The 143,022-nt window shown below is 46.0% G+C and overlaps 1 protein-coding gene and 2 long non-coding RNA genes across 4 annotated transcripts; all 3 read right to left on the reverse strand.

Moving 5' to 3' along the window:
• Nucleotides 1–42,884: 42,884 nt before the first annotated feature.
• Nucleotides 42,885–84,449, reverse strand: LOC129327751 (uncharacterized). 2 transcript variants are annotated; one of them, XM_054976512.1, is made up of 10 exons: nt 84,358–84,449; nt 80,528–80,567; nt 79,576–79,728; nt 77,831–77,881; nt 76,831–76,977; nt 56,092–56,159; nt 53,593–53,635; nt 47,909–47,969; nt 47,493–47,566; nt 42,885–43,238 (listed from the first exon to the last, which is right to left on the reverse strand). In XM_054976512.1, exons 1-10 carry the CDS (start codon nt 84,432–84,434, stop codon nt 43,209–43,211), a joined length of 744 nt encoding a protein of 247 aa, XP_054832487.1. In that variant the 5' UTR covers nt 84,435–84,449; the 3' UTR covers nt 42,885–43,208. The 2 variants fall into 2 exon arrangements, with proteins under 2 accessions (XP_054832487.1, XP_054832494.1); XM_054976519.1 differs by lacking the exons at nt 53,593–53,635; nt 56,092–56,159.
• A 21,078-nt stretch (nt 84,450–105,527) lies between these two features.
• On the reverse strand, nt 105,528–106,877 carry LOC129327776 (uncharacterized). Its single transcript, XR_008596846.1, has 3 exons — nt 106,780–106,877; nt 106,367–106,462; nt 105,528–105,617 (listed from the first exon to the last, which is right to left on the reverse strand). It is a non-coding gene; the product is annotated as an uncharacterized LOC129327776 (long non-coding RNA).
• A 315-nt stretch (nt 106,878–107,192) lies between these two features.
• Nucleotides 107,193–108,536, reverse strand: LOC129327768 (uncharacterized). The gene is made up of 3 exons (XR_008596845.1): nt 108,445–108,536; nt 108,032–108,127; nt 107,193–107,282 (listed from the first exon to the last, which is right to left on the reverse strand). It is a non-coding gene; the product is annotated as an uncharacterized LOC129327768 (long non-coding RNA).
• Nucleotides 108,537–143,022: the final 34,486 nt, after the last annotated feature.

A 143,022-nucleotide genomic window follows, 5' to 3' on the forward strand; every position in this document is an offset into this window, starting at 1 on the left:
GTCTGTGTCTGTCTGTCTGTCTGTGTCTGTCTGTATCTGTATGTGTTCATCTCTGTCTCTCTGTCTGTGTCTCTCTGTGTCTGAATGTGTCTGTCTTTGTCTGTCTGTGACCTTCTGTGTCTGTCTGTGTCTGTCTGTCTGTCTGTCTCTGTCTCTGTCGGTGTCTATCTGTGTCTGTCTGAGTCTCTCTTTCTGTTTCCGTCTTTGTCTGTGTGTTTCTCTGTGTCTTTCTATCTGTTTCTGTCTGTGTCTGTGTCTGTGTCTGTCTGTCTGTGTCTGTGTCTCTGTCGGTATCTGTCTCTCTGTGTCCGTATGTGTCTGTCAGTGTCTGTCTGCCTGTGTCTGTCTGTCTGACTGTGTCTGTCTGTGTCTGTCTGTCTGTCTGTTTCTGTCTGTCTGTGTCTGTCTGTCTGTGTCTGTCTGTCTGTCTGTGTCTGTCTGTATCTGTATGTGTTCATCTCTCTCTCTCTGTCTGTGTCTCTCTGTGTCTGAATGTGTCTGTCTTTGTCTGTCTGTGACCTTCTGTGTCTGTCTGTGTCTGTCTGTCTGTCTGTCTCTGTCTCTGTCGGTATCTATCTGTGTCTGTCTGAGTCTCTCTTTCTGTTTCCGTCTTTGTCTGTCTGTTTCTCTGTGTCTTTCTATCTGTTTCTGTCTGTGTCTGTGTCTGTGTCTGTCTGTCTGTGTCTGTGTCTCTGTCGGTATCTGTCTCTCTGTGTCCGTATGTGTCTGTCTGTTTGTGTCTGTCTCTGTCTGTCCTTGTCTGTCTCTGTCTGTCTGTGTCTCTCTGTCTGTGTCTGTCTGTATCTGTCTGAGTCTATCTGTCTGTGTCTGTCTCTGTCTGTCTGTTTCCGTCTGTGTCTCTCTGTGTCTGTCTGTCTGTGTCTGTCCTGTGCCTGTCTGTTTCTGTCTGTCTGTGTGTGTCTGTTTGTCTGTCTGTGAATATCTGTCTGTGTCTGTCACTTTGTCAGGCTGTGTCTGTCTGTGTCTGTCTGTTTCTGTGACTTTCTGTCTGTCTGTCTGTGTCCGTCTGTGTCTGTCTGTGTGTCTGTCTTTTTGTCTGTGTCTGTCTGTGTCTGTCTGTATTTGTCTGTCTGTCTCTCTCTGTGTTTGTCTGTGTCTGTCTGTCTGTCTGTCTGTGTCTGTCTGAGTCTGTCTTTCTCTTTCTGCATGTTTCTGTCTGTTTGTCTGTCTGTGTCTGTCTGTCTGTGTCTGTCTTTCTGTCTGTGTATATCTGTCTGTGTCTGTCTGTGTCTGTCTGTGTCTGTCTGTCTGTGTCTGTCTTTCTGTGTTTGTCGGTGTCCGTCTGTCCATTTGTGTCCATCTGTGTCTCTCTGTCTGTGTCTGTCTGTGTCTGTGTCTGTCTGTCTGTGACTGTCTGTATCTGTCTGAGTCTGTCTGTCTGTGTCTGTCTGTCTGTGTCTGTCACTCTGTTTCTGCATATTTCGGTCTCTCTGTCTGTCTTTCTGTGCCTGTCTGTCTGTGTCTGTCTTTCTGTCTCTGTCTTTCTCTCTGTATATGTCTGTGTCTGTCTTTCTGTTTCTGCATGTTTCTGTCTGTTTGTCTGTCTGTGTCTGTCTGTCTGTGTCTGTCTGTGTCTGTCTGTGTCTGTCTGTGTCTGTCTATCTGTGTCTGTCTGTCTGTGTTTGTCGGTGTCCGTCTGTCCGTTTGTGTCCATCTGTGTCTCTCTGTCTGTGTCTGTCTGTGTCTGAGTCTGTCTGTCTGTGACTGTCTGTATCTGTCTGAGTCTGTCTGTCTGTGTCTGTCTGTCTGTGTCTGTCACTCTGTCAGGCTCTGTCTGTCTGTGTCTGTCTGTGTCTGTCTGTTTCTGTCTGTGACTGTCTGTGTCAGTCTGCCTGTCTGTCTATGTCTGTTTGTTTCTATCCGTGTCTGACTGTGTCTGTCCGTTTCTGTCTGTCTGTGTCTGTCTGTCTGTCTGTCTGTGTCTGTCTGTATCTGTATGTGTTCATCTCTGTCTCTCTGTCTGTGTCTCTCTGTGTCTGAATGTGTCTGTCTTTGTCTGTCTGTGACCTTCTGTGTCTGTCTGTGTCTGTCTGTCTGTCTGTCTCTGTCTCTGTCGGTGTCCATCTTTGTCTGTCTGTTTCTCTGTGTCTTTCTATCTGTTTCTGTCTGTGTCTGTGTCTGTGTCTGTCTGTCTGTGTCTGTGTCTCTGTCGGTATCGGTCTGTCTGTGTCCGTATGTGTCTGTCAGTGTATGTCTGCCTGTGTCTGTCTGTCTGACTGTGTCTGTCTGTGTCTGTCTGTCTGTCTGTTTCTGTCTGTCTGTGTCTGTCTGTCTGTGTCTGCCTGGGTCTATCTGGGTCTGTCTGTTTCCGTCTGAGTCTGTCAGTGTCTGTCTGTCTGTGTCTGTCTGTGTCTGTCTGTCTGTCTTTCTGTGTCTATCTGTCTGTGTCAGTCTGTCTTTCTCCGTCTGTGTCTGTCTGTATTTGTCTGTCTGTCTCCCTGTGTCAGTTTGTGTCTTTCTTAGTCTGTGTCCGTCTGTCTGTTTGTCTTACTTGGTCTGTCTGACTGTCTGTCTTTCTGTCTGTGTCTCTCTGTCTGTGTCCGTCCTTGTTTGTCTGTCTGTTTCTATCTGTCTGTGTCTGTCTCTGTCTGTCTGTCTGTCTGTGTTCGTCTGTGTCCGTCTGTGTCCGTCTGTTTCTGTCTGTTTCTGTCTGTCTGTGTCTGTCTGTCTGTCTGTCTGTCTGTATCTTTCTGTGTCTATCTGTTTCTGTCTGTCTCTGTCTGTCTGTCTGTCTGTGTCCGACTGTGTCTATCTGTGACTATCTATCTGTGTCTGTCTGTCTGTGTCCGTCTGTGTCTGTCTCTGTGTCTCTATGTCTTTCTGTCTGTGTCTGTCTCTGTATGTCTGTGTCTGTCTCTGTATGTCTGTGTCTGTTTGTGTCTTTGTCGGTGTCTGTCTGTGTCCGTCTGCGTCCGTCAGTGTCCGTCTTTGTCTGTCTGTCTGACTGTGTGTCTCTCTTTCCGTCTGTGTTTGTCTGTGTCTGTTTCTGTCTGTCTGTATTTGTCTGTCTGTCTCTCTGTGTCTGTTTGTGTCTGTCTGTGTCTGTCTGAGTCTGTCTATCTTACTGTGTGTGTCTGTGTGTGTCTGTCTGTGTCTGTCTCTTTGTTTCTGCATATTTCGGTCTCTCTGTCTGTCTTTCTGTGTCTGTCTGTCTGTTTCTATCTGTCTGTCTCTGTCTGTCTGTGTCCGTCTGTGTCTGTCCGTGTTTGTCTGTCCTGTGTGTCTGTGTCTGTCTGTGTCCGTCTGTGTCTGTCTCTGTCTCTCTGTCTCTTTCTTTCTGTGTCTGTCTGTATGTGTCTGTATTTCTGTTGTATCTGTCTGTCTCTGTGTCAATCTCTGTTTCTGTCAGTCTGTGTTTTCTGTTTCTGTCTGTGTTTGTCTGTGTCTATCTGTCTGTATCTGTCTGTGTCTGTTTGTCTGTGTCTGTCTGTCTCTGTCTGTCACTCTGTCAGGCTGTGTCTCTCTTTGTATGTCTGTGTCTGTGACTTTTTGTCTGCCTGTCTGTGTCTGTCTGTGTCTCTCTGTGTGTGTGTGTGTGTCTGTGACCATCTGTGTGTGTCCGTCTGTGTCTATTTTTCTGTGTCTGTCCATCTGTGTCTGTCTGTGTCTGTCTGCCTGTGTCTCTGTCTGTCTGACTGTGTCTGTCTGTGTCTGTCTGTCTGTGTCTGTCTGTCTGTCTGTTTCTATCTGTCTTTGTCTGTCTGTCTGTGTCTGTCTGTGTCTGTCTGTCTGTGTCTGTCTGTGTCTGTCTGTTTCCGTCTGTGTCTGTCAGTGTCTGTCTGTCTGTGTCTGTCTGTGAATGTCTGTGTGTGTCTGTCAATCTGTCAGGCTGTGTCTGTCTTTGTCTGTCTGTGTCTGTGTCTTTCTGTCTGTCTGTCTGTGTCTGTCTGTGTCTGTCTGTCTGTGGCAGTCTGTCTGTGTACGTCGGTGTCCGTCTGTGTGTCTGTCTTTCTGTCTGTGTCTGTCTGTGTCTGTCTGTGTCAGTCTGTATTTGTCTGTCTGTCTCTCTCTATGTGTTTGTGTCTGTCTGTGTCTGTCTGTCTGTCTTACTGTGTCTGTCTGTTTCTGTCTGTCTGTGTCTGTCTTTCCGTCTGTCTGTGTCTGTCTGTGTCTGTCTGTGTCTGTGTCCTTCTGTCTATCTGTCTGTGTCTGTCTGTGCCTGTCTGTGTCTGTCTGTCTGTGGCAGTCTGTCTGTGTCCGTTTGTATCTGTCTGTGTGTCTGTCTTTCTGTCTGTGGCTGCCTGGGTCTGTCTGTGTCTCTCTGTATTTGTCTGTCTGTCTCTCTGTGTCTGTCTTTGTCTGTCTGTGTCTGTCACTCTGTGTTTCTCAGCCTGTATCTGTCTGTGTCTCTCTCTATGTGTCTGTCTGTGAGTGTTTCTGTTTGTGTCTGTCTCTCTGTGTCTGTCTATCTGTGTCTGTCTGTGTCTGTCTGTCTGTGTCTGTCTGCCTGTCTGTCTATGTCTCTCTATGTCTGTCCGTGTCTGACTGTGTCTGTCCGTTTCTGTCTGTGTCTGTCTGTCTGTGTCTGTATGTATCTGTCTGTGTTCATCTCTGTCTCTCTGTCTGTGCCTCTCTGTGTCTGAACGTGCCTGTCTTTGTCTGTCTGTGTCCGTCTGTGTCTGTCCGTGTCTGTCTGTTTCTGTCTGTCTGTGTCTTTCTATCTGCGTCTGTCTGAGTCTGTCTGTGTGTTTCTGTCTGTGTATGTCTGTCTGTGTCTCTCTGTGTCTGTCTGTTTCTGTCTGTGACTGTCTGTGTCTCTGCCTGTCTATGTCTGTTTGTGTCTGTCCGTGTCTGACTGTGTCTGTCTGTGTCTGTCTATCTGTCTGTCTGTGTCTGACTGAATCTGTAATTGTTCATCTCTGTCTCTCTGTCTGTGTCTGTCTGTGTCTGAATGTGTCTCTCTTTATCTGTCTGTTTTTGTCTGTGTCTGTCTGTCTGTGTCTGTCTGTCTCTGTCTCTGTCGGTGTCTATCTGTGTCTATCTGTGTCTGTCTTTCTGTGTCCATCTGTGTCTGTCTGTCTGTGTCTGTCTGTATCTGTATGTGTTCATCTCTATCTCTCTGTCTGTGTCTCTCTGTGTCTGAATGTGTCTGTCTTTGTCTGGCTGTGTCCTTCTGTGTCTGTCTGTGTCTGTCTCTCTGTCTCTGTCTCTGTCGGTGTCTATCTGTGTCTGTCTGTGTCTGTCTTTCTGTGTCCGTCTGTGTCTGTCTGTGTGTTTCTGTGTCTTTCTATCTTTGTCTGTCTGTGTCTGTGTCTGTGTCTGTGTCTGTCTGTCTGTGTCTGTTTGTGTCTGTCTTTTTGTTTCTGCATGTTTCTGTCTGTCTGTCTGTCTTTGTCTGTCTGTCTGTGTCTGTCTGTTTCTGTCTGTTTGTCTGTGTCCTTCTGTGTCTGTCTGTATCTGTCTGTCTGTGTCTGTCTCTGTCTGTCTGTCTGTGTCTTTCTGTGTCTGTCTCTGTCTATCTGTCAGTGTTTGTTTATGTCCGTCTCTGTCTTTCTGCCTGTCTGTATTTATCTGTCTGTCTCTCTGTGTCTGTTTGTGTCTGTCTGTGTCTGTCTGAGTCTGTCTCTCTGTTTCGGCATATTTCAGTCTCTCTATCTGTCTTTCTGTGTCAGTCTGTCTGTGTCTGTCTTTCTGTCTGTGTCTCTCTGTCTATGTCTGTCTGTGTCTGTCTGTCTGATTCAGTCTGTCTGTATCTGTCTGTCTCTGTCTGTCTGTGTCTGTATGTGTCTGTCTGTGTCTGTCTGTCTCTGTCTGTCTGTGTCTGTCTGTGTCCATCTGTGACTGTCTCTGTCTGTCTGTCTGTGTCTTTCTGTGTCTGTCCGTTTCTGTCTGTCTCTGTCTGTCTGTCTGTCTGTCTGTCTGTGAATGTCTGTCTGTGTCTTTCACTCTGTCATGCTGTGTTTGTCTGTGTCTCTCTGTGTCTGTCTGTCTTACTGTGTCTGTCTGTATGTTTTTGTTTGTGTCTGTTTTTCTGTTTCTGCATGTTTCTGTCTGTCTTTCTGTCTGTTTCTGTCTGTCTGTGTCTGTCTGTTTCAGTCTCTGTTTGTCTGTGTCCTTCTGTCTCTCTGTCTCTGCCTGTCTGTGTCTGTCTTTGTCTGTCTGTCTGTGTCTGTCTGTGTCTGTCTGTGTCTATCTGTCTGTATCTGTCTGTGTCTGTTTGTCTGTGTCTGTCTGTCTGTCTGTGTCTGTCTGTGTCTCTGACTTTCTGTCTGCCTGTCTGTGTTTGTCTGTGTCTCTGTTTCTGTGTCTTTCTGTGACCGTCTGTGTGTGTCCGTCTGCGTCTGTCTTTTTGTGTCTGTCTGTCTGTATCTGTCTGTGTCTGTCTGTCTGACTGTGTCTGTCTGTGTCTGTCTGTGTCTGTGTCTGTCTGTGTCTGTCTGTGTCTTTCTGTGCCTGTCTGTTTCTGTTTGACTGTGTCTGTCTGTGTCTGTCTTTGTCTTTCTGTCTGTCTGTGTCAGTCTGTGTCTCTCTGTTTCTGTTTGTTCCTGTCTGTGTCTGTCTGTGTCTGACTGTGTCTGTCCGTTTCTGTGTGTCTGTGTCTGTCTGTCTCTCTGTCTGTGTCTGTCTGTGTTCATCTCTGTCTCTCTGTCTGTGTCTCTCTGTGTCTGAATGTGTCTGCCTTTGTCTGTCTATGTCCGTCTGTTTCTGTCTGTGTCTGTCTGTCTGTGTCTGCCTGTGTCGGTGTCTATCTGTGTCTGTCTGTGTCTGTCTTTCTGTGTCTTTCTGTGTCTGTCTGTGTTTCTCTGTGTCTTTCTGTCTGTGTCTGTGTCTGTCTGTCTGTGTCTGTTTGTGTCTGTATCGGTGTCTGCCTGTCTGTGTCCGTCTGTGTCTGTCTCTGTCTGTCTGTCTCTGTCTGTCTGTCTGAATGTGTCTGTCTGTCTGTCTGTCTGTCTGTCTGTGTCTGCATGTGTGTGTCTGTCTGTGTCTGTCTGTCTGTCTGTCTCTGTTTGTCTGTGTCTTTCTGTCTGTCCATCTGTGTCTGTCTGTGTCTGTCCGTCTGTGTCTGTCTGTCTGTCTGTGTCTGTCTGTGAATGTCTGTCTTTGTCTTTCACTCTGTCAGACTGTGTCTGTCTGTTTCTGTCTGTGTCTGTCTGTCTGTATCAGTCTGTATTTGTCTGTCTCTCTGTGTCAGTTTGCGTCTTTCTGTGTCTGTCTGTGTCCGTCCATCTGTCTGTCTTACTGTGTCTGTCTGTCTGTGTCTGTCTTTCTGTCTGTGTCTGTCTGTCTCTTTACGTCTGTGTTTGTCTATCTGTTTCGGTCTGTCTGTGTCTGTATCTGTCTGTCTGTCTGTGTTTGTCTGTGTCCGTCTGTGTCTGTCTGTGTCTGTCTTTCTCTGTCTGTCTCTGTATGTCTGTGTCCCTCTGTGTCTGTCTGTGTCTGTCTGTTTCTGTCTGTGTCTGTCTAATTCTGTCTGTCTGTGCCTGTCTGTCTGTCTGTCTGTCTGTCTGTGTGTGTCTAATTCTGTCTGTCTGTGCCTGTCTGTCTGTCTGTCTGTCTGTGTCTGTCTGTCTGTGAATGTCTGTCTGTGTCTGTCACTCTGTCAGGCTGTGTCTGTCTGTCTCTGTCTGTGTCTGTGTCTTTCTGTCTGTCTGCTTCTGTTTGTGTCTTTCTGTGTCCATCTGTGTCTTTCTGTGTGTTTCTGTGTCTTTCTATCTTTGTCTGTCTGTGTCTGTGTCTGTGTCTGTCTGTCTGTGTCTGTTTGTGTCTGTCATTTGTTTCTGCATGTTTCTGTCTGTCTGTCTGTCTTTGTCTGTCTGTCTGTGTCTGTCTGTTTCTGTCTGTGTTTCTCTGTGTCCTTCTGTGTCTGTGTGTCTCTGTCTGTCTGTCTGTGTCTTTCTGTCTGTCCATCTGTGTCTGTCTGTGTCTGTCCGTCTGTGTCTGTCTGTCTGTCTGTGTCTGTCTGTGAATGTCTGTCTTTGTCTTTCACTCTGTCAGACTGTGTCTGTCTGTTTCTGTCTGTGTCTGTCTGTCTGTATCAGTCTGTATTTGTCTGTCTCTCTGTGTCAGTTTGCGTCTTTCTGTGTCTGTCTGTGTCCGTCCATCTGTCTGTCTTACTGTGTCTGTCTGTCTGTGTCTGTCTTTCTGTCTGTGTCTGTCTGTCTCTTTACGTCTGTGTTTGTCTATCTGTTTCGGTCTGTCTGTGTCTGTATCTGTCTGTCTGTCTGTGTTTGTCTGTGTCCGTCTGTGTCTGTCTGTGTCTGTCTTTCTCTGTCTGTCTCTGTATGTCTGTGTCCCTCTGTGTCTGTCTGTGTCTGTCTGTTTCTGTCTGTGTCTGTCTAATTCTGTCTGTCTGTGCCTGTCTGTCTGTCTGTCTGTCTGTCTGTCTGTGTGTGTCTAATTCTGTCTGTCTGTGCCTGTCTGTCTGTCTGTCTGTCTGTGTCTGTCTGTCTGTGAATGTCTGTCTGTGTCTGTCACTCTGTCAGGCTGTGTCTGTCTGTCTCTGTCTGTGTCTGTGTCTTTCTGTCTGTCTGCTTCTGTTTGTGTCTTTCTGTGTCCATCTGTGTCTTTCTGTGTGTTTCTGTGTCTTTCTATCTTTGTCTGTCTGTGTCTGTGTCTGTGTCTGTCTGTCTGTGTCTGTTTGTGTCTGTCATTTGTTTCTGCATGTTTCTGTCTGTCTGTCTGTCTTTGTCTGTCTGTCTGTGTCTGTCTGTTTCTGTCTGTGTTTCTCTGTGTCCTTCTGTGTCTGTGTGTCTCTGTCTGTCTGTCTGTGTCTGTCTGTGTCCGTCTGTGTCTGTCTGTGTGTCTGTCTTTCTGCCTGTGTCTGTCTGTGTCTTTGTCTGTCTGTCTGTATTTGTCTGTCTGTCTCTCTGTGTCTGTTTGTGTCTGTCTGTGTCTGTCTGAGTCTGTCTCTCTGTTTCTGCATATTTCGGTCTCTCTGTCTGTTTTTCTGTGTCTGTCTCTCTGTGTCTGTCTTTCTGTCTGTCTCTGTCTATTTTTGTCTGTATGTGTCTGTCTGTGTCTGTCTGTGTCCGTCTGTGACTGTCTCTGTCTGTCTGTCTGTGTCTTTCTGTGTCTGTCTGTTTCTGTCTGTCTCTGTCTGTCTGACTGTCTGTCTGTGTCTGTCTGTGAATGTCTGTCTGTGTCTCACTCTGTCATGCTGTGTTTGTCTGTGTCTCTCTGTGTCTGTCTGTCTTACTGTGTCTGTCTGTATGTTTCTGTTTGTTTCTGTCTTTCTGTTTCTGCATGTTTCTGTGTCTGTGTCTGTCTGTTTCAGTCTCTGGAGGCCATGAGATAGAGCTCAGCTGGCTGCTTGGAGGCCATGGGATCTGGCCTGCCTAGTTTTTATTAAGGGAGGATGTAAACAAAATGGTGTTCAAGTTATAAGAAGGTAGAGGTATTCCACATCTTATTGTGGCTCCTTCCCCCCCCCATTAAAACATGTAGTAGCCAAGCATGTGGAGCCTGTATGGTGTAATGTACAGTCTTCAAGGAGTGGCTGGATGAATACTTGTGCGGATGCTCTAGGCTGTTCCTGGATTGGGCTGGGAGAGGGGTTGGACTAGATGGCCTGTAAGGCCCCTTCCAAGTCTAGAATTCTATGATCTGAGTTCAAATCCCCCCTTGCTGGGTGACCTTGGCCCACTCTCACTCTTTCAGCCTTTCCTACCTGACAGGGCTGTTGTAAAGATTGAATGGGGAAGGGAAAACTATGTATGCTGCCCTAAGCTCCTTGAAGGAAGGGAAGGTTAAAAATGTACTAGAAGGTATTAAGTACCCATGCTTCTGTGGACACCCATGCTTCAGCATCTGTGTTGCACACTTGGCCTTTGCTTTCCTGACACACCTGAGAGGCTTACATGGAGCCTCTCCATGTACCACATCTGGGCCTCCCTGCCAGGTAGGCACCTCCTCTGATCCCCCTTTGATAGACTTGCCCCCCCTTCAGGGCTGAGGCTGAAACAAGAAAAGGCTTTTTCACAAAAAGAAGAATGTCGACGATAAAAGACTTTTGGCCTCTCTGTGCCTGTTGGGAAGGGGTCCTGGGGTTAGGTCTCCCCTCTGTCTGGAGATCAGGGGGCAGAGAGCTTCCTGGGCCCCTGACTTGTCTGCTGCCAGTGCTGTTCAGGTGAGGCCTGACCAGTGCAGAGTAGAATGGAGCTGTTCCTCCCATGGTCGTAACAGAAATGCCGAGTCCAGATCACAAGAGGTCAGAATTCCTCTCTCTTCTGCATTGGCCTGACTTCTGGAGTGCTGGCCACCACATTTTTAAGGAGGACATCAGCAAATAGACCACATCTAGAGGAGGCTGACTAGGATGCTCAGGCCTGGAAATTAGGCCTAATGAGGAAAGGTTGAAGGAGCTGGGCATGTTTAGGCTGGAGAAGAGAAGGCTAAGGGGAGACATGATCTCTCCCTGCAAATGTCAGAAAGGCTGTTATGTGGAAGGTGGAGCAGACTCCAAGGGATTAGAACTAATTTTATTTCATTTATATCATTTATAGTCCACCTTTGTCAGTAAGACTCAAGATGGATTATATAGTGAGATTAGTACGATCAGTATCAAGAACATTCCACAAACAATACCATAGCATAAATAAACACAAATTTACAAAGACATAGCATGAGCAAGAATCCAGTACAGAGTTGAAGAGATGCTGAAATGGAACATAAGCAGTTCTAGGGCTGACATTAGACCACATGAAGCACAGGTAGCTCATGGGAGCACATATTTAAGACAACAGGTGGTATGTAAGGCAGCATAGTAGTGAAGTTTATGGTGGTGGTTGTGGGTTTTCCAGGCTGTATTGCCGTGGTCTTGGCATTGTAGTTCCTGACGTTTCACCAGCAGCTGTGGCTGGCATCTTCAGAGGTGTAGCACCAAAAGACAGAGATCTCTCAGTGTCACAGTCACTGGTCTGTGGTGCTTAAGTTAAGTCTGTGGTGCTTAACTCATTAGCGAAGCATCTGAGAGCCCCTCCCTACAATACAAAAGCCTTTTTTAAAATTAAATTTTATTAAAGGTTATCAAGCACATAGTCCAATTCAAGTCTTACTTTTACATTCACATAACAATAACTTATTTACAAGTTTACTATTAACATTTAAAGGGGTTTTTTTCTTTAAATGGTTTTCCTCATATAGATCCATGAAAGTTTTGTTGTTCTTCAATTGCTTATATTTCTATTAATGACTGGTAGATTGTGTCCGTAGACTGTATGTTGCTTGTTGTAATGTAGTCAAGAAATGGCTTCCACTTACTGTAAAATTCTGTTGTCTTTTCTTTTTCTGAGGATTGTTGAATTCTTTCTGTAATTTTTTCCATAATCATTTGGTCCCACACCTTACTAAGCCATTGGTCTATATTTGGTGCTGCCTTAGCATTCCATTTTATTGTGATTATTGTTTTTGCTGCTACAAATAGACTACTTATGAGTTCTTTTCTAATTGGTGGAACTTCATTGTCTTCCCATAAGTCTAGAAATATTATTGTTGGTTGCAGTTGTATTGAATAGGTAGTTATTTTATGTATGATCTCTATTACTTCTTCCCAAAAGGCCATTATTTTCAGACATGTCCACCAACAATGGCTATAGGTCCCTGTACCCCCACACGTGTCTTTTTCCCCCACAGGCACGTCCAGGGCATGGCTGCTCCCCCGCGCCCCACCCTCCCCAAACATCTCTGACGGACGGTTGGCTGCAGCCCAGGAAGCACCGTCGCGCCGCGGCCTGCATCCCAGCCCCGCCCCTCCGAGCGGGAAGGAGGGCTGTGTGGAATGCTCCGGCTCCCTCGCCAGCCTAAACGCAAGCCAGTGCAATAAAACGAGATGTACAACAACTGTCTTCTGTGTCTGCGAGTCTGACTTCGTCCTCCGCCCCTCCCCCAACACTCCCGTCACATCTCCCCACCTGCACATTGCCACAAATGTATCCGACACACCCCGTCTTGCCTCCCCGCCCCCTCCCTCCCCTCACAGTAACACCCCCTCCCTCCCTCCTCTTCCCCCCCTCCTCCCCTGTATTTGACCAGTGTCTGTACCACCCATCTGCCGAAGAGAACTTGATTCTCAGAAGCCTATGCCACAATAAAATTGGATAGTTTTAAAGGTGCTACGGGACCCTTTTTGAATTCGCTACCACAGGCTAACACGGCTAACCCCCCTGTATCTATGGCCAGGTAGAGGGTTGGGGTGGGGCATGTGAGCGGGGAGGGGGATCAATCCCCGGTGGGGAGAGTAGCTGGCACCCGATAAGCCAGGGAGAGGGTGGTGCGAGCTGCCGCTGCAAGGGGGTGGGAGATGGCAGGGGAAACGGTCCGCTCGCGGGAACCCTAGCCCCCACCAATGGAGAATCCAGGGTGGTGGCAGGCGGATGCCATATCCCGGGCAGGAGGTCTCGCGCGCCTGGGGAGGGTTGCCCCCATCGCAGCCGCAGCCCCAGCAACACAGTCCCATGAGTGGCCGCCTCCCAGAGTGGGTCCAGCCCCTCGGGCGTCTGCAGCAGCCCCATTGGTCATTCCAACACCTTCCACCCCAGGGCGTCCTGCCTCGCATCCAATCCCGTGGAGCAGTTGCCAGCCTCCCACGCCAACAGGCCATGGTTGTTGGGAGGGGTGGGGTGTGCCTCTCAAGTCCATGCCGAAGCCCTGCTCGGGCAGCTCGTCGCCATCCTCGACCCTCTGGCCCCACCCGCTGCAGCAGCTCCACCCACCCCAGAGGCACCCCTCCCTCGGGCCCAGTTGCGTGCGAGAGGCCGGGCCCGTGGACGGCCAAGGGGGTCCGGCCGCCGGCCTCGCCGGTGACCGCCGCTGCCGCCTTGGGGGTGGGGTGTTTTGCTGCACAGGCGGCTCTCCTACACGCCTCCCCTTCCTCACGTCTGCTGGGGGAGGTGGGATGATATAATAATAAAGGCTGATTTCTGTGCAATGGGTGTCTGTGTTCTTTGCCTTGGGATGGGGACGAGGGGGCAGGCCCGCTGTGTCTGCCTCTTGGTGGCGGCCTCAGGCCAGCCCTCCCCTTCGGCGCCACTTGGGGGCTGTCCCCTGCTGCCAGAGACTGGCTGCTGCCCTGGATTCCTCATGGCAGGGCGCCTGCCAGTCCCATGCCAACCTCTCTGGACGCGGCCGCCACGGACTTGGTGCTACATTGGGCAAACGGGGGAAAGGCTTCTCAGACTACGCCCACCCCTCTCCTTCCCGACTGCGAGCCCCGCCCGACACACGAGCCGAGGCAGTCTGCCAGCATGGGCGCGGTTTGCCTGCTGCTCTGGGGCCTGGCCGGGATCACGTGCTGCCCATAGGCTGCGCCTTTCCTGGCCCCTCCCCCTGACGCTTGTCAGGAACAGCGCCCTTTGGCTGCGCCTGGCGGCGGCCGTGCATCAGACCCGCCTACAACACTTTCTGGTTCTCCAAAATTGCATCTCTGCGCCACTGCGGGCGCCGCTGCGGCCACACTTTGCTGGCACAGGATCCGGCCCGGCGGCGCCACCACACCACCAGTGCAGCCGCGTCGGCTTTGGGGCCGGCCATAGGATTGCGCTGTAAAACCCCCTTGATGTACTTTTTGTCTTAAAGTGGCAAACAAGATTCTTGATTTCTTTTTATTCCATAAGAACTTGTTTAATATTGTTTGCCATTGTTTAATAATTGCTTGTGGTGGCGTTATAGGAATTGCTCATAAAAGAAAAAGTATTTTGGGGAGAATAAAAGATTTTATAATATGGAATCTATCTATCCAAGTGTACTGTTGTCTATTTCTTTGCTCCAGTTCTTGTTTAATTTCTTTGATCTTTTGATAATGATTGTATTGCATTAGCTGATCTAAGTCAGCTGGAATATTTATGCCCAAATATGATAGTGACTCGTCTGCCCATCGATAGCTAAATTTAGAGGATAAGACATTCTTCATTTGTGATGAAATGTTTAAAGGCAGTATAGTGGATTTGGACGTATTTATTTTTAAGCCAGACACTTGTGCAAATTCCTTTAATACCTCAAAGGTAAGTCAATGAACTCTCAGGGTTAATAAGGAAAACTAACATATCATCTGCAAACATATTAAGTTTATATGTTTTAGATGCTATCTCTATTGTATTTTCTCCTGTTGCCGAATTGAAATTGCCAGAGGTTCCAGAGCAAGTGCAAACAGGGTTGGAGATAAAGGACATCCCTGTCTTGTCCCTCTTGAAAGTATGAATGTCTCTGAAGTCATTTCATTTATTTTAATTTGTGCTTTAGCTTGGGTGTAGATTGTTCTGATTGAATTTATAAATTTTGTGCCAAATTCCATAATTTTCAGTAATTCAATTAAGTATGTTATTTCTAAGGAATCAAATGCTTTCTCTACATCTAATGATACCAGTAATGTTGCTGAATGTTGTTGTTTGCAGGCTGATATAATGTTAAGTGTTTTGTATATGTTTTCCGTTAGGTCCCTTCCAGGGATAAACCCTGTTTGGTCTTGGAGTATATATTCTGTAATAAATGTGTTTACCCTTTTTGCCATTATTGCTGTATAAATTTTATAATCTTGATTAAGCAATGATATTGGAATCCATTGGACGGTATGAAGCTGGATCCTTTGGGTCTCTTCCTTGCTTATGAATTACTATAATCGATGCTTCTTTCCAAGACGGAGGTTGTGGTCCCAAGTTTAATAGTGCATTGCATGCCTCTGTTAAAGAATTTAGAATGTTATTAAGAAATTTCTTATAAAATTCCGGAGGGTAACCATCCGGTCCTGCTGCCTTGTTGTTTTTTAGTCTTTGTATTGTTTCTCTAACTTCCTGTGTTGTAATTGGGTTTTCTAATATTTGTCTGTGCATTTCTGCAAGTTTTTTTAAATGTTTATGATTTTGAAAATACTGTTTAATCAGGTCTTCAGTTGGATTCTTTGATGTGTAGAGCTTTTTATAGTATTCTTTAAAGGTATGTGTTATGTCTTTGGGCTTGTGTTCTATTTTTCCGTTCTTGTTTTTTATTGCTATTATTTGTTTTGACATTTGTTTTTCTTTTACCTTCCATGATAAAATCTTTAAAATTTTGGGTGTATTATACCAGTATTTTTGCTTTAAATATAAAAGGTTTCTTTTTATTTGATCAGATTCTATGATTTCTAATAATTTACGTTCATGAAGTAGTGCCTGATAAGTTTTTTTATTCCATTTTTTTATGTTGCGCTTCCAATTGTCCTATCCTATCCATAATTGCTGTTTTTTGTTCTTTCTGTTGTTTATTTAAATGAGCTGTCAAAGAGATAATTTGACTCCTTAAAACTACTTTGAGTGTGTCCCATCTCATATGAGCCAATGTATCCTTTTCATTGTTATCTTTTAAGTATTGGGCTATAAATTGCTCTATCTTTTTACTAGTTTGGTCTTTGTTGAGTAAGACTTTATTAAGTGTCCAATGTTTTGTAGTTATAGTGTCAGTTCTAATGGAAAATGTGCAGCTTGTCCAAGCATGATCTGACCACACAATATTTCCTATTTCTGGATTTACTGCCTTTTTAACTAGTCCATGTGATATTAATATGTAATCTATTCTAGTATGTACTTTATGTCATGGTGAATAGTAAGCGTAATCTCTTTCTTGGTCATGTAACTGTCTCCAAATGTCTACTAGTTGAAATTTATTTATAAGTTTTTCCATACAAGTTTTATTTTTATTTCTTTTACCATGTTTATTGTTAAGATGTGATCTATCTAGTGCGTGGTTAATTATGTAGTTAAAATCTCCCCCGATTATCAGATCCCCTTCCTGAAATTTATTGAGACTATGAAATGTTGCCTCCTGTCAGGTTCAGAATGTTCTTCCTGTATGTATAACCAAAGAAACTCCATTTTAATCGAAGTATTGTCGAAGGCTTTCACGGCCAGAGAACGATGGTTGTTGGGGGTTTTCCGGGCTGTATTGCCGTGGTCTTGGCATTGTAGTTCCTGACGTTTCGCCAGCAGCTGTGGCTGGCATCTTCAGAGGTGTAGCACCAAAAGACAGAGATCTCTCAGTGTCACAGTGTGGAAAAGATGTAGGTCATTTGTATCTACTCAGGAGGGGTGGGGTTGAGCTGAGTCATTCTGTAAGAGTTTCCCAGGGTGTGGAATGCTAATGGCGGGAGGCTTCACTGTCTCCTGAGGAGGTTCTTTTGCATATGGATTGGTGCTTGATGTGCTAATCTTCTCTGCAGGGCTATTGTCGGGTGTGGAGTGTTTTGTTGGCCTGGTGTTTTTCAGAACCGGAGCCCATGCTCTGTTCATTCTTAAGGTTTCTTCTTTCCTGTTGAAGTTTTGCTTATGCTTGTGAATTTCAATGGCTTCCCTGTGCAGTCTGACAAAGTAGTTGGAAGTGTTGTCCAGTATTTTGGTGTCCTGGAATAAGATACTGTGCCCTGTTTGAGTTAGGCTATGTTCAGCCACAGCTGATTTTTCAGGCTGTCCAAGTCTGCAGTGTCTTTCATGTTCTTTTATTCTTGTCTGGATGCTACGCTTTGTGGTCCCGATGTAAACTTGTCCGCAGCTGCAGGGTATACGGTATACTCCTGCAGAGGTGAGGGGATCTCTGCTGTCTTTTGCTGATCGTAGCATCTGTTGTATTTTTCGGGTGGGTCTGAATACTGCTTGAAGGTTATGCTTTTCCATAAGCTTTCCCATCTGATCAGTAATTCCTTTGATATATGGCAAAAACACTTTTCCTGTAGGTGACTGTTTTTCCTTGGTTGTTTGATTCATCCTGGGTTTGATTGCTCTTCGGATTTCATTTCTGGAGTAGCCATTTGCCTGAAGTGCGTGGTTTAGATGATTAATTTCCTCATTGAGAAAGCGCGGCTCACATATCCGTCTTGCACGATCCACTAATGTTTTCATTATGCCTCTTTTCTGTCGGGGGTGGTGATTGGAGTTTTTGTGTAAGTACCGATCAGTGTGAGTTGGTTTCCTGTAGACCTTGTGACCTAACTGAAAGTTTGCTTTGCGGATGACCAAGGTATCCAGGAATGAGAGTTTTCCCTCACTTTCTTTCTCCATTGTGAATTGTATGTTCAGGTGGATGTTGTCCTGCCTCGGGAAACGAGATGGATCTGTCGTAAAAGGACCCAAATGGCAGATCAAAGATCAGTCAGTTCCCACTCCGAACAGACCTCATGGGTCCATACTCTTCATACCAGTAACGTTGGTTAATCCAGAAAGAAAAACGCATGTCCGTGTTCAAGCTCTCATAGACTCGGGCTGCTCTAGAGACATTATTTCACTGGCCCTAGTAAATGGATTAGTACTTCCCATAAAAGAGCTGGAAACTCCAGTCATCTTTGAACAAATGGATGGCACTAATATGAATCCTGTCACTACTGAAACCTTGCCGGTCATCACAGGCATGGGACAGCATTGGGAGACAAGATCGTTCGTAATTAGTGCTACCACCAAATACCCGTTGATTCTGGGAAGCAGGTGGTTGTGGGATCACAATCCCTTTATAGACTGGGCAGTTGGAAGTATCACCTTTTCCCATGATACGTGCAAAAATCACCGCTGGAATCCAAATTGGGGGAACAACCCTACCCTTGTTGAGCAAGCCCTCTTAACTCAAGAAGAAATTAACCAAATACCTAAACAGTACAGAGCCTATATTCAAGCTTTCACTGAAGAAGCCAACTCTTTACCTCCCCGCAGGAGGACGGATTTTGCAGTGGAAATTTTACCGGGTGCATCTTTACCCAAAGGTAGACTGTATCCCATGAGTCCGAATGAACGAGAAGAGCTCCGCAAATTCATCGACACAAATCTTCAAAGAGGACTCATCCGCCCCGCTAATAGTCCGCATGCTGCTCCAGTACTCTTTGTTAAGAAAAAGGATGGGGGACTGAGACTTTGCACGGACTTTAGAGGACTTAATGCAGTCTCCTCCAGCAATGCCTACCCCATCCCACTCATCGGGGACCTACTCAACGTCGTGGCACAAGGTAAGATCTTTACAAAATTGGATTTAAAAGATGCTTACTTCCACGTTCGTATAAGGGAAGGCGATGAATGGAAAACCGCATTTAATATGCCCCTCGGCCAGTATGAATACTTAGTTATGCCTTTTGGCCTGGCCAGGGCCCCCTCAGTTTTCATGTCCATGATCAATGAAGTATTGCACAAATTCTTATACAAAGGAGTAGTGGTGTACCTAGATGACGTCTTAATTTATTCAGCATCTGAAGAAGAACATATAGAGCTTGTGAAAAAAGTTTTAACTACTCTAATGTGTAACAAATTGCCTATTAAACTGTCCAAATGTGAATTTCATAAAACAGAACTCACTTATCTGGGATATTGCATCTCCAAAGATGGTTTAAAGATGGACCCGAGCAAAGTACAAGCCGTACAAGACTGGCAAATGCCCACTACCCGCAAAGAACTACAATCCTTCTTGGGCTTTGCCAACTTCTATAGAGAATTTATAGCGAACTTTGCTCAGCTAACACTCCCCCTGACCGAACTGTTAAAAACCAAAGATAAGGGGGACCAAGCCAAAAAACCAAGCGCTAAATTGTCCTGGACGTCCGAATGCCAAGCAGTGTTCAATCACCTCAAAACCCAGTTTGTTTCTGAACCAGTTCTGCAACACCCTGATGAAAATCGCCCATTTGTAGTACAGGTTGATGCCAGCGATACTGCAATTGGAGGCGTCCTCTTGCAGAGGGGAGACGATGATGTACTTAAACCCTGTGCCTTCTATCCCGAAAATTTTCTGAACCAGAAAGAAATTGGAATGTTTGGGAAAAGGAGGCATTTGCTGTAAAAGCAGCACTCTCCGCCTGGAGGCATTGGCTAGAAGGAGCCCGTCATCCATTCGAAGTATGGACGGACCACAAACATTTGGAAGCCTTACACAGCCCCAGGAGACTGAATGCCAAACAACTGCGATGGGCAGAATATTTCTCCAAATTCAATTTCACTTTAAACTTTTTGCCTGGCAAAACTAACTTCCTTGCCGACGCCCTATCGCGCATGCCTCAACACAGAAGCAAGAGGGAGGAGACAATAGACAACGTCTTTTCGCCTATGCAATTAGGGGGAGTGGTGACAACGCGCAGCCGCGCAGCCCAACCTCCTCAACCCGATCATGGGTGGAGACTAAAACTGAAAGCTGAGGTGAAAAAGGAGGGGGGAACGTACCCAAAGAAAGGAGAATGGCTTTGGGGAGACCGCTTTTATGTACCCAGCAGTTTAAGAAAGGAAGTATTACAATGCTGTCAAAACGCCCCTACGGCTGGACACTATGGGTACTTGAAAACACTCCACTTAGTGCAACGGCAGTTCTGGTGGCCGGGCATGCACAAAGACATTTCCCAGTATGTAGCATCATGCCCCATCTGTCTTAGTGCCAAGTCACGTAAAGGCAAGCCACCGGGACTTTTACAGCCTTTAGAAACACCAAACAGACCATGGGAAACAATATCCATGGATTTTATTACAGACCTTCCCCCCTCCAAGGGTCACAATTGCATTTTGGTCGTAGTGGATCTATTCTCCAAACAAGCTCATTTTATACCTTGCACCACTATACCTTCAGCCCGAAAACTAGCAGATATCTTCCTAAAACACATTGTAAAACTGCATTCTTTTCCGTCAAAGGTAATTTCGGACCGCGGCGGACAATTCGTTGCCAACTTCTGGCGGGAGCTTCTACAAATTATGGGAATTGAGCAAGGTTTAAGTTCAAGCCATCATCCTCAAACCGACGGACAGTCCGAGAAAACTAATCAAATATTGGAACAATTCCTCCGCTGTTATATTAATTTCCAACAAGACAACTGGGTCGATTTGCTTCCCCTAGCGGAATTCTCATATAATAACAGTGTGCATGCCTCCACTGGAGAAACTCCCTTTAAAGTAGTTTATGGCTTCCACTTCAAACCCTTCCCGTTTGAAGCGCTCCCCCCTCCTACTTCTTCATCCAAAGGCGTTTCAGACTGGTGGGGAGAAGCTGCTCAACAATGGACTCTGATCAAAACGCATCTCGACAAAGCCAAACAGGATTATAAAAAATACGCTGATCGCCATCGTGTGGCCGAATGGGATTTACAACCAGGAGACCTTGTTTAGCTCTCTACTAAAAATTTAAAAGTAACGCAAACCAGTCGAAAACTTGCTTTGAAATTTCTGGGACCTTTTCCTATTCGTAAAGTAATCAACAAAGTGACTGTTGCCTTAGATTTACCAAAGAACTTGCGCCATGTACATGATACATTCCATGTCAGTCTCTTAAAAAGGGCTCCCCCAGCAGACCAATGGCACACCCGTGCCCCTCCTATCCCAACCTTGATTGATGATCAAACCCATTATGAAGTGCAGCAAATTTTGGACTCTAAACTTAAGAGAAATCAACTATTTTATCTTATCAGATGGAAAGACTTTGACTCTGGGTTTGATGAATGGGTGAACTCTGTACATGTACATGCTCCTAGATTAGTTAGGGCATTCCATAACCGTTATCCGCATAAACCCGGGGGAGGGGCATCTTAGAGGGAGCAGAAATGTCAGGTTCAGAATGTTCTTCCTGTATGTATAACCAAAGAAACTCAATTTTAATCCTTTCAGTATTCTGAGTGCTCTATTCACAGGTGCCAAGATGTTCCCTAGCAGCTATCTCACAGAAAAGGAATGTTTTGGCTACAGCTTTTCCAGTCTTGGGAAACTTTCGCTTTCTCAGCTTCAAAGGGATTGTTTTGAGAACTATGGGGGGAGGTTGGGCCTGCTGGGATCTGATACTTTGTACCTTATTCTTTGCCTGTCATTCGTAACAATACACATGTACCAGCTCAGATATTGCATCTGGGCCAGTGGACTATAATGATTGCTTTTTTCAGTAAATCTTTTGAAAACAACAGACTCTTGTCTGATTGCAGAAGGTAGTCTGGATTACAATTATTATTTAGCCACAGTTCTGACACCTCCAAGAATGCCAATTGATTTGTGTTTGGAGCATATAATGAAACTATTGTGTACATCTTCTCTTCTATAAGCCCTTTAATAAAGAGATATCTCCCTAGTTGGTCTCGATATATTGTTTTTATTGTACACTTTGTATTTTTTGATATAAGTATCGAGACTCCTCTTGCCTTCCATGTACCTTTAGCATGTATTTGCTGTTGTATCCATTTTTCTTTAAATTCCTGTCTGTCATTATATCTAAAGTGTGTCTCTTGAAAAAGAACTATATTTGGTTTTAATTTTGTTAGATTTGCCATAATACGTTTTTTCTTAATTGGATTGTTTAGTCCTCATGCATTATAAGATATAACTTTAATGTTATGACTCATTCTTGCGTTTAATTATGTTTTCACCACTACTTCTCCTATTTTGTAACTAAGTACCACTTATAGCGCAAAAACAATATTTGTATTAAACCACTTTATAACACCGAGTTTTCCAAACTATACTTATCTCAAAAACAGTATCTATATTTAAACACTTGTTTATCACCTAGTATATTATCCAAACTTTCCTTTACAGTTATAGACTAGTACTTATAGTTCTGTATATATATTTAGTTTTCTCTTTTTTATTTACAATTTACCCTTCCCTCCTATTAAATCTCCCTCCTCCCTTTCCCCTTTTCTTTGTTCCCCTCCCCCTCCCCCTCTGTTCCCTCTTCCCTTCTCCTCCCCCTCCCTCCCCTCTTATTTAACATACACACAATCCTGTTCTCTCTAACCTGTGATTACACACCTCACAGGTTATTGGTATTTTACCAACCCGAGAACAGAAAATAACTATAAGAGCTGGATGCTATACCTTCCTATTCCTCCCCCTCCCAAATCCCTTTTAGAAATTCTTTTTGTTGTTCCATTTTCTCACAACCTGTGTATCATTTGTTCCATATAAAGTTCCATCAGTTAGTTCCAGCGGACTGGAATTTTACTGTTCTTATGCGGTGATAAATCTACTGGCGTTCTTCTTTTTTGTGAATTCTTCTCTACGTCCATTGAGGTTTCAATTCCCACTTCGTTTAAAAATGCTGTTCCTGATTCTTGGACTGATATTCTGTAGATTTTGTCTTTATGTTTGACCTGTAGTGTAGTTAAGTTGCTCCAGTTGTAGTTGATTTTAGCATTTCTTAAAGCTTCAGTAATGCCTTTTAAGTCCCTCCTTTTGTTCAGTACTTCTGGGGATAAGTCTGTAAGGGCTAATATTTGAGTACCTTTAAAGTCCAGCCCTCCCCTGGCTCTGGCTGTTTCGAATTTTTTTTTTCTGATACTTCCATTTGGGATTGTAGCTATTATGTCCCTAGGAAATTTTCTCTTTGCATCATTTCTTATCCCCACTCTGTATGCATTTTCTGTTTTCATATCTTCCTCCTCCTCCATCTGAAGCTGCGTCTGTAGCCATGAAGCTAAAAAATCAGACAGGTCTTCATTGGCATTTATATTTTCTTGGAATCCCCTAAATTTGATATTCCTCTTTCTCGCTGCCATTTCCAGCCTTATTATTCTTTCCTGAAAATTTACATTTGTTTTTTGTATTTCTTTAACTTCACTCTGTACAGTACTGCTGATATCAATAGCAGATTTAGCATCCTGCACTGCTTTACTCAGTTCGATTTTCATTTAACAGCTTTTACCTTTTGCTTCTTCTTTTCATTTGACTGTTTTTTCATACTCTGAGTGATTTTCGTTTAGTTGTGATGTTTTAAAGCAGGGATTTGTGCTGGGGAGGAATGGAGCTCTAGCAACAAGCGTCCATTTTCCTCTGTGCCGATGCCTCGCCCCCCCAAAGCCTTTTTGAATCATTTAGTTTTGCATTGTTTGCGGAAAGCTAGGTGAATGAGGGCGCTCCTGACCTCCTCACAAGGAAGATGAATTTGTCTAAGTACTAGAAGAAACCTCCTAGCTGTAAAAAACTGTTCAGTTGGGCAAAGGGCTGTCTCAGAGAGTGGGGGACTCCATTTATTGGAAACCTTTAAGTAGAGGCTGGACGGGCATCCACTGCAGGGAGAATGTGCCTTGAAAGCAACTGATTCCTAATTGCAGGGCAGTCCCTGCTTCTGGCTACCCATTGGCCTTTTTGTGCCATTGCTTCTCTTCTCAGATTTCCTCTGAAAGCTCCCAGACCCTGAATGGTGCTCCCTTCCATTGAGAATCTGCAGCATTCCACTGAGGCAGTGCTCAGAGCTCTGGCATAAACTGGATCCAGAAGGAATGAAGAGCGCTGAGGCCTGGCTGCCAGCGAGAGCTTCCTGGGCCCCTGAATTGTCTGCTGCCAGTGCTGCTCAGTCTTTCCTGTTCCTGTCATCAGCTCTCCATCCTGAGCGAGTGTAAAACAATGCTGCGGAATTAAACACCGAGCTGGTTAGAGAGGCAAAAGCTTTATTTGAGGAAGTTACATACTTGAGGGGAAAAGGGAGCGATAGATCCTAGCTATCTGACTACATCTTGCAGAGAGAGAGAAGAAGTGTGGCAGGAGAGAGAAGAAGCAGGATATTGCCCTTTTTAGCCCAATAGGAGACAAGACAAGGAAATGACCCCCAGGAAACAAGAGAGGTGCTGCTCTCACTGTCCTAACTAAGTGATCCTTGCTGCCCCCTGCATGGTAGGCTCTTCTTACTTCTTGCTGCTGCAGTACACCAGACATTGTTATTTCTAACACCCCTTCTCAATGTCTAGTGTACAAAGTCCACAAAGTTCAGTCTTTCACGTAGACTTTGAAATTTCTCTTTGGCAAGTGGCTTGGTGAGGATGTCTGCTATCATTTCTTCTGTAGGGCAGTACTGTAGCTCAACAAGCCCTTCCTCTTGCATATTTCTCACGATGTGATTCTTTATGTCAATGTGCTTGGTTCTTGATCCAATTCTTTCTGTATTTGCAAGCTTTATGCAAGACTGATTATCTTCAAAGAGTTGTATAGGTTTGGGTTCATTTATCCCAAAGTCTTCTAATAGTTGTAGAATCCACTTGAGTTCTTGGCATGCTTCTGCTGCTGATATGTACTCAGCTTCTGTAGTTGATGCCGCTACTAGGTCTTGCTTTCTGCTTGTCCAACTGATTGCTCCTCCACCATAAAAGAATACTCGTCCACTGATAGACTTTCTGTCTGTGATGTCTTCTGCCCAGTCAGCATCCATGAATCCCACTAGTTTGGGATTGTTGCTTGCTGGTAGCTTGAGCTTCAGTTGTGCAGTACCTCTCAGGTATCTTGCCAGTCTTTTGACAGTATTCCAACTGCTGCTGCTATGTCAGGTCTGGTTACTGTACTTATGTAGAGCAGTTTTCCAATTGCTTCTCTGTATACTTTGATGTTTCTCAGAGGTTCATTGTTTCCACTTTGTTTCAGGAAATCTGTTTCCATTGGAGTACATGTTGGTTTTCCATCTTTCATATCCATGTAGTCTAGGAAATCCATGATCTTTTGCTTTTGATTGAGAAGATAGCTTCCATCTTCCTCTCGCTCTATTTGAACTCCAAGGTAAAAGCTGACATTTCCAAGATGCTTTACTTCAACCTCTTGGTTCAGGTGCTGAATTATTTCATCACAATCTTGTTGATCCTCATAACAAAGAAGAATATCATCTACATAAATCAGAATAAAAGTCCATTTGTTGTCTTTCTTTCTTGAGTACAGGCAGCGTTCTGCCCCGCCTTGCTTGAATCCTTCCTTGATGAGCATTTGGTTCAGTTTCTGGTTCCAGGCCCTTGCAGCCTGTTTTAGTCCATAAATGCTCTTCTGTAGGGATGTGCGTTTCGGCTTTCCGAATGCCGAAAGAAAGCCGAAACAAAAGTGTTTCGGCTTCTTTCGGATAAGCCGAAACGTTTCGGAGGAAGCCGAAATGTTTCGGCTTAGCCGAAAGAAAAAAAGCCGAAACGTTTCGGCTTCTTTCAGCTTTCTTTCGGCATTCGAGAATCGCCATTTTGTTTTTGCTAGCCGTTTGCCTTAGCAAGCGGCTAGCAAAATCCTGCTGGAAGCAAAGGCTTCCTGCAGGCTCTTAGAAGAGGGGAGGGGGGGAGAAGGAGTGAATCACTCACTCCTTCTGTCACCCCCCACCCCTCTTGCAAAGGAGGATAGGGAATCCTGCTTTGCCTTGCAAATGCAAGGTGCAAGCATTGCATTGCACTTTGCATTTGCAAAGCAGCAGAGATTCCCGCCAAAACTAACAGGTAGGGGAGGGGGAGCAGGAGGAGGGTGACTCTTGGAGTGTGGGTGGGGAAAGGCAGGGGAGGGGGACTTTAGGAGTCACCAATCCCTCTGCTGTATTTTCATGCCAGCCAATAGATTTAAATCTTTGGCTGAGGCTGCAGCAGGGGGTTTAAATTTGGAGCTAGACTGTCTGGAGCACCTCTGTTGCTGCTGCTGCTGCTGACCGAGAGAGGAGAAGAAGAGAGACTGCACTGCACCTGGAGCCTGGAGGACATCTGCCTGGAGGATCAACTGTGCTGCTGGACATCCTGAGAGGACACCTGGTAGGCCTTTTTAAAAATTTTGTAAATTTTTTTGATGCTGGGCAATGTGCTGCTGTGGCCTGCCTCTGCAAAAAGGTGTTGCAGTTTATTCTTGGCATGGCCTGGGGGACAGGTTGGGCAGACAATGTTTGATGGTGGGGGGGGGGGTTCAGCATTGGTTGTTGTGCTTGCCTTCTTTAAGCTTGATCTACTGTTTTAAGATTAAAACAAGAGTGTGCCAGCTTTGGGCCTACACAGGCCAGAAGCTCTGCTGGGTGTATTTGGTGCCTTTCTTCTGGCTGGCTCTCACAGTTATGCTTCACAATCTGGAATGGTGTGGCTTGTTTTTCTGTGTCTGGTCCCCTGCTTGCAAGGATTCCCAACAGGGTCCGTCCTGAACAACTGTGCCAGCCTGTGGCCCACACACAGGTCTGTTGCTCTGGCTTTGGTAACCCTTTTTGGTTGCTGGCCTGGCACTCACTGTTTTGCTTCACAAACTGGAATGGTGTGGGCTTTTTTCCTGTGTCTGGTCCCCTGCTTCCAAGGCTTCCCAACAGGCTCCGTCCTGATCAACTGTGCCAGCCTGCGGCCCACACACAGGTCTGTTGCTCTGGCTTTGGTAACCCTTTTTGGTTGCTGGCCTGGCACTCACTGTTTTGCTTCACAAACTGGAATGGTGTGGGCTTTTTTCCTGTGTCTGGTCCCCTGCTTCCAAGGCTTCCCAACAGGCTCCGTCCTGATCAACTGTGCCAGCCTGTGGCCCACACACAGGTATGCTGCTTTGGCTAAGGTAACCCTTTTTGGTTGCTGGCCTGGCACTCACAGTTTTGCTTCACAAACTGGAATGGTGTGGGCTTTTTTCCTGTGTCTGGTCCCCTGCTTGCAAGGCTTTCCAACAGGCTCCTGAACAACTGTGCCAGCCTGTGGCCCACACACAGGTATGCTGCTTTGGCTAAGGTAACCCTTTTTGGTTGCTGGCCTGGCACTCACAGTTTTGCTTCACAAACTGGAATGGTGTGGGCTTTTTTCCTGTGTCTGGTCCCCTGCTTGCAAGGCTTTCCAACAGGCTCCTGAACAACTGTGCCAGCCTGTGGCCCACACACAGGTATGCTGCTTTGGCTAAGGTAACCCCTTTTGGTTGCTGGCCTGGCACTCACTGTTTTGCTTCACAAACTGGAATGGTGTGGGCTTTTTTCCTGTGTCTGGTCCCCTGCTTCCAAGGCTTCCCAACAGGCTCCGTCCTGAACAACTGTGCCAGCCTGCGGCCCACTTACAGGCCTGCTGCTCCGGCTTTGGTAACCCTTCCCGTTTGCTGGCCTGGCACTCACTGTTTTGCTTCACAATCAGGTTGTTTATCGTTGGTGGACCTCTTCTGGACTGGACTGCACTTGGTGGACATCGGCCTGCAGATCTCTGCGTGGAGGATCAACATTGCTGGACATCTGTAGTGGTGGACTGGTAGGGTTGTTGTAAAATTTGTTTTTTGAGCTTATGTCTGCTGCTGTGCCTACCTGCGAGCATATGCTTTGGCTCGGTCTTTATGGCTTGGACTAGGGGGGGCATTTTCTGGTTGGGCAAGAGGACATTGTTTGGGGGTTAGGGGGGCCAGCATTGATTGCAGTGCCTGCTTTCTTTCATGTTTCATTTGTCAAGTTTGAGTGTGGGGTGGGCTTGAACTAATGTTTCACAGGACTAAAAAATGAGTGTGCCAGCTTTTGGCCTGCAGAGGCCAGAAGCTCTGCTGGGTGGATGTGTTTTGTTTTGCTGCTGGTTGGCCCTAGCCTTTCAGGGGGGGGCTGACTTGGCTTGTGCAACGGGGCCTTGAATTTTGGGGGTTGCGTGTGCGGCGTGTGGTGTTGACTCTGTTAACATTTCCAATTTTCTTGACAGCATCGCGGAGGAGAGGAGGACCAGCTGCAAGACCGCCTGAACATCGCTGGACTGCAGGACTGGTGTTAGTGAGCGAGTCCAGGTTCATATTTGGGTGGGCTTGGGGGTGGGTTCTTGCTAGCTTGGGAGGGGGGAGGCTCATCTTCAAAACACCACATCCACACCCCACACCGACATACCACAGATACATTGGTCCCACTAAATACTGTCTCTTAGGTAGGTAGGCCAGTTGGTAGGTGATCAGTGGATAATTGCCCTCAACATAATTATTAGGGAAACCAAGCCTAGTTTTTTTTAAAAAACTAAATAGGGACTCAGCAGGGAAAGCATTAGTGAGTGAGTGTTAGGTTTGAATTCTATATATATATATATATATATATATATATATATAAAATTTGTAATAGCTGTCAATAGGCTTCCCATTAGTGCCCCCATAACTAGGGTTCCACTGCCCATCTCTGGCACCCGTGGTGGTGCCAGGCCGGCCCGGGCATACTAGTGTGTGAGTGTTTAAGGCTTAGTCACCTCTGTTATTGGGGTTTAGGGCCAGCTCAATTCCAGAGGAATTCAGCTGATTGGCAGGCTCAGGTTCCCTGACATAAATAGGGTTGCTTAAAAAGGCACTTGATTGTTCATCTCCAAGTCACAGAGCCACTAGAAGCACAGATTTAGAGCAGGTTAGTTAGGTCTTGAAAACAAAGTTGACCTTTGTTTTCCAAATCTTTTCTGATTAGTTAGGGTAGATTTCGGGAGGGGAAAGTATGTCAGAGAGGAAAGCAGAGAGGGGCCCCGGGGGAAAGGCTAGGGAGAAATCTAGAGGGGAGGAGGGGAGGGGGAGGGGGACTGCTGCGGCAGCCCCCCCATCTGAGCGGAGGAGGCCCTCCCCTGCGCTGCTGCCATTCACCAGCCTGGCTTCTGGTGACAGGAAGAGGGTCCGCAAGACTCTCTTTCCTGAGGCAGCTGCTGGAGGGCCACCCCCAACCCGGGTGCATGAGGCAGGGGCTGGCACTGGGCGGGGGCCTGCTGCTGAGGCTCCTCCTCCTCCAGTGGTTGCAAGCCAGCTGCTGGAGGAGGGGCAGCATGTGGTGTCCCCTGGGATGGACGTGGGGCATGTGACTTTTCCATCCCTCACGATCACCCCAGGAACCCGGAGGATGTTGGAGGAACTGCCTGTGAGACCCCCCCCTGGGGCGGTCCACCCCAGTTTCCTCTGAGGCCAGCAGCAGGCCTCTCGCGGCTGTGCAGGAGGAGAGGATGCGGGAGGAAGAGGCAGAGACTGTGGTGGAAGAGCCCACATCTCTGCCCCTTCAGCCTCGTCCATCCCCACCTGCCCAGCCGAGAGTGGGACACGGTGTGTCCGGCCAGAGCACCTCACAGGAGGTGCCTCAGGGTGATCCAGAAAGTGCTTCTCCTTGGAAGCGTGGGATGCCCTTTTCCTCCGAAATCTGGAAGCACTTCCAGACAGCGGAGGATCCCCGAGCAGCCCTGTGCCTGCATTGTAGGCAGCGCGTCAGCCATGGCAAAGATGTGCGGCATCTCTCCATGTCTGGGATGAGGTACCATATGAAGAGGCACCACCAGGCGGTGCTTCTTCGGGAGGAGGGTTCGAGTGGCACCGCATGGCCGCCAGCTAGCCAGAAGGAGGCAGGCTTCTCTGGTGCTCTCCCCCTAAGGGTACCTGCAGGAAAGGGACGCCAAGCCTCTCTCCCGGAGATGCTTGGTATGCAGGGCGCTAGTGTGCCCAGAGAGGGGATCCGGAGGGCGAGCAGGCGCATCACGTGCCACATCGTCAAAATGATAGCAGTGGATGGACAACCGTATTCCGTAGTTGAAGACTTCGGCTTCTCAGGGCTGCTCCGAGATTGCTTTCCCTGGTACGCCGTCCCTGCTCGCACGTCGTTGAACAGATCGGTGGTGCCCTCATTTTACAGGGCTGCCAGGGATCATGTGAAGGCACAGCTGTCCTGGGTTGCCGGGAGAACTGTGCACTTCACATCGGACATCTGGACCTGCCCAAGTGTGCAGCAAGCGTACCTCTCGCTTACTGCTCACTGGTGGGAACCCGAGTCGGTTCTGGGTGGGGGCCGGGGGGAGGTGCCTAGCACAGCTAGACAGGGAAGGATGGGAGACCGCCAGGCCAGCTACTGCAAGGCCTTGCTTCACGCCGAGGTGCTCGACGTGTCCCACACGGCGGAGAACATCGCTGCCACCTTGCGAAGACAGTTGGACGAGTGGATAGGCCAGGGACCCGCCACCGTGGGATGCATGGTGACGGACGGTGGCAAGAACATGAGGGCAGCGGCGCATCTAGTGAGCCGAGAGAGCGTCTACTGTGCTGCTCACAAGCTTCACCTAGTGGTGAGAGATGCGCTGGGGTTGGGCTCCTCGAAGGAACCCGTGGATACCCGGACCCGTGAACTCCAGTTACTTATCCAGAAATGTCGGAGGCTCACGGGTCACTTCTCGCGCAGCGTGAAGGCCACGCACGAACTGCGCCAGACACAGGTCAGGACAGGTGTGCCAGAGCACGCTCTGATCACTGACGTTAGCACTCGCTGGAACTCCACCTGCGCCATGCTTGAGCGCTTGGTGGAGCAGCAGGCTGCACTCCACGCGTGGCTCTCCAAGAACCGCGGTGCGAGTCAGGTGGGTGAGTTCAGCCGGGAGGATTGGCTCACCATCACCCAGACAGTGGAGGTCCTGAAGCCCTTCAAGGACTTCACTGTGGCGGTCTCGTCAGACACGGCGACCCTCGGTCTGGTCATTCCCCTGGTGCACATGCTCCAGAGGAATCTGGCCACCTTTGCAGACCGGGTCGCGCCCCGTGCTGACCTTGTTCCAGCGGTGCGCGCATTAGTGAGAAGGCTGCAGCAGGGCATAGCTGCCAGGCTAACTCCTCTCACTAAGGAAGAGTCATACATGTTGGCGACCATGTGTGACCCGCGCATAAAGGGCACTTTCGCCGAGCGGGACGGGAACCTCACCCAAGCCAGAGACGGGCTCTGCTCTTGGGTGAGGTGCAGGCAGGCCAAGAGGGGACGCCTGTCGACAGGGGGGACGCAAGAGGGGCCCTGCCATGCGGGTCCCTCTGACGCCCCCTCTGCGCAGGTTCCCCCCCGCGGCCACCACCGGAGTGCCGATGGAGATGGAGATGCTCCGGTGGGCCCTCGTCCCCTCTGGGGTCGTGAGGACCGTGAGAGAGGATCCGGCGGAGGCGATGGTCAGGGACTACCTCGCGGAGCCCTGCGAGTCGCTCTCCACCGATCCACTCAGCTACTGGGCCAGGAAGGAGTCGGTCTGGCCGGACCTCTCCCTCGAGGCGCAGCGGCTGCTCTCATGCCCTCCGACGAGCGTGGAGAGCGAGCACGTCTTTTCACATGCGGGCGACATTGTCGGCCCACATCGCACTCGCCTTCTCCCATGGAGAGTCGAGCAGTTGACCTTCCTGAAGGTCAACTCTCGCCTCTTCGATTTCTCAGGACTGGACTTCCAGAGTGACTGAGGTGAGCCCAACTTGTGGCCTGCATCCTCTGTGAGTCCAATCCTTTGGAATTGCGCTCTCCCCTGTATAAAACCCTGTATATACAGTTAAAACCGGCCAGTAGAGGGAGGGTGGTTAGGAACCAGTGGCAAAGGGAAAACACCCAGCAATTTGAAAGCCCCCCCCCAGGGTATTCAAAACATCTCCCATCACTGAGACAGACCCTGTGGGACCAAATTTATTATGAAAAATAATGCCCCAGAAACATGGATTGCTACTGGAGGGAGAAACAGGTTAGATAGGGATTGCTTAGGTGTTTTTATCAGCTGAAATCTTTGTAAAAAAAAATTTGAAGAAGAATTGTTGTACTGTTTTTTAAAAGTTGATGTGCTGTTCATGTAAAAAAAAGAAAAAAAAACCCCAAAATGTTGTGATTATGTTTTTTAAAAGTTGATTGAATGTTCACGTTTAAAAAAAAAACAAAAAAAATTGTTGATGTTAATGTTGGGTTTGCATGGTTGGGGGATGCGTGAAGAGTGGTGGATGGGCACCGGCCAATGATGATCTCTCGCAGATGTTCCCAGGTAAATTCTGAGGCTGGTGTGGGGGTGGGGGGAGACCTCTGCAGAACTGCTCCAGAAATACCATTGTCCAGTGCCTTGGAAGTGCCCAGTTCAGCTTTTTGTGTCTGAACTGAAAGCACAGCCACAGGAAATGACATAGGTTCTGCTGGACCCTGTTGCAGTGGTTGCCCCCCATTAAGTTGTTTTATGGAGGGAGAGTTGTATTAGGCTGGTAGTTATGATCATCTTGTCTCGTGTGGGCTTCTGTTTCCATGCCCTGTTGTGCCCGCTCACTATGTAACCTGTGGAAATGTTCAAAACTTTACAGTTTGTCCATTTCAAAAGAAAAATTGTTTTTAAGATTCTCTGATGTGTAGTTAATTATGTTGTGTTGTGCTGTGAGAGACAGTAAGTGTAATATGTTGTGTGATTTGTTGACCACTTGTAATTTGAAAATGATAAAATAAAGTTTTTTTTAAACTTAATGATTGTGTGTCTGTGTTCCCTTCTTTGATGGGAGGTTGGTTCCCAGCATAGGGAACAATGGGGCAGGCTGGCCAGCCTGTTCTTGGGGTACTGGGTGTGGGGCAGCTGAGGGTGGTTTTGGTTCTGAGAGGGGCTGAGTGGAGGATTTGGGTCTGTGTGTTGCAGCTGGGGTGGGGGAACTGGGTTTGTGTGGGGCTGTAAGGAGTGGACTATGGGGGATGAGAGCACTGGTCGTCCTTTGTGCCCAAGTAGGCCCCTGCTACTGTCCTGGTGTGGGCTTCCATGCCTCTATCAGTTGCTGGCCCTCCTTTGCCATCTTTTTCTGAAATTTTCCTAGGGCTGCCAAACTCCTGGTTGGGCTTGGAGTTTAGGTTAGAGAGAGTAGTTCCCTAGAGAAACTGGCTGCTTCCAAGGGCAATCTCTTTAGAGGGCAAATGTGGACCATGGATTCTGGGGGAGATCTCTACTCAGATTTCCCTTTCCACAAGTCCCACCCCCAAATTGCCAGTAACTTCCAAGGCCAGAGTTTGCCACCCCAGAGAGATCCCGTTCCCACCCTCTTAGCCTTGGCATGAAAGTTGTAGCCCCCATGGAACACTTCCAGGTTCCTGATTCCAAGCTCAATGACACCAATGTAAGACAATCCAGACCTCCATCAAAAATGGATTTTAAGTAGCAGTGGGATTGGGATGCATTTCAGTCATTCACATATCTGGTTGTGTACCCAAACATTTAGCTTATGTTTTTTAAATCAGCGTATGGCACTTAAAGACACTTTTAAATGGTTTTAAAAACATATTTTTATTATGAAGTATTTAATGTGGTATTGCTCAAGGGCAGGCCTTTTGGCCAAATGAGCAGTATCAGTACAGTAAAATTTAGACAAAGCTCATAGGAAGAAAACGCATGCATACTGTTAAGTGGGAAGAAAGTTTTAATTTACATGTACCATGGACTCCGAAAAAGACATGTAAGTGGCATCCAGACCAAATCAGGCCTGCTTTCTCCCTTGAAGATATCAATTGATGATAGTGCTTATGTCACATCATGAGAAGACAAGGTTCACTAGAAAAGACAATAATGCTAGGAAAAATTGAAGGCAGTAGGGAAAAGAAGAATACCCTAGATGTGGTAGATTGACTTCGGTTTGCAATACATGGACAAGGTTTTTGGGATATTTTGGAGCTCAATAATTCTAAAGTACACCATAAGTGATTTGAATGCATAAAACATACAGACACATACACATAAAATGTATATACCCCCTCCCCACCAAATTAAAGGTTTATCTTATGCCCCGGTTTTCTCCCCCATGGGAACCTATAGTGGTTTACACATTGCTGTTCTCCCTTGATTTGTTTCACCCTCATCACAACCAGGCTAACAATAGACAGCTGCTCCATGCCTCACATTGGGAGTGACTACATCCACCGATGGCCTTCTTAGTTGTTGGAGGGGGTGGAGGGGGGTGGAGGGAGACAACGCACTCCAGCCCACTCTATCTGGGGCCTAGGTGACCAAATTGCTTGGCCTTGGCAAGGAGCCAGTGGTGGGGCGGCACTGGTTCTGGGGCCCCGTCCAGAACATTTGTCCAGGGCCCCAAAATCACCTAGACTGCCTCTGGAAAACACAACACAATTGTTTACTTAGGCTGAGCCAAGAACATCCATCAAGCCTACAAGGCACAGAATCAGAGTCTGCCAGATTCTAGACCAACACTCTAGCCATTGCACTACAGTGGATATCTAAAAATTGTTCATACCCCCACCAGCAACTTGAACATTTTTCTCCAAAAGGCACACAACTTGGCTGGGTCTCAAAAAGGACTATGATGCATGGGCCTGTCAATGCATACTGTTACTAAGGCTCTGGCCGGGGGGAGGGGGGCATTGTGCCAATGCCACCCTGGCTTTGGAAGGGGACAGTAAAATAGAAGAAATAATCTAGGTTCAGTGCCTCCCCCCCCTTCTCTGTCTCTCTCTCTCTCTCTAATGTGTGTGAAAACATTACTGACATACTATACCATCCATCACTGAAGCCTACAGGATACTTAGGGACTGTTCACACACGCATGATCATTTCATGGCAGTGCTCTGGCATGATGATGTCTGTTCTAGGAAGTGATGTGATCATCACACAAGGCTGGGGAGCACGCACAATTCACAGCAGGCAGATTTGGGCCACAAGGGATCCTGCTTTGGCCTGTAGGGCCCAAATCAGCCCACTGCAAAGCACAGGAATACTCTCAGGGCAGCCAGATGACATCAGTGACATCACGGCAGCAGCCCCAGGAGCGTACCTTGAAGGCTCATTCCCTGACTTTCCCCCTTCCAGCCAGGTAAGCAGTGACAGGGGATGATAGGTGAGAGTGGGGGATCCCCCACCAAGGGGAAACGGATCCCAAATTGTGTCTGAGGTTGTGGAAATCAAATGGGTCATTACCTCCATATTGCTTCTGTCTTTGAGGGACTGACATGCACATTATAGTTAACTCCAGATTTCTTTTTTTTTTTTATAAATTTTTTTATTTTTCATAACTACAAAACACTACACAAGACTATCACAAGGAAAGGGGAGAGGGAAGGGACAAAGGGGGGTGGAAAAAGAAAAGGGGGGGGAATGAACTACAAACACTAAACACTACACTTCAATGTTTCCCTTCATACTGTCATAATACAAAAATAGCTCCATAGGATAATGATGGAGTGGTTAATCATACAGAGAATAAACATTTCAAATTCTGATTAAACTTTCCTCCCCCTTCTAGGTCCCGGATGCAGTTCTCTCTGTGCAACTGCTGTTGCGGTGCTCTCCTCCTCCTCCCCCCCCTCCGGCTCCTCCTTTTCTTCATTCTTGGTGCAGCAGAGTTCTGGGTTTTTATTCTCAAAATCCTTTAGTTGATCTTCTGATAATATCTTATAGGCCTGATCTTTATATCTGAACCATATTCCTTCCGGGAATAACCATTTGTACTTTATTCCATGGTCCCTCAGAAGAGCTGCAAACTTTTTATATTTAAAACGCCGTTTCCGGACTAGAAATGGAACGTCCTTCAAAATCTTGACTTTCAAACCCATAAAGTCCAAATCCGCATTGTATGAGTTATATAGGATGGTGTCCCGAATCTTTTTAGATGAAAAGTCAATAATGATCTCACGAGGCAACTGTCGCTTTGTGGCATATTTTGAAGAAGCCCGACGGACCTCCAAAATGGCGCTTTTAACCTCTTCTTTAGTCATCCTCGCGGGTATCGCCAATAGTTCCGAGACCACCTCCCACAGATCCTCTTTTTCCTCCTCTTTCACGTTTTGGAGACGCAAAATTGTCTGCGTTCGTTCCACCTGTAGCCCGATCAGCTGGTTCTCCACCAACTTCAGCTCCTTTTTTGTAGCCTTCACAAGTGACGCACTTTCCAGAGCAGACTTCTCTGCCCCCCCCCCGTTGCTGCCTTAATGGTTTTCACCTCGCTTTCAATTAAGCCCACCCTTTGATCAGTTTCGTTCAGCTTGTCAACAAAGGGTTTTATAGCTTCCACCACCGCCCTGCGCACCAACTCTTCGAGCGACTCCCCCTTCTGCAAGGTAGCCGAGATTGACTTACCGAGAGCGGGACTTTGCTTCTTTGCTGCCATTTGGGGGGGGGGGGGCGCCAACAAAATTCTGGAACTCAACGAAGGGGAAGAGCGAGTCTTCTTCAGATCAACCTCTCCTTCACAAACGCTTGTAAAACAGAAGGGATTCGCTTGTTTACAGGCTTCCGCCTGTTTCTTTTACTTGCCGTTTCTCGTTGCCCGGCGGCACTCGAGGCGCCGCGCACGTCTGCCGGCCTCCATAGGGACAAACGGGCAATTCCCCCCCCCCGCATTGATTTCGGGGAGTTCTTCCCGCCGCATCCCGGACCCTGGCTCCCTCCCTGGGAGTCCTGGGGGCTAATCCTTGCGGATCAGCCGCCCGGTCAGGGTGCCCGGTCGTTTCCTCCCGGACCAGCCGAGAGGAGCGTCCGGCATGGCTGAGAAAACAAAACCGAATCTTAACTCCAGATTTCTTGATTGTCAAGGAATGCATGTGGTGGGGGGTGGTAGGAAGGGTGGGAGAAGGGCCCCTGAGGGTAAGGGTGGCATTTGGCATGCAAAATGCCACCCCTGGCAAGACAAGCCTCCCCCAGCTGTCTGTGGTAGAGATGAGAGCACAGCACCTACTTGGGGAGGCCATGAAATGCCACCCCCAAGTGGGAGCAGGCTGAGCCTTGGTGGGGGGTGGGAGGAAGGGTGGGAGAAGGGCCCCAGAGGGTTGGGGGGGATTTTGTTGCAGTGGTTCCCCCCCATTAAGTCGTTTTATGGAGGGAGAGTTGTATTAGGCTGGTAGTTATTATGATCATCTTGTCTAGTGTGGGCTTCTGTTTCCATGCCCTGTTGTGCCCGCTTACTATGTAACCTGTGGAAATGTTCAAAACTTTACAGATTGTCCATTTCAAAAGAAAAATTGTTTTTAAGATTCTCTGATGTGTAGTTAATTGTGTTGTGTTGTGCTGTGAGGGACAATAAGTGTAATATGTTGTGATTTGTTGACCACTTGTAATTTGAAAATTATAAAATAAAGGTTTTTTAAACTTAATCATTGTGTGTGTGTTCCCTTCTTTGATGGGAGGTTGGTTCCCAGCATAGGGAACAATGGGGCAGGCTGGCCAGCCTTCTCTGCAGGTGGTGGGGGGGTCAGGGGGGGTGGTTGTCTGTGTGCCAGGGCAGGTGCTCTTTCCCAGGGACGATTTGGCACTGCCACCGTTGTGGCACCCCTGGTCTGTGCAGAATTGCCCTGGGAAAGAGAGTTTAGGGGTTCCCAAAAGGGGAGGGCAGGCCAGCCTGTTCCTGGGGTTATGGTGGGTGTGGGGCAGGTGGGGGTTGATTTGGGTCTGTGAGGGGCTACTGGGGGGATTTGGGTCTGTGTGTGGCAGCTGGGGGGGAATTGGATTTGTGTGGGGCTGTGAGGGGTGGACTTTGGGGGCTGAGGGGACCTACTTGGGGAGGCCATGAAATGCCCCCCCAAGTGGGAGCAGGCTGAGCCTTGGTGGGGGGTGGGAGGAGGGGTGGGAGAAGGGCCCCTGAGGGCTGGGGGGCATTTTGCATGCAAAATGCCACCCCTGGCAAGACAAGCCTCCCCCAGGTGGAATTGGTGGAGAACAGAGCACCTACTTGGGGAGGCCATGAAATGGCCCCCCCAAGTGGGAGCAGGCTGAGCCTTGGTGGGGGGTAGGAGGAGGGGTGGGAGAAGGGCCCCTGAGGGTAAGGGGGCATTTTGCATGCAAAATGCCACCCCTGGCAAAGGAAGCCTGCCTCTTCATTTTTTCCCCATAGGAAATAATGAAGAAAGATTAGCAGCAGCATGCTAACAATATGCTGCTCCTTCGCTTTCTTATGGGAGGATGGGGGACCTGCTTTGGGGGGCCATAACATGGCCCCCCCAAAGTCCAATCTGTCTGAAACTTGGGTGGTTGTTAGAGAAGGGTTAGAGGAAGGTCCCCACCAATTTTGGGCTTATTCGGTGGGAAAATGCCTCCTCCAGGCGTCCTGGAAGACGGAGGCATTTTCCCATAGAAAAAGCCGAAAGAAAGCCGAAAGAAAGCTGAAAGAAAGCCGAAAGAGATTCTTGTTTTGGCTTTCGGCTTTAACGATAGAGATTCTTGTTTCGGCTAATGCCGAAACAAGAAAGCCGAAAGTTTTTTCCTTGCACACCCCTACTCTTCTGCAGTTTGCCTACAAGTCCTCTGTCTTTGGACTGTTCAAATCCAGGAGGCTGTGTCATATACACGTCTTCTTCCAGCTCTCCATGAAGAAAAGCAGTTTTCACATCCAGATGCTCCACATGCATCTTCCTTGCGGCTGCTATGCTCAGTAGTGTTCTTACTGAAGTGTTTCACTACTGGCGCGAAGGTTTCATCATAGTCTTCTCCATACTTCTGGGAATATCCCTTTGCAACTAGTCTTGCTTTGTACTTTTGTACTTCTCCATCTGCATCAAGTTTGGTTTTGAAAATCCATTTGCATCCTACTGTCCTTTTTCCAGGTGGTAGTTCTGTGAGAATCCATGTCTTGTTCTGGATCAGAGAGTCAATTTCCTCTTTTGCAGCTTTTCTCCATTTCTCTGCTTCTCTTGCTGGCATTCCTTCTATGTCTTCCCAGCTAGAAGGTTCTGGTACAGCTTCTGTTTTTGCCAGGTAAGAGAATTTCAGTGGTGGAACTCCTTTGTTTATTCTGTCTGAGCGTCTGACACTTGGCTCTGCTTCCCCTTCTCTTTCTGTGGGCTCTGCAGGTGTCTCTTGCATCTCAGTCAGGTCCCAGAGTTGCACAATCTCTGGCTGCTGTGCTGCATCAGCTTCCTTTGGTGTAGACTCTCTGGTGTCAGGCTTGCTTGCCTTCTCTTTTTCATCAATGTACACCACATGGCGGATCTTCACCGTGTCTGTCTCTGGGTTGAGGATTCGATATCCCTTGCATCCCAGTGCATATCCAGCAAATATGCCTTCTTCTGTTCTGGGATCCATCTTAGACCTCTTTTCTTTCAGAACATAAGTGTAGGCCTTTGATCCAAACACTCTCAGAGGCCTTACATTGGGCTTGCGGTTGTACCACAGTTCAAATGGTGTGCTGCTTGCACCCTTTGTAGGTAGCATGTTCTGCAGATAGGCAGCAGTGTTGATAGCTTCTCCCCAATATTTTTGAGGTAGCTGTGCTTCTTGCAGCATGCTCCTGCACATCTCTGTGAGAGAACGATTTTTCCTCTCTGCTATCCCGTTGAGTTCGGGGGTGTATGGCACGGTCAGGTGATGCTCTATTCCTTCAGCTGCTAGGAAGCTTGTCCTTCCCCACGTACTCGCCTCCATTGTCTGTGCGGATAGCCATTGGTTTTCTCTGGAATCTGTTCTGCACCATTGCTAGGTACATCTTGAATTTTTCCAGTACTTGGCTCTTTTCCTTGAGCAGGTAAATCACAGTAAATCTTGAAAAATCATCAGTAAAAGTCAGAAAGTACTTACTTCCACTGGGTGTTTCTGTTCCCATGGGTCCACAGACATCACTGTGAATCAGCTCCAGTGGTCTTGTCGTCTGCTTCTCACTCTGCTTGGTGAAAGAAGGTCTTGTGCCTTTGGCTTGAATACAGCAAAGACATTTCTCTGCATCAGGACATTTTCTCATTTGCAAATCATTAGTCAGATTCTGCCTTTCAAGCTGATATATATAATCCATATTAGCATGTCCAAGCCTTCTATGGATAAGACTAGTACAATTCTTGTGAGTGCACTTTTCAATTAAATTCACTGCGCCTTCAGAGCAATACAGCATATACAGGCCATCCTCTAATGTGCCTTGTGCAATTAATTCACCTTCATTGCTAATAAAACATTTCTCTCCTTTGAATACAGTTTCAATTCCTTTCTTGGCCATCACAGATACAGACAATAGGTTAGTCTTAACTTCAGGTACGTACAGACAATCAGTGATCTGCACTTCTCTAGTTTGGCCACTGGGTAGCACACAACATGCAGATACGGTCCCTTGTCCCCGAGCCGTTAAAGCTTCTCCATTTGCCGTATACAATTTTGCATGGCTATCATTCATCTCATTAAAAAACTTCTCATATTTGCAAAGATGGTTAGTACATGCACTGTCAATTGCCCATTTGCATATGCTTTGATCATTTTTACCAACATTTAAACAATTCTTATCAGATCTGTTTTTCCTTTGGCCATCGGCATTAGGTGACTTAATGGCTGCATTAGCATTCCTAAAGCCTTTTGTTTCCGTCCCTCGTGGCGGTTTGCTCACTCTCTGTGAATCACGAAACCAACAGTCTTCCTTTAAATGTCCTTTCTTTCTGCAGATGCTGCAGATGAAATCATTTCTTGAACTGACTCTTAAAGCTAGCTCTTTTGGCTCACTTTTATAAAATTGTTTGTTAAGGCTTTCCTCTTGCAGTCTTGCAAGTACATAGTTTAAGCTTAGACTTTCTCTCATTTCCAAAACATGCACAATGCTTGTATAAGATTGAGGAAGGCTGTTTAGCAAAATTATAGCCAAATCCTCATCCTGGATCTCCTTTCCAAGGGATCTTAATTTCTGTGTTAATTCCATGAAATTTGCAATATGATCTTTTAGTTGTTGCTGTGGCTTCATCTGAATCCGATACAATTGCCTCATTAGCAAAATTTTAGTTTTAATTGATTCTTGACGGTTTATTTCTAGAAGAGACTTCCACATTTGTCTGGAAGTGGGCTCATGAATAACTCATCAATTTTTTATCACTTAAAGCATTAATGATAATAGATCTTGCCTTATTGTCCTGCTTGACCCATTTGGCTTCCTTCTGTGGATCTCCAGTCGGTTTTTCATCTGTTACCGCAGACCAGACGTCCAATTGTATGAGGTGCGCTTTCATTCTTTCTGCCCAAAGATCATAGTTTCCCCCGTCGCCTAGTCGGTCGACCTGGAACCCCTGCTGTGCACTATAGGAGTCAGCCATCTTTCCTTTATTGTCTGCCCTCTGTACTTTAGCCTGCGGCTACGGGAGAAGTTTTATTGCTCTCTCTTAACTTCAGCTTGCGTTAATTGCCTCTGTGGCCCATTACCCTGTTAGAGCGAGTGTAAAACAACGCTGCGGAATTAAACGCCGAGCTGGTTAGAGAGGCAAAAGCTTTATTTGAGGAAGTTACATACTTGAGGGGAAAAGGGAGAGATAGATCCTAGCTATCTGACTACATCTTGCAGAGAGAGAGAAGAAGTGTGGCAGGAGAGAGAAGAAGCAGGATATTGCCCTGTTTAGCCCAATAGGAGACAAGACAAGGAAATGACCCCCAGGAAACAAGAGAGGTGCTACTCTCACTGTCCTAACTAAGTGATCCTTGCTGCCCCCTGCATGGTAGGCTCTTCTTACTTCTTGCTGCTGCAGTACACCAGACATTGTTATTTCTAACATATCCTTCTGCCTTCCTTGCAGCACTGCACTATGTTTAATAGTGTGCAAGATCAAAAATAATATATCCAGTTGCAGATCACCAGTGGCTGACTGGGGGCAACAGAAAAAAAGGGCAGGGAGATGAGGAAAAGAGGGTTGCCAGGAAGTAATTCACTGGCTGCTTGTGAGAGGTCATGCTAAGTTTATTTATCATGTTGTACTAAGCTGAGTTACACCCTTATTAAACCAGTGGCTTCAGAGGATTTAGAAGGGCATAAGTCTGCTCAGAATTCCTCTGCTAATGCCTCGTTCTTTCGTTCCTGGCTATTTTCCTTCTGTGACTCTCTAGCTGTAGGGTGCCTGAATTTAATGCCCTTTCCCTTCCTGCTTTTTGTTTGACCCCTGGATGCAGTTCAGTTGGTTCCAGGAGCCCAGGTCCTCCCTGGAAGATTGAAGCTACCCAGAGCCTGAGAGATGTTCACCTTAGAACATCTGGGCCTGGGCATTAGGTACTTCTCTGTCCAGCCCAGATGATGCTGTTAACTTGTGCGGTGCACGTGGATAGACTGAGGAGGAACTAATAAATGAATATTTGGTAAGGTTTGTCTTCTCCATCAACACCTACCACTGCAGTGCATGTAAAAGAAGATGGTATGTCTGGACCTAATTGAGCAGGGGAAACTTAACTCAAATACAGCCCCAAGCCAAGGCCCCTTTTCAGTATGTATTAGCTAATTTTGTTTGCCTGATTGTCTCCTTGCAGAAGAAGAGGTGGGTCCAGGGCCTTTGAAACTCACTCCCTGGCCCCAGAAGATTTTACCTCTCCCCTTTAGTTTTGGGAGCTTCGCCCAGGCCCATGATGAGCTTTCATGCCTCAAGCCTAGAACTTGCGTTGGGAAGAGCCTGGCTGCTGCAGAGACTCAAGCCAAGTCTTCATGGGTCAATTTCGTCAGGCCCCATACTGCAGAATTTTTTTCATGACTACCTGCACCAGATTTGCTACCATGTGTATTCACTCTGGCCACTATATGGCTTTCCCCCAGCTTTCCTGGGAGCGCTTATATCCAACTTTTTTAAAAAGTCCATTTTATGGTCAGCTGTTTCCCCATGCACACTCTTTATTTCATTTTTGGCATTCCACCCTCTTCCCCCTCTCCTGCCCCCTGCCATCTCACTGTATTGTGATTGGTTACTCTTGTCTAGCCAGCCACTCCCCCTCCCCTCCCCTCCTTTCCATTCTTCCACACTCCCCTCGTTCTTCTTTGAATTTTTTTTTTAAGTCCAGTGCAGGATCAATGCATCACTTGTTTGAAAGCACAGGGGAAGTACCCTTTTTATTCTTTTTGTTTTGGCACAAATGGGAATATTGTACAGGGGGCTAAATATCTGGGTAGCAAACGAATTCTAGAGAGGTGTGAATGGCCACATATAAGCCAATTCTATGCCTTTGGGCTTGACTTCAGGGAAAGTGAGGAGTTATGTTCCCGGTGCAGAAGGGGCTTCAGCCTCTGAGTTTATTTGAACGATGGCGTCATAGACATTGTGCTACCCATCATGCTGTGCATGAAGCTGCTTTGTACTAGATCAGACGTCAGTCTACTAAGGTCTGTCTTTTCTACTCAGGCTGGCAGCATGTCTCCGCGGTCTCAGGCAGAGACAGGTCTTTCACATCACCTGTTCCTTCGAACTGGAGATGCTGGGAACAGAACTTGGGACTTTGTGCATGCAAAGCAGCAGCAGCAGCACCTCTGTTATCAAAAGTCTGCCTCGGCCTGCTTATCTCCCCTCTCCAGGTGACTGTATCTTTTGTATAATTCTCTCCATTTGGCTTGGCTTGAGAACAAGGGCTGTATGTGAGGAGTATCCCTCAGCTACAAGATGAGAATTAGGGTCCAAGAGCCGGCAGTGGGCACAGTAGCTGTAATCTTGCAGGTCTGGGGGAAGACCTTATTTCCGATCTTGTTGCCAGAGGCTCAGTGTGTGACTGTGAGCAAGTCATTCCCAACTCTAAAATGGAAATGCTGCCCTATCTCATAAAGAGTATTCACAATCAGCACTTTGAAGCACGCCACAAATTCAGAGCAGGCTGGGGTTTTTTTTCAAAAAAGCAATAGCAAGGAGCAATAATACTGAGACAACATTTTTTTTAAACACATCTAACTATTTATTTGCATCCTATGGAGTCTGCCCTTCCTGAGACTTCAGGTGACATCATACAGTATGACAATTTAGTCAACAGGATGGGATATTCAATATTGGCAGAAGGATGCAGCACGTACACTAAGTAGCAATCTTAAATATGTTTACACAGAATTCAGTCTTCGTACAGGTTTTTAAATGATGCACAGAATTCTGTTTCTCCAACGCTGCACACCTTGCTCCATATGGTGTTTGCTGGCCTCATCGTTCATATTAGAGGATAAAGAAGTGTTTAAAATGAAGCGCAGCGGTTGGATGGTTGGTTCTCTGGATCAGTCAATCACATGAATGTGCAGCATGCCCTGGGTCGGAACAGAAAGACCACACTTGAAGAAAAAGGAAGGCTAGGGCAAGAGACGGGGAGAAGGGGGGGCATTTTCCTTTTAGAGAATGAAGCACGCAGCCAAAAAGGGGTCATTTCCTAGAAAAAGAACTGCAGGAACTCATTAGCATATCTCATTAGCATATCTCATTAGCATATGTCACACCCCCTGAAATCACCGGAAGTGTGTCAGAAGGCAATATCCACTCCTCAGGCCCCGTTCCCCAAAAATCTCCAGGTATTTCCTTGAAGCAGAATGAACTCAAAGCAGCTTACCCTCCTCTGGAGAGCCAGCCCTGCTTGCCACGCACACATGGACTTTCACAAGTCACAAATGAAAATAAAGTAGCAGAATGAATTCAAAGCAGCTTACCCTCCTATGGAGCCCAGCCTCACCTGGCTTGTAGTCACTCACTCACTCACTCACTCACTCACTCACTCACTCACTCACTCACTCACCACAAATGAAAATAAAGCAGCAGAGCAGAATGAATTCAAAGCAGCTTACGTTCCTTTGGAGCCCAACCCCACTTGGCTTGCCCTCCCTCCCTCCCTCCCTTATGTTTCTTTGGAGCCCAGCTCCACTCAGCTTGCACTCACTCACTCACTCACTCATTCTCTCTCTCTCTCTCTCTCTCTCATGAGTCACAAATCAAAATAAAGCAGCAGAGCAGAATGAATTCAACCGTAACAAAAAGAGAAGCACCCTTAGAAGTAAACTGCAAGAACCCGGATGGATAACCACATCTAAGGGAACAAACAATATACTATTAAAGACTCTCTTCAAAATTATATTATGTGAAATGTTCTTAAAGTGGCTCAGTGAATATAAGACAATAATTATTTTTATAATTTCATACTTAATTCACACCAATGTACAAGGTGACTATAAGACACAATGTCCGACCAATAACGGGAGCAGGATTGGCTCCCACAAAGTGCTGAAAGTTCAATAGGGGATTGCCAATCAAGTTCAATAGGGGATTGTAGATATTTATATTTTTGTTTTCCTATTTCTTGACTGATGAAACAAGGAGATGACACAACTTGAAGGAGTAAGGACCTGACAAGGAACCGGTGATTTTAAACACTTGTTTCCAGACTGCATCAGGGGTCATCAGACCTCCTCCCCATGTATTTTCAAAGCTGTAATAAAATGCATTGGTTCAATACAATACGAGTGACTGTTTTTTCTTAATACACAACTTACAATAAATTATAAATTAACTCACCAGTGCTGCTGCTTGGGCAATCTCAGGCAGCATACGGTGCACCCTCTTTACTTGGCCGTGCGCAAATAATTGGTGCAGAAAGCCGACACTTAAATGGCTGTCTTTAAGGAGCCACCCCCGCAAGAAAACCCTCACAGTATTTAAAGCTATACAGTTCCAAAATGTACAGTCATAGATGATACAAATCAATGACCAAAATACATTGCTGATTAATCCAAACTAAAAATATATCAGTTACAAAACAGACCGACAAGATACATAATGCATCTATAGGAAACAAGATAAATTAAATTCATGGTTTAACCCTAGTGGTTGCATGCTCTTCAATAAATGGATCCATTTAGCTTCCCACTGTTGTAATGTTAAAGAGACCTTTGAAGTAGTACCCCCAGAAGCCACCTGCAAAACCATATATCTAAAGTCAGACTCCTTGTGATTCGATTCTATGAAGTGATCAACTAAAGGGGCATCCACTACCCTGTTCTTTATTCTCAAAATATGTTCAAGGATACGTACCTTGACTGGGCGGGTAGTGTTCCCCACATATAGCTTCTTGCATGGGCAAGTCGAAAATGAATATAACTTTATGGTGTTATTACCCTCATTATCAACGACTTCCTTGCCTGAAAGGGACAGTCTGCAAACTCTTCATCTGCCACAGGGAAAACGTCTGCCTCCCAGCAGACCCATCATCTCTGGAAGTAATTCTGTGCTTGAACTTCTTTCCAGGTTCATTGATTCCTTCCTCCAACCTTTTGTGAGAGCCATGCCAGGTTACACAAAGGATACTAGGAATTTTATCCAAAAGGTGTCGGCTTTCAGCACCAATTATTTGCGCACGGCCAAGTAAAGAGGGGTGCACCGTATGCCGCCTGAGATTGCCCAAGCAGCAGCATTGGCGAGTTAATTTATAATTTATTGTAAGTTGTGTATTAAGAAAAAAGTCACTCGCATTGTATTGAACCGATGCATTTTATTACAGCTTTGAAAATACATGGGGAGGAGGTCTGATGACCCTTGATGCAGTCTGGAAACAAGTGTTTAAAATCACCGGTTCCTTGTCGGGAACTGCTGCTTTATTTTTATTTGTGATTCGTGAGAGAGGGGGAGAGAGAGAGAGAGAGAGAGAGAGAGAGAGAGTGAGTAAGTGAGTGCAAGCTGAGTTGGGCTGGGCTGCAAAGGAACGTAAGCTGCTTTGAATTCATTCTGCTCTGCTGCTTTATTTTCATTTGTGACTCATGAGAGAGAGGAGGGGGAGAGAGAGACAGAGAGAGAGAGAGTGAGTAAGTGAGTGCAAGCTGAGTTGGGCTGGGCTGCAAAGGAACGTAAGCTGCTTTGAATTCATTCTGCTCTGCTGCTTTATTTTAATTTGTGACTCATGAGAGAGAGGAGGGGGAGAGAGAGACAGAGAGAGAGAGAGAGAGAGAGAGAGTGAGTGAGTGAGTGAGTGAGTGAGTGAGTGAGTGCAAGCCGAATGGGGCTGGGTTCGAAAGGAACGTAAGCTGCTTTGAATTAATTCTGCTCTGCTGCTTTATTTTCATTTGTGGAGAGAGAGAGAGAGAGAGAGAGAGTGAGTGAGCGAGCAAGTGAGTGCAAACCGAGTGGGGCTGAGCTCTAAAGGACTGTAAGTTGCTTTGAATTCATTCTGCTCTGCTGCTCACTCACCAACTCACTCTCTCTCCCCCTCCCTCTCTCCTACAATTCACAAATAAAACTAGAGCAGCAGAGCAGAGTGAATTCAAAGCATCTTACCCTTCTTTGGAGAGCCCTCATTGCTTACAGGCCTCAAGTACGGCCCATCCCCCCCCCAGTTCCTACCAGGGAAACCAGGAAGTGATGGTGCTGCAGCTGCCACTGCCTGCTGCTAAAGACAAGGGCAGCCAGGAGGAAAAGGAATCCCGTGGGCAGGGCTGAAACCCACGTGACCTCTTTTCAGATCTACCAGAATGCTGCTCCCACTCTGGGGGAGCAATATGGAGGAAAGGGCCAACTCATCCGTCAGTTTGGTGCCCTCCCCTTGCAGCTTTTAAAAATGGCAGAGAGATCTGATTGCAGATTGCTTACTTTCCCCTCTAAATTGGCCAGGGGTCTCCAGCAGGACTAATAGTGGATTGTGGATCCTTGGAAGGCTGGAAGAGAGACTTTTTCAGAAGTCAGTGCTTAGTTCTCGTGGCCTCTTCTTACATGCCTAGGGTAAGGCTGATCGCCACCTTGGGGCCAGGCAGCAATTTCCCCCAGGCCAGTTTGGCTAGGGATCTTGATGGTGTTTTACCATCTTCTGGGCATGGAGCAGGAGTCACTGGGGATGTGGGGTGGGGGAGGTGATTGTGAATTTCCTGCATTGTGCAGGGGGTTGGACTTGATGACTCTGGAAGTCCCTTCCAACACTATGATTCTATGATCTATGCCTTTCAACTCCAACTCCCATCCCATCTAAATCCACTGACTGGACCCTAGTCCAAACACAAACAGGTCCCTTCCAACCATGTGATTCTATGATTCTAAGAGCGGGACCACAAGTGACGCCTGACACAGGTTGGACACTAGTCAGCTTCCCTCAAGTTTTGATGGGAAATGTAGGCATCCTGGTCTTGCAGCTTGGCTCTCTGACTGCTGTCCAATGGACTTTTCAAGTGTCACTTGTCCAAGCTGCCTACATTTCCCATCAAAACTTGAGGGAAGCTGGCAAGTGTCCAACCTGTGTCAGGTGTCACTTGTGGTCCCGCTCTAAGTCTTGGTCAAGCTAGGCCTTTGTAAATGGATAGGTTTGCTTGCAGGGAGGGAGGAATCAAGATGGCAGATTTAGCACCTGATGAGGTGCATGAAAAATATTAGCCATGGACTGAGATAAAGGAAGAGCACGGCTAGTGGTTTGCTTGTACTCCATGCCACCCAAGATTTGGCTTCCCAAATGAATGGGGAGCTTGCAACCAATATCTCTTTGGGGTGGAGAGAGGGATGGGGTGGATTAAGAATCTTCTGTTCCATTTGGAATCTGTTACCTGTGAGTCGGCCACTGCTGTGTTGTTCATGTGCTGCTTGGTTCTCAGGGTTGGCACTTGGTCTTGGTACATTCCTGAAAGAAACAGTGTGCAAGTTATGAACCCTGAATACCAGCATATTCAATGCAGTGGAATGCTAGCCGGTTGCTACTCTGTAAAGTGTCCTGTGGGATACTCCAGTTCCCTCTCTTCCTGCCTTGTCCGAGGCACAGAGAGACGAGTGAGCCAGGGCTGTGCCAGGTCATCCTTCCCTTTGGAAGCCATTCCAAACAGCACCCAACCCAGGGCTCTGGTATTCTGGTAAAAAGGATGTCTTGGAGCTGGAGCCAAGACCTTCTCTTGCAATGCAGAATAATCCAGGGCAGGCCCTCGCCCAGTACCAGGCAAAGAGTGTCATGGTGAATACATTCACTTACGATTCAGCGCATTCAGGGTTTTCCTAACCATAGCTTCACTCCACTGTATGTAACGGTTCACCTGGAAAGGAAGAGAATTTAGAACTGTAGCGGGGAGAGAGAGCAATGGTTCCTTGTTCAGGGCCATGAGTAGTCAGATACAAACCAAGAGCTACAGCATGCTTTCCAAAAACCAAGGCAGAAGAGCCTGCTCTGTTGACCCAGAAGAGGCAGAAGTCCACACTCCATTTTCCCCCTATCAAGCCTGATGAATCCCAGGGTTTCAATTGTCTGTCACTTACACAGCTGATGTTGTCTTCCTGCATGTAACTGAAGGCAGCACATTGGTCAGCCTTTTGTACTGGGATCCAGTAGCAACGAAGTCTTTTTTGGCTTAGTAGGACTGTCTAAGAGCTGAAACAGACGAGATGAGTTACTAGAGTTTGTGTTTCCTTACCTCAAGGTTTGTCAGGAACTGTAGGTGTCCTTGCAGCTTAAAGTTTAACATTAACAGAGCGGCAGGGAGGGAAGTGCAGGGGTGGGGCGCCTTTCCTCCCGCTCTCCAGGTGCATCGCTGCATTTCTCCTTCCCCTGCTTGTGCGGCCCAGAGCTACATAGCCCGCTCACACAGAGCATCGCTGCACCCCCCCCTCGCCCAGCCCCCAGAGAGCAACGCTGGGCTATGCGGCTTCGGGCGGGGGCCAGGCATGCGAGGGGGGAGATGCAGTGATGTTCTGGGTGCCTTTCCTCCCGGCTCTCCCGGTGCAGCCTGGCGTCGCTCTGCAGGGGCCAGGCCAGGTGAGGGGGGGGGAGATGAAGCGATGCTCCGTGCAAGCGGGCTATGAAGCTCTGGGTCACATGAACAGGGGAAGGGGAAATGCAGTGATGCACCTGAAGAGTGGGAGGAAAGGCACCCCACACCTGCACTTCCCTCCCTGCTGCTCTATTAATGTTAAACTTTAAGCTGCAAGGATGCCTACACTTCCCGACAAACCTTGAGGTAAGGAAACATGAGTTGAACTTTAGTAACTTGCCACGTCTGTTTCGGCTCTCATTCTAGCAATTACCAGGATTTCCTTTTCTAGCCATCAGAAACTGTATCTGACTGGGGGTTTAGTAATTCCAGAGATACTTCCCTTTTTATTAACCAGATTAGTAAATCATCTAACATGGCAGGCATGTTGATATAGTACAAACAGATTTGGACTGAATTGTTTTCTACAGTTTCTTAGCTAAAGGTGAACCAGTGTTATTAAAACACTTTTTTTTTTTTTTACAATGCTTTGGTAACTTTTACTGAAGCATCTTGTGGACCTACTAACTATGGACTGGCTAGTAAACTTTTTTTTTAATAAAAATTTTGTGTTTTTATAATATATGGGGAAGGGGTTACAACAGGACATAACCTTTATGAGATTCACATTCAAGACACATAGTCACCCATCTCTATATAGAAAGCCATTATATATGTAGTTAGCACCCCTTATACCTTCAAAATTCCCTTTTATTAATTTCTATATTTTTAATCCCCTTACTCTGTATCTTATACTTCTAGTAATTTTTTCTTTTATGTATATTACAAAGAGATCACATTACACCTCTTTTACCTTCTACTCTGGCATCTTAGATCCATAATCACTCTAGGAGTGGGGGTGGGTGGGGGGTGGATAGCAGAACATACCATATCAGCAGGACAGTAATATACAACAACTTAGAGATGAGAACAATTTTTATATTAATTTCCTCTCTTTCTTATATCTGTTCTGGCCATGCCTCCCAAGCTTGTCTGCTTATATTCTCATAATAGTAAGGCTATAAAGGCCAGATCAATATCTAATTTGATAACACTTTTTTATTCTTTCAAAAGAAAAAAGAAAAGAAATATATGTGTATATATATATATGTATGTGTGTATATGTGTATATATATATCTTTCCTCTATTTTGTTCTAGCCAAACCTGTTTACTTGGGTTTTCATATTGATAAGGCTAGGATAATCACATAAGTATATAGTTAAAACACAACTTTACCTTTTCAAAAATATTAGCTCCTTCATCTATTTTATTTTGACCATCTGTACTCATTTTCTTGGATTTTCATACTCATAAAGTTAAAAAGAACAGGTGATCATTTAACTTAGTATTTTATATTTTTGAGAAGGAGTTCAATCTGAGTAGAGTTGTTAGGATCCAAAAACCCATTATCCTAAACTATATAGTGTTATATAAAAAAGAGGAGGTAAGGAAAGAAAGGAAAGGCTATTTAAGTAAGAGGTTAAGTCTGCCTTAATAAGTCCTGATGTGTCGCAGAATTCTGATCGTTGTTTTTTCTTCTCTCTTCATGAAAAGTAGTATATCCAGTCCTTAGTCCTCTTTTCCCTCTCGGTATTGGCATGTGTAATTCTTTCGATACAGATCTGCTTTCTTCTTCTTCTTCCTTCGTGAGGCGTAGTACATCCAGTCCATGTTCTCTCTGCGCCACCAAAGATAGATTTCCTTATCTTCCAGCCATTTCTGAGGGGGATCAGTATGAATGCAGTTACTGCTCTGTTCATTATTCTGTTTTAAGATCGGCAGCGTTCTCTTCTCCCCTTTCTGTGTTAGCATGCCTGCTTCTTTCTGTGCAGGTCTGTTTCGTGGCCCCAGCTCTTCTTCTGTAGTAGTGATTTGTGTCTTAAAGCTGTGGAAGCTGTTTGGAAGCTGTGACGCAGATCATTTTGTTCCGTTCCCATTAATTCTGTTCCTCCAGCAATTTTTTTTGTATTGTAGATCTTTGTAGACCTCTCATCTTTTCCCACTCCCAGCAGTGCATCTGCTTTAATTAATAATTTCGTCGTTATTTTTGACATCTCTTGCAAGCCAGCAAGTATCTCCTCCTCCCACAAAGCCATTTCAGAAGGTGGTAAAAAAACCTTCGTTTTGGTTAATTATTTTCAAAGGTTTATATAGCATTCCAGCAATTCTGGTAATTACTAAGAGAGCCTCTTTAGCATTCCTCTCCTCTGCCCCTCCCAGCTCGCTTGAGTGGCCCACGTAGTCAGGCTGGATTGCTCTGTGTAACCTCGTATGACCATAAATCTGTCCACTTACTTGATGGAAGGCAGTGGGGTCAGTAAAGAATTGTCTTTTTTTCTTGTCTTGTTAAGAATCTGGTTGATTGCTGTAGTTTCTTTTGGCCTGCTGGACTCCTGGTTAACAGTTAAGTAGCCATGTTGGCTCCTTCTTTGGTCCCCACTTCAGGAACTGGTATCTGGGCTTCAGGAGGCTTGCCAGTCCCCCTAAGCTCTTCCGCCGTGTTTCAGCCTGCCTCACCTATCCGGGGGGAGGGCTTGGGGGTCCGATATCTCGGCTCCCAAGGAACCAGGAAGGTCATGGCAGGGAGCTCATAAAACTGTCTCACCCGGAAGTCACTAGTAAACCTTTGTGTGTGTGTGTTAGATGCTGTCAAGTTGCCTCTGACCTATGGCAACCCTATGAAGGAAAGATCTCTAAAACAACATATCATTAACAGAGTTGCTCAGGTCCTGCAAACTGAAGGACGGGGATTCTTTTATTGGGTCCAGCCATCTCATTTTAGGTCTTCCTCTTTTCCTACTGCCTTCCACTTTTCCTAACATTATTGATTTTCCCAGAGAATCTTGTTTTCTCATGATGTGACCAAAGTACAATAGCCTCAGTTTTGTCATTTTAGCTTCTAGGGAGAATTCAGGCTTGATTTGATCTAGTACCCACTTATTTGTCTTTTTGGCTGTCCATGGTATCCGCAAAACTCTCCTCCAGCCCCACATTTAAAATGAATCCATTTTCTTCCTGTTAGCTTTCTTCACTGTCCAACTTTCACATCCATACATAGTAATGGGAAATACCATTGTTTGGATTATGTATCGTAATGGGCGATACAATTGTTTGGATTATCTTGATCTTGGTCTCTAAAGAGTATCTTTAAGGATCTTCTCTAGCTCCCTCACATCTGCTCTTCCAAGTCTCAATGTTCTTCTGATTTCTTCATTGCAGTCTCCCTTTTGATTGATGATTGAGCCAAGGAATAGAAAAATGTGAACAATTTCAATTTCCACATTGTCAGCTTTAAAACTGTGTAATTCCTCAGTAGTCATTACTTTTGTCTTCTTGATGTTCAGCTGTAATCCTGTCTTGGTGCTTTCACCTTTAACCTTCATCAAGTCTTCACTATTTTCTGCCAGTAACGTGGTATCATTTGTATATCTCAAATTGTTAATAGTCCTTCCACCAATTTCCACTCCACCTTCTTCTAGATCTAATCCATCTTTCCTTATGAAATACTCTGCATAGAGGTTGAACAGGTAGGGGAATAATATGCATCCTTGTCTGACACCCTTGCCAAACCATTCTGTTTCTTCATATTCTGTCCTGACAGTAGCCTCTTGTCCAGAGTACAGGTTGTGCATCAAAACAATCAGATGTTGTGGCACCCCTATTTCTTTTAAAATGCTCCATGGTTTTTCATGATCCACATAGTCAAAAGCTTTGCTGTAATCTATAAAACACAGGCTGATTTTCTTCTGAAATTCCCTGGTATGTTCCATTAGCCATTGTAAATTTGCAATGTGATCTCTGGTGCATCTTCCTTTTCTGAATCCAGCTTGAACATCTGGCATTTCTCATTCCACAGTAAACCTTTAGCTTGATTAATATCTCTTTTTCAAAATAGTAAAGAGTCCGATGTCACTGTAGTATGAGCTTTCGAGAACTACAGCTCTGTCAGATGCATTTGACGAAGAGAGCTGTAGTTCTTGAAAGCTTATGCCACAATAAAATTGGTTAGTCTTAAAGGTGCCACTGGACTCTTAACTATTTTGGAACTACAGACTAACATGGCTAACTCCTTGAGATCTCTTATTCAGTTATTTTTTAAAAACATTCTTTTATACTTTTAGAAGCAGAAAAGAGCAAGAATCCAGTAGCACCTATAAGACTGACAAAATTTGTGGCAGGGTATGAGCTTTCATGAGCTACAGCTCACTTCTTCAGATACAGACAGACTAACCCATCTTGATATTTATATTTTTAGGTTATTGAAAATAAGCCAGTGAAGAATAGTGGCTGGACAAGGACCATGTACTAAAAAATATTCACATTTGAGAGTATAAAGGATTTGTTGTATCTGTAAGATCCCTGTACTTGTTTTTCATTTGTTTTTAAGACCAGAGTTAAGTCCCAGTGTAAATTTTATATACTAGATCACTGATGACGTTGCAAAGCATTTGATCTTCTCTTTTATAACTGATAATAGGCGTGGTTTACATGTTGATTATTTTGTGGCACTGTATTTATTAAAGGATATTCATTTTGTTCATTATCTTATTGGTTTTTAAATATTAGGTTTCTCTGTCCTATAATTATACATGCAGGCATCAGGCATAGATCCTTTGCTGGCAGGCTCAGAAAGTGGGAATTGGATGCTTCCATGCCCTAAGGACCATTTATTTTCCTATTTATCTACCCTGCCTGTGCCTGTGGGAATAATTATCCCTCAAAAAAAGGGCTCTGTTGCATCCTTCTAAAGGTGGTCTCCACAGCTGCACCACTTTGCTGAAGAACCATCTATTGCATCTGCCAGGCTAGATACAGTTATACCCCCAGGTGGCTTTGTGCAAATATTCTACTTTCCCAAGCGTTATTTGTTCAAATCTCTGAAGAAGAGCAAAGCAATGGATATGTACTTACATTTGTCCCAGCCACAGGTGAAGAAATTAAAAGGTCATCAGGGCTGTAAAACAAAGGAAGAAACTGGGTAATTTGGATAGGGGTCAACCTGCTGAACGTCTCACTGCCAGTCCTAAAACTAGTCTTGCCTGCTTATGCAAAATAACTGCAGTAATAAAGCAAGTGGGCTCTTCAGTAGATCCACTAGCTAACTGGGTATACAGGTATCCAAAGGGCAATGAGCTAGTTGGCATTTGGCTTCTGGACTAGGCCAGGCTTGGTTTCCAAAGGTGCCAGCATGCCATCAAGGAAGATCAGGCTCCAGCGACAAAATCAAGGAAATGCTCTTCAGGAGAAGTCCATGAGCTCCCCAGAGTAACTTAGAGCCAAAACACACGTTAAGAAATACCTAGGTTCAGCACGTGTTCTCTTACCTCAAGGTTTGCCGGGATCTGTAGGCGTCCTGGAAGCTTAAAGTTTAGCATTTACAGAGCAGCAGGGAGGGAAATACAGGCGCCTGTATTTCCCTCCCTGCTGCTCTGTAAATGCTAAACTTGTTCTCTTACCTCAAAGTTTGCTTGGATCTGTAGGCATCCTGGAAGCTTAAAGTTTAGCATTTACAGAGCAGCAGGAAGGGGAAGGGAAATACAGGCACCTGTATTTCCCTCCCTGCTGCTCTGTAAATGCTAAACTTTAAGCTTCCAGGACGCCTACAGATCCCGGCAAACCTTGAGGTAAGAGAACACGTGCTGAACCTAGGTATTTCTTAACGTGTGTTTTAGCTCTTAGTCAGGGTGCAAGCATTGCAGATGGGCTAGGCACATTAGTCGCCCTCTTGCATCTCTTGGACAGTTTGGTCTGCTGTTAGATACCCAGTGTGGCTGCCGACCTGTGCTGCTGCTGCTACAGAGGTGCTCCCTGACTGTAATTGCTTCAAGCTGAGCAAGATTTGTGTCCAGTTGCACCTTAAAGACCAACTAGATTGCCAGGATATGAGCTTTGGAGAATCAGAGCTCCTTGCCAGTTAATGTGGTAACCCCTTAGAAAAGCACTGCTTCTTTAGCAACAACCAGAGGAGTTAGCCGTGTTAGTCTGTAGTAGCAAAATCAAAAAGAGTCCAGTAGCACCTTTAAGATTAACCAATTTTATTGTAGCATAAGCTTTCGAGAATCAATCTACCAGGACATTCCATCAAAGACTTAAAGGTCGCTGTGGTTCAACAGAAACCTTTCAAAAACAAAATCCAATGGGAGGCTGCTGAATTGGAATTCCTATGCAAATTTGACTCTGTCAAGCTGGGACTGAATAGAGACTATGAATGGTTATCACAGGTAACAGATTTCCTTTACAGAGGCGTGGTCTAGGGGAGCCCAGTGATGCCTGGTGTGGGCTTTCGGGGACCACAGTTCTCTTTGTCAGATGCATCTGGCAGGGAGAGCTGTGGTTATCGAAGACTTATACTATATAGTAATTGGATGCTTTCACTGCTCCAAACTAACATGGCAAACTGACTCCACACCAAAAGGAGATGTTTACATTTACTAGCAAAGGAATGTTTGGGTTGCCTCCCCGCTAATTGCATCCTGTCCCCTTGTGATATATGTCCCCTTCTTTCTCCCCTCTCTCCCCTCCTCTTCTGTATTTGACCAGTTCGGATCATGCATCTGATGAAGAGAACTTGATTCTCGAAAGCTTATGCTACAATAAAATTGGTTAGTCTTAAAGGTGCTACTGGACTCTTCTTTATTTAGCAACAACCGTATCCATTTCACCATTTCATACAGTTTCATACCAGAATTGTACAGGACAAATTGCCACAAGCAAAGAAAATGTTTCCAAAGATTTTCCATGCTCAGATGTTAAGATCCAACACCTTTTGTAAGAGCTGGGGAGGAGCAATGGCTGGCTGGGGAAGGGGGGGTGAGTTTGAATGAGGGAATAGACAAATGCTTTTTATTTTGGAGGTTTAGACTGCATCAAAATCTATTTTCCTAGTTTAAAAAGTTTCTCTTAGCTAAGAACAGGCAAGAGGAGGGAGGGCAAGTTGATTGCTCTCCAGCCACACCCTGTCAGACCTTTTGAGATGCTGATACCTTGCCTGGGTGCAGACGATGCAGTGATGACAGGAGACTTTGGCATAAGGCAGGGCCTTAGATGGCAAGTCAATACAGGGTAAGTGGTAGCCCTGGCCCTCTTGGCAAGCAACGTCTTCAAAGGCTCCGTGGTGGCAGTGGGTATCAGGGCAGGATTCAGATGTAACAAAGAAAATAAAGATTTGTGTGTATTGGCCTAGAAACCCTGCGAAGTGAGATATTTACAAGAATTGCTAGAGAAATCACTAATTTTACTAATCATTAATTGGTAATTATTGGAAGACGTTGACCACTAATAATAATCTTGGCCTACCTTGCATGGTTGTACATTCCTCTAGGGATTCTTACATCTTAGAAAACTTGAAATGCAATATATAAATGCTTATTAAAACTATCGTTTATTAATTTCTAGATAAGAATCCATTACCTGTCTAAAGACAGCTTCACAATCAAGTAGTTTCCAGATGCTTCAAAGGTGATCTTTAAATAAACTTCCTGCAATCACATAATGGGAGGCAAATATCAATAATCTGAAACTTAGCAGTCACCTTTTCATTACTTTAAAATCCTTGTGCATTACGTGGACAATAAATGTGGATCAGACTCAAAGTCTGTTACCAGAACTGCTCTTTTATTATAATGGGGAATTAGCTGCAGCAGTCTGTAACTTAATATTAAGCGCGGATCATAACCTATGTATACGGAGGTCCCGATCCCAGACACTCTAGTGAAAAAGAGGCAGACAACGAATAAGTTCCAAACACGTGTATTTAGTGTGGCATAAGCCTAACTTGCACAATCATACAAGGAACACATAAGATCTAGGAAAATACAGAGTAGGAAATACAGAGACGTTCGCATTAGCGGGTTCCCAACGATGATAAGGGAAATACTCACAATCCTGGAGCGAAGCAGAGACACAGCAGCGAGGGTGGCCCAATGCCAGCACTGGGACCACAGACGGACAGCAAGGAGGTCTGGATAGGGAATGGCCTGAGCACCGAGTGGTCTGGGAGACCAGCTTAAATACCCCAAAACGTACCCTGGGGCTGGTGCTGTACTTGGTGGTTCTCACAGTCTAAAACAAAGGTTCTAATGGGTTACTGAATGGTTTGGATGGGCCACTTTGGTAATCAGATTGTGATAAGTGACACCTCAGGAAGAGGGGACAAAAGAGGGAGGGGGAAATCCGAGTGGGCTGAAAGGATGTTCCAGCGGACAGGGCTTGTCCTGATGTCATCAGCTCTGGAATGCGGAGGTTTCTTTGAGATGCATTCTCTAAGTGCTTGGGATGGTCGGCACTTAGTTCCTTCTCCGGGGCGGCTCCTAAGATATGCAGAGCGGGGCGAGGGGCTCTCGCTGCGGACGTGGTGTGCCCGCTTCGCCGAAATGGCTTCTCAAAGCAGTCTTCTTCCCTGGGTCTTCTGGGGGCCTGAGAACATGGATGCCGGCTGGGCATAGCTGGGGCTGGATAGCAGGCTGCCCGGTAGCGAGGGCAAGCTCGGCGACCGGCCCGCGGGAGGCTCCAGGCGGGAACTGACCAGGGAGCGCCTAGCCAGGCTCGCTGGAGGTTTCCCCGGCTGGCGCCCGACTGCTAGCAGCGGCTTGGGCCCATATGAGGCAGGCTTCCATGGAGGCAGGGGGAGCAACACTTTAAAACACAGTCCAAAGCAGGGAACAGGCACGGTCCGTGGCAGATGGCAATGCAGGCACGGGGCACACTTGTAACACAGTCCAAACACACACTGGGAAGTCCAGATACAGGTCAGGGCAGGGTTGCCCAGAAAGAGAGTCCTTTGTGCAGATATCCAAACATGGAGTCAGTAAACTACACAGTCTATTGCAGCAGCAAGGTAATTGACACGCAGACAGGAAACTGACACGTGTATCAGAACACGCACGTGCAAAGCAGTCTTTGGTGTAGCAGTGAAACAGCAATGCAGGTAACTTTAGCACAGTTCATGGCAGGCCTTAAAGCAGGGGAGGGGGCCTACTTGGCAACAATTCCCCCCCTCGGAGACCCCGTGACGTCAGGCGCGCGGGTCTCCGAACTTGACTTCAAAGGCGAGGTGGTTGGCAATGTCCGGTGGTCGAGCTTCGAGCGAAGAAGGAGTGGGAAGGGAAGGGGGAGGAGGCGTCACTCAAAAATTTAGTTTGGAGAACCACCTAACCGAATAAGTGCAATTTAGATCAGCCAATGGGCTGCAGGTCTCTGGGTTCACACCAGGGGGTGTGCTAAGTGCAATCGTCAGAATAAATAGCAAAAATTCATAGGTAATAGCAATTCATAGTGATATAGGCAGCAATGAGCAATTCATGCATATAAATAGCAATAATTCATATTTGTGTACAGTGATCAATTCATGGATGAAGGTAATTCATACGGAATTCATGATGGGTTAAAAGCATTAAAAACCAGGAGCAATTCATATACATGGATTAATTCATAATCATAAGATTAAAAGCAAGGGCAATTCATGGATACATTTATGAATGCAAGAATAAAAGCAGGCTACTTCATAGGAAATTAAAACAAAGCTCATAGGCGAGGGAATAATTCATATAAGAAAGTGCAAGTCAGGTAGAACAATTCATGGGTGATTAAAACCATAAATACATATATATATAGGATTAAAACAATAATTCAGGAAGTTAAAACCAATTTCATAGAAAAGCAAGTGCGTGGAAACAATTCATGAGGGGGGGGAGCGACGGAAGGGCTCCTGGGGGCAGAAAAATAAACTTCGCAATTAAAAGACCAACTCATGCGGCCAGATTAAAAACAAATTCATAGAGCTTAAAATCAGAAATAAAATATCCTTTAAAAGAGACTGCTCAGGAGAAGTCCCGGCTAAAACCCAATTCATAAAATGATAAATAGGCTAGAATTACCTCGGCGGAGGGAGTCAGGTTAAAAAGGCAATCCATAAGGTTAAAATCAAATTCATAGGGATAAAGTTAATAGGGGGTGATAAAAGGGTCCCAGTTCATGGGAAGATCATGGGCGCACTTGCGATAGATAGAGGGAGGGACTAGTTCGGGGCTAAATTCATGGGTGTAAAATTCATAAGAAGCAATGGGAAGAAATTCATAGAACAATAGAGCAACAAAGATCACAGACGGCTCAGTCCGCAGTACAGCTGCTGGACTGGGTTGCATATTTACAATAACAAGCAAGCTTAGTCTATGTGCTCCAAAACACACTTCCACCCCCCCTTGCTGTCTACGTCAATCCGCAGAGCAGGGTCGGCTGGCGGCAAGAAGGGCTTCGGGCACACAGTTCTAGTCCTCATGGAGGTGGCTGGCGGTTCGAAGGCTGGCCATGGGCTGGGAGGCGGAGAAATATGTCCCCCCCTAGTCCACAAGAGGGCCTCGGAGCGGTGTCCGGCAGCAAAGCGTCCATGGGGCTGGTTCAGGATCCGTACACATGATCATAACAACACAAGCAATAAAACAAACAAGGGCTGAAAACGGGGTGCCAAGAACAACCCTTAAGGCAGAAGAAGGTTGGGGTTATAGTGATCCAAGCGGTAAGACAGCTGGAGTTGCTGGAGCTGTCGGCGGCTTCAACAGCCCAAATACAGCAGTGAGGCACATAACAAAACTTGAAAGGCCAAAATAACGACGATCGGGTGTAAAGCCAAATTGTAAATTCCAGTGGCAGTGGCGCTCCAGCCAAAGAGGGTCTCCCACCACGAGTGCTCACCGGTGGTCTTAATCCGCTGGGCAAGATCCAAAATCTCCTTTCCGTTGTGGGACACAACCAAAGCAGTGGTGTCCCCGTCCCTCTGGATGCTCTGGAGGGTGCGATGTAGCTGGGGGTGGGTCAGGAGCTCGTGGATTAGCTCCAGACCGATGCCGAGGGAGACTGGCTTCACATAGCGATAGATTGAGGGTGCCACCAGGATCTCTTCTTGGGTCCAGACCGGTACCGTGTAGGTGAAGTCGCAGGCTGCTACCGACGATAGGTTGCAGAAGCAGCAATTGACTCCCGGGATCACGGGCTTCAGCTGGAACGAATTCAGGACCACAAAATCGCAGGCCGTTCGCACGCAGGCACATCCTTTCCCAATGTAGACCACAGCGGAGCTGTTCTCCCGGACGACCTCAAAAGAGCACTCGTTGAGGGCGTCGACTTGCGGGGCTACACAGGGGTGATGAGGTGCAAAGGCTTGGTCCTGGCAAATGAAGCCGGTCTGGTCTTGATGCTGGCACCCTTGGAGGCTGACGAGCTGCCATCCGGTCGGGGTGAAGCGGGCCCAATGGTCGGGGTGGCGGGCGTAGAGGACTTCGGTATCGCTGACTTGGAGTCCCAGAGGCACGACTGGATACACATGGAATGACTCGTGCGCACTGGCCGTTAATAAAAATAATTTAAGCTCCTGGGTGGTCGGTGAGAATGAGGAATTTACGAGAGACCACCAGGATTCAAGCTCCAGTTCTAGGGGTGACAATTTGGGCATAATCAATCTTTTAATTTCCAGGGGCAAGTGCCCATCCGTGGGTTGCCGAATTAGCCCCATGGCCACAGCCTGATTTAATTGTTGGGCTTGCATACATGCCATGGCTATTGACATGTTGCGTTCAAAAGACTGTGTTCCTTTGAGCAGCAGAGAAAAATCTCTTTCAATTTGACTCTCCCAGTTAACTAAAATGGAGCTGATCTCGTGTTGCCCATTCGCAATGGAATTTAGGGACTGCACCACCGGTTTACCTAAGTCGGAGATGCTGGTCGTGACATGGGCAAACTTATTAGCGAGAGTCTCAATGTTGACCGAATCCATGATTGCTAAGCCTCCGGCTGCAGGAGCAGTCCAGTCGGCAATGCTTCGTCTGGCATGCGAGAGAGAGGGGGAGGGATCGATCCACAGTTGTAGCCATGCATTCCAACCCTTGCTACCGGCCTCCAGATAGGGAGCGCACTGCGGCAGCCTCTGGGTTACATTTAGCTCAGCTAAGTCTATGCGGATCTCTTTTAAAGACATTTGCGGGCGGACTAGAACTCTCTCTCGAATGTCAGTTTTCAAAACATGGGAGCCCACTGGGACTGCGGTGGGGGCTGGCCTGATGCGGGGAAGAAACATACATGGAATTGGAGCAAGTGGTGAAACCGTATCGGTAGTTGAATAGCATACTAATTCTTGGGACATGGTTTTTACTCCTACACATAAAATAACAAGCTCTGGGGGTCGGATCCACTGGTCTTCGCAACTGCGGAAGTTAGTGCGATCCGTGGGGGTGGTCATATTGCTCTGCTGCACAACCTTGCAGACCATCATTTCGTTCCCTGCCAGGGTATTGACACATCTCCAGTGGGGGTAGGGCATTAATTTGGACGGGCGTCCCTCTGTTAGGGTGCCTGCCAGCACGAGCAAACACAGAGTAGCCAGGTGCCTCATCTCCTGGCCTTCTTTTTCTTTTTGTGGCGAAAATATCCTGGGGAGACCTGCGGATATAAGTACAGGTTCCCTGAGTTTATTGCAGCGAAAATAAACGAATGAAGTGAAGTGGGGAAAAAGGGAGGGTGTATTTCCGCCAGCACTGTCTGTTAAGCGGGGTTCGAACGAGAAGTCCCAGGGGCACTAAGCGAGCCTTCCAGCTTGTTGCTCTGGGGAACTCCTGTGCGGGGGCTTCTTCCTAAAGCATGTATATTTCAGAGGGTAACGTCTTTACGTCGAGCAAGGGTCGGCTGTGCGTCAGGCGGGATTATGCAAACTCGCCCCAGGGGTCCCTGGGTGCCTAGACTATGTGGCCTTCAGGTGCCCCTTGCTCGGTGGCGGGCTATTTTTATTTTGCGGGCTGAGAGCTATCGGTCCGGCTCGGCCTGGCCTTGCCGCTTCAAAACGAAAAAAACTAGAGAGCGGTTTCCAGCAACTATAAGGGTTGCTGCTAAAGGAAACCTTCGTTCTATTTTTCTAAAATAATTTTTAAGTAGGGGTGGTTAGGGTTGAAGGTATGTTTTATGATGGTTTGCTTTTGCTTTGCCTTTTTCCCTCTGCTTTTTTGCAGGACCTCTTGTATGTATTTCGGCGGACCATATTTTTTCCTAGGATCAATTTTTGGAGGGACTCCCTCGGGAGGCCCCAATTTCATGTTAAAAGAAAGAAACACACAAAGCAAAAGCACACGGGCGTGGGTTACTTTCAGGTTGCCCTCACTTGGAAGGCCTGGCAGGGCTTCATTATAACTTCAATATGTCTCCCCCCCTTCTTTTCCCTTGTACGGTACGGGCAAGGGAAAAGATTACGTGGGGCGGGCGGCTGCTGGCGGAAAGGGCCGAAGTGGAGCCGAGGGTGCTCGGCAGCGTTTATCGAGAAGCGGCGGAGGCGGCCGAGATCTGCCGGCGCCACTGGGTCTGGGTTATTCGGGGGTCATCTTGGCGCGGGGGATTCTGGCTATGTAAATGAGGCACGCTGCCCCTTGTGCGTAGCTAACGCACCTCAATAACACATTCCAGAGGTAACATATTTACAAAATACTGGCGGGTCTTTTACCTTTGCACTAAAGCGTACTGGCTGGTGGCGCCGTATAGCAACTCACCATGACGAACATGAACATTAGTAAAAGAGGGGTGTTGGGCTATTTGGGGATCCTTTTCCAGGGGAGGCACGGCCCTCAAAGCCAAAGCCGACCATCATGCGAAAGCGTGGGTCAAGCAGGTGAGACCCCGAATCTACGTAGATGCGGGATCTTCACCAGCACGGCGGGTGAAATGTTTTCAAATACAGAGATCACCTTTATTGGTGTGTCTCCAATATTGGAAATGCATTCACTCTTGGGCTAAAGCCTCTCCAAACACTTTCACACAGCAAATCTCTTTTGCCTGTGCAATTTTTTTCCGAACATGCGGCTCTGAATTCCAATTAAGAATCACTCTTGGTGGTGGTCCTATTTGGCTTTGGTTGCCGTGTCTTCCCCAAGGGTCCCAACTGTGGGGCCCGCCTAATGAAGTTAAAGAATAGAATTGGAAAAACTCTTGACATTCACACCTATATCTACATATTCTACTGTTTCTTTTATACTAAGGCTACAAAGGTCTGGTCTAAGGGGACGCAGGGTATCTCTGGCCCAGGGTGAAGGGACGTTTGGCGAATCACTGGGCAGAGGGGGGCCGGGCTGGCGGCGGCTCCCCCAGGGTCATACACAGGAGGGGCGGTTTGCAGCGGCTTCCCTTTCCATTCTTTTAATTGAGAGGCGTGAAAGTATTTTAGCCAAGTGCCTCCTGTCTTTCTCTGGATAGCTACCTGATAGACGGCTGGGGAGACTCTTTTCGTTTTTTTTTTTTTATATAAATTTTTTTTATTTTTCATAACTACAAAACACTACACCAGACTATCACAAGGAAAGGGAAGAGGGAAGGGACAAAGGGGAGTGGAAAAAGAAAAAGGGGGGGGAATGAACTACAAACACTAAACACTACACTTCAATGTTTCCCTTCATACTGTCATAATACAAAAATAGCTCCATAGAATAATGATGGAGTGGTTAATCATACAGAGAATAAACATTTCAAATTCTGATTAAACTTTCCTCCCCCTTCTGGGTCCCGGACGCAATTCTCTCTGTGCAACTGCTGTTGCAATGCTCTCCTCTTCCCCCCCCCCCTCCGGCTCCTCCTTTTCTTCGTTCTTGGTGCAGCAGAATTCTGGGTTTTTATTCTCAAAATCCTTTAGTTGATCTTCTGATAATATCTTATAGGCCTGATCTTTATATCTGAACCATATTCCTTCCGGGAATAACCATTTGTACTTTATTCCATGGTCCCTCAGAAGAGCTGCAAACTTTTTATATTTAAAACGCCGTTTCCGGACTAGAAATGGAACGTCCTTCAAAATCTTGACTTTCAAACCCATAAAGTCCAAATCCGCATTGTATGAGTTATATAGGATGGTGTCCCGAATCTTTTTAGTTGAAAAGTCAATAATGATCTCACGAGGCAACTGTCGCTTTGTTGCATATTTTGAAGAAGCCCGACGGACCTCCAAAATGGCGCTTTTAACCTCTTCTTTAGTCGTCCTCGCGGGTGTCGCCAGTAGTTCCGAGACCAAATCCCACAGATCCTCATTTTCCTCCTCTTTCACGTTTTGGAGACGCAAAATTGTCTGCGTTCGTTCCACTTGTAGCCCGATCAGTTGGTTCTCCACCAACTTCAACTCCTTTTTTGTAGCCTTCACAAGTGACGCACTTTCCAGAGCAGACTTTTCTGCCCCCCCCGCTGCTACCTTAATGGTTTTCACCTCGCTTTCAATTAAGCCCACCCTTTGATCAGTTTCGTTCAGCTTGTCAACAAAGGGTTTTATAGCTTCCACCACCGCCCTGCGCACCAATTCTTCGAGCGACTCCCCTTTCTGCAAGGTGGCCGAGATTGACTTACCGAGAGCGGGACTTTGCTTCTTTGCTGCCATTTTGGGGGGGGGCGCCAACAAAATTCTGGAACTCCACGAAGGGGAAGAGCGAGTCTTCTTCAGATCAACCTCTCCTTCACAAACGCTTGTAGAACAGAAGGGATTCGCTTGTTTACAGGCTTCCGCCTGTTTCTTTTACTTGCCGTTTCTCGTTGCCCAGCGGCACTCGAGGCGCCGCGCACATCTGCCGGCCTCCATAGGGACAAACGGGCAATTCCCTCCCCGCATTGATTTCGGGGAGTTCTTCCCGCCGCGTCCCGGACCCTGGCTCCCTCCCTGGGAGTCCTGGGGGCTAATCCTTGCAGATCAGCCGCCCGGTCAGGGTGCCCGGTCGTTTCCTCCCGGACCAGCCGAGAGGAGCGTCCGGCATGGCTGAGAAAACGAAACCGACTCCGGGGAGACTCTTTTCGTGATGGGGACTGGGCCTTGCCATTTGGCTGCTAGTGAATGCGCCTTTTGAGAGAACTTTCTGTACAGAACGAGCTGTCCTTCCTCCCACTGCCTGGGGTTCCTGACCCATCCTAGTTTGCGGTCCATATCTTTTTGAGCTGTGCCCAACTTCTGGGCCACTTGCATGTGGACGGCGTGTATGGATGAGAGCAGATCCTGGACCCAAGCGTCATTAATCACTACGGGCTGCATATCAGAAGGGAGCTGCGTATCTAGCCAGAAGGCTTCCGGGAGCTGCATTCTTCGCCCTGTCATTACCATATGGGGTGTGAGCCCATGAACTGCGGTGGTGCCTCTGATGGCCATTAGGATTATGGGGAGTTTTTCATCCCAGTCTCTCCCGGAGGAGCGAACCATTTTGCGGAGAGCCTCCTTGAGGGTCCGGTTGGTTCTTTCTATGGCGCCCGAAGCTTGAGGGTGGCCGGCTATGTGGAAGCGTTGCTGGATGCCTAGCGCCTTGCAAAGCTCCTGTGTGACTTCTCCGATGAAGTGTGAGCCTAAATCAGAGTCCATGACTCTCACGATGCCCCATCTTGAAAAGACATTGTTGAACAGTAGTTTGGCTGTGGTGGCTGCATTGTTGCGCTTACAAGGAAACGCTTCGACCCATTTGCTAAAGGGGTCTATGACAGTGAGACAGTAGCGATTGCCGCGAGGAGTGGGGGGAAGGGGGCCGATAAAGTCAATTTGTATGCGAGCCCATGGTCCGTCAATTCTCTGATGCTGGAGGGGAGCTCTAGGTCCGGTGGGGTCTGCATTGACCATAGCGCAGGACAGACAGTTGTCTACCCATTGCGCTACTTCGGTGCGCATGCCAGGCCACCATCCAACCTCTTTTACCCTTTCCAGAGTCAGGTCCTTGCCTCGGTGTCCCTGCTCGTGGACAAACTGAATTAAGTCGGCCCTAACTTCCAATGGCACTACCCAGTGGCATTCGCCGGCTGTATCTACTGCCCAAACTATGCCTTCCTCCTCTCGGATCATTAGTCTTCCTGTCTGATCTCTTCCTGCGGTTAGGAGGTCGGCTACTTCTGGGTCAGATAGCTGTAGTTGTGCTAGGTCTAGTGTCCCTGTGGTTCCCTGAGCCTGGCTGCGGGCTTCTGCCGGGGTGGTGACAGGGTGTAGGGGACAATCGGTGGCTGGTTCCGATAGGGGAGCATTTTCAGTGGCGGCTGCCTTGGCTGCGAGGTCTGCCTGGTCATTCCAATAAGTGGTCTCTGAGTTTGTCTTCTGGTGTCCCTTGACATGGGTAACCTGCGTTGGGCCTGAGCGGGACTGAAGGAGTGCTGCTACTTGCTGCCATAGCTGTAGGTGAGCTACGGGTTTCCCATCACTAGCTCTCCACCCCTGATTCTGCCACACCGGGAGCCAGACTGTGGTGGCTTTGGCCGTCCAATCCGAGTCTGTGTAAATGGCAAGTGGGCTTTCTGGGGGCTCAAACTCAAGCACTGCCAGAAGCGCTTGCACCTCAGCCACTTGGCTGGAATGGGGGCGGGCTGGACCTTTAAGAGTATGGGCGTCGCTCACTCGCACGGCGCCGTAGCCTGTCCGAGGGGAGCCTCCAACGTGAAAGGAGGAGCCGTCACAGAACCAGCATGTGAAGCCGTTCTGTCGGGCTTCCTCTAGCGGGACTCCCCAAGTGACTGGCCAGACAACCTGCGGTGGCGGGTCCAGGGGGCACTCGTGCTCGGTCCCGGTTACTAACAGGCCATAGGGGGCTGGTGGCTCAGTGGTCTCCTTTTTGAATTCTACTAGGTGGTTGACCATGGCCAGGGTCCACTGCGCTATGCGGGCGTTTGAGACTTGTCCATCTTGTATCTTGCCAGACAGAATATATTTGAGGGGCGTGTGAGTCGTTTGAACTATTGTACGTGAACCTCCTATGATAAATTCCCAATGGGTCAGACTCCAGACTAGAGCAAGGCAAGTCTTTTCGCATGGGCTGAACTTGGTCTCTACTGCGGTTAGGTTGCGAGAGGCATAGGCTACTACTCTAGCGGTTCCCGCTTGCTGCTGGGTGAGCGTGGCTCCTATGCTCTTGTCTGACACTGCTAACTGAATAAAGAATGGCTGGGTGACATCTGGATGGGCTAGGGCCGGGGCTGCGGCCAGGCTGCGCTTCAGCTCGGCTAAGGCTGTCTGTTGCTCCGGTCCCCACTCCCAGGTAGTGTTCTTCTTGAGGAGGGCATAAAGGGGGCGAGCTTTGTCTGCAAAGGACTCGATGAAGTCTCGGGAAAAGTTAAAAGTTCCTAGAAGGGCTCTGAGGGAGGGGACATCGGTGGGTGCAGGCAGTTTGGAAATGACCTCCATTCTCTGGGCGTCCGGGGTGCGACCCTCGGGTCCCAGGGTCAGACCCAGGTACTTGACGCTGGTCTGAACCAATTGGGCCTTTTCCCTGCTTGCCTTGAACCCAGTCTCGCGGAGGAGTTCCAGGACTTCCCTGGTGATTTGGCGGGCTAATTCTTCCGTGGGGGCGTGGACTAAAATGTCATCCACGTAGCTCAGTACGTGGGGCCTCGAGGAGGGTTGGAGGTGTTCCAACATCTGAACTACATGGGCATGACAAATACTGGGGCTGGAGTGGAATCCCTGGGGTGTCCGTTTGAATGCGTATTGCTGGCCGCGGAAAGTGAACGCGAACTTGTACCAGCAAGACTCATGCAACCGGATGGAGTGGAAAGCGTTGGCCAGGTCTATGACCGAGTAGAACCGGGACCCAGCGGCAATGGCCGTCAGGATCTCATTGTACTTGGCCACAACCGGGGCAACTGGAGGGGTGGTGGCATTCAGGGCACGGAAGTCGACCGTCATTCTCCAGGTCACTCCATCTGCTTTTAGAACTGGCCACAATGGGGCGTTGCAGATGGACTGCATCGGGAGTATGATGTCCCACTCAAGGAGTCCTTCTATGGTCTTGGCTATCCCTGCCTCAGCTTCCGCTGGGTACTTGTACTGTCTTTGGGGAGGGGGGTCCTTTCCTTCAATCAGGACGCAGGCGCCCTTCACTATCCCACACTCGGCCTTGTCTGTCACCCACACTTCGGGAAAGTCCTGAACCCAGGGGTCTCCTGTAATGGGGGCGAGAGGAAGGGGGGCCTTAAGGGCTGCGCACCGATGGATTGCATTGACAAAGTCTGGGCCTCCTGGGATGCGCCACAGGAGCCCATTTGCTAGGTCAATGGTCAGTCCCTTGGCACGGAAAAATGGCATGCCCAAAAGTCCATCATCTTCTCCCCGGTTTGCGCATGCCGAAATCCGGGTGGCCAGGTTCCCAACGGAGAGGGGGATATCCTGCCAGACCGGGGATTCCTGCATGCCGCCTCCAAAACCGGCGAGCTGCATGGTGGTGGGGGTCTGAGTTCCCTTTGTGACTAAGGTGGGCCGGAGTATATTAAGTGAAGCTCCGGTATCTATGAGGAGGGTGGCAGGCTTCTTCTTTTCCCCGGGAGTCCCGATCCCTGCCTTTACTGTCGGTCTCCCCCATGTGTCCGGCTTTAGTTTGGCAACTATGCCCACGGAGGGAGACTGGGACTCGGGGCAACCCTATTCTGATCCTGCGCCCTGGTCGGTGGAAGCGGCGCTTCCTCTAAAGGGGTTGTTGGGGCTCGGACGTTCCCGGACCGCAGCTATCGGAGGACTCGAGAAGGGAGGGTCAGGCGGTAAAGGAGGCGCTGACGGAGGTACTGGGGGCTGTTGCTGGTCTTCCCATTCCATGATCGCCTTCATTAGAACGGACGTGGGCTTTCCATCGAATAGCTCCATGTTCGCTCCAATGTTTTTGAGGCGCATCCATAGTTCCCAACGGAGGGGGTCCCTGGACTGGGGCGTGCTGCCGCGGTCCCGGTATCCCTCGTGGTCGCCCTGCGATGCTCCCCAAGCGTTAGACTGATCTGGAGGCGGGTAGACCTGATGATTGTACGGGTGTGATGCTCGCGAGTGAGAAGGGGCTAGGGGCGCATCCTGTGATCGGGGCTCGTGGGGTCCCTGCTGGGAGGAGGAACCGTAACTCGGGGTGGGTGCAAAGGAAACTCCCGGGCGGTAGTCCCTCGGTCCTCTTCCCCGGTTAAAGCTACTGCTCCTTCCCCTCAGGATCCCTCCCCTTGCCTCCGGGTACGGGCTGCGTCCCTGCGGTCGGTACTGAGAGTGGGGGCCATGATTGGCATAGGTGACTGCACTTATCGGCTCGCTCTCCTTTCTACGAGAGGCCGGGGACTTCACATGGCGGATGGCGCCGGTCTCTCGCAACAGGCCAGCAATGCTCCTGATGCGGGATTCCAGCTCTCCCCATGTAATGCTCCCGGGCTCTACTCCTGCTAGGGCTAGGCGAGTGGTGCTGTTGAGTCCATCTATAACTGCCCTCCTAAATTCTAAGTCGTCGAAGTCCAGCATGTCGCTCAAGTCTAAATCTACCTCGTCTGCTAGTTTGGCTAGGAGCTGCTTTCTGGCTAAATATGCCTCTGGATCCTCTCCGGGTTTTTGAGACTCTGCAATATACAGGGCCTTTAAACTCTTGGTGGGCCATAGGAATGCGCACAACTCTTTCATGGCACCATACTGACTGTGAGTGGCTAGTCTCCGGTTAGAAATATATGCGTTAAGAGAGGTGACTATTTCGGGGCTGGCACAATGGCGAGCCAGCTGAGCTACATCGGAGCCACTGGCGGAGGGCTGGGACATGGTCACGTGTGCAAACCATTGTATAGCTGAGTCTCGGTTCAGGGGTCCCATGCGGTCCGCTATGGCTTGGAGCTCATCGGGCCTCCAATTGCGGGTTTCCTTAATGACCCGGTCTGTCTTCCTGCCATCCTCGTCTGTGGTGACAATTTCTTTGGTAGCTATCGGATGGAGGGGCTGTGGAGCTTCCTCGGGCTGGGGCGAAGGAGGTGACCAACTGTCGGTACTACCTTCGGGGAGGGCCAAGAGGGCTGCGGGATGCACGGCGGAGATTACGGCCTGCTGCATCCCCAGGTGCTGTTTTAGGGCCTCTAGCTCCCTCTTACAGGTGGAGTGGTCCGCAGAAGCTACCTTGGAGTGATTGTGCTCTGCCATGAACTGGGCGGCATGGGTTAGCTTAGCGATTCTTTCCTGTCCTTCGGTTACTGCATGCTCAGCCATATCGGCACGAGCGGAGGCCGCTTCAGCCTTGTGCTGGGCGTCCTGAAGGGCAGTGGTTAATCCTTGTTTTTCCAATATGAAATTGACGCGTTCAGCGCGCCACTCAACTGCTTTTTCCTCATGGTCTCTCTCCTGTTCGACTAGCTTAGTCCTGAGGGTCTGGATTTCTAGACGCAAGGCGTCCTGCTCTCGTTCTGACCTCTCCTCTAGCTCCTCCTGTGCTGAGTGCAGCTTACTAATTAGGGACACGCTGTCCTGCAGGGTGGTGAAAAGTGCCCAGGCTCCATATCTATCTTTCTTGCTAGACCTAGGTTTCTCCTTGTCACAGAAGTCCTGGAAGGCGCTTCTAACTATCTGGAGTGGGTCGGGTCCCTTGAAGGAACCTTCTTCCCAAGGGCAATCTCCCTTCTTAACTAGCCACTTCTCCAGGCGGGGCACGGTGGGGTTTGCCCGGTACATTTTACTTTCGTTTAAGGCTGATCTCGGGGAGGTTAAAGAGTGGATCAGCGACACCAGGGGTGGGGCGATTAAAGCTGCTCAAGGGTTTTAACAACTTCTTCCTCTCTATGACCCTTTTGGGAGGTTTATCCTTCCCTCAGGTCCTCAAGGGTTTTTACCAGGGGGTTTTAAGGTTCTACTTTTAGGTTCACAAGGGGATTTTTAAGGGTCCTACACTCGGCTCTTCTCCACCGGGGGAGAAGGAAAATTCCTATTCCCGTTTCAAGCTTGCCTACAAGCCACGGGACCAGGAAAAGTTTACTGGCTCAGAGGGTGCTCTCAAGCTCTCTCAGCCCAAGAACCAAAATTCTCAGTGCTTCCAAGCCTCTGCTTAGAAGCCAAAGCTCAGGGGTCTCCCAAGCCTATACTCGGAAAACCAAAGCTCAGGGGTCTCCCAAGCCTCTGCGCTCAGAAAACCAGAAAGTGTTCCCAAGCCTCTGCTCAGAAACTGCAATTAAGGGGTCTCCCAAGCCTCTGCTTAGGCAACCAGAAATGCTCCCAAGCCTCTACTCAGAAGCCAAAATGCTCTCAAGCTCTCTGCCCAAGAACTGTACTCAAAAGTGTCCCCAGGCCTCGTGCTCGGTGACAAACGATTAAACTGCCTCCAAGCCTCGACCAAAAGACTAAATGCGCTCAAGGACTGCCTCTGCAAGTCCCCAAGCAAAAGTGCCCAGGAGTAAAGCTTACTGTACTCCCAAGCGAGGTGCGCTCAAGAGTTCTAACAACTCCCGGGATTCGGTTTCGTTTTCTCAGCCATGCCGGACGCTCCTCTCGGCTGGTCCGGGAGGAAACGACCGGGCACCCTGACCGGGCGGCTGACCCGCAAGGATTAGCCCCCAGGACTCCCAGGGAGGGAGCCAGGGTCCGGGACGCGGCGGGAAGAACTCCCCGAAATCAATGCGGGGGGGGAATTGCCCGTTTGTCCCTATGGAGGCCGGCAGATGTGCGCGGCGCCTCGAGTGCCGCCGGGCAACGAGAAACGGCAAGTAAAAGAAACAGGCGGAAGCCTGTAAACAAGCGAATCCCTTCTGTTCTACAAGCGTTTGTGAAGGAGAGGTTGATCTGAAGAAGACTCGCTCTTCCCCTTCGTTGAGTTCCAGAATTTTGTTGGCGCCCCCCCCCCAAAATGGCAGCAAGGAAGCAAAGTCCCGCTCTCGGTAAGTCAATCTCGGCTACCTTGCAGAAGGGGGAGTCGCTCGAAGAGTTGGTACGCAGGGCGGTGGTGGAAGCTATAAAACCCTTTGTTGACAAGCTGAACGAAACTGATCAAAGGGTGGGCTCAATCGAAAGCGAGGTGAAAACCATTAAGGCAGCAGCGGGGGGGGGCAGAAAAGTCTGCTCTGGAAAGTGCGTCACTTGTGAAGGCTACAAAAAAGGAGCTGAAGTTGGTGGAGAACCAGCTGATTGGGCTACAGGTGGAACGAACGCAGACAATTTTGCGTCTCCAAAACGTGAAAGAGGAGGAAAATGAGGATTTGTGGGATTTGGTCTCGGAACTACTGGCGACACCCGCGAGGACGACTAAAGAAGAGGTCAAAAGCGCCATTTTGGAGGTCCGTCGGGCTTCTTCAAAATATGCAACAAAGCGACAGTTGCCTCGTGAGATCATTATTGACTTTTCATCTAAAAAGATCCGGGACACCATCCTATATAACTCATACAATGCGGATTTGGACTTTATGGGTTTGAAAGTCAAGATTTTGAAGGACGTTCCATTTCTAGTCCGGAAACGGCATTTTAAATATAAAAAGTTTGCAGCACTTCTGAGGGACCATGGAATAAAGTACAAATGGTTATTCCCGGAAGGAATATGGTTCAGATATAAAGATCAGGCCTATAAGATATTATCAGAAGATCAACTAAAGGATTTTGAGAATAAAAACCCAGAACTCTGCTGCACCAAGAACGAAGAAAAGGAGGAGCCGGAGGGGGGGGAGGAGGAGAGCATCGCAACAGCAGTTGCACAGAGAGAATTGCGTCCGGGACCTAGAAGGGGGAGGAAAGTTTAATCAGAATTTGAAATGTTTATTCTCTGTATGATTAACCACTCCATCATTATTTTATGGAGCTATTTTTGTATTATGACAGTATGAAGGGAAACATTGAAGTGTAGTGTTTAGTGTTTGTAGTTCATTCCCCCCCTTTTCTTTTTCCACCCCCCCTTTGTCCCTTCCCTCTCCCCTTTCCTTGTGATAGTTTTGTGTAGTGTTTTGTAGCTATGAAAAAAAAAATAAAAAAAAAGAGTTCTAACAACTCCCAAGCAAAACTGTGCCCAAGAGTCCCACTGACTCCCAAGCGAGGTGCGCTCACGAGTCTGACTTAAAACTCGCAAGCGGAAAGGCGCCCAAGAGTCTAACTTAAAACTCTCAGGCGAAAGGCGCTCAAGAGTCTAACTTTAAAACGCTTAAGCACGGTGCGGCCGACTGCCGCGGGGCCTCAGGAACCTGGCTTTAGATTCCCAAAGCTAAACTAAAACGAACGGACTATCGATCCCTTCACGTTTCCTCCGGAGCGGGGATTGAAGCCTAAGTGCTGGCAGGAACGGGGTTTGGACGGGCGTAGGGGAGACGGGGGAGGGCGGAAGAGAGTTTTATATGTGCTGCTTCAGGATATATATCTATAGAGCCTACTTCTGGGATCCCACCCACATAGACGCGTTTAGGCGGCCCGGAAGGTGGCCAGGAACTTCACCAGTTCAGAGGTCCTCGCCCACAGTACACCGGTTATAACGGCTGGAGGGCCTCGCGGTGCACCACAAAAGGCAAGTAGTCCAAAGCTGGCTGAAGGAGGAAATGGGGAAAAGCCAACCCACAAGATAGAAATGCTCACTAGAGCCACACACACTCACACTTTTAATTCCCTGAGCTAAATTGCGCTCTTTACACAGAGGTCTGGAAAATTTGCCTTTAAGTCAGTTCACCGAAGACACGCGTGTCGACTCACGTGTATTCACACGAACTGGGTTATGCCCGCATTCTCCACCAGTAAACTGTTACCAGAACTGCTCTTTTATTATAATGGGGAATTAGCTGCAGCAGTCTGTAACTTAATATTAAGCGCGGATCATAACCTATGTATACGGAGGTCCCGATCCCAGACACTCTAGTGAAAAAGAGGCAGACAACGAATAAGTTCCAAACACGTGTATTTAGTGTGGCGTAAGCCTAACTTGCACAATCATACAAGGAACACATAAGATCTAGGAAAATACAGAGTAGGAAATACAGAGACGTTCGCATTAGCGGGTTCCCAACGATGATAAGGGAAATACTCACAATCCTGGAGTGAAGCAGAGACACAGCAGCGAGGGTGGCCCAATGCCAGCACTGGGACCACAGACGGACAGCAAGGAGGTCTGGATAGGGAATGGCCTGAGCACCGAGTGGTCTGGGAGACCAGCTTAAATACCCCAAAACGTACCCTGGGGCTGGTGCTGTACTTGGTGGTTCTCACAGTCTAAAACAAAGGTTCTAATGGGTTACTGAATGGTTTGGATGGGCCACTTTGGTAATCAGATTGTGATAAGTGACACCTCAGGAAGAGGGGACAAAAGAGGGAGGGGGAAATCCGAGTGGGCTGAAAGGATGTTCCAGCGGACAGGGCTTGTCCTGATGTCATCAGCTCTGGAATGCGGAGGTTTCTTTGAGATGCATTCTCTAAGTGCTTGGGATGGTCGGCACTTAGTTCCTTCTCCGGGGCGGCTCCTAAGATATGCAGAGCGGGGCGAGGGGCTCTCGCTGCGGACGTGGTGTGCCCGCTTCGCCGAAATGGCTTCTCAAAGCAGTCTTCTTCCCTGGGTCTTCTGGGGGCCTGAGAACATGGATGCCGGCTGGGCATAGCTGGGGCTGGATAGCAGGCTGCCCGGTAGCGAGGGCAAGCGCGGCGACCGACCCGCGGGAGGCTCCAGGCGGGAACTGACCAGGGAGCGCCTAGCCAGGCTCACTGGAGGTTTCCCCGGCTGGCGCCCGGCTGCTAGCAGCGGCTTGGGCCCATATGAGGCAGGCTTCCATGGAGGCAGGGGGAGCAACACTTTAAAACACAGTCCAAAGCAGGGAACAGGCACGGTCCGTGGCAGATGGCAATGCAGGCACGGGGCACACTTGTAACACAGTCCAAACACACACTGGGAAGTCCAGATACAGGTCAGGGCAGGGTTGCCCAGAAAGAGAGTCCTTTGTACAGATATCCAAACATGGAGTCAGTAAACTACACAGTCTATTGCAGCAGCAAGGTAATTGACACGCAGACAGGAAACTGACACGTGTATCAGAACACACACATGCAAAGCAGTCTTTGGTGTAGCAGTGAAACAGCAATGCAGGTAACTTTAGCACAGTTCATGGCAGGCCTTAAAGCAGGGGAGGGGGCCTACTTGGCAACAAGTCTCTCTACACAAGACTTCTGATACGTTTCAGGTTTTGATGGTGTTTAAGCTAAAGAGACTCCGTTTTAACCTTGTCAGTGTATCAGGTGTGCTTTTTGCAGGTGGGAAGACTGCTGCTGGGAGCCTTACCGAGAGAGAGGGGATTGTTATGTCTGCATGTGGGGAAGGATGGGGCCTGAGGGGAACTGCTTATTCTGTACCTCATCCTTTGCTTGGCATTCATAACATTTTCATAGTCCAGCTAAGATCCGTGTATCTTGGAATACGTACTCTAATGGTTGACTATCTTCAGTAAAGCCTTTTGAAATCAATGGACTTTTGTCTTATTGCAAGAGGTGGGCTGAGTTGCAACTTTTAGCAAGCCACAGTCTGACAGTATGTGTTCTTTGAGGCACAGTTAATTCAAACTTTTAAGCAGTGAGGGCAGCAGGGCAAAGGCTCCGTAAAGGGAGATAGTCTGGCACACCAGAGGCAACGGAGGGCTGTTAGAGAATCCATCCTCTCCAAATTGATTTCTGCCAGCTCTGTCTTTTTAAACTACGCTTCCCGGATAACATTGCGTCTCCCAGCATTTGACGAACACGCTCCCAGGCATCTTGTTTAGAGAAACTCTCAGAGTGCCTTCACTTGGTGTGCAAAGAGACCGTTTTTCCCAAGCAGTGATTCTTGTTTCCCAGACTTTGAATAACCTACAGATTCTCTTACATCTGAGCAGTTTTTTTGTCCCTCTGTACATTCCCACAGTAGGTGAGGGCACATGTGTGATGGTTATATTAAATTTATATTATTATTGGAGTTAATAGTATAAATGCCAATCAGGCTAGCAAAATAACAGGTTTGTTGCATTATAATAAAACAGCATGGCTTACATTTCTAGTGAGTTTTTTCCTCCCAGTGTCTCAATCCAATCCCAGCTAGTTTTACTAGGAATCTTTACCATTAGACTCAAATATTATCATATTTTGTAACTGGTTTACTGAACAGTTTTATGGGGTTTGTAATCCACCTTGAGCCAGTTTGGTGTAGTAGTTAAGAGCGTGGGACTCTCATCTGGAGATCTGAGTTTGATTCCCCCCTCCTCCGCTTGAAGCCAGCTGGGTGACCTCGGGTTAGTCACAGCTCTCTGGAGCTCTCTCAGCCCTACCCACCTCACAGGGTGTTTTGTTGTGGGGATAATAACAACATACTTTGTAAACCACTCTGAGTGGGCATTAAGTTGCCCCAAAGGGTGGTATATAAATCAAATGTTATTCTTATTCTTAGTGACTAAGGTAGACTATAAATGAAAATAAACAAATAAACAAATGCTGATTTATTCATGTAAACTATATAAAGATTTCTGGTAGCTAAATGAAAGTATAAAATGAGGTGATGGCAAGATACACATTTTGAAATTAGGGCTGCAAGCAGTAGCAGCCAGTGGCTGTTTCTGGTAGAGCAGAATTTGAGCATTTTTTTAAAGTAGCAGGATTTGAATCCAATGGCACCTTAGAGAGCAACTTAGAGATTTTCAGGGTATGAGCTTTCAAAAGTCAGAAGCTTCCTTCTTCAGATATCTGAAAACCTTGTTGGACTCTAACGTACCACTGGACTCAAACCCTGCTGTTCTACTGCAGATGAGCATGGCTACCTTCCCAAAACTTCTTAAAAAACAACGACATTCAACTCAAGCAAGAGCTTCAGAAGAATTTATTGATCCACTTGGCCCAACACGGAACTTACCTTGTGGGATCTAAAATACGTCAACCTGACCTTCACCCCTCTTGCTTGGCTCTCCCTTTCGTGTTTTGCTCGAAGTGCCCCCAGCGTGGCCACCATTCTTTGTGACACCCCCTACCCCAGAAGCGGTGAAAACCTGGCAGACCACAATGCCTGGCTAGTGAGCTCTGTCTATCTGGGTGAGTCACACGCTCTGCAAACCAGTCATGGCATCAAGCTGGACAACTGTCCTCTTTCCAACTGACAACGCTTGAAAGAGATGCTTGTCTGAGAAAGCATTTCCCCCTTTGCAGCTCAGGTCCCATCCAGCCAGAACTGAGCAGCAAAATTCAGGTCAGCATGGGAAAAGGACACTCGAAGCTGCCATCCATTGACTCAGCTCAGGATCCCTTGGTATCTTGAGGTTAGTCTTGGCTCCTTTGACTGGCAGCAGCTTTTGGGGTGAGAAAGATCTTTTACGTCACCTCAGCTCGATCCATTGGGCTTGAACTGCTGCCAGGGATTGAACCTGGGACCTTCTGCATGCAAAGCAGAGGCTCCTCTGATCTTTGGCCCCTTCCCAAGCTGAGAATCCCAGGCTGAAATCTGCACTCACAATATTTAGAGTAAGCAAGTCGTTGGCAGGTCTTCCTCCAGATTTGATGATCAAGTCCAGTGTTGCGTTGGCTTGATTGGCAGTGTAACAAATCAATGGACCTCTGATCCCGACAGACTTAGCCTTTACGTCCCTTTCTTCAGGAGCCTGAAAGAGTTCAGGAGAATCAGTGAGGGAGGGAGTTCATGGAATAGAAGCAAAAGGCACTCTACCAACTCCAGATGTGCCCAGCCTGTGAGGCTTTTTATATGTCAGTTATGGTCCTCGGGCTAGTGGGGTGGAAGCACTCAAGAAAACAATCCTGACTTCCATTTACTTCCTAACAGTTGAATTTATGCTCTTTTAATAATAATAAGAAAATAATAATGATGATAACGACCACAGCAACAACTCCAACAACCATGTACTTATATACCGCTCTTCTGGACAGGTTAGTGCCACACTCAGAATGGTTAACCAAGTCAATTTATTATTAACCCCACAATACAGCTGGGGTGGCTGGGGCTGAGAGGAGTGAATTACTCAAGGCCACCTGCAGAGCTCATGGCAGTAGTTGGAATCAAACTAGCAGAGTGCTGATTTGCAGCCCAACCATTCAACCATTATGCTACAGCAGCTTTTATGATAAGTATGCTTATATACTGCTCTTCTAGACGAATCAGTGCCCAACTAAGAGTGGTGGACAATGTTAGCATTAATATTATGCCCACAATAGAGGTGGAGAGCTGGGCTGAGAGGAGGGGCTCACCCAAGGCCACCAGCTGAGCTCATGGCAGGAGTGAGAGAGTCAGACCAGCAGAGTGCCGGCTCGGAGCTCAGCCACTTAACCACTATGTTACAGCAGCAGATTCCCTACCATGCCTCTATAAATTACATGTTGCAATTAAGAAGAAAGAAATCAGATTCCTGATTCAACAGACTTGCAATCATTGCACAGAATGAAATTGGTGTGTGTTGTAGACCTGGAAGAGCAATGAAAGGCAACCCAGAAATTGCTGACCTTGGGTATCCCTCTCCGTTCCTCTGCTGCCAAGACACTGTTGTCCCAAACCTGCCAGAAGATGTGAAAGCGTGAGTACCTCCTCAGTGCCACCCCCTCACTTTCACGGCAACCTGCCCCGAAGTCTGTCCCGTGTGATTTATTTAGTTGATATGCTACTTACCCCAAGGAAGTCAAATGTAGTTGCAGTAGACAAAATCCAAAACAGGTGAACACTAAGGTCTTATAACTACCATTGCCCAAAATACGTTCTACCCAGCACATTACTCACATACCTCTCTGTTTGAATTCAGGCCAATGTATTTGGTGCAGGCACAAAAAGATGCGGCAATTACAGCCACTCTTTCAGCAAACAGTGATAACTGCTGTGCCATATACAGGGTCACCTCAACACTGAAGTTCCAGATCAGTGCTACAAGGTCTGGCTTCCTTCAGAAGAAAGAACATGGTGGAGGTGGGGGACCTATGCTATCTTTGCAACATGTGCTTTCGCCTTTATTTAAGCAGTGCCTCTTCAAAGCAAGATGGCTCTTCAAGAAGCCACCCCTGCATCAAACTGTGCTCCCCTCCTAACCTCCTCCCCCTTCCTATGTAAGCTTGTTTTTGCTTCATCTCTTCAAAATGTTTCTCTGGCTCCCTCCCACAGGTGCCACCTTCCCCATCTTTCTTTCTTTCTTTCTTTCTTTCTTTCTTTCTTTCTTTCTTTCTTTCTTTCTTTCTTTCTTTCTTCCTTTCTTCCTTTCTTCCTTTCTTCCTTTCTTCCTTTCTTCCTTTCTTCCTTTCTTCCTTTTCTTCGTTCGTTCAGTCTTTTGTTCCTTTGTTTATAATCCATTCTCCCTGCACATGCTCAGAGTGGATCACAACCAAATTAAAATGCAATATAATATACAATATAACAAACGGACAGTGCAAAATTAAAACAGATAAAACTGGTGACAAAACCCCCGCAACACGCAGCGCCCCTGTGGCCCAGCGTAATGCTGTGCATTACACTTCAGGCGCTGCAGAGTGACTCCTAGCAATCAGGGAACATCTCCTGCCTCTGGCTTTTATCAAGGAAACCTCAGCTGGTCTGTTTTTTTAAAATAGAGTTTCATTAAAATTTTAAAATTCTAAAACCTACAAAAAAAAGGAGTTAAGAATATACTTATATAAATAGGAGTAGGTACCCATTTTCCATTTGAAAGATTCTAACATTAATACATATTATATACTAATTCTAAAATAACCATTAAGTAGCTACTTTACCTTTCCTTTTATATATTTTTCCCTCTCCCTAATCTTCACAAGCACAGATTATTAGTTCATCTCTTTCTGTTTCTTGCAAAAAGTCTATAAGAGGCTTCCAGACAATCAAATATTTGACTACTTTCCCCGGAAGCTGATCACTTCTGATTGCAAGGAGTCAGTGTATCCTTAACCTGAAGGGACAATCAGTAGCTCCTTGGGGCCATTTCTGATCAGGAAAATAGTGTGAAGAGTCAAGCTTAATCCCTCTTCCCTGGATGCCACCATCCTGATCAGACTAGGTCATAATGCACATCCCAGGATGGCAGAAGAGCTCAAAGAAATCCTAGCATTTTGTCTGGCTGTGCCCAGATGAGGGCGAGCTGGTATCTCAATAGCCAGTCCCTCTGCATGAGAACTGAACCTTTACTTGTAAAATGTTTGGTGGCAGATGCTGCAGCGTTTCTCTTCCCACCCCACCCCTGGTGAACAAGAATTTTGCTGCTCTGCCTCCGTACCGTTGCAGAGTGGCTGCGAGGAGTGATTGCTGACAGGACGGCCGAGGGGATGCTTCCACTCATGGCCACGACCACACCCGTGCCTTGTGGAGGCAGGAAGGGAGGTGGGCCACCAAGCAGTGTGCGGCTGCCGTTTGATCTTTGAACCGTGATCTGAAAGGAGATGCAGGGGAAACGAAACACTTGTGAAACCACAAGGGGTTTTTTTGCATTTGTTCATTGTGACATAATCTAATTCTTGATTGGGGATCCAAGCTGATTAAGTGGACAATGAGGTGGAACAAAAAACAAAGTCCCCAGCTACTGTGTGGGAGGGCAGAAGAACCCTTTGGGGGATACTGGAGGAATGGCACCTGCAGAATAAAAAAGGGAATCGCCACATCAACGAGTCCAGGCCACAGGATCACAGCCCACAGATGGACCTCTGTGTTGGCCACTAGAGTAGAGCAGGAGTACTCCAAAACATGGTCACTGACCAAACATTCCAGGTGACTCAAGCAAGTGAGACAAGTTTCACCCTACAAGACCCACTTGAAATACAGCCGACAGACCCAAAATGGGTTGGTTTGGCTGCAGCTGGGGAGGTGGAAGTGGCTTCAAAGAGAACCTTGTTAAACGTTGTCTTCCTTCCTGGGAAGATTAGATAATGGAAAGAGTAGGCTGGCCTTGTAGTGGGGATTTGTAAATACAGTATTAGAACGTACATGTTGAGTAGGTATTTTACAAACTCCTCAATTTCTCTCTCACTTTTAGCCCACCCTTCCTCAAAGCAGCACGGACAGTTCTCCCTTCAGATAGGATTGTTTCCAGCTATCTAATCTAGGATGCTGAGAGATGCAGGACAACATGTCCTGCAACCATGGTGGTAAGATAAAAAAGGAGTACAATCTCTGCAAGGTGGGGAGAGGAAGCGCTTGCATGGAGTTTCCTGAGTGGCTCACAACGTTCTTACCATGTTCATCAACACGATGTATATGAGCAGAGGGCTATTCCTGAAAGGAGAAAAGAGAACTGGGTTGTAGCAGCGTGCTTGCATTTTTGCAGGGCTGGGCAGCAGACGACACTTCAGCTGTTGCCCATCTCAGCTCTTCAGGACCGTAGGAGCAACACGGGAGTGGGAATGACATTCCCGCCTGACCCACTCCTAGTCTCCTCTGTGGCGAACAAGCTCTGCAGCCAGGCTCGGAAATGTTGTCATTTCCTCCTGGGCCTGTCTGTCAGATGCATCTGATGAAGAGAGCTGTGGTTCTCAAAAGCTTATGCAACAATAAAGTTGGTTAGTCTTTTTTTTTTTATAATTTTTTTTTTATTTTTCATAACTACAAAACACTACACCAGACTATCACAAGGAAAGGGAAGAGGGAAGGGACAAAGGGGAGTGGAAAAAGAAAAGGGGGGGGAATGAACTACAAACACTAAACACTACACTTCAATGTTTCCCTTCATACTGTCATAATACAAAAATAGCTCCATAGAATAATGATGGAGTGGTTAATCATACAGAGAATAAACATTTCAAATTCTGATTAAACTTTCCTCCCCCTTCTGGGTCCCGGACGCAATTCTCTCTGTGCAACTGCTGTTGCAATGCTCTCCTCCTCCCCCCCCCTCCGGCTCCTCCTTTTCTTCGTTCTTGGTGCAGCAGAGTTCTGGGTTTTTATTCTCAAAATCCTTTAGTTGATCTTCTGATAATATCTTATAGGCCTGATCTTTATATCTGAACCATATTCCTTCCGGGAATAACCATTTGTACTTTATTCCATGGTCCCTCAGAAGAGCTGCAAACTTTTTATATTTAAAACGCCGTTTCCGGACTAGAAATGGAACGTCCTTCAAAATCTTGACTTTCAAACCCATAAAGTCCAAATCCGCATTGTATGAGTTATATAGGATGGTGTCCCGAATCTTTTTAGTTGAAAAATCAATAATGATCTCACGAGGCAACTGTCGCTTTGTTGCATATTTTGAAGAAGCCCGACGGACCTCCAAAATGGCGCTTTTAACCTCTTCTTTAGTCGTCCTCGCGGGTGTCGCCAGTAGTTCCGAGACCAAATCCCACAGATCCTCATTTTCCTCCTCTTTCATGTTTTGGAGATGCAAAATTGTCTGCGTTCGTTAATAAAGTTGGTTAGTCTTAAAGGTGCTACTGGACTCTTTACTATTTTGGTACTACGGACTAACATGGCGAACTCCTCTGAATCGATGACTATAGATGAAAGGTTCACTGTGGTTCCACTACACAACTTGCCCAGTCCAGCATGAATATTCAGAGAGTATCATAATTAAGAGCTTATCAAAGGAAAAATAACAATTGTGAAAGCTTACCAAGATGTCTAAATCAATGCTGCTTAATCTTCAATAAAATTATTACTACAAAAACATGTCTTTTTTATGGATACAATATCCAAAATAGACTTTTGTGAAAATACACTATTAGTCAACCTCCAAATCCGTATGCAACTCTATGGTTACAACTGCACCCCCTTTGTCCACTTCTTTGATAGTTATATTTGGATCCTTTGGAAAATTATCCAGGGCTCTCTGTTCCTCTGGGGATAAATTGTCCCATGTAGGCTGTGGTTGTGATGTTCCCTCTAAGCTTTGCAGTGTTGTGAGCTAAAAATCTGCTTTGTGAGCCGAAACAACTTTCGTTAAAGTTTTGAGTGCACCTCCTTTTTTAAAAAAAAAATTGCAATCAAATTGTTTTGATTACAATCAAAATAATTTAACAATAAAAGCCATTAGGTGAAAGGGCCGCAAAAATCAGAGTATACTTCTGCATAAAAATGGACGTGTCCATGCTGATTACAAAGGGGCAGTTGCATTCGTCTGTTGCTACAAAATAAAGCAGACATGCAACGGCACCTTAAAGACCAGGAAATTCATTTCAAGATGAGCTTTTGTGAGTCAATGCTTACTTCTTCAGCCTCCTTCTGCACCAAGGCCAAGTTAAACGACGCCTTCACCGTGGCGGCGGCTGAGGCGCTACCTCCTCCCCTCCGCTCTCTGGGGCTGAGGGGATCCTAGCGATTTCAGGCTGCATGGGTCAGGCCAGACCCGACCACTCAGCTCTGCTCTGTTCCCCAGCTAGAGAGCCAGCAGTGGCTGGAGGCGCTCTCTGGCACCACCCTGGGGGCCAAACCAGCCACAGCCAGGAAGGGAGGAGAGAAGTGGGATGAGGCTCCATCCCTGCTCCATCCCTATAGGGCCCACCTGCAGATGCTGGCTGACTGGGAGGGCGGGGCCGCCTGAGGGTTAGTATCTGTGAGCTACACCTGAGAAGCTGTGAGCAGAGGAGTCAGAATCTGTGAGCGATTGCTCACGTGCTCACATTAGCGGGAACACACTGGTTGTGATTCTAATTTTTTATTGTTTTTTAAAACCATCACTTCAAAAGTTGTTATATTGGGATGACTAATATTGGGTACAAAGGAAGATTTGGGGCTCAAGATCACTAGTTGTTTCCATACATCTTTTCTTCACGCAAAATTGCACAAAACTCACAGAGCGACACGTCTTCATGGCATGATTTCCCATCATGATTCCATTTCATGGTGTGATTTCTGATGTCATCACGCCATGAACAGAGTCATGATGGGAAATTGCACCATGAAGACACCATCATTCCATGAGTTTTGTGCGATTTTGTGTCGGGGGAAAGAGGTGTGGAAATGGCCACTATTCGAGGGATCTCTATTACCCAAGAAGACTTTAAGTTTGAGTCGTTTGATTAATTTAAATAGACCTAACCTTGTTTGAAAACTATTGTAATGGGAGATGGGAACATTACACTTGAGCACTTTCAGCTGTATGTCAGATATCTTAACCAGGAACTAAGGAGCCCAAGCTAAAGGAGGCAGAAAATGGGGATATAATCAAAAAGCCTATGCCGTGTACATGACTCATAATATTAGTCATAGATGCAGAGGAGTTAGCCGTGTTAGTCTGTGGTTGCAAAATCAAAAAGAGTCCAGTAGCACCTTTAAGACTAACCAATTGTATTGTAGCATAAGCTTTTGAGAATCAGGTTCTCTTCGTCAGATGCATGTTACAGAAACTGGCCAAATATAGAAGAGGAGGGGAGGAGAGAGAAGATGCAGTTAGGGGGGGAAAGGGAGGGTGCAACCAAAACATTCCTTTGCTAGTAAATGTAAACATCTCCTCTTGGTATGGAGATTAATTGGCTTGTGTGAGACTTCAAAGGAGTTTGCCGTGTCAAAACAACCAGACCATCCAATTCCAATGTAGTATAAGCCTTCGACAACCACAGCTCTCCCCGTCAGATGCATCTGACAAAGAGAACTGTGGTCCCCGGAGGCCCACGTCAGGTGCCACTGGGCTACAACAGACCCTGCCTCTGTAAAGGAAATCTGTTACCTGTGATAATGTGATAACCATTCATAGTCCCTATTCAGTCCCAGCTTGACAGAGTCAAATTTGCATATGAATTCCAATTCAGCAGCCTCCTGTTAGATTTTGTTTTTGAAAGGTTTCTGTTGAACTACAGTGACCTTTAAGTCTTTGATGAAATGTCCGGGTAGACTGAAGTGTTCTCCCACTGGTTTCTCCATCCAAAAGGATATAAGGACATGAGACATGATATGAGGATGACCTAGAAGGAAAATCTGTTGCTCCTTCAACAGAGGCTTCATGTGCAGAAATGGTGATGCTTTTCATGTCATGGCGGTAAACGTTACTGGGTAAGTAAGATTCCCTTGAGCCTCTGTACACATGCATTTCTAGGTCACCAAGAGAGACATTTGGCTTTCCAGGCAAGCCTACCTTTGCCCTTGGATATTATCCCGAAAGCGGGATTGCAAGACGCCTTGGGTAATCTTCCGTAGAGACTTGTGTGGCATGATTTCCACAACCTTCAAACTGCAGAATTGGGGGTGAGAGGAAAATTACAGTTATAAGCTGTTTCCTGCTCTAAATGTGACTTTTTCTTTACACACAGAGAAAACTTAACACCTCAAGAAGGTACCAAAAGGGCTTTGCGGACTTTCCTTTTTTTTTATATATAATTTTTTTTATTTTTCATAACTACAAAACACTACACCAGACTATCACAAGGAAAGGGGAGAGGGAAGGGACAAAGGGGGGTGGAAAAAGAAAAGGGGGGGGAATGAACTACAAACACTAAACACTACACTTCAATGTTTCCCTTCATACTGTCATAATACAAAAACAGCTCCATAGAATAATGATGGAGTGGTTAATCATACAGAGAATAAACATTTCAAATTCTGATTAAACTTTCCTCCCCCTTCTAGGTCCCGGACGCAGTTCTCTCTGTGCAACTGCTGTTGCGATGCTCTCCTCCTCCTCCCCCCCCCCTCCGGCTCCTCCTTCTCTTCGTTCTTGGTGCAGCAGAGTTCTGGGTTTTTATTCTCAAAATCCTTTAGTTGATCTTCTGATAATATCTTATAGGCCTGATCTTTATATCTGAACCATATTCCTTCCGGGAATAACCATTTGTACTTTATTCCATGGTCCCTCAGAAGAGCTGCAAACTTTTTATATTTAAAACGCCGTTTCCGGACTAGAAATGGAACGTCCTTCAAAATCTTGACTTTCAAACCCATAAAGTCCAAATCCGCATTGTATGAGTTATATAGGATGGTGTCCCGAATCTTTTTAGATGAAAAGTCAATAATGATCTCACGAGGCAACTGTCGCTTTGTTGCATATTTTGAAGAAGCCCGACGGACCTCCAAAATGGCGCTTTTAACCTCTTCTTTAGTCGTCCTCGCGGGTATCGCCAATAGTTCCGAGACGACCTCCCAAAGATCCTCTTTTTCCTCCTCTTTCACGTTTTGGAGACGCAAAATTGTCTGCGTTCGTTCCACCTGTAGCCCGATCAGCTGGTTCTCCACCAACTTCAGCTCCTTTTTTGTAGCCTTCACAAGTGACGCACTTTCCAGAGCAGACTTCTCTGCCCCCCCCGCTGCTGCCTTAATGGTTTTCACCTCGCTCTCAATTAAGCCCACCCTTTGATCAGTTTCGTTCAGCTTGTCAACAAAGGGTTTTATAGCTTCCACCACTGCCCTGCGCACCAACTCTTCGAGCGACTCCCCCTTCTGCAAGGTAGCCGAGATTGACTTACCGAGAGCGGGACTTTGCTTCTTTGCTGCCATTTTGGGAGGGGGGCGCCAACAAAATTCTGGAACTCAACGAAGGGGAAGAGCGAGTCTTCTTCAGATCAACCTCTCCTTCACAAATGCTTGTAGAACAGAAGGGATTCGCTTGTTTACAGGCTTCCGCCTGTTTCTTTTACTTGCCGTTTCTCGTTGCCCGGCGGTACTCGAGGCGCCGCGCACGTCTGACGGCCTCCATAGGGACAAACGGGCAATTCCCCCCCCGCATTGATTTCGGGGAGTTCTTCCCGCCGCGTCCCGGACCCTGGCTCCCTCCCTGGGAGTCCTGGGGGCTAATCCTTGCGGATCAGCCGCCCGGTCAGGGTGCCCGGTCGTTTCCTCCCGGACCAGCCGAGAGGAGCGTCTGGCATGGCTGAGAAAACGAAACCGAAATCGCTTTGCGGACTTTCCAAGTGAAAGAATGGCTTTTGCATTATTTGATTTAAGAAAAAGTCATGAAATAAACCAACTGCACCTGAACCAGGACACCAACTCCTCTGTGCAGTCCAGGCCTCTGGTTTCGACCAAATAATTGAAAATCAAAACTGATGACACACTTTCTTTAGAGGAATAAAACCATAAAGGCTGAGCAAACCATGAATTACACCTCAGTCTTGTTCTCCTTTGCCTTGGGGGCCTTGGAGGCAAGTACCTACTCAAGCTGGCAATACTATCTTCCTCAATGACTTGTGGCAAGGGCTCAGGCTGGTGCTAGATGAATAGTGGGGCACTAGGGCCTAGGCAGAGGCTATCATAATAGAATATTATGATAAACATCCTGAGAAAGAGGTGGGTTTTTTCCTTGTGGATGCAGAGAAAGCCTTTGACAATTTGAATTGGGATTTTATGTTTTTAATAATGGAAAAAATGAATTTTGGAAAAGGATTTATAAAAGCTATAAAGGCAGTATATTGAGACCAGCAAGTGGCACTGTGTGTGAATGATATGACCGACCAATTTAAAGTAAGAAAAGGACATGTGGCTTTCCAGCAAAGCTTACCTTTGCCCTTCGAATGTATCCCAAAAGAAGCATTGCAACACGCCATGGGTAATATTTCGTAGAGACATGGGTGGCGTAACTTGCCCAACCTTCAAACTGCAGAATTGGGGGTGAGAGGAAAATTACAGTTATAAGCTATTTCCTGCTCTCAATGTGACTTTTTTTTACACACAGAGAAAACTTAACACCTCAAGAAGGTACCAAAAGGAATTGTGTACTTTCCAAGTGAAAGAATGACTTTGATAGTATTATAAAGCTGTTGCCCCTTCAACAGAGGCTTCATGTGCAGAAATGGTGATGCTTTTCATGTCATGGCGGTAAACTTTACTGGGTAAGTAAGATTCCCTTGAGCCTCTGTACACATGCATTTCTAGGTCACCAAGAGAGACATGTGGCTTTAGAGGCAAGCTTACCTTTGCCCTTGGATATTATCCCGAAAGCGGGATTGCAAGACGGCTTGGGTAGTCTTCCGTAGAGACTTGCGTGGCGTAAAAAGCTATAAAGGCAGTATATCGAGACCAGCAAGTGGCACTGTGTGTGAATGATGATATGACCGACAAATTTAAAGTAAGAAAAGGACATGTGGCTTTCCAGCAAAGCTTACCTTTGCCCTTCGAATGTATCCTAAAAGAAGCATTGCAACACGCCATGGGTAATATTTTGCAGAGCCATGTGTTACCAGAACTGCTCTTTATTATAATGGGGAATTAGCTGTAGCAGTCTGTAACTTAAAATTAAGCGTGGATTATAACCTATGTATACGGAGGTCCCGATCCCAGACACTCTAGTGAAAAAGAGGCAGACAACAAATAGGTTCCAAACACGTGTATTCAGTGTGGCGTAAGCCTAAACTTGCACAAGCATACAAGAGAACATACAAGATCTAAGAAATACAGAGTAGGAAATACAGAGACGTTCGCATTAGCTGGTTCCCAACGATGATAGGGGGAATACTCACTTATCCTGAAGCGAAGCAGAGACACAGCAGCGAGGGGGGGGGTCCAATGCCAGCACTGGAACCACAGACGGACAGCAAGGAAGTCTGGATAGGAATGGCTGAGGCACCGAGTGGTCTGGGAGACCAGCTTAAATACCCCAAAATGTACCCTGGGGCTGGTGCTGTACTTGGTGGTTCTCACAGATTAAAACAAAGGGCCTAATGGGTCACTGAATGGCTTGGATGGGCCACTTTGGTAATCTGATTGCGATAAGTGACACCTCAGGAAGAGGGGACAAAAGAGGGAGGGGGAAATCCAAGTGGGCTGAAAGGATGTTCCAGCGGACAGGGCTTGTCCTGATGTCATCAGCTTCTGGAATGCGGAGGTTTCTTTGAGATGCATTCTCTAAGTGCTTGGGATGGTCGGCACTTAGTTCTTCTCCGGGGCGGCTCCTAAGATATGCAGAGCGGAGCGAGGGGCTCTCGCTGCGGACGTGGTGTGCCCGCTTCGCCAAAATGGCTTCTCAAAGCAGTCTTCTTCCCAGGGTCTTCTGGCTGCCTGAGAACATGGATGCCGGCTGGGCATAGCTGGGGCTGGATAGCAGGCTGCCCGGTAGCGAGGGCAAGCTCGGGGACCGGCCCGTGGGAGGCTCCAGGCGGGAACTGACCAGGGAGCGCCTAGCCAGGCTCGCTGGAGGTTTCCCCGGCAGGCGCCCGGCTGCTAGCAGCGGCTTGGGCCCATATGAGGCAGGCTTCCATGGAGGCAGGGGGAACAACACTTTAAAACACAGTCCAAGGCAAGGAACAGGCACGGTCCGTGGCAGATGGTAGTGCAGGCACGGGGCACACTTGTAACACAGTCCAAACACACACTGGGAAGTCCAGATACAGGTCAGGGCAGGGCTGCCCAGAAAAAGAGTCCTTTGTGCAGTTATCCAAACATGGAGTCAGTAAACTGCACAGTCTATTGCAGCAGCAAGGTAATTAACACGCAGGCAGGAAACTGACACGTGTATCAGAGCACACACGTGCAAGGCAAATCTTTGTGTAGCAGTAATGCAGCAACGCAGGAAGCTTTAACACAGTTCATATCAGGCTTTAAAGCAGGGGAGTGGGCCTACTTGGCAACAATTCCCCCCCTCGGAGACCCCGTGACATCAGGCGCGTGGGTCTCCGAACTTGACTTTAAAGGCAAGGTGGTCGGCAATGTCCGGTGGTCGATCTTCGAGCGAAGAAGGAGTGGGAAGGGAAGGGGGAGGAGGCGTCACTCAAAAATTTAGTTTGGAGAACCACCTAACCGAATAAGTGCAATTTAGATCAGCCAATGGGCTGCAGGTCTCTGGGTTCACACCAGGGGGTGTGCTAAGTGCAATCGTCAGAATAAATAGCAATAATTCATAAGCAGTAATGAGCAATTCATAGCAATGAGTAATTCATATGCGGTGGCAAATTCATGGGTATAAGGTCAAAAGCAAAGGCAATTCATGAATGTAAGAATAAAAGCAGGCTACTTCATGGGAAGTTAAAAGCAGAATTCATAGGTGAGGGAATAATTCATATAGGAAAGTGCAAGTCAGGCATAGACCAATTCATAGAGGGTAGAGCAATTCATAAATGGTTAAAATCATAAATACATATATATATGATTAAAAGCAATAAACCAGGAAGTTAAAACCAACTCATAGATAAAAGCAGCAATGATAAAAGCAAGTGCGAGGAAATAATTCATGAGGGGGCGGCGGCGGAAGGGCTCATAAGGGGCAGAAAAATAAACTTCGCTATTAAAAAGGTTAACTCATGCAGCCAGATTAAAACCAAATTCATAGAGTCTAAAATCAGGAATAAAATAACCTTTAAAAGAGACCATTCAGTAGGGGTCTCGGTTAAAACCAAATTCATAAAATGACAAATAGGCTAAAATCACTTCGGCGGAGGGAGTCAGGTTAAAAAGGCAATTCATAAGGTTAAAATCAAATTCATAGGGATAAAGTTAATACGGGGTGATAAAAAGGGTCCCAGTTCATGGGAAGATCATGGGCGCACTTGCAGTAGATAGAGGGGGGGACTAGTTCGGGGCTAAATTCATGGGAGTAAAATTCATAAAAAGCAATGGCAAGAAATTCATAAAACAATAGGGCAACAAAGATCACAGATGGCTCAGTCCGCAGTACAGCTGCTGGACTGGGTTGCATATTTACAGAAACAAGCAAACTTAGTCCATGTGTTCCAAAACACACTTCCACCCCCCCTTGCTGTCTGCGTCAACCCGCAGAGCAGGGTCGGTGAGCGGCGAGAAGGGCTTCAGGCACACAGTTCTAGTCCTCATGGAGGTAGTGCCGCTAGCAGTCGTTCGTAGGCGGGCCGTGGGCTGGGAGGCAGGGAACTATGTCCCCCCCTAGTCCACAAGAGGGCCTCGGAGCGGTGTCCGGCAGCGGAGCGTCCATGGGGCCGGTGCAGGATCCATACACATAATAAACATAATCATAGTTGTATTGTCGAAGGCTTTCACGGCCGGAGAACGATGGTTGTTGGGGGTTTTCCGGGCTGTATTGCCGTGGTCTTGGCAAGACCACGGCAATACAGCCCGGAAAACCCCCAACAACCATAATCATAGTTCATAACACCATAAACAACAAAATAAGCAAGGAATAGAAATGGGGCGCCAAGAACAACCATTAAGGCAGAAGGAGGTCAGGATTGTACTGATCCAAACGGTAAGACAGCTGGAGTTGCTGGAGCTGTCGGCGGCTCCAACAGCCCAAGTAAAGTAGTGAGGCACATAACAAAACTTGGAAAACCAAAATAACAACGATTGGGTGCAGAGCCAAATTGTAAATTCCAGTGGCAGTGGGGCTCCAGCCAAAGAGGGTTTCCCACCACGAGTGCTCACCGGTGGTCTTAATTCGCTGGGCAAGATCCAAAATTTCCTTGCCGTTGTGGGACACAACCAGAGCAGTAGTGTCCCCGTCCCTCTGGATGCTCTGGAGGGTGCGGTGGAGCTGCGGGTGGGCCAGGAGCTCGTGGATTAGCTCCAGACCGATGCCAAGGGAGACTGGCTTCACATAATGATAGATGGAGGGTGCCACCAGGATCTCTTCTTGGGTCCAGACCGGTACCGTGTAGGTGAAGTCGCAGGCTGCTACCGAAGACAGGTTGCAAAAGCAGCGATTGACTCCCGGGATCACGGGCTTGAGCTGGAACGAGTTCAGGATCACAACATCGCAGGCCGTTCGCAAGCAGGCACATCCTTTCCCAAGGTAGACCACAGCCGAGCTGTTCTCCCGGACGACCTCGAAAGAGCATTCATTGAGGGCGTCGACTTGCGGGGCTACACAGGGGTGATGAGGTGCAAAGGCTTGGTCTTGGCAAATGAAGCCGGTCTGGTCTCGATGCTGGCACCCTTGGAGGCTGACGAGCTGCCATCCGGTCGGGGTGAAGCGGGCCCAATGGTCGGGGTGGCGGGCGTAGAGGACTTCGGTGTCGCTGACTTGGAGTCCCAGAGGCACGACTGGATACACATGGAATGACTCGTGCGCACTGGCCGTTAATAAAAATAATTTAAGCTCCTGGGTGGTCGGTCAGAATGAGGAATTTACAAGGGACCACCAGGATTCGAGCTCCAGTTCTATGGGTGACAATTTGGGCGTAATCAATCTTTTAATTTCCAGGGGCAAGTGCCCGTCCGTGGCTTGCCGAATTAGCCCCATGGCCACAGCCTGGTTTAATTGTTGGGCTTGCATACATGCCATGGCTATTGATACGTTGCGTTCAAAAGACTGCGTTCCTTTAAGCAGCAGAGAAAAATCTCTTTCAATTTGACTCTCCCAGTTAACTAAAATGGAGCTGATCTCGTGTTGCCCATTTGAAATGGAATTTAGGGACTGCACCACTGGTTTACCTAAGTCGGAGATGCTAGTCGTGACATGGGCAAACTTATTAGCGAGAGTCTCAATGTTGACCGAATCCATGATTGCTAAGCCTCCGGCTGCAGGAGCAGTCCAGTCGGCGATGCTTTGTCTGGCACGCGAGAGAGAGGGGGAGGGATCGATCCACAGTTGTAGCCATGCATTCCAACCCTTGCTACCGGCCTCCAGATAGGGAGCGCACTGTGGCAGCCTCTGGGTTACATTTAGCTCAGCTAAGTCTATGCGGATCTCTTTTAAAGACATTTGCGGGCGGACTAGAACTCTCTCTTGAATGTCAGTTTTCAAAACATGGGAGCCCACTATGTGCGTGCCGCCTTGGCTTAATTGTTCATTGCTAGCAATCAAAGGGTCAATTTGGATGGTGTGGGTCTCCTGGGTCCGGATCAGCAGGGAATAATTGCCTGGTTCATGAGTCAAGTTTACAAAGAGCAGCCCAAGCCGGTGAAATGTCTCTACTAGGGGCTTGGTTTGGCATTCGGGCGTCTGTTGAACCAGTATCCAATCGGGTGGGCCGTGTTTGGCTAGGTCTTCCTCCTTTACAATCCAGGTCAGGTTCTCCCAGCATTCTATAGCAAAGGAGAGAGTTGCACCTGAAGGGGGCGTGATAGTGACAGATGCAGATTCAGTGGTAGTAATGCCTAGTAGGATGGTCATTCTAAAGGGGTCTCCTGCCTTCCATACTGCGGCCGACACTAAAATAACTTCACAGTATGGTCCGAAAGCCTCAGTGACAAATGGCGAGGTTTCGAAGTTGGCAGGGGTGGTATATTTGTCTACCACCGGGACTGCGGTGGGGGCAGGCCTGATACGGGGAAGAAACATACATGGAATCGGAGCAAGTGGTGACACTGTGTCAGTAGGTGAATAGCACACTAGCTCTTGGGACATGGTTTTAACTCCTACACATAAAATGACAAGCTCTGGGGGTCGGATCCACTGCTCTTCGCAACTGCGGAAGTTACTGCGATCCATGGGGGTGGTCATATTGCTCTGCTGCACAACTTTGCAGACCATCATTTCATTTTCTGCTAGTGTATTGATACATCTCCAGTGGGGGTACGGCATTAATTTGGACGGGCGTCCCTCTATTAGGGTGCCTGCCAGTACGAGCAAACACAGAGTAGCCAGGTGCCTCATCTCCTGGCCTTCCTTTTCCTTTTGTGGTGAAAATATCCTGGGGAGACCTGCGGATATAAGTACAGGTTCCCTGAGTTTCTTGCAGCGAAAATAAACGAATGAAGTAAAGCGGGGAAAAGAGGGAGGGCATTTTTCTGCCAGCACTGTCTATTAGGTGGGGCTCGAACGAGAAGTCCCAGGGGCACTAAGCGAGCCTTCCAGCTTGTTGCTCTGGGGAACTCCTGTGCGGGGGCTTCTTCTTAAAGCATGTATATTTCAGGGGGGACGTCTTTGCATCGGGCAGGGGTCGGCTATACGTTAGGCGGGATTATGCAAACTCGCCACAGGGGTCCCTGGGTGCCTAGGCTATGTGGCCTTCAGGTGCCCCTTGCTCGGTGGCGGGCTGCTCTTCTTTTGCGGGCTGAGAGGTGTCGGTCCGGCTTGGCCTGGCCTTGTCGTTTTAAAAAGAAAAAAAAACTAGAGAGCGGTTTCCATTGACTATAAGGGTTGCTGCTAAAGGAGACCTTCGTTCTATTTTTCTAAAATAATTTTTAAGTAGATGAGGTTAGGGTTGAAGGTATGTTTTATGATGGTTTGCTTTTGCTTTGCCTTTTTCCCTCTGCTTTTTTTTGCAGGACCTCATGTATGTATTTCAGCGGACCATTTTTTCCTAGGATCAATTTTTGGAGGGACTCCCTCGGGAGGCCCCAATTTCATGTTAAAAGAAAGAAACACACAAAGCAAAAGCACACGGGTGTGGGATACTTTCGGGTTGCCCTCACTTGGAAGGCCTGGCACGGCTTCATTAAAACTTCAATATGTCTCCCCCCCTTCTTTTCCCTTATACGGTACGGGCAAGGGAAAAGATTACGTTAGATGGGGTGGGCGGCTGCTGGCAGAAAGGGACGAAATGGAGCCGAAGGCGTTCGGCAGCGTTTATCGAAAAGCGGCGGAGGCGGCCGAGATCTGCCGGCGCCATTGGGTCTGGGTTATTCGGGGGTCATCTTGGCGCGGGGGATCCTGGCTATGTAAATGAGGCACGCTGCCCCTTGTGCGTAGCAAACGCACCTCAATAACATATTCCAGAGGGCACATATTTACAAAATACTGGCGGGGTTTTTACCTTTGCACTAGAGCGTACTAGATGGTGGCGCCGTATAGCAACTCACCGTGACGAATATGAGCATTAGTAAAAGAGGGATGTTGGGTCTCCTGGGGGTCCTTTTTCCAGGGGAGGCACGGCCCTCAAAGCCAAAGCCGACCATCATGCGAAAGCGTGGGTCTGGCAGGTGAGACCCCGAATCTACGTAGATGCGGGATCTTCACCAGCACGGCGGGTGATATATTTTCGAATACAGGGATCACCTTTTTTTGGTGGTTCCACTATGTTCGAAAGAATGTATTCACCTCTGGGCTAAAGCCTCTCCAAACACTTTCACACACAGCAAATCTCTTTTGCCTGTGCAATTTTTTCCGAACATGCGGCTTAAAAATCCAATTAAGAATCACTTTCGGTGGTGGTCCTATTTGGCTTTGGTTGCCGTGTTTCTCCCAAGGGTCCCAACTGTGGGGCCCGCCTAATGAAGTTAAAGAATAGAACCGAAAAGAAATAACAAAAACACTAAATGATTATATGAAGCCAAGTTGGCTTTTTACATCTAATTTCAAAAGGGAATTGGGCTTCAGGTTCACACACACATAAAGTTAAGACTGCACAACAAAAAGGGACGGGGGCTGCGGGGACTTGAACTCAAGTCTCCTTAAGGTGGCTTTTCCACTCCTGGTTCCAATCCCTTCCAAATTCTGAGAGGGAGCCAGTGATTACATTTATTTGGGTTTACTTCAGCCTGGGAGAGGACAAAAGGAAGAACTGGGAGGAGGTCAGAATCCTGGTCTGGCCAGTATTTCCATTTCAATGAGGGGTGGGGGTGTAGCACTGAGTGGGAACAGTTTGTTTTAGACGCTGCTAGCAACTGGGATTCTTTCTGGAGTCTGCTCACTTGCCTTATTACATTCCTGACTGCACTTACTGCTGGAGGCTCTACCTTCTCATTAAGTTTTGGGCTTGAGCCTTTTAAAACGTGGAAACAGATACACAAATGTCTCTGAATTAGCTCGAGCACTATTAAACCACACAGGGCCAACATGAGGTTTTCTTCAGGGGTGTCAGTCAGGGAAGGCTGACAGAAAGCTATTTGGTGTGTAGTAGCAAGCACTGGATTCTCAAAGCAATTTAATTCTTTTAAAGGAACTGCATTTTTACTCCTGTTTATCTGGTTCTTGGGATCATTGCAAGAGGGCACAGTCACAAAGGGCTGTACATAGCTTGGCTGGGGGCAGTCTATGGGAGCCAAGACAATTTCTTGGGGAATGACTTTTAAACTCTGCACATGCTCAGAGGCTAAAGTGAATTCTGGCTTCTTGGGCATGGGGGCTGAGGCAGAAATTAGAGGCAAAGGTGACTGGCTACCTGTTTCACTGCCTTTGGCGGGGCGGGGTGCTGATTCAATCACTGATTGTTCTTCTAAAGTCTTTAATCTGGCCTCAGTGAGTCTCTGGGATTCTAGGAGATTTTGCATCAGGGTTTTTAAAGTGGCAGTTTCATTATTCTGGTTCTCCAGCAAAGTCTGCATGCTAAGGAATTTATTGTGGAGCTGCTCTTTCTCTATTGTGCAAGCATTTAATTTTTCTTTTAATACCTCTTTCTCTTTATTAATATCATTTATTTTTAAATTCTGTTCCCTATTCACACTTATGAGCTCCTGAATTTTATTTTGCAGCTCTGCCAGATTTCTTTCAGAGGTGTCTGGCAAAGTTGGTGCTGGGTTCTGGGTGCGAATCACCCTTTGGAATCTTTCCTTCTCTCTTTTAAGTTCCAAGCTATTTTTAGTTCCCGGAGGTCGAAGGCTAGCCTCAACCTTTGGTTTTCTCCCACGGGCAGTTAAGTGGGGAGAAGCATGTGTGACCCCCGGGCATCCCTATTGGAAAAAGGGGTTCCCAGCTGGTGGCGGCTCTCCTAGGTCAGAGGGCTCCTCATGGTCCTTTGGCTGCGGTCTCCAGGAGTCAGCCTGACTTGGGGGAGGGTAGACCTGGTGATTGTAGGGGTGAGGTGCCCGAGGGGGCGGGGGCGCCGAGGGCAGCGCAGGTCTCCAGGGCTCAGAGGGTCCCTGTGGGGAGGAAGGGTAGTGACTGGGGGTGGGCGCAAAGGTTACTCCTGGACGAGAGTCCCTTTGGCTGCGGCCCCGAGTGAAGCTACCGCTTTTCCCACGCAAGATGCCACCTCTAGGCTCTGAGTACGAGCTATGCCCTTGGGGCCGATATTGGGAGTGGGGACCATGGTTGGCATACGTGACTGTGTTGATGGGCTCACTCTCTCTCCTATGGGAGGCCAGGGACTTCACATGGCGGATCGCTCCGGTTTCTCGCAACAGGCCAGCAATGCTCCTGATGCGAGCTTCCAGGTCTCCCCGTGAGATGCTCCCGGGTTCTATTCCTGCCAGGGCTAGGCGGGTAGTGCTGTTGAGACCATCTATGACTGCCCTTCTAAATTCTAAGTCATCGAAGTCAGGCATGTCGCTCAAGTCTAAATCTACCTCGTCTGCTAGTTCGGCTAGGAGCTGCTTTCTGGCCAAATATGCCTCTGGGTCCTCTCCGGGTTTTTGAGACTCTGCTATGTATAAGGCTTTCAAGCTCTTGGTAGGCCAAAGGAAGGCGCACAATTCCTTCATGGCACCATACTGACTGTGAGTGGCTAGTCTCTGGTTAGAAATATATGCGTTAAGGGAGGTGACTATTTCGGGGCTGGCGCAGTGGTGCGCCAGCTGAGCTACATCGGAGCCACTGGCGGAGGGCTGGGACATGGTCACGTGGGCGAACCATTGTATAGCTGAGTCCCGGTTCAGGGGTCCCATGCGGTCCGCTATGGCTTGGAGTTCATCGGGCCTCCAATTACGGGTCTCTTTAACTATCCGGTCTGTCTTTCTGCCATCCTCGTCTGTGGAAACGATCTCCTTGGTAGCTATCGGATGGAGGGGCTGTGGGGCTTCCTCGGGCTGAGACGGAGGGGATGGCCAGCTGTCGGTACTACCTTCGGGGAGGGCCAAGAGGGCTGCGGGATGCACGGCGGAGATTACGGCCTGCTGCATTCCCAGGTGCTGCTTTAGGGCCTCTAGCTCCCTCTTACAAGCGGAGTGGTCTGCTGCGGCTATCTTTGCAACTTTCTGCTCTGCCATGAACTGGGCAGCGTGGGTTAGCTTAGCGATTCTTTCCTGTCCCTCGATTACTGCATGCTCAGCCATATCGGCACGAGCGGAGGCCGCTTCAGCCTTGTGCTGGGCGTCTTGGAGGGCAGTGGTTAGTCCCTGCTTCTCCAGCATGAAGTTAACGCGTTCTGAACGCCACTCGGCTGCTTTCTCCTCATGTTCCTTCTTTTCTTTCCTTAGCTTTTCTATCTCCTGTTCCTGTTCTTCCTGAGCTGCCTGTAGCTTATTAATTAGGGACTCGCTGTCCTGTAGGGCGGTGAAAAGTGCCCAAGCTCCGTATCTGTCTTTCTTACTAGACCTAGGTTTCTCCTTCTCACAGAAATCCTGGAAGGTGCTTCTAACTATCTGGAGCGGGTCGGGTCCCTTGAAGGAACCAGCTTCCCAGGGGCAATCTCCCTTCTTAACTAGCCACTTCTCCAGGCGGGGCACGGTGGGGGCTGCCCGGTACATTTTACTTTCGTTTAAGGCTGATCTCGGGGGAGGTTAAAGAGTAGATCAGCGACACCAGGGGTGGGGCGATTAAAGCTCCCTATAAGTTTTCCCGTCTAGGGGCCGTTCGGAGGTTATTTTCCTTCGGGTCCTCGAGGATTCTTACACTGGATATTCTGGGGTTCTAACAACTTCTTCCTCTCTATGTTCCTTTGGGAGGTTTATACTTCCCTCTGGTTCTCAAGGATTTTTACCAGGGGGTTTTAAGGTCCTACTTTTAGGTTCACAAGGGTATTTTTAAGGGTCCTACACTCGGTTCTTCTCCACCGGGGGAGAAGGAAAAATTCCTATTCCCGTTTCAAGCTTGCCTACAAGCCACGGGACCAGGAAAAGTTTACTGGCTCAGAAGGTGCTCTCAAGCTCTCTAAGCCCAAGAACCAAAACCGCTCAGTGCTTCCAAGCCTCTGCTCAGAAGCCAAAGCTCAGGGGTCTCCCAAGTCTATACTCGGAAAACCAAAGCTCAGGGGTCTCCCAAGCCTATGCGCTCAGAAAACCAAAAAGTGTTCCCAAGTCTCTGCTCAGAAACTGCAACTAAGGGGTCTCCCAAGCCTCTGCTTAGGCAACCAGAACTGCTCCCAATCCTCTGCTTAGAAGCCAAAATGCTCTCAAGCTCTCTAAGCCCAAGAACTAAACTCAAAGTGTCCCCAGGCCTCGTGCTCAGAGACAAACGGTTAAACTGTCTCCAAGCCTCGACCAAAAGACTAAATGCGCTCAAGGACTGCCTCTGCAAGTCCCCAAGCAAAAGTGCCCAGGAGTAAAACTACGGTACTCCTAAGCGGAAAAAGCGCTCAAGAGTTCAAACAACTCCCAAGCAGGGTGCGCCCACGAGTCTGACTTAAAACTCGCAAGCGGAAAGGCGCCCAAGAGTCTACCTTAAAACTCTTAAGCACGGTGCGGCCGGCTGCCGCAGGGCTTCAGGAACCTGGCTTTAGATTCCCAAAGCTAAACTGACCAAACGGACTAACAATCCCTTCACATTTCCTCCGGAGTGGGGATTGAAGCCTAAGTGCTGGCAGGAACGGGGGTTTGGACGGGCTTAGGAGAGACGGGGGAGGGCGGAAGAGAATTTTATATATGCTGCTTCAGGATATATATAAATCTATAGAGCCTACTTCTGGGATCCCACCCACATAGACGCGTTTAGGCGGCCCAGAAGGTGGCCAGGAACTTCACCAGTTCAGAGGTCCTCACCCACAGTACACCGGTTATAACGGCTGGAGGGCCTCGCGGTGCACCACAAAAGGCAAGTAGTCCAAAGCTGGCTGAAGGAGGAAATGGGGAAAAGCCAACCCACAAGATAGAGATGCTCACTAGAGCCACACACACTCACACTTTTAATTCCCTGAGCTAAATTGCGCTCTTTGCACTGAGGTCTGGAAAATTTTCCTCTAAGTCAGTTCGCCGAAAACACGCGTGTCGACTCACGTGTATTCACACGAACCGGGTTATGCCCGCATTCTCCACCAGTAAACTGTTACCAGAAATGCTCTTTATTATAATGGGGAATTAGCTGTAGCAGTCTGTAACTTAAAATTAAGCGCGGATCATAACCTATGTATACGGAGGTCCCGATCCCAGACACTCTAGTGAAAAAGAGGCAGACAACAAATAGGTTCCAAACACGTGTATTCAGTGTGGCGTAAGCCTAAACTTGCACAATCATACAAGGAACACACAAGATCTAGGAAAATACAGAGTAGGAAATACAGAGACGTTCGCATTAGCTGGTTCCCAACGATGATAGGGGGAATACTCACTTATCCTGGAGCGAAGCAGAGACACAGCAGCGAGGGGGGTGGTCCAATGCCAGCACTGGAACCACAGACGGACAGCAAGGAAGTCTGGATAGGAATGGCTGAGGCACCGAGTGGTCTGAGAGACCAGCTTAAATACCCCAAAACGTACCCTGGGGCTGGTGCTGTACTTGGTGGTTCTCACAGATTAAAACAAAGGGTCTAATGGGCTACTGAATGGCTTGGATGGGCCACTTTGGTAATCAGATTGTGATAAGTGACACCTCAGGAAGAGGGGACAAAAGAGGGAGGGGGAAATCCAAGTGGGCTGAAAGGATGTTCCAGCGGACAGGGCTTGTCCTGATGTCATCAGCTTCTGGAATGCAGAGGTTTCTTTGAGATGCATTCTCTAAGTGCTTGGGATGGTCGGCACTTAGTTCTTCTCCGGGGCGGCTCCTAAGATATGCAGAGCGGGGCGAGGGGCTCTCGCTGCGGACGTGGTGTGCCCGCTTCACCAAAATGGCTTCTCAAAGCAATCTTCTTCCCAGGGTCTTCTGGCTGCCTGAGAACATGGATGCCGGGTGGGCATAGCTGGGGCTGAATAGCAGGCTGCCCGGTAGCGAGGGCAAGCTCGGCGACCGGCCCGTGGGAGGCTCCAGGAGGGAACTGACCAGGGAGCGCCTAGCCAGGCTCGCTGGAGGTTTCCCCGGCAGGCGTCCGGCTGCTAGCAGCGGCTTGGGCCCATATGAGGCAGGCTTCCATGGAGGCAGGGGGAACAACACTTTAAAACACAGTCCAAGGCAAGGAACAGGCACGGTCCGTGGCAGATGGTAGTGCAGGCACGGGGCACACTTGTAACACAGTCCAAACACACACTGGGAAGTCCAGATACAGGTCAGGGCAGGGCTGCCCAGAAAAAGAGTCCTTTGTGCAGTTATCCAAACATGGAGTCAGTAAACTGCACAGTCTATTGCAGCAGCAGGGTAATTGACACGCTGGCAGGAAACTGACACGTGTATCAGAGCACAAACGTGCAAAGCAGTCTTTGGTGCAGCAGTGAAACAGCAATGCAGGAAACTTTAACACAGTTCATAGCAGGCTTTAAAGCAGGGGAGGGGGCCTACTTGGCAACACATGGGTGGCGTAACTTGCCCAACCTTCAAACTGCAGAATTGGGGGTGAGAGGAAAATTACAGTTATAAGCTATTTCCTGCTCTAAATGTGACTTTTTTTTACACACAGAGAAAACTTAACACCTCAAGAAGGTACCAAAAGGGATTTTGGACTTTCCAAGTGAAAGAATGACTTTGATATTATTATAAAGCTGTTGCCCCTTCAACAGAGGCTTCATGTGCAGAAATGGTGATGCTTTTCATGTCATGGCGGTAAACATTACTGGGTAAGTAAGATTCCCTTGAGCCTCTGTACACATGCATTTCTAGGTCACCAAAAGAGACATGTGGCTTTCCAGGCAAGCTTACCTTTGCCCTTGGATATTATCCCGAAAGCGGGATTGCAAGACGCCTTGGGTAATCTTCCGTAGAGACTTCCGGGCCTGATTTCCACAACCTTCAAACTGCAGAATTGGGGGTGAGAGGAAAATTACAGTTATAAACTATTTCCTGCTCTAAATGTGACTTTTTTCTACACACAGAGAAAACTTAACACCTCAAGAAGGTACCAAAAGGGCTTTGCGGACTTTCCAAGTGAAAGAATGGCTTTTGCATTGTTTGATTAAAGAAAAAGTCATGAAATAAACCAACTGCACCTGAACCAGGACAACAACTCCTCTGTGCAGATTGCTGCTTAATGCAGCTTCCTTGACGGACTATTCAGTCAGCAAGTTTATCCCAAGAGGCTTACGTATTCATAAGCCCCCCGGGATGTTTCAAGAGGATGAGGACTTTAAGCAGCGCTGGGCAGCTATTCTCAATAAGTGTTTGTTTGATCTGATGTTATTGCTTATTAAAACATCAAACGTAGAGGCGGATAAGCTTTCATTAGAGATTACTCGAATAGAGGAACAACTGAAAGTAAAACAAACAATTGATGAGTTTGATGCCAAAAGGGCGGAATTGGACCGCTCTGTGGCAGAAAGTAAAGAAAAGCTCAAGGAAATAAAACTAAGGAAGTTTGAGCGTGATAGGAAGGACTATACTTCTGGTAGGATTTATACCTGGAAGGAGGATTTCCCCACCAGACCCCGCAAAAGAGTATCTTGGGCTAAAAACCTCCAGACTGGGTCTGAATTTGAGACGACAGAGCCCTCGGAAACGGACACCTCGGGTGATGAGGGGACCAGTACTAAATATTTGCGTAATCGTAACGTCTCCTATCCCTCTGGGGGCCCCCGGAGTAATTTTTTAGGGAGAGGTCCGCCACGCCCCAAGAGACCGTACAAGCCGAGGACCTAGTGTTCAATCTGTCCTCTCGGCCGCTGACTCTGGCCGAGAGGAGAGTTTTGAACAAAGGTCTCGGTTTTGTACCCACCCCTAATTACTATGGGTTCAACACCAGATTGGATGTATACAAACTTATTAGACTTATCAAGCTTAGAAAGTTTTTTGGCAACCTCCCTGATAGGACACAGGATTTTGATAGGCAAATTAGATCCAGATCTACCTTTTGTCCACCCGTCTCCGATGCATCCATTGATTGTTTTGAGAGAGTGGTTCTGCGTGATATTGAGAACCTGGAGAGGGAGAGGAGATTCCGGAGGTATAATTTGGACCGAGAGGAATGGCAAGCGCTTAATTCCTTAAAAAATGACCATACAATAGTAATTAAATCGGCTGATAAGGGCGGGGGTATTGTTATCCTAGATACTGCCCACTATATTCAGGAGGCGACTCGACAACTCTCGGTTGCCACCGATTACAAGAAAATCGCCACGAATCCATTACCGCAAATTAAGAGGGTTATTAAAATAGTCCTTGATGAGGGTCTAGGCCAATCTGAAATAAATAATAAAACACACGAGGGGTTACAGAATAAGAATCCCCGCACCCCCGTGTTTTACTTACTCCCGAAAATACATAAAGGGGGCATTCCGCCGCCTGGCAGACCAATCATTTCGGGGAGCAATTCGGTCCTTGAACCCCTCTCCCAGTTTTTAGATAACTTCCTACAGCCACTTGTTGTGGAAACGGCGGCTTATTTACGAGATACTATGCACCTTATTTCTTTAATAGAAGAATTGGAGCTACCTAATTCAGCCTATTTGTTGACTCTTGATGTAGCCTCTCTGTATACATCGATTCCCCACGAGGCAGCCAGGGCCGTGGTACAAACAGCACTGCTAACTAGGACACAGCAGAGCCCCTCCACTCCTTTTCTTCTAAACATTTTGGACATTATACTTGAACGTAATTATTTCAAGTTTAATGGGGAATTTTATTACCAGATAAAGGGGGTGGCGATGGGGTGCGCGGCGGCCCCTAGTATCGCCAATTTATTCATGTCACAACTAGAGAAGGATTACATATTGAATGACATTAATAATCCTCTTAAGGCGACCATTAGGTTTTACCGCCGATATATTGATGACATCATAGCCATTATGGAAAATAAGGAAAGTGCAGAACAGTTTGGCCAATGGATTAACACGATCAGTACGGATATTAAATTTACCTGGCAGGGGAATGGTCAATGTATCAACTATTTGGACGTAACTATTTACAAATGTAGTGAGAGGAGACTAGGTGTGCGTCCCTTTAAGAAAAATACGGATAGGTGTTCATACCTTCATTTCTCCTCGTTCCATCCACAGCGACTAAAATACAATATTCCCATTAGTCAATACCTTAGACTGAAACGGAATTCATCACAGAATGCGGATTTCAGGGATAGTGGCACTGCATTAGGGAAGGCACTGGTTAGTAGAGGATACCCTTTGGCTGCCATTGCTTCGGCTAGGAACCGGGCATTGAGGACACCGCGTGAAAAACTATTGGTTCCTAAAGTCACGGATAGGAACACACATTTAAAATGGGCTATTGACTATACCACACTAGCCACCCCCATTTGCCGCATTGTCCGACAGCATTGGCACCTTGTTGATAATATTCCCGGGTGCGAGGTGAGTCCAAGCATTGGTCTCCGTAGAACTCGTAGTCTTAAGGACATACTTACTTGTTCAGAATTTATACAGCATAAATTACCATGTGGCTCCGCTACCCGGGTGCCGAGGGGACATTTCCCGTGTGGGGATTGTAACGTTTGTACCCTGATGACAAAATTTGAAGATCTCTTCCCTGGACGCCGAGACGCTCCAGGTGGATTCAGTACATGTCGGACTCCCAATGTGATATATGCGATTCGCTGCGGGTGCCCTTTAATTTATGTTGGCAGCACGTCACGTCCACTCAAAACTAGAGTGCAGGAACATATATCGAGAATCCGTAATCAGGTAAGAGAGGCACCATTAGTCCAACATTTTTTGAGTTTTCAGCATAACCCAAGAGATCTGAAGGTAACAGTTATTGATATGATTCGGGAGGGTGTTCAGGATGGCTCCAGGAAATTGTTGCAATTAGAGTCTAGGTGGATCTTTAAAGTACGGAGTTTGGCACCAGGAGGACTCAATAGTGAAGTGGATTACTCATGTTTTTTGGGTTAATGGATGCCCAGCGTTGCCTTACCCATTTGGGGGATATAGACTGCATTGTCTTGTTGAATGTGTAATTAATATTACTTGTCTCTTTAAAATCGGAACAGGACTTAAGTGGTGTTGAGGTCTGTGCTGCAATCTAATTGTTGCTTGTTTCATTGTAATTTGGCCAATCATTCAATTACTGGTTTGTGGTTAAGAGAGTCCTTTCCTATGCATGATTTCTGTCTGTCAATTCATGCTTTTTGAAATTGAATGAAATCAGAATGGTATAAGCAGCAATATTGGAGCTACCGGTGAAGTGGGGGCTGGTGAGTAGATGGAATGTATGTACAGAGTTTTGTTATGTATGTTGAATTATAAATTGACTATGTTTAACTTTTGTTCACAGTCCATATTTATTGTGCCCATGAAGAAGTATGTTATACGAAACGGGAATTGTATAAATATGCACGCATAATCCCGTCGGCACTTTTGGACTTATTTGCAGTGTGGACTGGAGCTTGCCTTCTCATGCCTCCCACACGTCTACATTGGAGCTCTATTTGAGGAAACCTGCATGCTGCTACATTTTCATCTTAATTAATTCATGGACATTGTTCCTGTGAAAAATATACTTCATAACCATTAGTATCAAATTCTGTATTTTTACTATATTTATTGCATGTTGGGACAGAGAGATCAATATTTTATTGTATTTATTGTATATTTATTATTGTATATATAATCATGCACTATACTTTGCACTTTGCACTTTGCACTATAAAAATATAAAAAATTGTTAGATATATACATATTCCCGGAATTGTTTGTTTGTTTAGTATATCGAGACCAGCAAGTGGCACTGTGTGTGAATGATGACATGACTGACAAATTTAAAGTAAGAAAAGGACATGTGGCTTTCCAGCAAAGCTTACCTTTGCCCTTCGAATGTATCCCAAAAGAAGCATTGCAACACGCCATGGGTAATATTTCGCAGAGACATGGGTGGTGTAACTTGCCCAACCTTCAAACTGCAGAATTGAGGGTGAGAGGAAAATTACAGTTATAAGCTATTTCCTGCTCTCAACGTGACTTTTTTTTACACACAGAGAAAACTTAACACCTCAAGAAGGTACCAAAAGGGATTGTGGACTTTCCAAGTGAAAGAATGACTTTGATATTATTATAAAGCTGTTGCCCCTTCAACAGAGGCTTCATGTGCAGAAATGGTGATGCTTTTCATGTCATGGCGGTAAACGTTACTGGGTAAGTAAGATTCCCTTGAGCCTCTGTACACATGCATTTCTAGGTCACCAAGAGAGACATGTGGCTTTCCAGGCAAGCTTACCTTTGCCCTTGGATATTATCCCGAAAGCGGGACTGCAAGACGCCTTGGGTAATCTTCCGTAGAGACTTGCGTGGCGTGATTTCCACAACCTTCAAACTGCAGAATTGAGGGTGAGAGGAAAATTACAGTTATAAGCTATTTCCTGCTCTCAACGTGACTTTTTTTTACACACAGAGAAAACTTAACACCTCAAGAAGGTACCAAAAGGAATTGTGTACTTTCCAAGTGAAAGAATGACTTTGATATTATTATAAAGCTGTTGCCCCTTCAACAGAGGCTTCATGTGCAGAAATGCTTTTCATGTCATGGCGGTAAACATTACTGGGTAAGTAAGATTCCCTTGAGCCTCTGTACACATGCATTTCTAGGTCACCAAGAGAGACATGTGGCTTTCCAGGCAAGCTTACCTTTGCCCTTGGATATTATCCCGAAAGCGGGATTGCAAGACGCCTTGGGTAATCTTCCGTAGAGACTTGCGTGGCATGATTTCCACAACCTTCAAACTGCAGAATTGGGGGTGAGAGGAAAATTACAGTTATAAGCTGTTTCCTGCTCTAAATGTGACTTTTTTCTACACAGAGAGAAGGTACCAAAAGGGCTTTGCGGACGTTCCAAGTGAAAGAATGGCTTTTGCATTGTTTGATTAAAGAAAAAGTCATGAAATAAACCAACTGCAACTGAACCAGGACACCAACTCCTCTGTGCAGTCCAGGCCTCTGATTTCCACCAAATAATTGAAAATCAAAACTGATGACACACTTTGTTTAGAGGAATAAAACCATAAAGGCTGAGCAAACCATGAATTACACCTCAGTCTTGTTCTCCTTGGCCTTGGGGGCCTTGGAGGCAAGTACCTACTCAAACTGGCAATAATATCTTCCACAATGACTTGTGGCAAGGGCTCAGGCTGGTGCTAGATGAATAGTGGGGCACTAGCGCCTAGGCAGAGGCTTGGCCCAGGCGATGGCGGGATGGAGTTCGGTTAGAAGCAGCGGGGTAGTCATCAACAGAATATTATGATAAACATCCTGAGAAAGAGGTGGGTTTTTTCTTTGTGGATGCAGAGAAAGCCTTTGAAAATTTGAATTGGGATTTTATGTTTTAATAATGGAAAAAATGAATTTTGGGAAAGGATTTATAAAAGCTATAAAGGCAGTATATCGAGACCAGCAAGTGGCACTGTGTGTGAATGATGACATGACTGACAAATTTAAAGTAAGAAAAGGACATGTGGCTTTCCAGCAAAGCTTACCTTTGCCCTTCGAATGTATCCCAAAAGAAGCATTGCAACACGCCATGGGTAATATTTCGCAGAGACATGGGTGGCATAACTTGCCCAACCTTCAAACTGCAGAATTGGGGGTGAGAGGAAAATTACAGTTATAAGCTATTTCCTTCTCTCAACGTGACTTTTTTTTACACACAGAGAAAACTTAACACCTCAAGAAGGTACCAAAAGGGATTGTGGACTTTCCAAGTGAAAGAATGACTTTGATATTATTATAAAGCTGTTGCCCCTTCAACAGAGGCTTCATGTGCAGAAATGGTGATGCTTTTCATGTCATGGCGGTAAACGTTACTGGGTAAGTAAGATTCCCTTGAGCCTCTGTACACATGCATTTCTAGGTCACCAAGAGAGACATGTGGCTTTCCAGGCAAGCTTACCTTTGCCCTTGGATATTATCCCGAAAGCGGGACTGCAAGACGCCTTGGGTAATCTTCCGTAGAGACTTGCGTGGCGTGATTTCCACAACCTTCAAACTGCAGAATTGAGGGTGAGAGGAAAATTACAGTTATAAGCTATTTCCTGCTCTCAACGTGACTTTTTTTTACACACAGAGAAAACTTAACACCTCAAGAAGGTACCAAAAGGAATTGTGTACTTTCCAAGTGAAAGAATGACTTTGATATTATTATAAAGCTGTTGCCCCTTCAACAGAGGCTTCATGTGCAGAAATGCTTTTCATGTCATGGCGGTAAACATTACTGGGTAAGTAAGATTCCCTTGAGCCTCTGTACACATGCATTTCTAGGTCACCAAGAGAGACATGTGGCTTTCCAGGCAAGCTTACCTTTGCCCTTGGATATTATCCCGAAAGCGGGATTGCAAGACGCCTTGGGTAATCTTCCGTAGAGACTTGCGTGGCATGATTTCCACAACCTTCAAACTGCAGAATTGGGGGTGAGAGGAAAATTACAGTTATAAGCTGTTTCCTGCTCTAAATGTGACTTTTTTCTACACAGAGAGAAGGTACCAAAAGGGCTTTGCGGACGTTCCAAGTGAAAGAATGGCTTTTGCATTGTTTGATTAAAGAAAAAGTCATGAAATAAACCAACTGCAACTGAACCAGGACACCAACTCCTCTGTGCAGTCCAGGCCTCTGATTTCCACCAAATAATTGAAAATCAAAACTGATGACACACTTTGTTTAGAGGAATAAAACCATAAAGGCTGAGCAAACCATGAATTACACCTCAGTCTTGTTCTCCTTGGCCTTGGGGGCCTTGGAGGCAAGTACCTACTCAAACTGGCAATAATATCTTCCACAATGACTTGTGGCAAGGGCTCAGGCTGGTGCTAGATGAATAGTGGGGCACTAGCGCCTAGGCAGAGGCTTGGCCCAGGCGATGGCGGGATGGAGTTCGGTTAGAAGCAGCGGGGTAGTCATCAACAGAATATTATGATAAACATCCTGAGAAAGAGGTGGGTTTTTTCTTTGTGGATGCAGAGAAAGCCTTTGAAAATTTGAATTGGGATTTTATGTTTTAATAATGGAAAAAATGAATTTTGGGAAAGGATTTATAAAAGCTATAAAGGCAGTATATCGAGACCAGCAAGTGGCACTGTGTGTGAATGATGACATGACTGACAAATTTAAAGTAAGAAAAGGACATGTGGCTTTCCAGCAAAGCTTACCTTTGCCCTTCGAATGTATCCCAAAAGAAGCATTGCAACACGCCATGGGTAATATTTCGCAGAGACATGGGTGGCATAACTTGCCCAACCTTCAAACTGCAGAATTGGGGGTGAGAGGAAAATTACAGTTATAAGCTATTTCCTTCTCTCAACGTGACTTTTTTTTACACACAGAGAAAACTTAACACCTCAAGAAGGTACCAAAAGGGATTGTGGACTTTCCAAGTGAAAGAATGACTTTGATATTATTATAAAGCTGTTGCCCCTTCAACAGAGGCTTCATGTGCAGAAATGGTGATGCTTTTCATGTCATGGCGGTAAACGTTACTGGGTAAGTAAGATTCCCTTGAGCCTCTGTACACATGCATTTCTAGGTCACCAAGAGAGACATGTGGCTTTCCAGGCAAGCTTACCTTTGCCCTTGGATATTATCCCGAAAGCGGAACTGCAAGATGCCTTGGGTAATCTTCCGTAGAGACTTGCGTGGCGTGATTTCCACAACCTTCAAACTGCAGAATTGAGGGTGAGAGGAAAATTACAGTTATAAGCTATTTCCTGCTCTCAACGTGACTTTTTTTTACACACAGAGAAAACTTAACACCTCAAGAAGGTACCAAAAGGAATTGTGTACTTTCCAAGTGAAAGAATGACTTTGATATTATTATAAAGCTGTTGCCCCTTCAACAGAGGCTTCATGTGCAGAAATGCTTTTCATGTCATGGTGGTAAACATTACTGGGTAAGTAAGATTCCCTTGAGCCTCTGTACACATGCATTTCTAGGTCACCAAGAGAGACATGTGGCTTTCCAGGCAAGCTTACCTTTGCCCTTGGATATTATCCCGAAAGCGGGATTGCAAGACGCCTTGGGTAATCTTCCGTAGAGACTTGCGTGGCGTGATTTCCACAACCTTCAAACTGCAGAATTGGGGGTGAGAGGAAAATTACAGTTATAAGCTGTTTCCTGCTCTAAATGTGACTTTTTTCTACACAAAGAGAAGGTACCAAAAGAGCTTTGCGGACGTTCCAAGTGAAAGAATGGCTTTTGCATTGTTTGATTAAAGAAAAAGTCATGAAATAAACCAACTGCACCTGAACCAGGACACCAACTCCTCTGTGCAGTCCAGGCCTCTGATTTCCACCAAATAATTGAAAATCAAAACTGATGACACACTTTGTTTAGAGGAATAAAACCATAAAGGCTGAGCAAACCATGAATTACACCTCAGTCTTGTTCTCCTTGGCCTTGGGGGCCTTGGAGGCAAGTACCTACTCAAGCTGGCAATAATATCTTCCACAATGACTTGTGGCAAGGGCTCAGGCTGGTTCTAGATGAATAGTGGGGCACTATGGCCTAGGCAGAGGCTTGGCCCAGGCGATGGCGGGATGGAGTTCGGTTAGAAGCAGCGGGCTAGTCATCAATAAAATATTATGATAAACATCCTGAGAAAGAGGTGGGTTTTTTCTTTGTGGATGGAGAGAAAGCCTTTGACAATTTGAATTGGGATTTTATGTTTTTAATAATGGAAAAAATGAATTTTGGGAAAGGATTTATAAAAGCTATAAAGGCATTATATCGAGACCAGCAAGTGGCACTGTGTGTGAATGATGACATGACTGACAAATTTAAAGTAAGAAAAGGACATGTGGCTTTCCAGCAAAGCTTACCTTTGCCCTTCGAATGTATCCCAAAAGAAGCATTGCAACACGCCATGGGTAATATTTCGCAGAGACATGGGTGGCGTAACTTGCCCAACCTTCAAACTGCAGAATTGAGGGTGAGAGGAAAATTACAGTTATAAGCTATTTCCTGCTCTAAAGGTGACTTTTTTTTACACACAGAGAAAACTTAACACCTCAAGAAGGTACCAAAAGGAATTGTGGACTTACCAAGTGAAAGAATGACTTTGATATTATTATAAAGCTGTTGCCCCTTCAACAGAGGCTTCATGTGCAGAAATGGTGATGCTTTTCATGTCATGGCGGTAAACGTTACTGGGTAAGTAAGATTCCCTTGAGCCTCTGTACACATGCATTTCTAGGTCACCAAGAGAGACATGTGGCTTTCCAGGCAAGCTTACCTATGCCCTTGGATATTATCCCGAAAGCGGGATTGCAAGACGCCTTGGGTAATCTTCCGTAGAGACTTGCGTGGCGTGATTTCCACAACCTTCAAACTGCAGAATTGGGGCTGAGAGGAAAATTACAGTTATAAGCTGTTTCCTGCTCTAAATGTGACTTTTTTCTACACAAAGAGAAGGTACCAAAAGGGCTTTGCGGACGTTCCAAGTGAAAGAATGGCTTTTGCATTGTTTGATTAAAGAAAAAGTCATGAAATAAACCAACTGCACCTGAACCAGGACACCAACTCCTCTGTGCAGTCCAGGCCTCTGATTTCCACCAAATAATTGAAAATCAAAACTGATGACACACTTTGTTTAGAGGAATAAAACCATAAAGGCTGAGCAAACCATGAATTACACCTCAGTCTTGTTCTCCTTGGCCTTGGGGGCCTTGGAGGCAAGTACCTACTCAAGCTGGCAATAATATCTTCCACAATGACTTGTGGCAAGGGCTCAGGCTGGTGCTAGATGAATAGTGGGGCACTAGGGCCTAGGCAGAGGCTTGGCCCAGGCGATGGCGGGATGGAGTTCGGTTAGAAGCAGCGGGCTAGTCATCAATAGAATATTTTGATAAACATCCTGAGAAAGAGGTGGGTTTTTTCTTTGTGGATGGAGAGAAAGCCTTTGACAATTTGAATTGGGATTTTATGTTTTTAATAATGGAAAAAATGAATTTTGGGAAAGGATTTATAAAAGCTATAAAGGCAGTATATCGAGACCAGCAAGTAGCACTGTGTGTGAATGATGACATGACTGACAAATTTAAAGTAAGAAAAGGACATGTGGCTTTCCAGCAAAGCTTACCTTTGCCCTTTGAATGTATCCCAAAAGAAGCATTGCAACACGCCATGGGTAATATTTCGCAGAGACATGGGTGGCGTAACTTGCCCAACCTTCAAACTGCAGAATTGGGGGTGAGAGGAAAATGACAGTCATAAGCTATTTCCTGCTCTCAACGTGACTTTTTTTTACACACAGAGAAAACTTAACACCTCAAGAAGGTACCAAAAGGGATTGTGGACTTTTCAAGTGAAAGAATGACTGTGATATTATTATAAAGCTGTTGCCCCTTCAACAGAGGCTTCATGTGCAGAAATGGTGATGCTTTTCATGTCATGGCGGTAAACGTTACTGGGTAAGTAAGATTCCCTTGAGCCTCTGTACACATGCATTTCTAGGTCACCAAGAGAGACATGTGGCTTTCCAGGCAAGCTTACCTTTGCCCTTGGATATTATCCCGAAAGCGGGATTGCAAGACGCCTTGGGTAATCTTCCGTAGAGACTTGCGTGGCGTGATTTCCACAACCTTCAAACTGCAGAATTGGGGGTGAGAGGAAAATTACAGTTATAAGCTATTTCCTGCTCTCAACGTGACTTTTTTTTACACACAGAGAAAACTTAACACCTCAAGAAGGTACCAAAAGGAATTGTGTACTTTCCAAGTGAAAGAATCACTTTGATATTATTATAAAGCTGTTGCACCTTCAACAGAGGCTTCATGTGCAGAAATGCTTTTCATGTCATGGTGGTAAACATTACTGGGTAAGTAAGATTCCCTTGAGCCTCTGTACACATGCATTTCTAGGTCACCAAGAGAGACATGTGGCTTTCCAGGCAAGCTTACCTTTGCCCTTGGATATTATCCCGAAAGCGGGATTGCAAGACGCCTTGGGTAATCTTCCGTAGAGACTTGCGTGGCGAGATTTCCACAACCTTCAAACTGCAGAATTGGGGGTGAGAGGAAAATTAAAGTTATAAGCTGTTTCCTGCTCTAAATGTGACTTTTTTCTACACAAAGAGAAGGTACCAAAAGGGCTTTGCGGACGTTCCAAGTGAAAGAATGGCTTTTGCACTGTTTGATTAAAGAAAAAGTCATGAAATAAACCAACTGCACCTGAACCAGGACACCAACTCCTCTGTGCAGTCCAGGCCTCTGATTTCCACCAAATAATTGAAAATCAAAACTGATGACACACTTTGTTTAGAGGAATAAAACCATAAAGGCTGAGCAAACCATGAATTACACCTCAGTCTTGTTCTCCTTGGCCTTGGGGCCTTGGAGGCAAGTACCGACTCAAGCTGGCAATAATATCTTCCACAATGACTTGTGGCAAGGGCTCAGGCTGGTGCTAGATGAATAGTGGGGCACTAGGGCCTAGGCAGAGGCTTGGCCCAGGCGATGGCGGGATGGAGTTCGGTTAGAAGCAGCGGGCTCTTCATCAATAGAATATTATGATAAACATCCTGAGAAAGAGGTGGGTTTTTTCTTTGTGGATGCAGAGAAAGCCTTTGACAATTTGAATTGGGATTTTATGTTTTTAATAATGGAAAAAATGAATTTTGGGAAAGGATTTATAAAAGCTATAAAGGCAGTATATCGAGACCAGCAAGTGGCACTGTGTGTGAATGATGACATGACTGACAAATTTAAAGTAAGAAAAGGACATGTGGCTTTCCAGCAAAGCTTACCTTTGCCCTTCGAATGTATCCCAAAAGAAGCATTGCAACATGCCATGGGTAATATTTCGCAGAGACATGGGTGGCGTAACTTGCCCAACCTTCAAACTGCAGAATTGGGGGTGAGAGGAAAATGACAGTTATGAGCTATTTCCTGCTCTCAACGTGACTTTTTTTTACACACAGAGAAAACTTAACACCTCAAGAAGGTACCAAAAGGAATTGTGGACTTTCCAAGTGAAAGAATGACTTTGATATTATTATAAAGCTGTTGCCCCTTCAACAGAGGCTTCATGTGCAGAAATGGTGATGCTTTTCATGTCATGGCGGTATACATTACTGGGTAAGTAAGATTCCCTTGAGCCTCTGTACACATGCATTTCTAGGTCACCAAGAGAGACATGTGGCTTTCCAGGCAAGCTTACCTTTGCCCTTGGATATTATCCCGAAAGCGGGATTGCAAGACGCCTTGGGTAATCTTCCGTAGAGACTTGCGTGGCGTGATTTCCACAACCTTCAAACTGCAGAATTGGGGGTGAGAGGAAAATTACAGTTATAAGCTGTTTCCTGCTCTCAACGTGACTTTTTTTTACACACAGAGAAAACTTAACACCTCAAGAAGGTACCAAAAGGAATTGTGTACTTTCCAAGTGAAAGAATGACTTTGATATTATTATAAAGCTGTTGCACCTTCAACAGAGGCTTCATGTGCAGAAATGCTTTTCATGTCATGGTGGTAAACATTACTGGGTAAATAAGATTCCCTTGAGCCTCTGTACACGTGCATTTCTAGGTCACCAAGAGAGACATGTGGCTTTCCAGGCAAGCTTACCTTTGCCCTTGGATATTATCCCGAAAGCGGGATTGCAAGACGCCTTGGGTAATCTTCCGTAGAGACTTGCGTGGCGTGATTTCTACAACCTTCAAACTGCAGAATTGGGGGGGAGAGGAAAATTACAGTTATAAGCTGTTTCCTGCTCTAAATGTGACTTTTTTCTACACAAAGAGAAGGTACCAAAAGGGCTTTACGGACGTTCCAAGTGAAAGAATGGCTTTTGCATTGTTTGATTAAAGAAAAAGTCATGAAATAAACCAACTGCACCTGAACCAGGACACCAACTCCTCTGTGCAGTCCAGGCCTCTGATTTCCACCAAATAATTGAAAATCAAAACTGATGACACACTTTGTTTAGAGGAATAAAACCATAAAGGCTGAGCAAACCATGAATTACACCTCAGTCTTGTTCTCCTTGGCCTTGGGGGCCTTGGAGGCAAGTACCTACTCAAGTTGGCAATAATATCTTCCACAATGACTTGTGGCAAGGGCTCAGGCTGGTTCTAGATGAATAGTGGGGCACTACGGCCTAGGCAAATGCTTGGCCCAGGCGATGGCGGGATGGAGTTCGGTTAGAAGCAGCGGGGTAGTCATCAATAGAATATTATGATAAACATCCTGAGAAAGAGGTGGGTTTTTTCTTTGTGGATGCAGAGAAAGCCTTTGACAATTTGAATTGGGATTTTATGTTTTTAATAATGGAAAAAATGAATTTTGGGAAAGGATTTATAAAAGCTATAAAGGCAGTATATCGAGACCAGCAAGTAGCACTGTGTGTGAATGATGACATGACTGACAAATTTAAAGTAAGAAAAGGACATGTGGCTTTCCAGCAAAGCTTACCTTTGCCCTTCGAATGTATCCCAAAAGAAGCATTGCAACACGCCATGGGTAATATTTCGCAGAGACATGGGTGGCGTAACTTGCCCAACCTTCAAACTGCAGAATTGGGGGTGAGAGGAAAATGACAGTTATAAGCTATTTCCTGCTCTAAACGTGACTTTTTTTTACACACAGAGAAAACTTAACACCTCAAGAAGGTACCAAAAGGAATTGTGGACTTTCCAAGTGAAAGAATGACTTTGATATTACTATAAAGCTGTTGCCCCTTCAACAGAGGCTTCATGTGCAGAAATGGTGATGCTTTTCATGTCATGGCGGTAAACGTTACTGGGTAAGTAAGATTCCCTTGAGCCTCTGTACACATGCATTTCTAGGTCACCAAGAGAGACATGTGGCTTTCCAGGCAAGCTTACCTTTGCCCTTGGATATTATCCCGAAAGCGGGATTGCAAGACGCCTTGGGTAATCTTCCGTAGAGACTTGCGTGGCGTGATTTCCACAACCTTCAAACTGCAGAATTGGGGGTGAGAGGAAAATTACAGTTATAAGCTATTTCCTGCTCTCAACGTGACTTTTTTTTACACACAGAGAAAACTTAACACCTCAAGAAGGTACCATAAGGAATTGTGTACTTTCCAAGTGAAAGAATGACTTTGATATTATTATAAAGCTGTTGCCCCTTCAACAGAGGCTTCATGTGCAGAAATGCTTTTCATGTCATGGCGGTAAACATTACTGGGTAATGTATTGTCGAAGGCTTTCACGGCCGGAGAACGATGGTTGTTGGGGGTTTTCCGGGCTGTATTGCCGTGGTCTTGGCATTGTAGTTCCTGACGTTTCGCCAGCAGCTGTGGCTGGCATCTTCAGAGGTGTAGCACCAAAAGACAGAGATCTCTCAGTGTCACAGTGTGGAAAAGATGTAGGTCATTTGTATCTACTCAGGAGGGGTGGGGTTGAGCTGAGTCATTCTGTAAGAGTTTCCCAGGGTGTGGAATGCTAATGGCGGGAGGCTTCACTGAGTCATTCTGTAAGAGTTTCCCAGGGTGTGGAATGCTAATGGCTGGAGGCTTCACTGTATCCTGAGGAGGTTCTTTTGCATATGGATTGGTGCTTGATGTGCTAATCTTCTCTGCAGGGCTATTGTCGGGTGTGGAGTGTTTTGTTGGCCTGGTGTTTTTCAGAACTGGAGCCCATGCTCTGTTCATTCTTAAGGTTTCTTCTTTCCTGTTGAAGTTTTGCTTATGCTTGTGAATTTCAATGGCTTCCCTGTGCAGTCTGACAAAGTAGTTGGAAGTGTTGTCCAGTATTTTGGTGTCCTGGAATAAGATACTGTGCCCTGTTTGAGTTAGGCTATGTTCAGCCACTGCTGATTTTTCAGGCTGTCCAAGTCTGCAGTGTCTTTCATGTTCTTTTATTCTTGTCTGGATGCTACACTTTGTGGTCCCGATGTAAACTTGTCCACAGCTGCAGGGTATACGGTATACTCCTGCAGAGGTGAGGGGGTCTCTGCTGTCTTTTGCTGATCGTAGCATCTGTTGTATTTTTCGGGTGGGTCTGAATACTGCTTGAAGGTTATGCTTTTTCATAAGCTTTCCCATCTGATCAGTAATTCCTTTGATATATGGCAAAATCACTTTTCCTGTAGGTGACTGTTTTTCCTTGGTTGTTTGATTCATCCTGGGTTTGATTGCTCTTCGGATTTCATTTCTGGAGTAGCCATTTGCCTGAAGTGCGTGGTAAAAGACACTATTGCACTGATTAATCAGATTTTCCCAGAGGATGTAACAGCCTTATTCCATCATTGTCTGACAACCAGTTACTTCCAATGGGACAACGAATTCTATGAACAGATGGATGGGGTGGCCATGGGGAGCCCACTCAGCCCAGTTATAGCAAACTTCTACATGGAACATTTTGAAAAAACAGCTCTAGAATCAGCACCCCACAAACCCAGTGTATGGTTCCGGTTTGTGGATGATACATTCATCATTTGGAGCCATGGGGAGGAAGAATTGATGGAGTTTTTGAATCATCTCAACAACATCCACCTGAACATACAATTCACAATGGAGAAAGAAAGTGAGGGGAAACTCTCATTCCTGGATACCTTGGTCATCCGCAAAGCAAACTCTCAGTTAGGTCACAAGGTCTACAGGAAACCAACTCACACTGATCGGTACTTACACAAAAACTCCAATCACCACCCCCGACAGAAAAGAGGCATAATGAAAACATTAGTGGATCGTGCAAGACGGATATGTGAGCCGCGCTTTCTCAATGAGGAAATTAATCATCTAAACCACGCACTTCAGGCAAATGGCTACTCCAGAAATGAAATCCGAAGAGCAATCAAACCCAGGATGAATCAAACAACCAAGGAAAAACAGTCACCTACAGGAAAAGTGTTTTTGCCATATATCAAAGGAATTACTGATCAGATGGGAAAGCTTATGAAAAAGCATAACCTTCAAGCAGTATTCAGACCCACCCGAAAAATACAACAGATGCTACGATCAGCAAAAGACAGCAGAGACCCCCTCACCTCTGCAGGAGTATACCGTATACCCTGCAGCTGTGGACAAGTTTACATCGGGACCACAAAGCGTAGCATCCAGACAAGAATAAAAGAACATGAAAGACACTGCAGACTTGGACAGCCTGAAAAATCAGCAGTGGCTGAACATAGCCTAACTCAAACAGGGCACAGTATCTTATTCCAGGACACCAAAATACTGGACAACACTTCCAACTACTTTGTCAGACTGCACAGGGAAGCCATTGAAATTCACAAGCATAAGCAAAACTTCAACAGGAAAGAAGAAACCTTAAGAATGAACAGAGCATGGGCTCCAGTTCTGAAAAACACCAGGCCAACAAAACACTCCACACCCGACAATAGCCCTGCAGAGAAGATTAGCACATCAAGCACCAATCCATATGCAAAAGAACCTCCTCAGGATACAGTGAAGCCTCCCGCCATTAGCATTCCACACCCTGGGAAACTCTTACAGAATGACTCAGCTCAACCCCACCCCTCCTGAGTAGATACAAATGACCTACATCTTTTCCACACTGTGACACTGAGAGATCTCTGTCTTTTGGTGCTACACCTCTGAAGATGCCAGCCACAGCTGCTGGCGAAACGTCAGGAACTACAATGCCAAGACCACGGCAATACAGCCCGGAAAACCCCCAACAACCATTACTGGGTAAGTAAGATTCCCTTGAGCCTCTGTACACATGCATTTCTAGGTCACCAAGAGAGACATGTGGCTTTCCAGGCAAGCTTACCATTGCCCTTGGATATTATCCCGAAAGCGGGATTGCAAGACGCCTTGGGTAATCTTCCGTAGAGACTTGCGTGGCGTGATTTCCACAACCTTCAAACTGCAGAATTGCGGGTGAGAGGAAAATTACAGTTATAAGCTATTTCCTGCTCTCAACGTGACTTTTTTTTACACACAGAGAAAACTTAACACCTCAAGAAGGTACCAAAAGGAATTGTGTACTTTCCAAGTGAAAGAATGACTTTGATATTATTATAAAGCTGTTGCCCCTTCAACAGAGGCTTCATGTGCAGAAATGCTTTTCATGTCATGAAAAGCACATGCTTTTCATGTGACTTTTTTCTACACAAAGAGAAGGTACCAAAAGGGCTTTGCGGACGTTCCAAGTGAAAGAATGGCTTTTGCACTGTTTGATTAAAGAAAAAGTCATGAAATAAACCAACTGCACCTGAACCAGGACACCAACTCCTCTGTGCAGTCCAGGCCTCTGATTTCCACCAAATAATTGAAAATCAAAACTGATGACACACTTTGTTTAGAGGAATAAATCCATAAAGGCTGAGCAAACCATGAATTACACCTCAGTCTTGTTCTCCTTGGCCTTGGGGGCCTTGGAGGCAAGTACCTACTCAAGCTGGCAATAATATCTTCCACAATGACTTGTGGCAAGGGCTCAGGCTGGTGCTAGATGAATAGTGGGGCACTAAGGCCTAGGCAGATGCTTGGCCCAGGCGATGGCGGGATGGAGTTCGGTTAGAAGCAGCGGGGTAGTCATCAATAGAATATTATGATAAACATCCTGAGAAAGAGGTGGGTTTTTTCTTTGTGGCTTTCCAGCAAAGCTTACCTTTGCCCTTCGAATGTATCCCAAAAGAAGCATTGCAACACGCCATGGGTGATATTTCGCAGAGACATGGGTGGCGTAACTTGCCCAACCTTCAAACTGCAGAATTGGGGGTGAGAGGAAAATTACAGTTATAAGCTATTTCCTGCTCTAAACGTGACTTTTTTTTTACACACAGAGAAAACTTAACACCTCAAGAAGGTACCATAAGGAATTGTGTACTTTCCAAGTGAAAGAATGACTTTGATATTATTATAAAGCTGTTGCACCTTCAACAGAGGCTTCATGTGCAGAAATGCTTTTCATGTCATGGCGGTAAACGTTACTGGGTAAGTAAGATTCCCTTGAGCCTCTGTACACATGCATTTCTAGGTCACCAAGAGAGACATGTGGCTTTCCAGGCAAGCTTACCTTTGCCCTTGGATATTATCCCGAAAGCGGGATTGCAAGACGCCTTGGGTAATCTTCCGTAGAGACTTGCGTGGCGTGATTTCCACAACCTTCAAACTGCAGAATTGGGGGTGAGAGGAAAATTACAGTTATAAGCTATTTCCTGCTCTCAACGTGACTTTTTTTTACACACAGAGAAAACTTAACACCTCAAGAAGGTACCAAAAGGAATTGTGTACTTTCCAAGTGAAAGAATGACTTTGATATTATTATAAAGCTGTTGCCCCTTCAACAGAGGCTTCATGTGCAGAAATGGTGATGCTTTTCATGTCATGGCGGTAAACATTACAGGGTAAGTAAGATTCCCTTGAGCCTCTGTACACATGCATTTCTAGGTCACCAAGAGAGACATGTGGCTTTCCAGACAAGCTTACCTTTGCCCTTGGATATTATCCCGAAAGCGGGATTGCAAGACGCCTTGGGTAATCTTCCGTAGAGACTTGCGTGGCGTGATTTCCACAACCTTCAAACTGCAGAATTGGGGGTGAGAGGAAAATTACAGTTATAAGCTGTTTCCTGCTCTCAATGTGACTTTTTTCTACACAGAGAGAAGGTACCAAAAGGGCTTTGCGGACGTTCCAAGTGAAAGAATGGCTTTTGCACTGTTTGATTAAAGAAAAAGTCATGAAATAAACCAACTGCACCTGAACCAGGACACCAACTCCTCTGTGCAGTCCAGGCCTCTGATTTCCACCAAATAATTGAAAATCAAAACTGATGACACACTTTGTTTAGAGGAATAAATCCATAAAGGCTGAGCAAACCATGAATTACACCTCAGTCTTGTTCTCCTTGGCCTTGGGGGCCTTGGAGGCAAGTACCTACTCAAGCTGGCAATAATATCTTCCACAATGACTTGTGGCAAGGGCTCAGGCTGGTGCTAGATGAATAGTGGGGCACTAGGGCCTAGGCAGAGGCTTGGCCCAGGCGATGGCGGGATGGAGTTCGGTTAGAAGCAGCGGGCTCGTCATCAATAGAATAGTATGATAAACATCCTGAGAAAGAGGTGGGTTTTTTCTTTGTGGATGCAGAGAAAGCCTTTGACAATTTGAATTGGGATTTTATGTTTTTAATAATGGAAAAAATGAATTTTGGGAAAGGATTTATAAAAGCTATAAAGGCAGTATATCGAGACCAGCAAGTGGCACTGTGTGTGAATGATGACATGACTGACAAATTTAAAGTAAGAAAAGGACATGTGGCTTTCCAGCAAAGCTTACCTTTGCCCTTCGAATGTATCCCAAAAGAAGCATTGCAACACGCCATGGGTAATATTTTGCAGAGACATGGGTGGCGTAACTTGCCCAACCTTCAAACTGCAGAATTGGGGGTGAGAGGAAAATTACAGTTATAAGCTATTTCCTGCTCTAAACGTGACTTTTTTTTACACACAGAGAAAACTTAACACCTCAAGAAGGTATGAAAAGGAATTGTGGACTTTACAAGTGAAAGAATGACTTTGATATTATTATAAAGCTGTTGCCCCTTCAACAGAGGCTTCATGTGCAGAAATGGTGATGCTTTTCATGTCATGGCGGTAAACGTTACTGGGTAAGTAAGATTCCCTTGAGCCTCTGTACACATGCATTTCTAGGTCACCAAGAGAGACATGTGGCTTTCCAGGCAAGCTTACCTTTGCCCTTGGATATTATCCCGAAAGCGGGATTGCAAGACGCCTTGGGTAATCTTCCATAGAGACTTGCGTGGCGTGATTTCCATAACCTTCAAACTGCAGAATTGGGGGTGAGAGGAAAATTACAGTTATAAGCTATTTCCTGCTCTAAATGTGACTTTTTTCTACACACAGAGAAAACTTAACACCTCAAGAAGGTACCAAAAGGGGTTTGCGGACGTTCCAAGTGAAAGAATGGCTTTTGCATTGTTTGATTAAAGTCATGAAATAAACCAACTGCACCTGAACCAGGACACCAACTCCTCTGTGCAGTCCAGGCCTCTGATTTCCACCAAATAATTGAAAATCAAAACTGATGACACACTTTTTTAGAGGAATAAAACCATAAAGGCTGAGCAAACCATGAATTATACCTCAGTCTTGTTCTCCTTGGCCTTGGGGGCCTTGGAGGCAAGTACCTACTCAAGCTGGCAATAATATCTTCCACAATGACTTGTGCCAAGGCTTCAGGCTGGTTCTAGATGAATAGTGGGGCACTAGGGCCTAGGCAGAGGCTTGGCCTAGGCGATGGCGGGATGGAGTTCGGTTAGAAGCAGCGGGCTAGTCATCAATAGAATATTATGATAAACATCCTGAGAAAGAGGTGGGTTTTTTCTTTGTGGATGCAGAGAAAGCCTTTGACAATTTGAATTGGGATTTTATGTTTTTAATAATGGAAAAAATGAATTTTGGGAAAGGATTTATAAAAGCTATAAAGGCAGTATATCGAGACCAGCAAGTGGCACTGTGTGTGAATGATGACATGACTGACAAATTTAAAGTAAGAAAAGGACATGTGGCTTTCCAGCAAAGCTTACTTTTGCCCTTCGAATGTATCCCAAAAGAAGCATTGCAACACGCCATGGGTAATATTTTGCAGAGACATGGGTGGCGTAACTTGCCCAGCCTTCAAACTGCAGAATTGGGGGTGAGAGGAAAATTACAGTTATAAGCTATTTCCTGCTCTAAACGTGACTTTTTTTTACACACAGAGAAAACTTAACACCTCAAGAAGGTATGAAAAGGAATTGTGGACTTTCCAAGTGAAAGAATGACTTTGATATTATTATAAAGCTGTTGCCCCTTCAACAGAGGCTTCATGTGCAGAAATGGTGATGCTTTTCATGTCATGGCGGTAAACATTACTGGGTAAGTAAGATTCCCTTGAGCCTCTGTACACATTGTTCCTCAATGACTTGTGGCAAGGGCTCAGGCTGGTGCTAGATGAATAGTGGGGCACTAGGGCCTAGGCAGAGGCTTGGCCCAGGCGATGGCGGGATGGAGTTCGGTTAGAAGCATCAATAGAATATTATGATAAACATCCTGAGAAAGAGGTGGGTTTTTTCTTTGTGGATGCAGAGAAAGCCTTTGACAATTTGAATTGGGATTTTATGTTTTTAATAATGGAAATAATGATTTTTGGGAAAGGATTTATAAAAGCTATAAAGGCAGTATATCGAGACCAGCAAGTGGCACTGTGTGTGAATGATGACATGACTGACAAATTTAAAGTAAGAAAAGGACATGTGGCTTTCCAGCAAAGCTTACCTTTGCCCTTCGAATGTATCCCAAAAGAAGCATTGCAACACGCCATGGGTAATATTTCGCAGAGACATGGGTGGCGTAACTTGCCCAACCTTCAAACTGCAGAATTGGGGGTGAGAGGAAAATGACAGTTATAAGCTATTTCCTGCTCTAAACGTGACTTTTTTTTACACACAGAGAAAACTTAACACCTCAAGAAGGTACCAAATGGGATTTTGGCTTTCCAAGTGAAAGAATGACTTTGATATTATTATAAAGCTGTTGCCCCTTCAACAGAGGCTTCATGTGCAGAAATGCTTTTCATGTCATGGCGGTAAACGTTACTGGGTAAGTAAGATTCCCTTGAGCCTCTGTACACATGCATTTCTAGGTCACCAAGAGAGACATGTGGCTTTCCAGGCAAGCTTACCTTTGCCCTTGGATATTATCCCGAAAGCGGGATTGCAAGACGCCTTGAGTAATCTTCCGTAGAGACTTGCGTGGCGTGATTTCCACAACCTTCAAATTGCAGAATTGGGGGTGAGAGGAAAATTACAGTTATAAGCTATTTCCTGCTCTAAATGTTACTTTTTTCTACACACAGAGAAAACTTAACACCTCAAGAAGGTACCAAAAGGGCTTTGCGGACTTTCCAAGTGAAAGAATGGCTTTTGCATTGTTTGATTAAAGAAAACGTCATGAAATAAACCAACTCCAGATAAACCAGGACATGAACTCCTCTCTGCAATTCAGGCCTCTGATTTCCACAATATCATAGAATACCAGAACTGCAATCCTTTCATAGAGTCATGGGTGGTGTGACTTCCACAACCTTCATACTGCAGAATTGGGGGTGAGAGGAGAATGACAGCAATAAGCTATTTCCTCAGACAGAGAAAATTCAACAAAATAATAGAAAACCAGAACTGATGACACTCTTTGTTTAGAGGAATAAAATCATAAATGCTGAGAAACACATGAATGAAATGAAGTTTCATGAAGTTTCATGAAGTTTCATGAAAAGAAGCTAAGGGAGAAAAAGGAAATGTTCAGGAAATGGAGAGCAGGACAGATCTCTAAAGTGGAGTATATGAGGGTTTCTAGGTACTGCAGATCAGCCATCAGATAGGCCAAAGCTCAGTACAAGCTGGGTCTGGCCAGGAGGGCTCGCTACAATAAGACAAACTTCTACAGATATGTCAGAAGCAAATGCGAAGTAAAAGAGACAATTGGATCACTGTGGGAGTAGATGGAGAAACTCTGATGCAGGACAGAGGAAAAGCAGACAGGCTTAAGGACTTTTTTGCCTGTTTTCTCCCTCAAGAACTCAGGCACATCTAGAGATTAGGGGTGTGCAAGGCCTGCCTGTTTCAGTAAACCTGATTCGGTTTTAACTGAATCAGGAAACCGTTTCTTTATTCATGGAATACAGAATCGGTAAGCCATTTCTGTATTTGCGTTTTGGCTTGATTCGGCCATTGTTTTCAATGAGAAAACCTCCCGGATTTCTGGGAGTCTGAGGGGGAGGGTGCATTTTCTGTCCAAAGCACACCAAACTTGGTGGAGACCTTCTCCTAACTCTCCTCTAACTATCTCCCAGGTTTCAGAAAGATTGGACTTTGGGGAGCCATTTTATTCCCCCCCCAAACAAGGTGCCCCCATCCTCCTACACTCTCCATGGTTCTCTATGGGGAAAAACAAGTCATCTTTCTAGGAGGCTTGGGGTGGCATTTTGCAAGCAAAATGCACCCAACTTTCAGGGGACCTGCTCCCACCTGTCTTCCCACCCTCCACCAAGTTTCAGGCAGATTCCACTTTGGGGGGGCCATTTTATGGCCTCCCAAAGAAGGTGCCCCTATCCACCTCAACTCCACTATTCCCTATGAGGGAAATAAGAGAGGCTTGTGTGGCTAGGGGTGGCATTTTGCATGCAAAAGGCCCCCAACCTTCAGGGGCCCACCTCCCACCTGTCCTCCCACCCTCCACCAAGGCCCAAGCTGATCCCACTTTGGGGGGGCATTATATGGCCTCCCAAAGATGTTGATTGTAATGATTTCAAGAAATGGGTGCATGTGTCTTTAAATGTTTGGTGAGATAGTTGAAGAGTGGGGGTGAAAGAGAGAGATGAGTGAGTGATATGATTGGTTGATGACAGAGTGGGCGGAGTGAAGGCGGTTTTCAGTTATTGAGGGAGAGAAAAAGAGATTCAGTCTGGGCAAAGAAGGCGAGCCCTGTGCAGCCTGAGTGTGTTCATGTATCTGTGAGGGAAAGGCAACCTGAGTGGAAGCCTGAACTGAGTGTGTCTGTGAGACTATATATTCACTCTATTTGAAGCAGGCAAACGGTGTGTGCGCCTGAGAGAGAAAGAATTGAGAGTGAAAAGAAAACAGGCTGGCTGTGTGCTGTCTGAGGAGTTCTCAGTGAGGGAAATGTAGAGCCTAGAGAAAGAGGCTAACTGTGTGTGAAGCCTTACAAGAGATCTGTGTGAATGAGTTTGGATGAAGCAACTAGAAGAACTAAGAACGACTTTTATGTAACCAATACGCTTCTTAAAAAAATAAACTTTGTTTTGTTATATCCCAGAGTTATCTCCCATTCCTATCCTCAGGGCCACATAGAACCACGAAGGAGCCTGACGCTCAAACACGTTACAAAAGGGAAAACTTAAATAAAAATATTGGAATTTAATATTCCTGGTGGCAGCAAACTATCCAGAGGGTGTAAGGGGGAGATTTAAAGCAAAATCCACCCTAAAGAAAGTGAAGATCATAACATTGATCTTAGCCTCCCCTTTCTCCATTATTTCCTATGGGGGAAATAAGAGAGGCTTGTGTGGCCTCTCTTGTGGCTAGGGGTGGCATTTTGCATGCAAAATGCCCCCAAACTTCAGGGGCCCATCTCCTACCTGTTCTTCCACCTTCCACCAAAGCTCAACCAGATCCCACTTGGGGGGCCATTTTATGCCCCCCCAACAGTGGTTCTCCTGCCACACCACTTTGTCTTTCTACCGTGCGTAAGACTTCCACACTGCAGAAACACATGGGATTAGAGCTGCCAATGGCCACAGCTACAGTTCACCTGTACCCAAACTGCCAAATACCACACCCCCACTCCCCAAAACCTAACCTCCCATGTCCTGTGGCTAGCCACTTTCTATTGATTCCTGTTATGGGTAAATCTCCCACAGCAGGAACCCACGGAATGTAGCATCTATGGCCACAGGCACAGTCCTCCTTTTAAATCCACCCCCCACAGCCCCACACTGACCCAAAGACACCCTCCCCAACATTCCCACACCGGCCACTACCTCAGGAGCAGGCTGGCCAGCAGTCCCCCATTGTTCCCTGTGATGGGAACTTTTAAACTCTCTTTCCCAGGGCAATTATGCACAGCCCAGGGGTGCTACAATGGTGGGCACACTCCTGAGTTCGAGCTTGTCCCTGTGAAAGAGCACCTGAACCACAGACACCCTCCCCCAAATTCCTCCACCACCTACAGAGATGGATGTTCAGCCAGCCCCATTGTTCCCTAGGATGGGAACCAACTGCACAACAAATAAAACACAAACAGACACTTAATAAAGTTTTCTCACTTTTTTCTCACTTTCAAAGTACAAGTAGGCAAAGCATTGTGACACATTACACCAGCAGTCCCCTACACAGAAAAATAACACAACTCACTTAACATCAGAGAATCACAAAAACACAATTCCTGTCAAAAACACTTCATTTCTTTAACAGCTGTAGGTTACACAGCAGGGGGGGGCACAACAAAGGGCATGCCAGTAGTATCTTACACAAAAATAACACAACTCACTTCACATTAAAGAATCACAAAAACACAATTGCTGTCAAAAACACTTTATTTCTTTAACTGCTTTAGGTTACACAGTAGGAGGGCACAACAGGGCATGAAAGCAGTCTACTACACAAAATAACACAACTCACTTCACCGTTTTGACAGCAATTGTGTTTGGGTGATTCTCTGATATGAAGTGAGTTGTGTTATTTTTGCCATCTCTAGGTGGTGGGGCAATTTGGGAGAGGGTGTCTGTGGTTCAGGTGCTCTTTCACAGGGAGAAGATCACACTCAGGAATGTGCCCACCATTGTGTCACCCCTGGGCTGTGCATAATTGCCCTGGGAAAGAGAATTTAAAAGTTCCCATCACAGGGAACAATGGGGGCGGCTGGCAAGCCTGCTCCTGGGGTAGTGGCCAGTGTGGGAATGTTGGGAAGGGTGTCTTTGGGTCAGTGTGGGGCTGTGGGGGTGGATTTAAAAGGGGGACTGTGCCTGTGGCCATAGATACCACATTCTGTGGGTTCCTGCTGTAGGAGATTTTCCCATAACAGGAATCAATAGAAAGTGGCTAGCCACAGGACACAGGAAGTCAGGTTTTGGGGAGTGGGGGTGTGGTATTTGGCAGTTTGGGTGCAGGTAGACTGTAGCTGTGGCCATTGGCAGCCCCAATCCCATATGTTTCTGCGGTGTGTCTTCCCCACAGTAGAAAGACAAATTGGTGTGGCAGGAGAACCACTGTTGGGGGGACATAAAATGCCCCCCCAAAGTGGGATATGGTTGAGCTTTGGTGGAGGGTGGGAGGACAGGTAGGAGACAGGCCCCTGAAGGTTGGGGGCATTTTGAATGCAAAATGCCACCCCTAGCCACACAAGCCTCTCTTATTTCCCCCATAGGAAATAATGGAGAAAGGGGGGGGGCTAAGATCAACATCTTTGGGAGGCCATATAATGCCTCCCCAAAGTGGGAACAGTTTGGGCCTTGGTGGGAGATGGGCCCCTGAAGGCCCCCTGAAGGTTGGGCCCCTGAAGGGCCCCTGAAGGTTGGGGGCCTTTTGCATGCAAAATGCCACCCCTAGCCACACAAGCCTCTCTTATTTCCCCCATAGGGAATAGTGGAGTTGAGGTGGATAGGGGCACCTTCTTTGGGAGGCCATAAAATGGCCCCCCAAAGTGGAATCTGCCTGAAACTTGGTGGAGGCTGTGAGGACAGGTGGGAGCAGGTCCCCTGAAAGTTGGGTGCGTTTTGCTTGCAAAATGCCACCCCAAGCCACCTAGAAAGATGACTTGTTTTTCCCCATAGAGAACCATGGAGAGTGTAGGAGGATGGGGGCACCTTGTTTGGGGGGGGGCATAAAATGGCTCCCCAAAGTCCAATCTTTCTGAAACTTGGGAGATAGTTAGAGGAGGGCTAGGAGAAAGTCTCCACCAAGTTTGGTGCGATTTGGACAGAAAATCCTCCCCCTGACTTCCGGAAATCCGGGAGAAGATTTTCTCATTGAAAACAATGGCCGAATCATTTCGGCAATCTCTGTTTCGGTATTACTGAAATTTTTCGGTATTCAGAAAAAGTTTCGGTAATACTGAAAAAAACCAAAATGGCTCTGATTCGGTAACTTTAACCTAATCAGAATACTGAATTGCACACCCCTACCAGAGATAGTAGAAAATTTGACAGGGCACCTGAGTGGCTAGTTTACATTGACAGATAGTGGAGAGGAATCTGGCTTTACTGGATGAATACAAATCCCCTTGGCCGGATGGGGTGCACCCAAGAGTGCTGAAAGAACTTTCTATAGAACTTGCAGAACCCCATCCATCATCTTCATGGCTTCCTGGAGGACTGGGGATGTGCCACAAGATTGGAGAAGAGTGAATATTATCCCAATCTTTAGGAAAGGGAAGGAGGATAACCTGGGAACCTACAGGCCGGTCAGTCTGACTTCTGTTGCTGGGAAGATATTCGAGCAGATTTTAAAGGGATCAATCTCTAAGCATCTCAAGGACCTCTCAGTGATCCGGGGAAGTCAGGATGGTTTTGTCCCTAACAGATCTTGCGAGACCAACCTGGTTTCCTTCTTTGATTGAGTGACCAGCTTACTGGATCGGGGGACCTCTGTTGACATGATTTATCTGGATTTCAGTAAATCTTTTGATAAAGTTCCCCATGACATTCTGATGGGCAAATTGGAAGACTGTGGACTGGACTATAGGACAGTTTCGTGAATAGGGAACTGGTTAGAGGACCGCACCCAAAGAGTGGTGATCAACGACATTCGTCAGATTGGGGGGAGGTGTCCAGTGGGGCGCTGCAGGGCTTTGTTTTGGGCCTAGTACTTTTCTTTTTTTTTTTTGAAAAAATTTTTATTGGGTTAGAATCCGTTATTTTTACATTTACATTCAATTTTCCCCAAATTTTTCATTTCTAACCCCCTCCCTTTCTCCCCTTTTGTTGACTTCCAACAGTTTTCCAACCCTTTGTCCCTTTTCCCTTACTTCTATTAAATTTCTCTATCTAAAACAAATACATATTCTCCATTATACTAAGCAGTACATCCTTAACTACTTTTCTTATTGTATACTCAAACTGTAAGTCTTTGTTTCCATCTTGGATAAACAATTTATCCCATTTTCCAATTTTAAATATTTCTATATATCATAAACCTATATATCATAAACCATTAAAATCTTACACATTTAAATCAAACAATTTGACTTATTCTCTATGTATTACTCATTCTATCTTTTTATGGTAATTCTATATAACTCTCGTCACATAGTCAATCAATTTGACTCGTCTATACATTCAGTTTGGTGCATTATACAAATCTTATCAAAGAAAGAAAATATTGTTGATTACTCAATCCGTATATTTAATCCTTATCCTTAATTATTTTCTATCAATATTCTATTTATTAACCAATATATATCCATCTTATCCATTTCAGCCATATACAGCAATTTGTAAATCCAATCTTCAATAGTTGGCACTTCTTGTACTTTCCATTTTTGCGCATACAAAAGTCTAGCTGCTGCTGTCATATAAAATATCAACGTCCTATGATGGGCTGGAATTCCCTCCATTCCCAAGTTTAGTAGCAGGAGTTCTGGGTTCTTATTTATTTGAAATTGTAAAATTTCACTCATTTCTCTTATTATTTCCCCCCAGTACTGCCTAGCTACCTCACACGACCACCACATATGATAGAGGGAGCCCTCATGCTTCCTACATTTCCAGCATTTATTAGAAGTGTTCAAATTCCCTAGCGCAATCTTCTTTGGTGTCATGTACCAACGATAAATCATTTTATAGATATTCTCTTTAATATTTGTACATGTCGTTGTCTTCATTGTAGTCTTCCACAAGTATTCCCATGCCTCCATTGTTATCTCTTTGTTAAAATTTATAGCCCATTTCACCATTTGTGTTTTAACTGTCTCATCCTCAGTATACCATTTCAACAGTACTTGGTATACCTTGGATATTCTTTTCTTGTCCTCTTTAAGAAGGGTCTGCTCTAGTTCCGAATTCTCTATTCGTATACCTCCCTTTACAGAGTCCGAGTTATACAAATCTCTGATCTGTCTATACTGGAACCAGTCGTAATTCGGTGATAGTTCCTCTTGCGTCTTTATTCTAAGTTTAGATGCTTCTATTTTAGTTATTTCTTTATAAGTCAAACATTGTCTTTCGTTATCAACAGCTCTCGGGTCTATCACCTCATATGGAACCACCCACCAAGGAGTTCCTTCTTGTAGATAAATTCTGTACTTCTTCCAGATTGTGTATAGACTTCTCCGTACAAAATGGTGCAGGAACATCGAGTTGACCTTTACTTTGTCATGCCATAGGTATGCATGCCATCCAAATATTTTTTTATATCCCTCTAGGGCTAATAGTTTCTTGTTCTTTAATGTCATCCACTCTTTCAACCAAACTAGGCAGATTGCATCATGGTAAAGTCTCAGGTTGGGCAGTTGCATTCCGCCTCTTTCCTTTGCCTCTTGTAAAACTTTCATTTTCACTCGAGGCTTCTTGCCTGCCCATACAAAATCTGATATTTTCCTCTGCCATTTTTCAAATTGTTTAGAGTCTCTGATGATTGGTATTGTCTGTAGCAAAAACATCACTCTTGGTAACACATTCATTTTAACCGCTGCAATCCTACCCAACCATGACAGATTGAGCCTATTCCATTTAGTACTTTTCAATATTTTTATCAATGATCTGGATGAAGGAGTGGAAGGGCTGCTCATTAAATTTGCTGATGATACCAAATTGGGAGGAGTAGCAAACACTCAAGAAGATAGAATTAAAATTCAGCAAGACCTGAATACGCTGGAGAAGTGGGCAGCTGTGAATAGGATGCAATTCAGCAAAGACAGTATTTCATCTGGGCCACAAAAATGGGAAGCACAAATACTGGATGGGGGATACACTTCTGGGCAGTAGTATATGTGAAAGAGATCTTGGGGTAAGAGTGGACTGTAAACTGAATATGAGCAGTCAGTGTGATGTGGTGGCAAAAAAGGCCAATTCAATCTTGGGTTGTATCAAAGGGGCCATAGTGTCAAAATTGCAGGAGGTCATAGCCCCTCTTTATACTGCCTTGGTCAGGCCACACCTGGAGTATTGTGTGCAGTTCTGGAGGCCTCACTTCATAAAGGATGTGGACAAAATTGAGAAGGTGCAGAGGAGAGCGACGATGATGATTAGGGGTCTGGAGACTGACCCTACGAGGAAAGGTTGAGGGCCTTGGGAATGTTTAGTTTGGAGAAGAGGAGATTGAGGGGGGACATGATTGCTCTCTTTAAGTATTTGAAAGGCTATCATTTGGAGGAGGACAGGGAGCTGTTTCAGTTGGCAGCAGAGGGTAGGACCCGAAACAATGGGCTTAAATTACGTGCACAAAGGTACCAGCTGGATGTTAGGAAGAACTTTTTCACGGTCAGAGTCATTCAAAAGTGGAATCAGCTGCCTAGGGAGGTGGTGAGCTCTCCCTCACTGGCAGTTTTCAAGAAGAGGTTGGATGAATATTTGTCAGAGATGCTTTAGGCTGATCCTGCAATGGGCAGGGGAGTGGACTAGATGGTCTGTATGGCCCCTTCCAACAATATGATTCTATGATTCTATTTTTTAAAAAAGTTATTCTTTCTCAAAAAGAAGCACTTTATGCTCTGCGCAATTGAGCAACGGGGCCTCTTGTTGAGACAGGATATGAAAATAACCAGGAAAGAAAAGGTGTTGCCCCTTCAACAGAGGCTTTGTGCATTTCTTTTTTTTTTTATTAAATAAACTTTTTATTAACTTTAAAAAAACAACATACAATGCGTAAACAGGAAAACAAATTACACAATATTAAAGTCAACTATAATACAAGAAAAAACAGATAGCTTATAATATACTACCAGTTTTCAAATATAATATTAACAAAGGAAAAAGAAAATTTGCTTAGAGAATTGCAATATACCTAAGCAGAGAGGGAGGTTCTTTACAGTTTGTATGAAACCCAACATATTGCTCAGAAACACCATGAGACAAACAATAAGTGCTTTGGAGGGTGTATATCATTGGTTAATAAGTAGTCAAAGAAAGGGAGCCATTTTGTCATAAAATCAGTTTCTTTTGGAAAATGCTGAGATATATAAATAGAATCATAAACTTTCTCCTGGATATAATAATCCCAGACTCTGGAAAACCAACTGTCGATAGATGGGATCTTGGGGGACTTCCAGTTAGCTGCCAAAAGGGATTTTCCGACCATTAGGAGGTCATTAATTAATTCTTTTCTGTGCATTTCTAGGTAACATAGCGAGACATGGCTTTCCAGGAAAGCTTACCTTTGCCCTTTGATTTTATCTCGAAAGTGGGTTTGCAAGACATCTTGGGTAATCTCTCGTAGAGACATCGGTGCTGTGTCTTCCACAACCTTCAAACTGCTTCTCTGGTCGCTGACTGTAATTAAGAAAGGAAGGAAGGAAGGAAGGCTTTAAAATATTTTATCTAAAGAAAAAGTCATGAAATAAGCCAACTCCAGATGAACCAGGACATCTACTCCTCTGTGCAATCCAGGCGCAATTGAGCCTGGATTGCACAATTGCATCTGACAAAGAATCCTGTGGCTCTCTAAAGCTTATGCTACATTAAAGTTGATTTGTCTTAAAGGTAATACTGGACTCTTTACTGTTTTGGTGTAGGTAATATGGACACCATATATCTGGTGACTTTTTTTTTTTTTTTGAAAAATTTTTTATTGGGTTAGAACATTTTTATTTTTACATTACAATCAATTTTCCCCTAATTTTTCGTTTCTAACCCCCTCCCTTTCCCCCCCTTTTGTTGACTTCCAACAGCTTTCCCACCCTCTGTCCCTTTTCCCTTACTTCTATTAAATTCCTCTGTCTAAAACAGATATACATTCTCCATTATATTAAGCAGTGCATCATTAACTCCTTTAATTATTATACACCCAAACTATACGTCTTTAGATAAACAATTTATCCCATTTTCCAGTTTTGAATAATTCTATATAAACCTATAAAAATATATAAACCATAAAAATTTCCCACATTTAAATCAAACAATTTGATTTATTCTCTATATATTACTCATTTCAACTTTTTATGGTAATTCTATATAACTCCTCAGATACTCAATCAATTTAACTCTTCTATACATTCAGTTTGGTGCATATAAATCTTGTCAAAGAAAGAAAATATTGTTAGTTAGTCAATCCTCATGTTTAAACCTTATCATTAATTATTCTCTATCAGTTGACCTATACATATCTATATATATCTCAATCAATTAATCTAACTGCTTATAAATTCACATTTCTCTTCCTCCCCCGGTAAAGTCACCCCTCTCTTTTATACTTTTATTATATTTCAGTAGTTCTCAAACTGCCACAGTTTTCCTCCCACCTCCCATTTCTTCTCCAGGTATTGTTTCAGCTTCTCCCAGTCTGTGTTGAACTGCCCTGAGTCCAGATCTCTCAGTTTTCTTGTCATCTTGTCCATTTCAGCCATATACAACAATTTGTAGATCCAATCTTCAATAGTTGGTACTTCTTGTACTTTCCATTTCTGCGCATACAAAAGTCTAGCTGCTGCAGTCATATAAAAAATCAACGTCCTATGATGGGCTGGAATTCCCTCCATTCCCAAGTTTAGCAGCAGGAGTTCTGGGTTCTTATTTATTTGAAACTGTAAAATTTCACTCATTTCTCTTATTATTTCCCCCCAGAACTGCCTAGCTACCTCACACGACCACCACATATGATAGAGGGAGCCCTCATGTTTCTTACATTTCCAGCATTTATTAGAAGTATTCAAATTCCCTAGCGCAATCTTCTTTGGTGTCATGTACCAACGATAGATCATTTTGAAAATGTTCTCTTTAATATTGATACATGTCGTTGTCTTCATTGTAGTTTTCCACAAGTATTCCCATGCCTCCATTGTTATTTCTTTATTGAAATTTATAGCCCATTTCACCATCTGTGTTTTAACTATCTCATCCTCAGTATACCATTTCAGCAATACTTGGTATACCTTGGATATTCTTTTCTTGTCTACTTTAAGAAGGGTCTGCTCTAGTTCCGAGTTCTCTGTTCGTATGCCCCCTTTTGCAAAGTCTGAGTTGTATAAATCTCTAATCTGTCTATACTGAAACCAATCATAGTTAGGTGATAGTTCCTCTTGCGTCTTTATTCTAAGTTTAGATACTTCAATCTTAGTTATTTCTTTGTACGTTAAACATTGTTGTTCATTATCCACAGCTCTCGGATCTATCACCTCATATGGAACCACCCACAAGGGGGTTCCTTCTTGTAGGTAAGTTCTATACTTCTTCCAGATTGTAAATAGACTTCTCCTTACAAAATGATGCAGGAACATCGAGTTGACCTTTACTTTGTCATGCCATAGGTATGCGTGCCATCCAAAAATTTTTTTATATCCCTCTAGGGCTAATAGTTTCTTATTCTTTAATGTCATCCACTCTTTTAGCCAAACTAGGCAGATTGCATCATGGTAAAGTCTCAGATTGGGCAGTTGCATTCCGCCTCTCTCCTTTGCATCTTGTAAAACTTTTACTTTCACTCGAGGCTTCTTGCCTGCCCAAACAAAATCTGATATTTTCCTCTGCCATTTTTCAAATTGTTTAGAGTCTCTGATGATTGGTATTGTCTGTAACAAAAACATTACTCTTGGTAACACATTCATCTTAACTGCTGCAATCCTGCCCAACCATGACAGGTTCAATCTATTCCATTTGATCAAGTCTCTCTCTATCTGAGTCCATAATTTTTCATAATTATTCTTGAACAAATCTATATTTTTTGCAGTCAGCTCAACTCCCAAGTATTTCACCTTACTAGTTACTTCACAATCCGTTGTTTCCATTAACAATTGTTGTTTCTGCTTAGTCATGTTTTTGCATAATATCTTTGACTTCTTTTTGTTAATGAAGAAACCTGCCAAATCTCCAAACTCCTTGATCTTGTCTATCACTTTTGGCATGTTCTCCAGTGGGTCTTCTACAATTAACATTATGTCGTCTGCAAATGCTCTGACCTTATATGAATAGTCCTTTATTTTTATTCCTCGTATTTCCTCATCTTGTCGAATTTGTATCATCAGAATCTCCAATACTAAAATGAACAACAATGGAGATAACGGGCAACCTTGTCTTGTTCCTTTACTAATCGTCAATTTTTTGGTCAATTCATCATTCACTACAATTGCTGCAGTCTGGTCTCTATAGATTTCCTTGATTGCTCTGACGAATCTTTCTCCCAGTTGTAGCTTTTCCATAGTGGCAAACATAAAGTCCCAGTTTAAATTGTCAAACGCTTTTTCAGCGTCTACAAAGAAGAAACCAACCTCTTTGTCACAACGCTTGTCGTAGTATTCAATAGCATTGATCACTGTCCTTAAGTTGTCTCTTATTTGTCTGTCTGGCAAAAAGCCTGCTTGTTCCTCCTCTATGACTTCCGAGAGCCACCCCTTCAATCTCTCCGCCAATATCTTCGCAAAAATTTTATAGTCATTATTGAGTAGTGATATAGGCCTATAATTTTTCACGCTAGTCAGATCTTGGCCCTCTTTTGGGATCAATGATATATTCGCTTCGCTCCAAGTGTCTGGAATTCTTTGATCCCTAAAAACTCCGTTCATCACCTCTTTTAGGAATGGTGCCAGTTCATTGGCCATTGTCTTATAAAATTTAGCCGTAAGTCCATCTGGCCCTGGCGCCTTTCCTAGATTTGCGGATTGTATTGCCATATTTATTTCCTCATCAGTTACTTCACTGTTCAGCTTATTTCTCCAAGCTTCCGAGATCTCTGGAAGTTTGGTTTTCTCCAAATATGATGCTATTGATTCTTTGTTTACTTCTTTTTTATTATACAGCTTAGCGTAAAATTTATAAAAGGCTCTGCTAATGGTAGTCTGCTCCAAATACGTTTTGTTTTCTTCACAAATTTTATTTATTATTTTCTTTTCCCTTTTCTTCTTTAATTGCCATGCCAAATATTTCCCAGGTTTATTAGCACCCTCAAAAGCTTTTTGATTCAGTCTTTTAAGGTTCCACTCCAATTCTTTGTTACTCATTGCTGTTAACTGTTCTTGAAGAATTTTGATTTCCTGATGTATTTTCTTTTTCCCTGGTCTCTTTTTTAACTGTACTTCTTTGGCCTTTATTTTCTCCTCAATCTCTTGTCTTTTCTCCTCTTTCTTTTTCCTTGCTCTACCATTTAAGTCCATTAGTATGCCCCTTACAACCGCCTTGTACGCGTCCCAAACTTTACTGGTTGGTACTTCTTTATTCACGTTGTATTGTATAAAAAACTTAGTCTCTCTTCTCAGTATTTCCATATTCTCACTTTCCTGTAACAGGTCCTCATTTATTCTCCAGGCTTTCCTTTTTCTCCTTTTTCCAAATTTCCACATAATTGGGTTGTGATCTGAGCCTACCATCGGCATTATTTCTACCTCCTTAGTCCATAGCGCTAAGTCCTTTGAGGCCCAGATCATATCAATTCTTGATAATGTAAGATGCCTTGCAGAATAAAAAGTAAACTGTTTGGTTTTAGGATATTCTCTCCTCCATACGTCTTCGAGAGTCTCTTGTTGAATCAACTCAAAAAAAAGCTTTGGCAATAGTCCTCTTTTCTTTTGTGCTTTTGTAGTCTTTTTGTCTAATTCCAAATCTGTCACTCCATTGAAATCTCCAGCAAGAATTATCTGGTCATATACAAGATCGTCTAGGTGCTTCCTTAAGTCCTCAAAGAAGCTTTCCTTTGCACCGTTAGGTGCATAAAGTCCGACTACCAACACTCTCTTTAAGTTCCAATTACATTCCACTGCTACAAATCTAGCTTCCACATCTCTCATAACAAATTTTGGCTGCAGCTCCTCTTTTATATACAACACCACTCCTCTTTTTTTCTTGTTGGAAGCCGCTACAAATTCTTTGCCCAATTTTCCAGATTTTAAATATTTTACATCCTGTTTTCTAATGTGGGTCTCCTGCAAACAAACAATATCACATTTTTGTTTTAGTAGCCAATGAAAAATATTTTTTCTCTTATTCGGTGAGTTTAGTCCATTTACATTCCAAGATAATACTTTACACTCCATATTCATGGTTTTGTTGGTAAGTCTTTTTCATTGTCCTTGATAAATCTCTCCATCTCCCGCTCAGATCTGATGCGTTTTTTTGCCCCTCCAAACTCAAAGGACACTCCTTCCGGTAACTCCCATCTGTATCTGATATTCATGTCCTTCAAAGTCTGAATTAGCACTCTATATTTTTTCCTGTCCAATAACACTGATCTGGGCAGTTCCTTCATTATAATAATCGTCTTGCCATCAATCTCCAATGGATCTTGAAATTGTTTGGTCACAATCCTCTCTTTCATATTTCTAGTTGTAAACTGCACAATCACATCCCTTGGTAGTTTCCTCTGGGTTGCAATTCTCGAGTTCACACGATACGCCACATCTAGGATAGCCACAATTTCCTCCTCCTCCTTCCCCAGGTAATCAGCCAACACCTCAGTCATCTGTTCTTGCGCTGACTTCCCTTCCACTTCTGGCAGACCGCGAAAACGAAGCTGCTTCTCCATGTGTTTAGTTTCTGCAACTGACATCCTCCCCTTCACCAGCCTCATCTCTGTTTGTTGCGTGTCTATTAAATTCTCCATCGCGTCTTCTACTGTTTTAACTCTCTGCTGCGTTCCTTGTAATTCACTGCTAATCGTTTCCACACCTTTTTTCACTTCTGACAGCTCCGACTTTACTGTCTGTGTAACTTCCTTGACCTCTTTAATAAGCTCCAATTTCGTGTCCTTAAGTTCTTTCATCATGTCTATAAGTTTTTTGTCCAAGTTTTCTATTGCCGATTGCCACTCTTTTTTCGACATCGTGGGGCTTGCTTTAGCTCGCTCCCACGAATCTGCTCTCTTCCTCAGCTCCGTGGCGTATAATTAAACATTTTCCTTTTTTTTAAATGTCCCAATCTTTGCCAAAATTAATTTTTTATATCCAAAATGTCGGGCGTCTTTTCTCTATGGTTTCTCTATGTTATTATAATCCAAGATGGTCTACTTCCTCTTCCGCTGAAGCCACGACCCTTCCACTTTCAAAGATGGCGATTCCCCACTTCCTGTCCTTTGGCAAGGGCCGCTTCCCTCCAGCCACTCTATTGTTGTTACGCACTTCCTGTCTCCCGTCTTCCCACAGCAGGTCTCGCGATGGTGTCTTTTTCCCACAGCTCCAAAACCACAGGTATTCAAAACAATAGTCCGATTTTTGTAATAACTTCTTTAAACTTAGTCTCTTTTAAAATACAACTCCTGCCGAGTCTTCACCTCCTTTTCGCTAGTCTGTTGCAGTTTAAAAGTCTACTTTCTTTCCTCTCTGTTTTTGTCAATCTGTCCCGTTTCAAGAGATAGCGATCTTTACCTTCTCTCCAGCTTTCTCGGGTTGTAATCGCTGTTTCGATCTTAAATTCTCCTCTCGACTTCCCTCCCCGATCGAAGCTTGGGTATGTAGGTCTTATGCCAGCCGAATTGGCCCCAAAATTGCCGCAGAGATTATAGCCGACCCGTCGCAAGGTGGGACCTCAAGGATCGGGGGGGAGACTCCTTGTGTAGAGCCCCCCCTCGTCCGAGATCTAACTCACCCTAGGGTCTTGAGCGTTCTTTGCCTGCTCCCCGCCTGAGAGCAGTCGGCCGCGGGTTATTTTCACCCCTCCGGCCGGTTAAAACGGCAATCCGGTCAGCTCCACAAATGGAGCTGCGTTAGACCTCCATGAATCCCAAACCGGAAGTCTTTCATATCTGGTGACTTTTGAATGCAGCGGGTTTGTTTGTTTTTTTGACGTTAAGAATATTTGAATCTGTTATTTGCTCCAAAATATAGATCACTTGGAGACATTGCCTCTTTTATTAGAAGATAATAGTAGACATTGTTTGTTCAGTTGCAAAATTATATGTGCTTGTGATTGATTTTTATATCTGCTTAAATGCAGTCTAGTTTTTAAAAATACTTTAGTAGTCTGTAGTTTGTTTAAAACTAACAACTTAAGCAGTATGAGTTGAAGAGAGATTTTTCACCTGGGTGTCGCCAGATGTACAACTTAACGGGCAAGAACCAAAGGCTGTCTCTATCAGCCTGTGGCCTTTTGACGCAGGACAGCTGACTCAGAACTAGCCAAAAACTGGTATCATATTGCATTTTTTTCTTTGTCTAAATTATATTTTTGTGTTTCTTAGTGAGCTGGCTTGAGTCCGTGACTAGAGAGAAGAGGAAGATAGAGATACTTAAATAGTAAGTAAGTAAGTAAGGTTTAATTGTATATGGCCAAAGGCCGTCACAATACAAAGTTAAAAACAGTAAAAATAGATGGTTGTTGTGGATTTTCCCAGGCTGTATAGCCGTGGTCTTGGCATTGTAGTTCCTGACGTTTCGCCAGCAGCTGTGGCTGGCATCTTCAGAGGTGTAGCACCAAAAGACAGAGATCTCTCAGTGTCACAGTGTGGAAAAGATGTTGGCAGGTCATTTATATCTACTCAGGAGGGGTGGGGTTGAGCTGAGTCATCCTGTAAGAGTTTCCCAGGGTGTGGAATGCTAATAGAGGGAGGCTTCACTGTATCCTGAGGAGGTTTGTTTGCATATGGATTGGTGCTTGATGTACTAATCTTATCTGCAGGGCTAACCATGCTCTATTCATTCTTAAAGTCTCTTCTTTCCTGTTGAAATTGTGCTTATGCTTATGAATTTCAATGGCTTCCCTGTGCAGTCTGACAAAGTAGTTGGAAGTGTTGTCAAGTATTTTAGTGTCCTAGAATAGGGTACTGTGTCCTGTTTGAGTTAGGCTATGTTCAGCCACTGCTGATTTTTCAGGTTGTCCAAGTCTGCAGTGTCTTTCATGCTCTTTTATTCTTGTCTGGATGCTATGCTTTGTGGTCCCGATGTAAACTTGTCCACAGCTGCAGGGTATACGGTATACTCCTGCAGAGGTGAGGGGGTCTCTACTGTCTTTTGCTGAACGTAGCATCTGTTGTATTTTTCTGGTGGGTCTGAATACTGTTTGTAAGCTGTACGTTTTCATAAGCTTTCCCATCTGATCAGTGATTCCTTTGATATATGGCAAAAACACTTTTCCTGTGGGAGACTTTTTTCCCTTAGTTGTTTGATAAAATACAGTTATTAAAATAATAAAAATAAAATACAATTAAAATGGGACCTTAATAAATACCAGATAGAATTTTCCCTTCCCATTTCCATCTGGGGAAGAATCATTTGCATTCAGAGATTGACCATCAGAATTAGGTACACCCACAGGGACAAGCATTTCTCATTTTCTAATCCTTCCAGTATAAGCTTATCTGCACCTTCTTTCCATGGTATATTCTGTGCACCTCCTCTGCTATTCTTTTCCTCTATTGAACTGTTCCCTGAATAAGTAATATCTGTCTGTGGGATTGACCCCATTTCTTTCCTGTTTATTTCATGTGTAGAATATCACTTCTTCCAATATTTGCAATTATTTCTCTTGAATTCTATCTCCCTTCCCTTTTCCATTTTCTTCTGAATCTGTGTTAATCCTAGACATATTCTCTTTATTTACTGGAATGCCTTGATTTGGAGATGGACTACCTTCTTTAGGTGTACCTTTTTGTAGACCATCCTCATCCTTGAGGATAGACTCTCTTTCCTCCTTTCCCAATAGCCCTGCAGTGCCCCTCTTATTGGCAAGACTCATTCCTTCCCTTTGCTCTTCTGATATCCTTGCTCTCTCCCACGGAGGAATCTGTCAGCTCCTTTCTCAGAATTACTCATCTGCTGACCACTCCCCTCCACCAGACCCAGATCATCGCTAGCTCTTGTAGGTACACTTGGGGCCCAGCCAGGCAATTTCCAGGGGTGGATGATGTCATTCCCTTTACAAGACATAATGATGAGGGGTTGACTCCCATTAATAACATTGTTCCCATCACTTTGTCTGGTGACCAGGCCGGACTTGGAAACTCTCCCAGAGCCACACCCAGAACCCAGTCTGGCAGCCCCACCATCCAGCCTTGCCACCCTTGGCACTCACTCAACATGGAGGAAAGAAGCAGCAACAAGGAGGAGACAGGCAGCAAAGGCACCAACAGAGAAATGGAACGCCAAAGAGGGCCCAGGTGTTGACAAGCCCTCGTCAGCAGGAGGCAGGCTAGATGGACCAGGTGCTGACAAGCTCTCATTGGCAGGAAGCAGGCTAGGTGGCAGCTCCTGGGTCCTAGCCACTGCCAGCTTCCCAGCCAGGCCCTTAAAGCTGGAGGAAGAGGGCCTAGCTGGAGGAAGAGGGCACAGGGGGCAGAGACAGACAGCCTGTGCCATCACAGGCAGCTGATCATAGGCAGTGCTGGTGGCACAGGGCCATACCCCAACCCAGTAGCAGGCAGTGGAAGAGCTACAGCCCAGCAACCCAGCAGATAGGCTAGAGGGAATGGGAAAGGGTTGGGGGCAAAACAGGCACCGCTGTGGCTGCCTAAGGCAGCCAGGTCAGCAGCTAGGCTGTGGGGGGTGGGGCTAGGAGGTGGTGCCTGGGAATGGTGAGGGGATAAAAGGGAGGTCCACCCACAAGTGGTGGAGGTTGAGAGGAGAGTGTAGGAGCAGGAGGTTTGTTTCTGGAGTGGAAGTCAGTCTACTCAGGGTTGTAGAGGGGCCCCTGGGGAGTACCCAGGGCCCAATCACCTTGCTTCTGAGACCTTCATGAGATAGTATCCCTGCAGCTAAGGAGGGCTAGTGAGCCAACTGTGTTGGAGTAGACCCAAAGACCAAGAAGCAGAAGTCAGGCAGGTGGCAGGTGAGTGCCAGCATGGCATACATAGATACATGAGGGGTGGGGAATGCTTGAGCCTGATACACTTCCTGCTCCATTTGGAGTGTGCTTGTTGTGTTTCAAATTGTACCTCTTCTCATGTTTTAATTTACACCCCTTTTTCTTGTGTTTCAAATTGCACCCCCTTTCCCTGTTTTTTCCCTTTTTTTCCAGGTTGTGAGGCATATCATCACTGAATTCATGTCTTGTTTGTTCCCCACTTGGAGGCAGACTATCTGCCTCCCCAGGCTTGAGTGTTGGAATAGGTGGCTCAGCATGCCTTGGAAATGGGGGGGGGGGTCTGCATGTCTCTCTGTATGTATGTGCAACTCTAGCCAAGTAAGCTGCTACTCTTTTGTCTAAGGTGGGAATGCCTCCTGACTCCTCCTTCTCGTCTCTATGCCCCTTGGGAGAATCTCTCTCTTGCCTCATGGTTTTCCAAGGAGGAGGATGTAACCCTCCATGCTCTGCCATGAAGGCCTCATCCACAGACCCGCGCTTTCAGCCTCGCTGCCTAGTTTCAGGCCGTGGTTTAGAATTAGGGAATGTAACTCTTTAGATTAGGTTCTTTCCCTTTTACTACAATGTATTGCTATGGAAGAAATCTACTTCAATAAAACTCTAAGTTGTATCTTTCTATGATTTTGTCTGAAGACTAATTAATGCATGTTTTTAGGGTTTAAACAGTTCTGCCGAAATAACTCTACTGTTACTCTGCTACTATAAAGGTTTCACATAACTGTCATGTATTGACTTAGCTTCTGTCTGAACAAAGGCTCCTGCAGTCTTCTTTACTATTGGTTGCTTCCTGCTTAATTGACGGTACAATTAAACCTATCTATACTTCTTTATCTCTCTCCTAATTCAGTAAGCCAACCATCCAAAGTTGGCAACCATCCTGGTCAACTTTTGATGGTTTCCCACCAACATAATTGACAAAAGAATTCTTCTGTTGCGACCTGGTTAAGCATTAATAATAGAGTTAATAAAAACTTCCCTGACGTTATGGTATAAACTACAGTAAAAAAAGACATGTTCTAACGTTTCATCAGTTCCCAACCCATATATGCAGTCTTTCTTCAAGGATCTACTAAATCTAGCCTCCAGGATAGCTGAGGGAAGGACATTATACCTTAAAAGAGTAAAAATTCTCCTATGATTAGAATTCTCTAGGAATGTAATATGTGTTCTTAAAATTAACTTATTAGAAGTACTTAATCAAATAGAGGATTCTTGATACTGCTCACACCCACCTGTCATTCAACATTTAGTAGTCTTTGTTTTAGAATGGATCTAGCCTGAGCATAAACCAAGGACTGTATAAATTGTTTAGTAAAATCATAGTAAGACAATTTGTCCTCTACCTTCTTCCGCCATGGGGGGACAAAACTGTCCTCCATCATGGTATGAGTAAGGCCAGTAGGTGAAAAAAAATCAATTTTAACCAATATTAGAATGCAGAAATCCGTAATTTGCCTCTACTGAAACCAGACCAGCCTCTAAACAAATTGCAGCGTTTGAAACGCTCGTTAAAACTTGGAAGATAGCTTTTAAGAATTTCAATTGTGTTCTTTCAAGCAAGGTCAAATCAATCGGAAGGGATAAAGGTGCTTCATATAATAACTGGGGTAATACTTTAATAGAAAATAGCTTAATAGGAGCTTCTAAATTATGGCCTCCTTTACACCAGTAAAACTTTTGGATAGCACCAGTGCTTTCCTGCACATTAGCAGCCAGGTAGTCAACACAGCCTTTCATGCGACCGGATGACTGAAATACAGTTCC

The sequence above is a fragment of the Eublepharis macularius genome, chromosome 1 (genome assembly GCF_028583425.1).
Source record: "Eublepharis macularius isolate TG4126 chromosome 1, MPM_Emac_v1.0, whole genome shotgun sequence".
In the NCBI taxonomy this organism is placed as follows: domain Eukaryota; kingdom Metazoa; phylum Chordata; class Lepidosauria; order Squamata; family Eublepharidae; genus Eublepharis; species Eublepharis macularius.

What these genes read in the sequence shown, in the direction of transcription:
- LOC129327751 (XM_054976512.1), bottom strand. Translation starts at nt 84,434, where the DNA reads ATGCCACACAAGTCTCTACGGAAGATTACCCAAGGCGTCTTGCAATCC. An exon ending in ACTTGCTTACTCTAAATATT is followed by an intron (nt 56,160 to 76,830) that starts GTGAGTGCAGAT and finishes ATGTGATTGCAG; the next exon opens with GAAGTTTATTTAAAGATCAC. An exon ending in CACCTGTGGCTGGGACAAAT is followed by an intron (nt 47,970 to 53,592) that starts GTAAGTACATAT and finishes CTTCCTTTCCAG; the next exon opens with GTGAACCGTTACATACAGTG.